The following is a 144,179-nucleotide window of genomic DNA, read 5'->3' on the forward strand; positions in this document are numbered from 1 at the left end:
GGCAGGAGCCCCAGATGCTTCACAGGGTGGCCGTCTCCCTCATTGTCTCACCGGCAATTTGCCCAGAGCAGACCTATCGCACCAAGAGAGCCTTTACGGAACCGAACCTTGGTCTAGGCGAGCAAACTTACCCCATCACCGCCCTGCAGCAGAAATTCCACCTGAGGAATCTGCCCTTCCATCAGTTCGGGAGGATCCATCTTGCCCTGCTCAAACAGCACCTATGGAAAAGGAGACAGGACTGGGATGACCCAGTCCTACCCGAGACACTGCTGCAGGCCTGGAAAGAGTGGGAGGACGAGCTACTGCAACTGCAGGTAGCTGTTGCGGTCGACATTACGCGGGGAAGGCCCCTTCCCGCACTCACCACCAGCCGTTGGGGTTGCGGACCCCCCTTCCTTCTTCTCAGCCCAGATCGCTGACCAGAGACACCCCAACCCCACACAACCTCGGATCATAGCGAGGAGTTGAGGAAGCCAAGTTACTGTGGCCTCAGGTCGGCTCCCCCCATGCCGGAGGAGTGTACGACCTTCGGTGCCCTCATCGAGGATACCACACCGGCGTTTCACGGGGCGGCCAACAAGGCACTAATGGCCGAGGACTATAGTAAGGCTGAGGCTTCCCTCGAACGAGGGCAGACAAACTGCTTCCTCGCTGACCTTACGCAGCTGAGTTTCCTCAACTGGAAACTCAAGCCACCAGAGGCCCCTCACTACAGCAGTTGCTGGGTAGACCCCCAGCTCCTGCGCACACTTTGGCCGATGGGGACAGTCACCAAACTTTCCCCTGGACTGGACAACAAAGTGTAGACCCGTACCTACACCCGGCCGGTGGCCAAGCGTATTCAGCCCCCCTCACTGCCAGACTAATCAACCGAGCCCTGCCTATACCTGGGGGGACTGGAGAGTCATTTCTGCCATTTCTGGAAGAATACAGATTCCGGAATCTGAGGGCGGCTGTAGAAAATGCTCCATAATGGCCCACCATCAGGCCTGTTCTTGGGGCAATTGATGCGTCAACGACGTAATGATGATGACACCGCCGTGACATCATCGATGATGATGGTGACTTTATGAGGTCACCGATGATGTCATACCTCCCCGGACGTTGTGACATCACCAACGATGTCATACCTCGAATGTGGGGGGGTATAAAAGGTGTTGTTCTGTTATGATATGTATGGTCCTATGTTCCCTTTCTGCAACCTGTATGCCACTATACTGCTCCTGCCTGATATTCGGAATAAATTAGCCTGAAAGACATCTCTGTGGTTCTAATCGATCACTGCCCGTGAGCCCTTACCTAAGATCCAGCAACTTCACACTTCACACAAGGCAAGCACATAAACTTCCCTACACTTCCCCTGCTCCCTCCCCACCTCCTCCCTTTCCCTGCCCTTTCCTCCCCCACATCCCTGTTCCCCCCACCTTGTCCCTTTCCCTGCTCTCTCCTCCCCCCTACCCCCCCCCCTGCTCCCACCCCACCACCTCCCTTTCCCTGCCCTCTCCTCTCCCACATCCCTGTTCCCCCCACCTTGTCCCTTTCCCTGCCCTCTCCTCCCCCACATCCCGTTCCCCCCACCTCCTCCCTTTGCCTGCTTTCTCCTCCCCCACATCCCCCCACTCTCCCTCCCCACCTCCTCTTTCCCTGCTCTCTCCTCCCCCACATCCCCCCACTCTCCTTCCCCACCTCCTCCCTTTCCCTGCTCCCCCCCACATCCCCCTGCTCCCTCCCCACCTCCTCCCTTTCCCCGCTCTCTCCTCCCCCACATCTGCCCACTCTCCCTCCCCTGCTCCTTCCTTACCTCCTCCCTTTCCCTGCTCCCCCCCACCTCCCCCTGCTCCCTCCCCACCTCCTCCCTTTCCCCGCCTCTCCTCCCCCACATCCCCCCACTCTCCCTCCCCACCTCCTCCCTTTCCCTGCTCTCTCCTCCCCCACATCCCCCCACTCTCCCTCCCCTGCTCCCCCCCCACATCCCCCTGCTCCCTCCCCACCTCCTCCCTTTCCCTGCTCTCTCCTTCCCCACATCCCCCTGCTCCCTCCCCATCTCCTCCCTTTCCCTGCTCTCTCCTCCCCCACATTTCCATCCCCCTTTCTCCCTCTCTCTATCATATGATTCAATCATGTTTTCATTATTACTACTGTAATTGCTATTGTTGTGTCAGCTAGATTTAGCTAGACATATTCTCTGTGAAGTCCTCTGAGACATGCTTGTGAATTAGGGCTATACAAATAAACTTGACTTTTCTCCTGAAGAACCCGGAAGTGTCATTCCGGACTCATTCCTGCGGTGCTCTATACTGACACACACAAACACGTTCATTCGTGCATCTGCTGACATAATGTCTCATCCTAGTTTATTCGGTTCCTTGTTTTCTTCCAGAGAGAAAACAGGGAACTCCGCTGTGCTTGAGCGTTAAACATGCCAGTAGAAATGTAGGCTATATTTTGTGGACGCTACAGCACTACTGGATCAATAAAACAGCTTCACTACTGACAACCATGGCCATTTGATTCAAAAAGAGAGACGCTACACCGTCGACACGCTACGGAGAGATGGAATTAAAAACTTGTGCCCCACTACTTTGTGACCCAACTGCTTAACAACAACATCGGTGGTAACTCAGCTAAGTTGGAGTTGCACAGGCAAAGATATTTATGCTATCACTACACGAATAAGCTGTATTATCTTGTTATCGTTATCGCTGCTACAAAGTGCATCTGCGCATTTTCAGTGAAACTGCTTCATCTCTCTCCACACTGCACTGTGCCAGGCGGCCAGGCAGCACTTCATATATGCCTCACAGCTCCAGTTGAATGCTCCAGTCCGCTCGCTCAGACAAGAGACAGCCGAGCTGCCCTCTGCGCGTGTGCGTAGGTGCGCTCGTTGTAGTTCAGGCAACACTGCAAGTGGGTAGGGGTGAACATTTAAGCAGCATGATTGAAACACCACCCTGTTGGGAAATGAGAGGGGATCTCACCAAGCGACCACAAAATAAGCATCCTTTCCGTGACATTATGACTGAGTGAATGACTTACAGAATGGACCTTTAACGAGCATGAAATGGGCGATCGTGAGGTCACAGTGACTTTGAACTTTGACCAGCAAAATCTAATCATTCATCCCTTGATTCCAAGTGGAAGTTTGAGCCAAATTTGAAGAAATTCCGTCACGGCGTTCCTGAGATATTGCGTTAACTAGCCTCGGACGGACAACCTGAAAACATAATGCCTCCGGCCACGCCTATCACCGGCGGAGGCATACAGATACAATATTAACCTTATAAAAGGTTAAGGTCGTGCTGAAATGGCATTCCCGGGTATGTGATTCCTTATCGTGTCATATTCTGACTGAACGAGGGTAGAGAGGCGGGACAACGCTGCATACAGACACTAAGACAAATTCCTCGTATGTAACTTGCATACTGTGCCACTAAAAGTGATTCTGATTCTGATTCATAGCGTGTGTGGAGGAGTTTGATTTGACTGTTGAAAGTGGGATGAGGGACCGGACTGACTGAATGTGAGGAGGCGAGTGCTGCCTGTGAGCAGAGGGAGACAGCAGTCCGCTAACTAATCTATGTTACTGGACAAATCTGAAACCTACCACTCACGTTTCAATAACAGTCCATGTCCAAACACAATAGGCTATTTAAGCAATATCACATGAGAGGGAGTGCTGTTGTTGGCTCATATCGTCACGGCTGTGATTCAGTCGTAGGCACGAGGCCGAGTGCCGAAGATAATCACAGCCGTGACGATATGAGCCAATAACAACAGCGTGACCTCAAGTGTGATATCGCTTTTATACAACAGTTGTACAGCATAAACAAAGCTATTCATCAAGTAATAATAGCATTTTTGTAATTTGTGACAACTGATGATTTCTGTCTATTATTCGCCTCCGCCAACAAAAACAGTTCCCGCAGGATTGCCAAGCATAGTTACCAAGCAACAGTAATATTTCCAACCAGTGAGAGGCACCAATGTGCCGCAAGGCATCTAGTCTGCCGCAAAGCTATTAGAAGCAGCAGAAGAAGAAGAAGCTTGCCCTAGCTCGCTAACAGATTAGCACCAGTATTTTAGCAAACTATCAGAAACAGCGTTATCTTTATATGTTTTAATAATGTTACTAGACACACGTAACTCTTACTCTATAGAGCCCCGTTGTAAGGCCAGTTTATCAAAATAACGCATATTTTGAAAACGGTTTTTCTTTGTGGAGTAAATCAGCAGCTAAAAGGCTGGAGGAGGCTCACACCATGGATGTACACAGTCAATGATTTAGAGCAGCTGTGAAGCGGAGTGATATACACACAGTGAAGTGCTGTTATCGTGAAATATCAGCACTGGTAGGATCCCTCTTGTCCAATCAAATTGCTTGGCCGGAACTATAACTGTTGTATAAAATGTAACCTCGCGTCACCAGGCTCTTCTCGGCGAGAAAGAGCCTGGCCTCCGTTTTGTCACTTGGCCTGTTCCCGGCATATAGCATATAGCATGTTCCCGCCCTAGACAGGAAACAAGCAGCGGAAACAATAAGAAAATAAAGCGGCAAACAACAAAACAAAATATGGACGTACCGAACAAAGTTTTTGAAGAAGTTCTTGTAGAAACATTGCGGATTCACAAAATCACCTACTGTATTTTAAGCCAATACAGAAGCTTTGCATCTGACTAATCAGATTAATCGAGGAAAGAGACGTTCTCGCGTGTCTACCAACTGGCTTTGAGAAAAGGTGTGCCAACTGCTTGGGAAGAACTTTTCAAACAAATGGCCAGTTGATGGAATAGTTATAGTTGTCTGTCCGCTGTTATCGATAATGGAGGATCAAGTACAACAGTTGAAATCCAAAGGCATCTGTGCTGCCTGTTCTGGGAAAGACATGGACATTGATCATAAGATTTCACATTGCGAGTTATGTCGTTCACACTGTAAATAACGTATTTTCTGTCAACCTCCGTGCTGCCGACAGCCTGCTCTGTTTGCTGTCCGAGTGTCCGTCACATAGATAACACCTCCCGCTTTATCTCCCGCTGCTGTTTGTAATCGTTATATGGCCTTATTCCATATGAGCGGCAATTGAATTGAATCGTCCATAATCTTGAAATCAGATCATATCTATATGCTAAGCTAGGCTGCTAAGCTACACAACACAACAGAGTCAACTCTGACCTGCCCCGGATGTGCTTCAGAAGAAGAAGCGAGAAGCGCTTGTTTGGTAACAGAAGAAGAAGAGAAAACCACAGAAGAAGAACATAAGCACATCTGAGGTTCATTACATAGCTAATTCATGTTCTCATAATAATATAACAACCATAATGAACTGCGAGGTGACAGAAAATACGTTATTTACAGTGTGAACGACATATGCCCCATTTACGCCTGTTTTGGCCAGTTCCAGGACTCTACTCAGATCTGAATATCTTCTAGGGGGATCAGAATGAAACCAAAGTTATTTGGGTGAGTAAAACATCATATTTTAAGCTGGAAATAAGAAATAAGGTGTGGGGTGTAAAAAACAGGAATTCTCCTTTAATTTATTTTGGCCTACATGTTGTTATTTAAAGAGAGACAGAGAAAAAGAGGGAGGGAGAGAGCAAGAGAGAGGGAGATATCTAAGTCTTCTTGGCCTAGAGCAGGGGCACTCAATTAAAATTCATAGAGGTCCAGTTAGAGAAAATGTCCTCAAGCAAAGGTCCGGAACATTGTAACGTAGATGCGTTATGATTCAGTGCCATTGAACTTAGGCTACTTCAATGATTGCAGTAGCCTAATGGTACAACGTCTGTATGTAGTCAATGACTGACTGTTAAATCAAAATAAACATCAATAATGTTTATTTACAGTTTTCATATTTAACTGGATTAATTATAAATAACTAGCCTACACTAATAATAAATACATGTTCTTTTCTCATTTCAAGTAAAATAATGGCTGCATTTAGAAATAACACAACAGAGTGCTTTGGAAAAATTTGCATCTTAAAATAAAGTGCTTTAATTTTATAAAAATAAGTTCCCCCTTTTCTTCCTTTTCTTAACTCTATTTCACATTTTATCAGTCAGGCTCTCAGCCAACAAACCTCCTTTTCTCTTGATAGAAGTGAGCTCCCACTCTGTTTGTCTGTGCCTGCCTGCCTGCCTGTCTGTCTGTCTTTCTATCTATCGGTCGCTCGCAATGCAAACTTTGCATGCCGGTGTGTGTGCGCCCTGGATTTGAGTGTGTGTGTGTTTGCTCATGTGTGGCACTTCCATAGACAGCTGGTCAGGATCGCATCACACTTCACGAGACATAGTGGTTTTGAACTGCTCGTGAGACCAATGAATGAACATGAGTCTGCCTGCTCTGGATTAAACTTTGTTTTCGCGGTCTACTCGTTTCTTTTGAGCACGCGATGTGAAATACTTCTCTCGCATTGCTCTGAGTCTCGCCTCTCCTCCGTCCGTGTGTCAACTCTCCCGCAGCAGCAGCAGGCAGAATCGATTCGCTTGTTGATTGGCTGAGTAGCATCACGTGTGATGATTTACAGCGCATGCATTGGTCTGTGAGCTTCCTGACAGATAAACCAGTACCGTAAAGGCTAGAAAAGCATGTGCCGGTTAAAATAGAAATGCTCCGTGAAAATGTAACTATTCAGTGATTTGTAGGTTATAGGGCTCGGTCCGGATAGGACGGCGTCTGGGTCCGGATGCGGACCGGAGTCCGGACTTTGAGGATCGCTGGCCTAGAGTCTAGGTCCCCCACGGGTCCTAGAGGGGGTTCCAGGGGTCCCCAGCAAAAAGGGGTTTCATACACTTTCTCTAAAACATCTCAAAGCAAAACTCTTATCAGATGGAGTGTGTGGTCTAATTTGTATCAGTCTAGGTTTCCTTTACATCAGGGGTTTTCAAAGTCTGAGACTGTGGGCCTCCCCTCAGATAAAACTTGGAAAAAGCCACTCTTAGTTTCCTTGTGTGTACTTCCGCAGTGTAACTCACTGAATTCACTTCTCACACACAGAAACACAGCGACGATTAACGTTACGTACTACTATCTTTATGCTCTGAACTCAGTGTAAATGAACGTCATGAAAATATGTATTAAACAAATTTCCATTACTTTTCCAAAACCTTGTCCGATTTTTTTTTTCAAAACCTTTCCATGACCTGGAAATTGAATTTAAATTTCCATGATTTTCCAGGCTTTTCCATGACCGTACGAACCCTGTATATATATATATATATATATATATATATATATATATAAAATTATACAAAAGATATATAATTATACAAAAGTTTCCCCTCAAAACTATCACTTCTTGTCCATATAATAGTGTGGCAGTGTGTTTATGTTGAGAGACACGCTGCGCCCTGTGTGTATTTTCGTAGTGGGACATTGTTTTGTTGTGTTCTGTGTTTATGTGGTCGAGCGAGGCTGTGTTTATGTGGAGAGAGCGCCGGTAAACCGTTGAAACGCAGGGATTAAACTTTTTTTCTGATAGTTTCACAGCAGTTATGTTATAAAATCACAAATAAACACACACCTACCTCCAAACCATCGAGGTGAGCTCCAAACAGCTCGCAAAATGCTCTGGTGAGAAACTCAATTTCCTGGTGTTAGCCCACGCTGAATATTGGCTGGGCTGTTGCGCTGTGAGCAATGTTGGCTGGGCGTTATACAGCCCCACGTGGACGGAGCTCTACACGCCCAAATACACAGCCAAACAAAATGTAAACAGCACCAAAATCAGGCAGGGTGCAGCGTCTGACCACAAACACACTGCCACAGTATTTAGTGTGTTAGAATTTGATTGATGATGATTGATTTGAAATGATGATGAAATTATGTTTTTGAAGGGAAACTTTTCTATAAGGATAAAAAAAAGTTTTTTTTAATTCAGCCTTCCTGAAACTGTATGGAGCCCCCCTGGGAGACCCGGCTCCCACTTTGAAAACCTCTGCTTTACATGAACAAGTTTGAAAACCATAGGCTTTCCTAATTATTGACAAGTCAACGCCCACACACCACTGGATGCACTTGGGATCAAAATTATACTCGATCATATTAAAGCCCTAAAGCAGTGATACTCAACTGGCGGCCCGAGCCCCCTGTGTGGCCCACGATGGAATTGCAAAAAAAAAACATTTTTACAGTGCACCTGAACCGAACGCAACATGCAAGATACCCGCTGAATAAGTGTCCAAATGTTCATGTCATTCTGGCCAATACTCCTGCCCAATACTTATAGCATTTCAGTCTGGAATATGGAATATCTTTCAATAATCTATGATTTAGCTGCTAAATTGTCAAATACCGCCATCTGCTCGCTACGGGCACTTACGCATGTACTTAACCGAACTAACTCTCCGGTGTGCACAACATTGTCAGACTAAACTCCGGCTGACACCCCAAAAACCTACAATCCGCTACAGAAAAATGTATATTGATTGTTTATTAACTGGCCCCTGGCCTTCTATCATTTCACGAAAGTGGCCTCTGGGCAAAGCAAGTTGAGTATCCCTGCCCTAAAGTGTAGAAAACTGCTGAGCAGCAGCAACAGTGGCCTCTGCTGCCACAGGTGGTGATTACAGGATGCTAATAAATGCAATTTACGTCGCTGTTTGTATGTTCAGATATCAGCTTTATTTTACCGTTTCTGATTGTACTCTCTACTTTGCTAACCTTTCTGCAGTCTTTATAACTGGTTCACTGTAAAAAGAAAAAATGCTCCAAATATCCCCAAATGTTATCTCGACTTATTTTATTTACAACTCTCAATAACTGTCAAACTATTCATCATTCATCTAGTTTGACAGTTATTGAGAGTAGATTTGAGTTAATGAGTTATTAATTTGAGTTAGTGTGGACCAGTGATGTCACTGGTCCACACTTTAACACTCAATAACTGTCAAATTAAATGACAGACTTCAAAACCGTTTACAGTTTTCTGATATACTACTGATGTTCTAATGATACAAAGCTGGTTGAAAATGTGCGGAGTGTTCCTTTAAAGGTAAAATAGTTACATATTGGGGCTTTAATATTTCTTACATTGTTTAGTATCCGACATCTGCATGGAGATAGTCTCCCATCAGATACATGACTACAGTACGTTTGAACAATGTTTACTTGTAGCTGCCCAGTCTGATCCTGTATCAGCTGCTCCATCAGATACAGTACATGACTACAATACGTTTGAGTGAGGTTTACCTGTAGCTGCCCAGTCTGATCCTGGATCAGCTGGCCCATCAGATACATGACTACAGTACGTTTGAGTGAGGTTTACCTGTAGCTGCCCAGTCTGAACCTGGATCAGCTGGTCCGGTTCTTGTTGTTTGTGGAGTTGGAGCAGCGACCTCCAGCTCTCTGACCTTCAGTAAACTGTTACTGTGGGAGTCGGTGACAGATGCAACATGACAGCAGTTTATTCAAATGACTGCTCATTTACATCTCATTAAAATAATTAGCAGAAAAACAAAGACAAAACAGTGAACAAAGAGATGGAAAAGATTAAAAAGTTAAAGACAAATTAAATTAACGGAGCAGGTTTGTACCAGTCTGTTACAGTCAAAGAGAACACCGGCTCATCTTCAGAAATGTACATGGACGAAAAATTCAACTTTGACAAATCCTCCAGTCAACACAATGTAAACGGGCTGTTTCTGCTCTGGACAGAACGCAAACGTGCAAACAGCAGAATTATATTGGGTTACTTTGTGTCTTTATTATGCAATCAAACAGAATAGGTTTGATAGCAAAACTTTCCACACTGCAATCAAAAAATAGAGTTGAGGGGCGTCCAGGTAGTGCAGCAGCGGTAGATTCCCAGACAACCAACACGAAGGTCGTGGGTTCGAGCCCCCATGTTACCTCCAGCCTTGTCGGATGTCCATACAGGCACAATTGTCTGCGGGTGGGAAGCCTGTGGGGTATGAGTTCTGCACTACTGTAGCGCCTCCTCTGGTTGGTGGAGGTGCCTGTTCGGGGGGGAGGGAAACATGGGGGAATGGCGTGATTGTCGCACTCGCTACATCCTGCCGTCTCGCTGACAGGTGAAAAGAAGCGACTGGCGACTGCACATGTATCAGAGGAAGCATGTGCTAGCCTCAGAGGAAGCATGTGCTAGCCTCAGAGGAAGCATGTGCTAGCCTCAGAGAAAGCATGTGCTAGCCTCAGAGAAAGCATGTGCTAGCCTCAGAGAAAGCATGTGCTAGCCTCAGAGGAAGCATGTGCTAGCCTCAGAGGAAGCATGTGCTAGCCTACAACTCTCCCCAGATCGGCAGAGGGGGTGGAGCAACGACCGGGACAGCATTGGCCAACTACAATAGAGAGCCGCAGGAAAGAGTCCGGAAAACATGGATGCTAACACTCCCGGTTCTTCACTGTTTTCGACTATGGGATTTTTGAATGGGTTTTTGGCACGATGCTTCAAATGAGGTCTGTGGTTAACACAAGCTTATTCAAACGCGAACCAGTGTTCAGCAAGATACTCTTCACACATGAGGACCACTTTTATGAGTTTTGAAGCTTTTACGTGCCGTTAAAAGGGCGGCTAGCTAGCAAACGGCTAAATGAGACTACACTGTTGAGTCGACAGGGATATTATACGTCAATAATGTCATCACTTCAAAAGACGAACAAGGAAATTCTCTTTCCCTCACCTGGTTCAGCCCGGGGTAATCAGTGCACAGCAGCGCACACATCAACAACACTGCAGGTTGAGTGGTGACATGACGGGGAAGTCTATGCGACACTGTGTGTAGTTCTGGATTAGCTTAGCACAAGCTTTTTACTTCTAGGGCTCGCATTTACACTTCAAAACTCATGAAAGTGGTCCTCATGTGTGAAGATTATCCCGCTGAACACTGGTTCGCGTTTAATTAAGCTTGCGTTGCCCAGAGACCTTATTTGAAGCATCGCGCCAAAAACCCATTCAAAAATCCCATAGGCAGAAACAGTGAAGAACCATGAAGTCCAGGACTTCCGCGTTCCGACTACAAAAATACGTCATCCCTGTGGCTCTCTATTGGGGAGAAAACAGGGAGAAAACAAGGGGGAAATCCCCCCCCCCCTTTTTGTAATAAATAAAGAAAATAAAAAATAACATCAATAATAATAGACTTGAGCGCAAAACTATCGACACTGCAATCAAAAAAAAATTCATTGCAAGTAAAATACATTTGTGATTAAAAAGTTATTAATGCGAATCCAAAAGTAGTGTTTGCGGTTGGGCTGAATGTCACCAAGCTGTCACTCTTATCGAGACTGGCCAATGACGCGTCTTACATATTTCAGCATAGGTCTCAGTAGCTGTCATTCACCTGGACAGGATTGAGTTTCACAGTTAAGTAAAATACAGACTGAATAAACCAGTAACATTTCAATCAATAATGATCCCTTTCATTATTTGGCAGATTCAGTCTTCTCTCTCTCTCACACACACACACACACACACACACACACACACACACACACACACACACACAGAATCCCTACTAAAACTATGACTAACTTGTCCAGTGACTGTCTACAATCTAGTGTCGTCTTGCAAAGGTATAGGCAAATAATTGAAGACAATTCTGACCCTTGCTTATCAATCGCAGTCCAACTAGGACATTCTGCACGTGGCTCCGCCCCAATCCATCTCTGCACCTGCCCTATTCAGGTTTGGATGTGCGTGTTTATACCTCTTTTCATCTGACCCAATCCAACCATAAGGTCAATGCCAATTACCACCTGATGCATATAAATGAGCCTGATTATCAATTGAACAGGGACATGTCATGCATGTGTGCGAGCAGTCACTGGATAGGTTAGTCCTTCTTTTAGTTAATGCTTAATCGGGATGCTACACACAGTTTGAAAAATTAGACTTCCAGATCAGTGAAGCAGATCTGTGTTAGCTTGTGTTGATGTTAGCAATGTTAGCATGTTGACAGTGAAACAGTCTGAAAAGCCAACATAGTGAAAACAGACAGGCAGCTGCTGTGAGGCTGCATGGCACATGGTGACCCACTCCAGTCCGCTCCTGGTCCAGGTTTTCCTGACATCTCTAATGAGCAGCCATACAGTACATTGGTTCGAAAGGTCCCTCATGTGGAATTCTGGGATGCGGGTAATTTCCTCCCAGAGGGACTTGGGAGTTATCAGCCCAAAGTTAAAAACTAAACTCGGTCCAAAAAGTCCGGTCCAGGTTTGACAAGTGGCTCCTGGGGAAAATGAGTCACGTCTGAAAAACATAATAATAAATAAAGCCCGGGAGAGTCCAGTCCAGGTTTATAGGTTTCACCATTGAGCTCGGTTCAGGAATCCAGTCCAGGTTCCAGATTGGACCCACATCTAAAAAGTAAACCCAGGGCTGAATCCGAATAGTCCCGCCTAACTCCTTTGCTTTCACTTTTCCTTGACCTCGCTGGAAGTAAAACATCCGCGGTGCTAAGAGAATCTGAATGCACTTAGGCTACTTACAGTACATAGGCTACATTAAAGGGATACTCCACTTTTTTTGGAGTTAGCTCATTTGCCACATCCCCCCGACATAACCAAGATACACCATGCCTTACCGTCACTGTCCGCACAGTTTACAGTGAGCTACAGTCGTGAAGTTAGTTAGTATCACCATAGAATGGAGGGTAATGGTACAGCTGTTAAAAATCCACCAAAGCACACATCTCACGCCACCAAAATACATGTTGTGCTTCACCACACGATGAAATATTAATCCAAAATGCACATAATCTGTCTTTTTGGAAGGAAAAGAGGTCGGCGGTCATGTTTGCAAAGTAGTGCCGGCTACCTCTTTTCCGTGAGGCATGGTGTATCCTTACCGGTGGGGGGGATGTGGCAGATGAGCTAAACTCTTGAAAAAGTGGAGGATCCCTTTAAGCTTCACTGGGGTCAGTATGCCACTGGTCACTGAAACATTCATTCCTAGCAAGTCACACCTTTCAATGGTAAAATAAGTGTTGAAAATCCGTTGCTTGGTTGCTTATAAAATAATATAGTTTAGTTGGTCAAACCAAGCGATTCAGCTACTGTATATTTAGAATCAGGAGAGACCATCAATTTCACTCGGACGGGAGTGGGTGGAAGTATCTCAAGTGCATATGGATTCTCTTAGCACCGCGGATGCTTTACTTCCGGTGAGGTCAAGGAAAAGTGAAAGGAAAGGAGTTCGGAGGGACTATTTGGATTTATTCCAGTCCAGGATCTACAGGCTTTAGTCCGGTCTGGGTAAAAGTGTTCCAGGCCAGTCCGGCCTAGCCCAGTCCGGTCCGGTCAAACATAGGGCCGGTTGTGCTTCAGTTTCCACCTCCTGGAGCGGACTTTGAAGAAGAAGAAGAGCAGCATGAGGAACAGACAGGAGGCGCTGTAGAGCACCACACACAGGCTCATGTCCACGCTGCTGAAGCCCAGGCCCAGGACCCACACGCCCCCCCGCGAAGCCCCACCCACCACGCCCGGCACCTCCGGCTGCTCCTCGTGCTCCTTCACCTCTCCTCCTCCGCCTGGGCCTGCTCCTCCCGCTCCTGCAAGGTTATAATCAAAGCGAAAACTAATTAAATAACAAAAACTAGGAATAAAAACAAGGATAGGAGCATAGGAGCCTTCTCCTATGCAGGGCAGCACCCAGGCTCTGGAACTCCCTTTCCCCTGATATCAGAGAAGCCCCTTTCAGACATGCCCTGGAATTCAGGGGTTATCTAGATGTTACCAGGGTGGTGGTGTACGTATGAAGAACACAGAGACCCTCACAGTTTTTCAATCCCGCCTCAAGACCCTCTGCCTTCTCGAGCCCCCCCCCCCCAATCTATCCCTGTGTTTCTGTCATGTTTGTCCATTGTCTGACTGTTGCACTATTGTCATTGCCTTAAGGCTCATTTTCACAACATATAACAGCACAGTACGGCTCTACTCTACCTGGCCTTACTCGTCCTTACTTGACCTTATAGACTGTTTGCTTCCTCTGCACGTTTACTCGCCCCCGCCCACAACTGGTCGTCATAGCGACCGTATATCTGCCCTCCGCCCACCATTTGTATAACATTAAATGAACACACAGAATGAATGGCAGATGAAATCCCTTGGTTGATGTTGAATGCAGGAGAGGACGTGACTTTAGTCGGCGTGACTTTGGTGTTCAGGCAGTAGTCACTGCGACCATACCAGGAAGTAGGCTATAACGTATAACGTTCAAATTAAATCCATACATGGAACTTTGAAAATAGTTATGAAATACTGGTGCCTCTATATGACCTATGGGCCAGGAGAATGGATATCAATTTGTTGGTATTTACATGCATGCACTGCGCGGGGGAGGGGGGTTACTACGCAACGGGGAGAAGAGGAGACCAGCCCGGCCACTCACCAGGAAAGGCCACGCCTCCGCTAAAGCCCCGCCTCCGGCCTAGCGGAGCCGACGTAGCACACAACTACAAGGGCTTCCCGAGCAGTGGACTTTTCTCTCTCAAAACAATTGAAAACCACCATCATGTTAACACTTTGAGTGCCACGGCCCTTGGGCAAAAGGTTGCTGTACTGTGCCACATAGGCCGCAATGCATTTTAATATAGCCATATAATTTTTTGTGTTCCTCTTATATGGACAACCAATAGCCTCAATGAAACTTTGAACCCTTCTGTTTCATTTAAAAAAAAAAACTGTGTTTATAAACCGTTCCATTTTGGAAATACACCCCTCTGAAAAAGAGTGTTTTCGACCGAAAAGAGCATGCTGAAATTAGTTTCTGAGATAATCACATCTTTATGTTAGAAAGGCGACAGAATGAATTCTGCTTTGAGTTGAACAAAATGCTATAGCTGAAATGAAAGGTTAGAATGTCTAGTTTACCTGCGGGAAAAAGTATGTCAAAAGAAACTACACATTGAAAGCTTTCATTTGATGTGTAACATAATAACAATATTCAAAACACAACATGTCCTGCACTGTTTTATCACCCCTTGTTTTATCATTCAAGCACATCATTGACTCTGAAGCTAATATTTTCTGATATAATGACACCTCAAAAATAATTTCCTTCAATAAAAGAGTGAAAACAAAGGAATTTTGTTTGGCCAAATAATATGTTTTAGCTGCAACCAGCAGCGCTGGCCCCTGCGTGCGCAGACCCTACACCTTCTTGCTGGTCTTGATTTACTGCTGGTGGGCATCAGATAGCCTATTCTAGCTTGTTTGCTCTCTATGCATCGAGCCTGCTGTTGTATGCTGTTAGTGCCCTGCGTGCCCCACCCTCCTCCTCCTTCTCCTCCGTGGTGGGAGGAGTCGAGTGTCTCTGCTGCAGTTTGCTGAGTTTGATCTGCACTGAAAAGTCCGCTGCCTGCATCCCCCCGCTTTTTTACAGCGTGTCCTCGGCTCCCAGCTGAGAATAATGTCACTTTTCATAAAGACGCCGGTGTCGCCGTGTCGGCAACTAAATCATATGGATGGACTATCGCAGCCGACACGGATGGGGCTCAATTGTGGCAGCAGATGACTGCTTTTCACAGGCACAGCTAAGTAACGTTATGCTTCAAGCATATCAATGGCGATTTCCGTTTCCTCATGACTTCTTCTCTCTTTTCTCCTGGCCTTTGTCTAATCGGGAGGGCACTGTCGCCACCTAAGGGTTCTGTAAAATAGGTTAGACACATTCAATAGCTCCCATATTGTAAGAGGCGATGTAAGAGTTATTGAATTTGGAGTTATTGACGAGTTATTGACGCCACTTGGCGTCGCTGGCAGTCTACGGTAAATTTCTCTTGACGCCATATGGCGTCGCTGGCACTCAATGTGTTAAGGCTGAGCAAGGATATCAATTTTATTTCACCAGAGCCGAAGGCAGCAACAAAAAAGACTGATGGAAATTACAGAAGAGAAGGTAAGTCCCACTAAACTGGTATCCAGCATTGACAGTAGACACGATTCTGCCTGACCAATCAGTCGTCTGCAGTGTTTTCACATCACCATATGGTACCGGGTCCACAGCGCTGGAACCTCAACAAAGCAGGGACCAAAACTAGCACGACTCAACCCCGACTCAACCCGGGCTGTCCCAGTTGTTGATCGGTGGAATGAGACAAAAAAGCGAGTCGAGCCGGGCAGGGCCGTGCTAATACCAGCGGTGGAAATTAGGGATGTCACCGTGTACACGACTACACGGGTACACGGATACTAAATCATATCCGTTTAGAAAAATCAGTAACAGTTTACACGTCTTTTTGTGTGTGTCCGTTTAAATAAAGCTTTGACAATGATTTTACTGTGTTCTGGACTCGCAATCATTCATTTCTCATCAAAAATAAACTGCGTGTGTCCGCTAGGCGTATTCCTGTCAGGTGGGTGCTGGGGAGCGGTGGTCCCAGTGGACAGTGTGCGGGGAAGGAGATAACATGAACTCAGCAGTGGCTTCAGAAAGGTGCTGGTGCGGGCGCTTGTTTTCAGGCAACTAATATGGAGAAACTATCACTACAGAGACAGAAAGGCTCAATTGTGGGAGCAGATTGGCTTGACAGACACTTAATATTTCTGCCTGGTGAGTGCTGTGCTTTTTATCACAGTATGTGTTGTTAGCTGACTGTTAGCTATCAAGCTAGCTACCGCTGCTAACGTTTTCAATCTGCATCCTTGCATGTTGTGTGGTGTGCTGCGATCTGCGCTCCTCAGCGCCTTGTTTTTCTGACCTCAACTGTCAGAAAAAGAAGTTTAGTGGACATCTACTGCCTCTAAGCTACAGATGATAACTTTATCATTACGTTGCACGTAAGGACGCATTGGTCACAAATACGGTCCAGAAAAACGAAAAACATCCGCTTAACCGGTTCCACTCTGCCAGAAGGTCCAGTGTACACGTTTAGAAAATGTGGAAATGGGCCATTAGTGTATAGTGTAAAGCGTCTTTGAGTCCTTCAAAAGTGCTATAAAAGTCATATGTATTATTATTATTATTGAAGTATACTCGAATAGCAGTACCGTAAGTACATTAAAAGCACATTAGTACTTTCTGTACTAAATTGACGTCTATGTAAAAAGTGGATTCAATTTGTGTTTTAATGTACTATTTACAAAGTGCATTATAAAAGAAAAAAGTAGTACGTAAGTGCATTTAAAATAAGTACACTAATATAATAACAGAATAATAATATTAAATTATAATCTAATATATTACTTTCAAGTATATTAATAAATGTGTTTTCAGTTTTCAGGCAAATTGGAAGAAATTCCGTCAAGGTGCTCCTGAGATGTTGTGTTACAGAGCTTGGAAATTGGGTGTGTAAGGTCACGAACTTTGACCTTTAACCATCAAAATCTTATCAGTTCATCCTTGAGTCCAAGTCGATGTTTGAGACAAATTTGATGAAATTCCGTCAAGGCATTGCTGAGATATCGCGTTAACAAGCTTGAAAATGGCGTTCGAGAGGTCACAGTGACCTTGACCTTTGACCACCAAAATCTAATCAGATCATCCTTGAGTCCAAGTCGATGTTTGAGTCAAATTTGATGAAATTCTGTCAAGGCGTTCCTCAGATATCGCGTTACATCGGACAGACGGACGGACAACCCGGATCCATAATGCCTCCGGCCTGGCTATCGCCGGCATAATAAGTATACTAATATTAAATACCTGGGCCCATGTTACAAAACAAGACTAATAACACTAACGAATAACTAACACTGAAACAAATAAAAATTAAGCATTTTCAAAACTAAACTAAACTAGCAAGCCTGCTTTAATTGAAAGTAAACTCAAATTGAAAAATGAAACAAAACCAAATAAAAATAAAAACAAATGAAAAACACAAAATTATAATAACCTTGCGCTCTTGCTCCTTCTTTTTCTCCTGCGCCCGCACCTCCTCCTGGCCCCCTCCCCTCTTGCGACTGGCTGGGCGAGGCGGGGGGTGCAGGGAGCAGCTGGGGGGTCAGGCAGTATTTTGGGGAGAGATTTTTGGGTCCGTAGTGTCTCCTGAGGAAGTGCAGCACCTCCTCCTCGTTCCAGACGTGGACGCCATCTTTCTCCTCGTGACAGGAGGCGCAGAGGGCGGGGCTGGGCCATGGCGCCTTGGGGAAGAGGGGGTCTTCACTCAGAGCGCCTGAGGAGCAGATCACACAGTGATGAGCAGGCTTGGGAAGTAACTGATTACATGTACTGTTACTGTAATCAGGATACAAAAAAGGTAACTGTAATCTCTCAGTTACAGGGAAAAAATATGTAATCAAGATTACAGTTACATTTAGTAAAACATTGGGATTACTAGCAGGATTAGAAATTAAAACACATTTATTGTATACTCTATTGTATATTTATCCAAGTGGCTGTGCACTGCAAGCATTGACTCTTCTTATGGTCTAATTTATGTTTGACATCTTATGGTGCAAAAAAAGAGAGGAAGAAAACACACTTGGCTCTTAAAAAGGACCAGTGCACCCCAACAATAAATGACTAGAAACCAGATAATGCCTCCGAAGATGGAGTTATTGTTATTGTATTATTATTAATGTTAAACAGACGACACTAGATGGACTGGCTGAAAGTCTGCTGTAACCAACACATAAGGTCTGAAATGAGTATTCCAGGAAAAATGTCCTCCTAAAGAGCATGCCCCAGACTCCAGTGGTCAAATGCAGGGAATTTGTTCAAAAGTAATGAGTTCCATTACTTTTATATAGTGATACTTGGATTACATTACTGATTCCAACTTTTAACAGGTAATTAGTAATTGTATCGGACTACATTTCTAACCAACAACACGTTACAACATGTAATCACAACTAAATAACATTACAAACAACTCATCCATGACTTGCGTCGCGCAAATGTTTTTTGTTGCGGCGCCATCTTGATGCTCTATTTGATGTGCATTTGGAAATAAATTGGAACACTGGTGTCAAACAAACATCAATGTCTCAAAAACTATACATGGCCCTGACCAAGTGATTGGAAAAATTTGATTGACCCTCCCACAACAAATGTTATAGCCTATATTTTCGCTGGCAAAACAGTGTCAATAACAATGTTCATTGTCAATAAAATCATAGGCAGCTCGAGGCGGCCATCATGCATGGGACAAATTTAGGAAAAGCAGACAAACAGCTCGACTTGCACTATGAGATTAAATATAATAGGACCAATGCATTACTAAGTTCAAAGCCTTGCACGTTCTTTGATTAAACAAGCTCCAATTGCCAGCTGCACTAATAGGCTGAGGACTTTATGGTTAAAAACATCTTCATTCTTCACATGATCCTGCGTTTTGGTGACGGCATGGTGGAACTGCATGGATTATTTTTGGGGGGAGTTTTTGCATGATGATTGCCATCATCAGCAGACCAATTTAACAGGCTACCTCACGTAACCTATTCACCTTATGTAGCCACGCCCATTCGACCCGGTTGTGTGGTCGTGTGACGACTTCCGGCAAAAAAGAAAAGAAAAAGAAAATGGCTGGCTGCTCCAATATCATCTAACCCTGAATTAACTAATCATTTAACCAATTGTATGTAACATACCAAATAAAAGCAAACGGCAATGTCTAAGAATGCAACGCCATGTAACTGGCTCGTTAATTCGCGAATTCCAGGGAATTACATTAACGTCTGCGGGTCTTATAGACGTAAGTGGCTCGAGCTGCGCTCGGAGGAGAGAAAACCATCTGAAGCTTTCTTTGTTGGTATGTTTTACAAGAAAGTGCTTGTCATTGTCGATGATAACGTTATCTGACCTGGCTAACAGTGGATACTCGCTTGCTTGCTGTGTACCGAGCTCAAAGTATTAGGCTACGTTTTTTGTTTTACCCCCTGCACTGTCTGCTACAAAAACAACTCTCTTCTTCTGACGTTCTTTCGTATTTGGCGCCGTGACCGCCGGAAGTGTTAACACGACCCGGAAGAATTTGAACATAAGGTGAATAGCAAATGCAGGCAATGCAAGAGGCATAAAAAAAAGTTGAGTTCCGTTTTGCTGTAATATGTAATTTGTATTCTTAATGTTGACTGTTACATTTTTTATGACTCTGACCTAATTGATATTTCTTCTGCTTACAGATAATTGCACCTGATTAGGGTGAAGAAGGCAGCTGACACTCCCTTCTCCCCTCTCAATACCCTCCCTCCCCCTGATTTAGTAGGGATAGGTGTTTCATGTAAAGCAGCTTAATTGTTCTAGTTCCTATTTACCTGTGAGGTTGTTCTTTCTTTTTTATCCATCATGCATGTATTTTGTACTATATTGTTATGTTGATTTGATCCTTAATAGACTTCTTTAAAAAAAAATGCTGTTGATTGGACAAGCCACACTGATGGCCTAATTTAAACACACCTGGGCCATACTAGTGTTTAGAGCGAGCCTGAAGAAGCCAGCAGGCGAAACGCGTTGTTCGCATGTCCTTTTTTTGTACTTGTTTCTAATATGAATTAAAGTGAAGAAATTCAGCCTACCTGTGACTCTCCTTCAACTAGTAATGTATTTAACTTATGATAGCAGTACTTTATTTAACTTTATGATAGCAGTACTTTAACTTTATTATAACAGTACTGTATTCAACTTCACTATAACTACTTTATTTAAAGTTCCCCTCTCGACATGTTTAAGATGTATATCAAATACTCTACTTTGAAAAATAATTTGTCTATAAAAAAAAGTGTTTGATTGTGTGTGTGTGTGTGTGTGTGTGTGTGTGTGTGTGTGTGTGTGTGTGTGTGTGTGTGTGTCGGTGCGTGCGTGTGTACCGGCCAGTCTGTTGTTGACAAGGTTGTGTTGGTTCCACAGCCAGAGGACCTGTTGGTCTGTGGTGGTGACTCGGTCCAGGCTGTGGGCGGCGGCCTGTTCAAAATGGCGTCCGCACTCCTCACAGCCAAAGAAGGTCTTGACATAGCGCCGCATCACCTGCAGCACCGCGGCGCCCTCACCCTCCAGAGCTTGAGCACAACAAACAACAAAACACACAACCTTTAAAGGGCCGCTTTGCCGATTTTCAAACAGCTTTGTATCATTACTAAATCAGTAGGATATTTATTATGCAAATAAACAATGTTTAACTTCTTTCCATCTCGCCTGCAGTGCAGTGCAGTGCAGTGCTTTCTGCACCAAATGACTCATGCCTCATTTGGTGCAGAAAGTACTGTAAATGAAGAGAGATGATAGTAATAGTGACAGTAATAGTGACACCAGGGCAAAACTGCTTGAAATTACATTATGACATCATTTGGAGCAGTGAATGTGAATCTGTGTATGAATGGGGAGCTCTCGGCCCAGGCAAGATGGAGGCAAGTTAAACATTGTACATTTGCATGTATAGATGGTTTTCACGGAATTGTGTGAGATTGTGGTTTCGCATTCCAGGAATAACAACGCAAGTGGCGCGAGTCGTACTGTATCAGCAGTGTAGCTTTCAATGTTGGAGTCCAGATTGTTTTGTACAAGGAAGTCTCTCAGTGTGTTGGTGTTAACTGCCCATTTCGTTGTAGCCTATCCCTATGTCATGATGAGATTAGATTGGTGAAAGTTTGTCCAGAATGTTATCGTTTTCTCTCCCCTGCTGCACAGGTAGGATGATGCACATACTGTAAATATAGCCTACATTATGTAAAGTCATTGCATAAATGTGTTTTTATTGTAAAAGAAAATGTGAAGTAAGTCGTCTTATTGGAGCGACATCACAGTAGGAAGTCACAGTAGAACCGAGTTACAGCTGTCACTCATCTCCTAAATTACGTTAAATCTGCGAGGGATATATATACCACCAGGCTGACATATATGTTTCACATAGGGTTGTGTTTTGATTTTGAGATTTTATTTTGTCCAATATTTAAATGTTCTACAATTGCATGTTGTGTTAACATTACACATTATTTCTATCTACCATTCTATCTATTTAGGCTCATTTGGTTGCTATTTATTATCAAAATGTATTAGCCCAATGCATGCTGGGAGATTTCACATGTGTGGCTTTGTGCCTGTCTGCTGTCTGATGCGCGAGGGAGTGAGAGAGAGAGAGGGGGGACAGAGAGTGAGATGGCAGAGGAGAGTCCGCGCCTCCGCGCAATTATGCACAATAATAGAACCGGCAAACTTTTTTCCATCAGTCATTGTGCCTGTCTGATGCACAAGAGAGAGGGAGTGAAAGAGAGAGAGAGGGGACAGAGAGTGAGATGGCAGAGGAGAGCTCCGCGCAACCGGCGCACTGAATAGGCCTGGTTTTGAAAAGCGCTAAATTAACGCCAGGGCGGAAGATATCGTTAGGCCGGTATTTAAGGCCGAAACGCCCATTCTGGCCTATTCTGGCACTGCGCCACGCCTCTTTGGCGTAAAGCGCATTTCGGGGCCTAAAACCATGTTGCTATCTTCCCGAGGCAGGCGCAAGGCATGTTTTTTTGCGTTAAACGCCAGTTTTTGCGCCTAAGGCCTGTGGGAGAATAGGGCCCCTCGTCTTTTTCCTCTTCGATTTGATTTGTATCAGTGACAAGCTTGCTGCAAAATTGTCAACAGAGCTGGTTTGACAGTTGCCAGCTGAGAGCCGGCTTCTGTCAGCTGACATCAGATCTCCGATAATGACAGATTTCTAAATAGCCGTTATTTTGATAAACTGAGCACACAGGGCCCAGGGGTAATCTAAATAGTTACTTTGACCGAGTAATTTTTTTCTAAACTTAAATTGCATTTAAAGGAATATTTCACACAAAAATACAAAATGTTAGGGATGCACCGATCCACTTTTCTTCAGTTCCGATCCGATTCCGATATCTGAATTTGGATATCTGCCGATATCGATATTATTCCGATATAATCGCTATTTTTTCTTGACTATACAGTACAGACAAAAATTTGGCCAATTGAAGAAAAAATTAAAGCAAAATGCAACTTTCAAAAAGCAAAATGAAGAAAATTATACAAGGCAAATGAGGATACTTATAAATCAAATCAGCACTATTTAGGCATTGCTGCTTTAAATAAGGGCCCTCTGCCTGTAGCTGGCTCCTACTAAGATACATTACTTAGTGTTTTGTAATCAATTCTTTCATAACATTAGTTGTTAGGTACCTGGTTCATAATATCCCACAATAACAATTGGGTCATTAGATATTTCCAAAACAATTTGAATTGATTCGTGAAAAGTAATAAATATACATTTATTTGCCAAGATATGTCTTGTGTGTCTTTGTTTTTACTGAAATGTTTTGTGCAAATGAGTACAACCACGACTGTGTCGCTATGTATGTGCACTGAGGCTACCATTAACTTTACAATACTGCTATGATTTGATGCTGACATCAGAGAGGGCGAGAGAGAAAGAGAGAAAACGCAAACAGCCAGGGTAACACAGACAACTTCACAGTAGGGTTGTGCGATGTCAAACAAATATCCATTGTGATTGTTTTACAGTGAACCATCGTGATGGACGATGGCATCGTCATTGACGGAGGTGGGGGGAATAATTAATTATTTATTAAGTCGCTGCCGTGCTGCCATTTGGCGAGGCCGCTGCAATGCGTTCACATTAACAGGACAGCAGAGCTCTACAGAGACCAGCGGGCTTCGATAGGCTACTAGTAGCCTCTCTGTGCTAACAGCACAGAGCCAGGCGAGTGAAGCAGTGGGGCTGTCACTACCAGCAATTTGAACGGCACAAAACAACTACAGTAACGTTAACGTTACAGATCCTCACCAACAACGTGTGTGTGTTGAATTTAACTAGCTGGCAGAAAACTGACTGACTGGCTGATATAACGTTAGATTCGCATGGGCTTTTGAACCTAATGAGAGAGTTGAGGCTACAGCTGCTGGCCATAGCTGTATCTATGGAGCGACTCCAACGTTCACTTTGGAAACAGGCGAGTTAAATTCACAGTTGAAAACTTGTACCGGTACTCACTTTGGGTTGAAAACAGGAAAGAACGTGAAGTTTCTTCTTTGTCTTAAAAAGTTTTCATACCAACACAGCCGACTTCTCACGCCCTGGGGACGCCCCGGCGACATTAAACAAGCACACCCAGTTCAGAGAAGCAGTGGAGCGGAGGAGGGAGCGGAGGAGGGGGAGGAGGAGGGGAGGCTTCCCTGAACTGAACTGGGTGTGCTTGTTTAATGTCGCCTGCGCGTCCCCCGCGTGTCACGGTAAGTGGACTTGGCCTTTTTTATTATTAAAACAGCACAATTTTAATTCAAACAGATAATTAATTACGATGATCCGATGTAGAAGGCTCAGAGGTCGATGGGAGGTCGGCCCATCATGACGGTCGATGCCATCGTCCATCGTGCCAACCCTACTTCACAGTAATCCCTTTAGCCTTCATGTTGTCTGCTCGAAGTTTATTCTACTTCTGGAATGTACCAAAAAGCACCAAAAAGCACCAAAAAGCAAGACAGCAACGTATAATGTTTGCAAAGCCGTCGTTCCGAGGGGCACGCTCCGTTGCGTTGTCTGAAAGCAGCAGCCAAAGAGACAGACAACACAAGCCGAAAGGAGACACTCGAGGAGTAACTCCAAGATGCAGAGTAAACTTCCAGCAGTCAACACGGAGGCTAAATGGATGAGTGAGAAGTTGTCCATGTATCTACTATTTCAGATCTCCACGCCACGGGCATATTACGTTAGCCGAGTCAGCTCAGCTGAGCTTTGTGTACAGCTAGCCACAGTGGGTGCTGCGGCCGGCTTGGCTGCTACTAGCTACAGGCTAGCGATCTGCAAACTGTGGACTGGAATTTCTGGAGACTGGAGCGGAAGCGTGCCCCATGTTACTTGGGCTCATACTTGGCTCATTCGAGCCATGTAAAAACTGGATCCGCAGTACATGGCACGTGGATCGGCAAAATCCGATCCGTGAATTACATCAGTATCGGCACCCGATACCGATATTGGATCGGTCCGGTCCCATCCCTACAAAATGTGTCAGGGTCTCCTCCCTCATTTCAGTGTTTGTCCACAGAACACACAGTCAACTCTAGGGGTGGGCGATATGGTCCAGCATAAAATTATATTTCAGGGTATTTCTGCTATAACAATATTCCTGATGATACAACAAAACACTGGAAACAGATTTTATTTTTAACTTCAAGAACATACAATAGCAACAATTACGTGGTTTATAGTTTTAGCATAAATGTAAAAATAGCATAAACGTTTGCCTTCAAATATTCAGAAAAAGCTAAACAAAAATGATCACTCAGTTCTTCTCAGTGACTCAGAATGAGATTCAGAGTTTGTATAAAATATGGGTATGGGAGTCACTCCTGCGATCTTGTGATGCTGTAAATAACGTCTGTAACCATAAAATGTAGCCTACTTCAGACCAATATGGCGGCAACCATTGCCTGTATTTTAGCTTTACTTTACATGAGTAACCGTAACGGTGTGATGTCATTACGGTAACAAGTTGGAATATTACCATTATCAAGATTTTCTTTTTATCATATAAAAAAGTGATATCGGTACCATGCATGCGTGTGTGCGTGTACCTGTGTTCTCCAGCGCGGTGGGTGTGGCATCATGTTGGACAGTCAGGATGTGGAACAGTGTCCAGAGGGAGCAGGGGTACCCTCTAAGCCCCGCCCTGCTGCCCTGGCAACCAACCCAGCGAAGCTCCGCCCCCAGGTACACACCTGAGATCTGGGCAGGAACAGGAAGTCAGCTCGACTCTGTGGTTCTACGGCCAGCTTCTACCAAATGTACATTATTGTGAAAGTCGTGTTTTGATTTATTAAAGTCGAGCTGAAATGAAAAAATGACTAACTATTTTAGATCCCATCCCTGGTCATAGAGGGCACCTATTTAAAAATGTATGACAAGAAACTTCACAAAAATCCAATTTCTTTGGTTTTTCACATCAAAACCGGACAAATCTGAAACCTACCGCTCACGATTCAATAACAGTCTATGTACAAACACAATATGTAAATACAGTGCTGTGGACTGCGTTCTCGCTGGCTGGTTCACTGCGCCGAACCCCAGAGCAGAGGACCGACAGTCCGTTCCCTCCGGGCGGACAGCCTCCTCCTCCCGGATGCAGAGTGCTGGCTGCCCGCCTTGAAGTGTCCACCACGGTAAATAACGATATTCCTGGTATGCGAGTTAATGAGCCAGTGTCCTTTTGTATCTACATTAAATGAAGACATTACCGTTTTTTTTTTTTAATGTTACATACTTGTCCAAGTATATTAACAATTATGGGCTAGCAAAGTCTGCCCATGTAGGCAGCCATGTTGCCTGCTTGGAATTTCCTTCTCCCTCATCCCAGACACGCCCACTTTTCAATGGTCAAATGAAACTCCACACGCGATGTCCCGCCTCTCTACCCTGTTTCACTTGAAATAATGATGTCACGATAAGGATTCACACACTATGTAGATGTGGTGTTTTAGCTTGACGGCTCAATGTGTAATATTTGGTCACATGCTCCAAACTAATGGGGGGCAGCATTTCACCTCCTACCACCCTCCTCCTCCATAGGTAATCAATGCAACATAGATGGTGGCTCATTCCAGGCTCCGCCAATATCAGAATCACTTTTCAGAATCAGTCTAACTTTTATTGCCACAATTTGTCAAGAGTCTGTATGCAGGATAGACACTACCCCCCCATTATATCACTTCAAGGACTTTACTGGACATTTACATGGTCACTTTATAATGGACATTTACATGGACATTATCCCACGGTCATTATCCTACCCCCCCCCAGCTTTATATATATCACTTTAAAGCAGGGTTCTTGTATTGCCTTATATTGTCAATATATTGGCTAATAAAGGATCCCATTACCTGGATGGCTGGATAATTATCTAATGTACTATATTTTAAATGCCCCATTTGTCAAACAAATAACTAGCCTGTATCCATAGTACTAAATCAAGTACTTTGTGTCAAAGATAACAGCACTTGATTAAAAATAAATAAACGTAACAAATTACCAACAGAAATGACTTTATTTAAATGGGTTCAATATGCGACTGTGTGAAATTTTTAGCCGCACACACTAAAATAATGGCCGCATATGCAACCATTTTGGTCGCAGTCTCGAACCCTGCTTTAAAAGGACTTTTACTTTGCACTTTATCATTTATAATTTGAGATTATTTTCTACTTGCTTCATCTTCTACTATTGCTGTGATCGCTGCGCTGCATACTGCACTAAGTCAAATTCCTCGTTCTAATACTCACTATGGCTTCTTTTCCCCGATTGTCCCCCCATTTTCTCCCGATTGGACTTGGTCAATTTGTCCCCCTGCTGCCCCGGTCACTGCTCCAACCTCTGCCAATCTGGGGAGAGCCGAGACTAGCACCATGCTTCCCCCGAGACATGCGCAGTTGCCAGCTGCTTTTTTTCACCCGACAGCGGGAGCTTCACCGGCAGGACGTAGCACGTGGGAGGATCACGCTATTCCCACAAGTTCCCTTCCCGCGAACAGGCACCCCGACCGACCAGAGGAGGCGCTAGTGGAGCAACCAGGGAACCCTCAATCCGGCTTCCCACCCGCAGACACCAGCCAATCAAGCGTGTGTGGACGCCCGACCAAGCCGGAGGTAACACGAGGATGCGAACCTGCGCCCCTCGCATTGGTAGGCAGGGAATCTACCGCTACACTACGCGGACGCCCACTCACTATGGCTATTAGGGGTGGGGGAAATAATCGATTCTTAGATGCATCGAGATGCGGACGTGGACGATTATGAATCGATTCACAAATGTCACTAATAGATTTTTCTTAACGTTAGTTGTAACGTGATGTTGATGGAGCGAAAAGTCGCAACTAAACTGCGAGCGCGAGGCAGCGCCCGGACAGTTTACGGCGTGGCGCAGGCTGACAGCCGAAAGCAAAACAAATGCATGTGAACATGGCAGAGCATGAAATCAGACACCGGCTGTAGTTACTCTCAACCAGCCAACAATCGAGCAAGCAATGCTATCAAAGCATCCACCCAACTCGGAAAGGGCGAAACGAATCACAAAATTCATTGCAACTTTTATTGTCATGGATATACGTCCGTACTCAGTCGTTGAGAACCAGGGATGTTGCGCACTTTGGAGCCGAGGTACAACGTCCCATCTCACAGTGATCCCAGACTGACTGCACAATGAGACCAAAGCTGAAGTTATGGACTCACTGCAGAAAGCAGGTAGGATATCTCTAAGTTGTAATGCGTGGACATCCGTTACTGCGCACTTCATTACTGAACACTGGCAGTGGCAGCTAGCGTCTCATGGACTCCAAACAAGAGTGATGACTGAGAGCCACACGGGTGTAAATGTGGCGGAGCTATTACAACATGTAGAAGAAGTGATTCAGAATAGGCTGAAGTGATGTTAATTTACTACAAGGATGCTGCTACAGGCACACCTGGGACACTTGTGTTTCTTTTCCTGTTGGTTCTTTGCAATGCTGGGAAATATGTTGGCAAATGTAACCTTCCAGTTGACACATCTCTTCCATTTGCTTTGTTAATAAAAGATAATGGAAGTAAATTCATCTGTTTATTTTAATTATGGATCATTACAATGCAATTCAAAATGCACTTTATTTTAAAAGTACCGGTAGTCACACAGTGAGACAAAAGAAGGCATGTATTGAAAATAAAGATGCATCGATAATCGTTTTATGATCAAATCGTAGCCCTCTGAATCGAAATTGAATGGAATCGTGAGGTGCCTAGAGATTCCCACCCCTAATGGCTATTCAAATGAATCTTGAATCTTTAGTTAATCGCTACCTGCTAAAATTAGCTCCTGTTGCCAAATCTCATGAGTGTGTTGCTGAGACAGAGACAGATGCGCGTGTCTGTGTGTCTCACCCTCATCTTGTTATCCACCAGGTCCAGCACGGCCTGGTAGGGGATTCGGTCCAGAGGCAAACTGAGCAGCCACTCCAACAGAGTCTCCATCAACTTCCCCACCGACCCTCCACCTGGGAACAGCTAGACAGGCAGAGAGAGACAGAAAGACAGACAGGCAGAGAGAGAGAGACAGACAGGCAGAGAGAGACAGAAAGACAGACAGGCAGAGAGAGACAGAAAGACAGACAGGCAGAGAGAGAGAGACAGAAAGACAGACAGGCAGAGAGAGAGAGACAGAAAGACAGACAGGCAGAGAGAGAGAGACAGAAAGACAGACAGGCAGAGAGAGAGAGACAGAAAGACAGACAGGCAGAGAGACAGACAGACAGACAGTTAAAGCCCCCTCCAGTGTATTTTGTCACTTTTAAGATACCAGGATCGATTCCTAGGACAACTGGCGCATCATCTGGAGATATTATTCATGTAGCTTATTTATACATGTAAATAACTGCAATACCTGACCGAATTGTATATACATGTAGCTTATTTATACATGTAAATAACTGTATTAATAACTGCCTATATTATATTAATAACTGCCTATCTATATATACTGGGATCTTGCGCGCTCGATTCCTAGGCTCGGGCGCTGCCCGGGCTCGCCCGTCCTACAGCTCGCCGAGCTGGCCCTACAGTTCACAGTCGCAGCTCGGCCGCTGCGCAGTCTTGCCCGCAGCTCGGCTGCTGTGTGGCTAGTCTCTCCCCAGACTCAAATATTACGTTGAATCGCTGCGCTCCGCATACTACATAAGTCAGTCTGTGCCTGCAGTTAACAGCCACTGCTGGTTTTGGAAGGCTGGTTAAAATTGAATGAGTGACAGGTCGTAGCACTGATGAGAGAGCGGTTCTAAAATTGGGCTGCACCTCCCGTGTCGTCTGATCGCAAAGTCGTTACTGATTGGGGAGGACTGAATCCACCACTGGCCAAGTGAACGGTTCCCTCCCATAACCAGCCGGCTGAGGGAAAGTGTCCTAGACCCAGAGAGAGCTCTGCGGAAGAACTCTCATGGGTCTGGCGTTGAGACTACTGTGTGGCCAATGAGACCAGCAGCACTGATGATGTCAGATTTATGACATCACTGATGATGTCACAGTGGGATTTATGACATCACTGATCTCACAGTGGGATTTCATCAGTGGGATTTATGAGGAATTTATGACATCACTGATTATGTCACAGTGGGATTTATGACAATCACAGTGGGACAGAGAAACAAACAGACAGACAGACAGACAGACAGACAGACAGACAGACAGACAGACAGAGCCCTAGCTCCCATTTATATACTGATGATGATGATGTTTTTGTTTTAGCCTGAGCATACTTTTTCTTTTGTGTGAGAGTACATTGAGAGTTAAGCGAACCAGAGCCAATTTCCTTGTATGTGTACATACTTGGCCAATAAAGCTGATTCTGATTCTGATTGGTGTATAGCACAGAATCAGATGACATGCTGCCTGAGGAAGGGTTTATACTCTAAATGCGTTGCAAGTAGTCTGCATGTATACATCAAGCCTGTTCTGTGTTTAAAAGCCTAGAAAACATTGTAAAGGGTGCAGCGTATTTTAAGGCATTAAAAAGTATGTTTGCATTCTTCCCTCCTCATCGTTTATATTTTGGAATGTGGCCATCTTGGGTGCTGTATAGACAGTTTTCACGGAATTGTCAGTCCTGTCTGTTCTAACAGTTGTCCTAGCAAACACTGTGAAGTGAGCTGGGGTTCAATTTAGAATGTTTATGTTGTCAAGTTAAAACCGTCTATTAACTTTTTGTGTGACACGCTATTCACTATGTATATTATTATTGAGTTGGCCGGGAGGTTCTGTTTGTGTCTGTCTGCAGGGTATCTCAAAAACTTATGAACGGATTTGCACGAAACCTGGTAGTAAAGCAGGTCAACTTAGGACTGATTCACTTTTCATGCCCACTCGCCAAAAGGAGGCGTGGTAATGGCCGTGGCCAATCACAAGAAGGCGCTTCACTTCCAAACGGATTCATGTAACACCATGAAACTTTGCAGAAAGGTTGGCGGAGTTATGTCCTCTAGTTATAATTATAATAATAATAATAATCATTGGATTTATATAGCGCCTTTCCAAGGCTCAAAGCGCTGACACAGGATGATTATTCATTCACACCATTCGTACCGGTGGTTCAGAAGCGTGGCAGCCACACATTGGCGCTCAACGGCCCCTCCGAACCACCATCATTCATGTCTACATTCATACCAATCATACCATTCATGTCTACATTCATACCAATCATACCAATCATACGAGGCAAGGAGGGTTAAGTGTCTTGCCCAGGGACACAACGATTAACAGCTGGGAGGGAGCGGGGATCGAACCGCCAACCCTTTCGTCATTGGCCGACCCGCTCTACCTCCTGAGCTAAAGCTAAAGCTAAAGCTAAAGCTAAAGCCGCCCCCAATTATAATTATTATTATTTGTCTTGATAAATTACTAGAAATTCACTAGAAGTTTGAATTCCATGTGACCCGGCTGGGGGTTACCTTGGCGACAACAGTGACAAAGTCTTTGAAGGTTTTAAGCTCCTCCCCCTCCAGGGTAGTATGGGTCGCCAGCTCCACTCTCAGCAGGTAGTGGAGAGCTGACTCCAGGTCTGCCAGGTACACTGTTGAGCTGAGAGAGACAGAGAGAGAGAGAGACAGGGAGAGAGACACCACATTGTCATCAGTGAATTGATGTTAATGTAACAGCGATTATAAAGGCAGTATGGATACCGGACATGAATTGTAAATATCTCGTAAGACTTTGCTTGTTGCACAACACTGCGAGAAGAGCTAACCAGCTGTTTACTGAGCTAGCAGCTGCTAAGCTAATGTCAGGTTATCAAGATTCAAGATTCAAGATTGTTATTGTCACTCCATGGTACAAGTATCACGTGTGAAATTCTTGTGCTGAGGACTCCGTTTACAACATAGTACAAATATAACAGGGCATATGAGTGCAAAAACAACAAGAGACACAACAAGCAATAAGGCAGTATAGTGATAAGACAAGTCAGAGACAGTGGCATATTCACTGCACATAGGTGCACATGTCATGTGCATACTTTAGACGTGCTTAAACATTTTAAATTCGGCGTATTTGACATACAGGTGCAAATAGCATATTCCTTATTAAACATACAATTAAACTTGGCGTTTTAAATTCGGCGTATTTGACATACAGGTGCAAAAAGCATATTCCTTATTAAACATACAATTAAACATTAGACATACGTTATGGTAGCAGCTACAGTGCGGTACAGTACGGCTACTACACTATTTGTGTATGTTAAGGAGTCTCGTGGCCTGCGGGAAGAAACTGTTCCTCAAGCGATTTGTGCGTGCCTTTGGAACCCTGTATCTTCTCCCTGAGGGTAACAGGGAGAACAGGCTGTTGTGGGGATGGTTTGTGTCTTTGATGATCTTCAGGGACCTCCTGAGGCACCGCTGTTTATACAGTTCATGCAGTTCTGGCAACTCACTTCCTGTTACGTGCTGGGCCGCGCGTCTCACTCTCCGTAGCGCCCTGCGGTCCATGGTGGTACAGTTCCCGTACCAGGTGGTGAAGCAGCCAGTCAGCAGGCTTTCAACGGTGCCTCTGTAGAAGTCCGTAAGGATTTCTGGCCTTAGCCCAAATTTCTTCAGGCGCCTGAGTCCGTGTATTCGCTGTTGGGCCTTTTTGACAACAGTGGCGGTGTGGCCGGCCCAAGTCAGGTCCTGGTGGATGTTGACTCCCAGGTACTTGAAGCTGTCCACCCTTTCCACCACTGTGCCGTTGATGGTGATTGGGGGGTGTGTGCCCCCCCCCCTCCTGTAGTCTACAATGATCTCCTTGGACTTGGAGACGTTCAGAGAGAGGTGGTTGTCCTGGCACCATTGTTCCAGGGCCCCCACCTCTTCTCTGTAGGCCGTCTCGTCGCCCCCCGAGATCAGCCCCACGACCGCTGTGTCGTCTGCAAACTTCATGATGGTGTTCGAAGTTTGAGTCGCCACGCAGTCGTGAGTGTAGAGGTCGTACCAGAAGGGGCTGGAGACGCACCCCTGGGGCGCTCCTATGCTGATAGTCAGTGGTGAGGAGGTGAGGTTGCCCACCCTCACCACCTGGCGGCGGTCTGTCAGGAAATCCAGGATCCAGTCGCACATTGCTGTGTTTAGTCCCAGATCCTTGAGCTTGCGTACCAGCCTGGAGGGTACTATGGTGTTGAATGCTGAGCTGTAGTCCACGAACAGCATTCTTACATAGGTGTCCTTCCCCTCCAGGTGGGACAGGGCGGTGTGGAGCACGTGTGCTACTGCATCCGCTGTGCTCCTGTTGGGGCGGAATGCAAATTGTAGCGGGTCGTGGTCCGGGGGAAGTGTGGGGCGAATCTTTGATATGACCAGCTTTTCAAAGCACTTGCTGGCTATTGGCGTGAGGGCTCATGATCCCCTTTTTATTTCTCTTCACAAAAAGCACTCCAGGCAGCACTTTTTCCATGAAGAAAATGTAGAAAAACGCTATATAGACAGGGTTGGCTACCAAAATTGCAAGTTTTAAGGGTACTAACCGAATTAAGAGTACATCGATACTACTGAGAGAGTAAAGTATCAGAAAAAGGTACCATTGGGTACCAATACCGAATCCCAGGTACTGGAACCGGTTCAAATGTGAACGGTACCCAACCATAAAGGTCTCTGTCCACCTGAACAGACCCACACCCATGTCATCTTATCAGACGCATGCGGGATCCGCCAAAAATAGAACAAGTGTGTATTTATTTCCGTACCGCATACGTTGCCCATCTATTAACATGGGTGAGAGTCTGTTCCGGTAGCAGTACCAGAACCAGTACCAGAACCGCACAGATCTGTACCGCATCTGGTGGACACTGTGCTTAATAGACACGCCCTCAGGCTGATGCTAGCTTGAAGTGAACCCGGTCTAGCTCTAGTTTAGCTCCAGTGTGTCTGACCTGTCAAAGTCTCTCCAGGCCTCGGTGCTCTGCAGCGCCCCCGCCTGTCCAGCGCCGGTCCTGCTGCTGTCCGACCACACGCTGCGCTGCACACCTGGTAATGACCTCAACGAGGAGGAGAAGAAGAAACGCAACCGCTTCTCACTGAGAGAGGAGCAGAGGAGGAGGAGATATTAACACTAGAAGCTTCTCACTGAGAGAGGAGCAGAGGAGAGGAGATATTAACACTAGAAGCTTCTCACTGAGAGAGGAGCAGAGGAGAGGAGATATTAACACTAGAAGCTTCTCACTGAGAGAGGAGCAGAGGAGAGGAGATATTAACACTAGAAGCTTCTCACTGAGAGAGGAGCAGAGGAGAGGAGGAGATATTAACACTAGAAGCTTCTCACTGAGAGAGGAGCAGAGGAGAGGAGGAGATATTAACACTAGAAGCTTCTCACTGAGAGAGGAGCAGAGGAGAGGAGGAGATATTAACACTAGAAGCTTCTCACTGAGAGAGGAGCAGAGGAGAGGAGGAGATATTAACACTAGAAGCTTCTCACTGAGAGAGGAGCAGAGGAGAGGAGATATTAACACTAGAAGCTTCTCACTGAGAGAGGAGCAGAGGAGAGGAGATATTAACACTAGAAGCTTCTCAGTGAGAGAGGAGCAGAGGAGAGGAGGAGATATTAACACTAGAAGCTTCTCACTGAGAGAGGAGCAGAGGAGGAGGAGATATTAACACTAGAAGCTTCTCACTGAGAGAGGAGCAGAGGAGAGGAGATATTAACACTAGAAGCTTCTCACTGAGAGAGGAGCAGAGGAGGAGGAGATATTAACACTAGAAGCTTCTCACTGAGAGAGGAGCAGAGGAGAGGAGATATTAACACTAGAAGCTTCTCACTGAGAGAGGAGCAGAGGAGAGGAGATATTAACACTAGAAGCTTCTCACTGAGAGAGGAGCAGAGGAGAGGAGATATTAACACTAGAAGCTTCTCACTGAGAGAGGAGCAGAGGAGGAGGAGATATTAACACTAGAAGCTTCTCACTGAGAGAGGAGCAGAGGAGGAGGAGATATTAACACTAGAAGCTTCTCACTGAGAGAGGAGCAGAGGAGAGGAGATATTAACACTAGAAGCTTCTCACTGAGAGAGGAGCAGAGGAGAGGAGATATTAACACTAGAAGCTTCTCACTGAGAGAGGAGCAGAGGAGAGGAGATATTAACACTAGAAGCTTCACACTGAGAGAGGAGGAGAGGAGAGGAGGAGATATTAACACTAGAAGCTTCTCACTGAGAGAGGAGCAGAGGAGAGGAGGAGATATTAACACTAGAAGCTTCTCACTGAGAGAGGAGCAGAGGAGAGGAGATATTAACACTAGAAGCTTCTCACTGAGAGAGGAGCAGAGGAGAGGAGATATTAACACTAGAAGCTTCTCACTGAGAGAGGAGGAGAGGAGAGGAGGAGATATTAACACTAGAAGCTTCTCACTGAGAGAGGAGCAGAGGAGAGGAGGAGATATTAACACTAGAAGCTTCTCACTGAGAGAGGAGCAGAGGAGAGGAGATATTAACACTAGAAGCTTCTCACTGAGAGAGGAGCAGAGGAGAGGAGATATTAACACTAGAAGCTTCTCACTGAGAGAGGAGCAGAGGAGAGGAGGAGATATTAACACTAGAAGCTTCTCACTGAGAGAGGAGCAGAGGAGAGGAGGAGATATTAACACTAGAAGCTTCACACTGAGAGAGGAGCAGAGGAGAGGAGGAGATATTAACACTAGAAGCTTCTCACTGAGAGAGGAGGAGAGAGGAGGAGATATTAACACTAGAAGCTTCTCACTGAGAGAGGAGGAGAGGAGAGGAGGAGATATTAACACTAGAAGCTTCTCACTGAGAGAGGAGCAGAGGAGAGGAGGAGATATTAACACTAGAAGCTTCTCACTGAGAGAGGAGAGGAGAGGAGGAGATATTAACACTAGAAGCTTCTCACTGAGAGAGGAGGAGAGGAGAGGAGATATTAACACTAGAAGCTTCTCACTGAGAGAGGAGGAGAGGAGAGGAGATATTAACACTAGAAGCTTCTCACTGAGAGAGGAGCAGAGGAGAGGAGATATTAACACTAGAAGCTTCTCACTGAGAGAGGAGCAGAGGAGAGGAGATATTAACACTAGAAGCTTCTCACTAAGAGAGGAGCAGAGGAGAGGAGATATTAACACTAGAAGCTTCTCACTGAGAGAGGAGAGGAGGAGATATTAACACTAGAAGCTTCTCACTGAGAGAGGAGCAGAGGAGAGGAGATATTAACACTAGAAGCTTCTCACTGAGAGAGGAGCAGAGGAGAGGAGATATTAACACTAGAAGCTTCTCACTGAGAGAGGAGCAGAGGAGAGGAGGAGATATTAACACTAGAAGCTTCTCACTGAGAGAGGAGCAGAGGAGAGGAGGAGATATTAACACTAGAAGCTTCTCACTGAGAGAGGAGCAGAGGAGAGGAGGAGATATTAACACTAGAAGCTTCACACTGAGAGAGGAGCAGAGGAGAGGAGGAGATATTAACACTAGAAGCTTCACACTGAGAGAGGAGCAGAGGAGAGGAGATATTAACACTAGAAGCTTCTCACTGAGAGAGGAGCAGAGGAGAGGAGGAGATATTAACACTAGAAGCTTCTCACTGAGAGAGGAGGAGAGGAGAGGAGGAGATATTAACACTAGAAGCTTCACACTGAGAGAGGAGCAGAGGAGAGGAGGAGATATTAACACTAGAAGCTTCACACTGAGAGAGGAGCAGAGGAGAGGAGATATTAACACTAGAAGCTTCTCACTGAGAGAGGAGCAGAGGAGAGGAGATATTAACACTAGAAGCTTCTCACTGAGAGAGGAGCAGAGGAGAGGAGGAGATATTAACACTAGAAGCTTCACACTGAGAGAGGAGCAGAGGAGAGGAGATATTAACACTAGAAGCTTCACACTGAGAGAGGAGCAGAGGAGAGGAGGAGATATTAACACTAGAAGCTTCACACTGAGAGAGGAGCAGAGGAGAGGAGATATTAACACTAGAAGCTTCTCACTGAGAGAGGAGCAGAGGAGAGGAGATATTAACACTAGAAGCTTCTCACTGAGAGAGGAGCAGAGAGGAGAGGAGGAGATATTAACACTAGAAGCTTCTCACTGAGAGAGGAGCAGAGAGGAGGAGATATTAACACTAGAAGCTTCTCACTGAGAGAGGAGCAGAGGAGAGGAGATATTAACACTAGAAGCTTCTCACTGAGAGAGGAGCAGAGGAGAGGAGATATTAACACTAGAAGCTTCTCACTGAGAGAGGAGCAGAGGAGAGGAGGAGATATTAACACTAGAAGCTTCTCACTGAGAGAGGAGCAGAGGAGAGGAGGAGATATTAACACTAGAAGCTTCTCACTGAGAGAGGAGCAGAGGAGAGGAGATATTAACACTAGAAGCTTCTCACTGAGAGAGGAGCAGAGGAGAGGAGATATTAACACTAGAAGCTTCTCACTGAGAGAGGAGCAGAGGAGAGGAGGAGATATTAACACTAGAAGCTTCTCACTGAGAGAGGAGCAGAGGAGAGGAGGAGATATTAACACTAGAAGCTTCTCACTGAGAGAGGAGCAGAGGAGAGGAGGAGATATTAACACTAGAACTGCCAAGGGGTCATTTTGACACCCTTTGCATTTTCAAATGCATGTAAGTCTCTCAGTTCATGACTTCTCCTAAAATGGTTTTATTTTATTTCTAGTGAATTATGGGGGGGGGGGGTTAGTTTGCTTGAGTGACATCACTGATGACATCACAACTGCCTGATGACATCACAGTTGAGCAATTGCATGAGGTCACTTGACCCACACACCCTCTTCCTTGTCGCCTCGATCCAGACCAAAACCTTGGGAATTCTTGCCATGAACAATTGTCCCCCGCACACAGTAACTAACTCCCCGAGAGAGGAGGGCATCTGCTCAGACTAGGATAGAGGCTCCCACTACACATCATGCTCCCCACACACAAAGTCCTTTATTTTAGCGGCTGAAGTGCAGCATCATAGATGTTTGAGTGTGTGTGTGTGTGTGTGTGTGTGTGTGTGTGTGTGTGTGTGTGTGTGTGTGTGTGCATGTGAGTGTGTGTGTGTGTGTGTGTGTGTGTGTGTGTGTGTGTGTGTGTGTGTGTGTGTGTGTGTGCATGTGAGTTAGGCAGTTGTGAAAAGTCACCTGGGCGAATCCATCTCATGTCCCTGTGTAGGAGGAGCACGAGATGTAGTCTCGCGGCATCTGGCGAGCGATGTCACTCTACTGGAAGTGATGTCACGCAATTGCTTGAATGTGATGTCATCAGTGATGTCACTCGGGCAAATGTTGAATGCATTTGCAATTGCGCAACTGTGATGTCACTCGAGCAACTGTGATCTTTTGGGCCCCGTTTACACGGCAACGCTCCCTGCATAAAACAGCAAACGTTTTTTAGCGTTAGTGCCTTCCTTTTACACGGGAACGGCATTCTTGGGGCCTGAAAACACAAAAAAGTGAAAACAGGTCCCAGAATGTAATTGTTTGATAACGCTGCCCCTTACTGACGCCGTGTAAAGTGACAAAACGCAATCCAGGTGACGACACAGCCCCCCTTTGCCATGGTAGACAATATAGGAGCATTGAACTAGCCCAATACAGCCTTATGGCACAGGCACAATGAATCGCATTGGCATTCAACAAACATGATAACGATTTGCTAAAAACACTAATCAAGACTGCACCCCTAGACCCATGATAACTTCACTTCTGCAGACTGGAAAGTTGCCATTACACAACTAATGTCACAAATATTGTAAATCTCAAATATATTATTTAATTTTAATTCAATGTATTAATTCATTCAATATGTGACCTGTTCTATCAAAGTTAAAAAAAAGCTGCCCACCTCTCCTGGCCGCCCCGAGGAGGAAAGACCAGCCAGGATGGGAGAAATGCGGAGAACACAACGTCACTTAATTGCATGTGTGTGCCGGCGCCTGCATGCGTTGTGGTGGTTGTTTGTGACAATAAAGATGGGCAGATGTAAGCTTTCTACAAAATTATCTTTGTACTCCAAAGACTGAATGAGATACACCTCTTTATGTAGGGTTACAGACAGTACTATTACACCATACAGTGTCTTTATGTCGGCCGTTTCCAAAGTGTTCAGAAAAACGCCTAAAAGTATGACAAGTAAGCTACAGTGTAGTTCTGCTTGTCACTCTACATTTATGAGCTTCAAAACTAGATTTAGCGTTCGAATTTCAGAGTAATCTTGTCAGAGTGGGATTTATGACATCACTGATGATGTCACAGTGCGATTTATGACATCACTGATGTCACAGTGGGATTTATTACATCACTGATGATGTCACAGTGGGATTTATGACATCACAGTGGAACAATCACAGTGGTGACGCTACAGGCATAGCCTGTGACGTCACGTTGAAGGCTGGCTTTACCCAGGCTAAGGTACTGGCAGCTGGGAGGACAAGCTTGGGCGCAGGGCTTAGTTGCCCTCCCCAAGAGGGCGGCCACACAGACCAACAGGCAAATCGGGAACAAGGTATCTACGTGTTTATATCCATGGTTTTAGCTCGGAGCTTGTTGTGTTAGCTTTTTACCATGAAATTGTGTTTACAGAAGACCTAATATCACTGTGTTGTTACCAGAATAAATGGCTGTATGGAGCAAAAGCGATGCACAAAATGACAAACATAAATTGTGGTTTGAGTTGGCTAATGTAACATGTTAGAAAAATTGCTATCTAGCTAGCATAGCTAGCCAATTTACCAGCCCCGCAAGTCTGGATGAGTCTTAGCTGATGTTATCTTGTGTGGGTAACGTCTGCTCTGTGTGTGTGTGTGTGTGTGTGTGTGTGTGTGTGTGTGTGTGTGCGTGCGTGTGCTCTCACACATGCAGGTGTGTGTGTGTGCCGTTGGGCAGCAGCAGGTACGCAGAGGGGAGAGTTGTGACTCCCAGTCTGTCCAGCAGGGGGCGATCTGTAGCTAGCGCTCTCCTCACGACAACACCGGAGAACTGCAACAGGTCCAGAGCCACCTACACACACACACACACACACACACACACACACACACGTCTTAAAATGGAAACATGATTCTTGTATATTGAAAAGTCATGCTGCCTTTAAGTCAGTCTGTAAGGGTGAGTGAGTGAGTGAGTGAGTGAGTGAGCGAGTGAGTGAGTGTGTGTGTGTGTGTGTGTGTGTGTGTGTGTGTGTGTGTGTGTGTGTGTGTGCATGTGTGTCCTACCTCCCGTCCCACATAAGAGTCTGGTTCCTCTATAATGATGCCGGTGTAATGATCCGACCTCTGACCCAAGAGAGGGAGGAGCTCCACAGAGCTGCAGAGAGACAGACAGGCAGAGAGAGACAGAGAGGGAGGGAGAGAGAGAGAGAGACAGGGAGGGAGTTGAGAAAGGAAATGTGGATACAAAAATTGATGTTTTATTTTGAAGTTTTGGTCCAAGTGAAATACTCTATGGGCTCCACTGATTCTAAATAGCTGAATCTGTAGCTGAGTTTGACCAAGTAAAACTAATTTTATAAGCATTTTAGGAAATGTAGATGGAAAAAAGAGTGGCGGATGCATTCATTAATACACAGGACAAAACTTTCTCTTGTGCCAAATTCCAAGATAAAACAGATTTATAAGCCTAATCCAGATTAAAAACTAGAACAACCGCACCGCGGATATATGCCTCCGCCAAAAAGTGAGCAGTCGACTTCCATGTCTGTCCAGACTTTGATGTTTGAGCCAAATGTGAAGAAATTCCGTCAAGGCGTTAATGAGATATGGCGTGACTGAGCTTGAAAATGGCGTTCATGAAGTCACAGTGACCTTGACCTTTGACCACCAAAATGTAATCAGTTCATCCTTGGGTCCAAATGGACGTTTGAGCCAAATGTGGCGAAATTCTGTCAAGGCGTTCCTGAGAGAACACGTTAACGAGCTAGAAAATGGCGTTCTGTGAGGTCACAGTGAGCTTGAACTTTGACCTTCTTTGACCACCAAAATGTAATCAATGTTCATCCTGGAGTCCAAGTCGATGTTTGAGGCAAATTTGATGAAATTCTGTCAGGTGTTCCAGAGATATCACATTAAAGAGCATGAAACGAGCGGTCGTGAGGTCACAGTGACCTTGAACTTTGACCACCAAAATCTAATCAGTTCATCCTTGAGTCCAAGTTGACGTTAGAGACAAATTTGATTAAATTCCGTCAAAGGCGTTCCTCAGATATCGCGTTAACAATCATTGGATGGACGTACGGACAGACAACCCGAAACCATAATGCCTCTAGCCTAGCTATTGCTGGCAGAGGCATAACGTGCGTTCGATTCCTAGGCTCGCCCGCTGGGCGGGTTAAGGCCGTTGCAGAGCGCTCATGATTTGACCAGCATTTGAGGAAGTGAGTCGGGCGAGACCTCAGCTCCAAGCAGACACACATATGAGTTTCTTCTTTAAATGCGTGTTTCAAAAAGTCTGGTCGCCACAGTTCTTTGTATGTACATTAAACACATATTATGCTCATGTTTTTGTATCTGTTTGTGGTCCATTTTTGATTATTTTACGACATTTATAGGTCTAGGAGGAAAACCGATTTAGAGCGAGCCCTGTCCTGTCCCCTCCCAACCACACACACACACAATCCCGGAGGGAGCCAGAGATGAAAATTCTGCTTGGTTTCTCCATAGCCACTTTCAGACATGAACTCCGGGTCACCTCAGCGCTGCTTGCCCTGAGGTGACCCGGGCAATACGTGAAGTGTACCCTTTCATACATGTTGCATGTTGCTTTCACACATGTGGAGCACCTCCGGGTGTAGACTAGAGAGGGGGTGGGGATGGGGGGAAGTGGGGCATGACCACTGACCACACAGCTGCACTTCATGCATGGAAGACAGCAGTCTAGGCTACAGCCTTAATGGCACAAAGTGAATCACATTCAACAAACTAGCACGACATGCTTGATAACAAGTTGCTAAAAATACATAATGGGCGATAATTGCCCACTAACGTTCGCGCATATAATCGTTTGCACGTAACGCTAATTAAACAACACTACAACTCACGCCCAGATGCATCGATTTCCTCAAGTCTGATGTGGCGAGAGTTGTCCTAAAATGCATTAATCCTGCTAGAAATATACAGAATACAGGAAGCTAGACGTTTTTACCTTCAAAATAAAAGCAATTATTTATTACTTGGTAAACAAAAAAACAACAGTCAACTCACTACTAATGCATATTTATTTTTGGTTTCCAGGGACTTTAATTCCATTACACACAACTAAACTTTCAAGGATTTTTATAATTCCATGACTTTTCCAGATTTTAGAATTCCATGGGCCCTATCTTGGTACAGGAGATATCCCCTATTTGCGCTAGCGCACCTGTTTATGCATGCCTTAAGGCAGGGAAGATAGCGGTCTGCCTTGCGCATTTGTCCAGGTGTTATGCCGAGTTTTGCACCCCCGCCTGGCAGCAGCTAAACGCATCCCCACCTCACGGGAGCATATTTGTAATGATTTATACATGACTTGTTGTGTACCTGGAGGGCTCCAGTGGAGGACAGCGGTCTGGCCAGTCCAGCTTGGTGTGGTTCTGCAAGAAATTCACCATCAACTGTCTCACTGTCTGGATCTCTCTGTCTGCACCTGGACACAGACAGGCAGACAGACAGACAGACAGACAGACAGACAGGGACAGAGAAAGACATGTTGTGTCGACAGGGAGCATTTTCTTCAGGGTAGAGCGCTTCCAACACGCACAGACACACACACAGTGTGTGTGCTTATTTGTTGCTGTTGGAAAAAGTGACACTGATGAGCAGTACTCATCTCCAAAAGTTGAACATTTCTCTGCTTGAGGCGCCCAGAGCGCTCCGCCCAAAAACACTAGCTCCGCCCAGAGCGCTAAACGCCAAGTGCGCGTTCCTAGCACGTCCTTACCATCAAGAATGAACCATCCCGGCCACCACCTGTTCGAACTGTTGCCCTCAGGCAGGCGCTTTCGGACACTAAAAGCGAAAACAAACCGTCTGAAAAACAGTTTTTATCCCAGAGCTGTCATTGCACTTAACAATCAATGACTCAACGTGCAAGATAGGGCTTGTGCAATATAAGGATGCTGTATGTGCATTTCATGGCTGTCTGTGCAATACGTGAGATCTTGATTGGTTACAACTTTTATGTGTTTTTATTTATTATAGGTAAGCTTTTATTCTTTTAGGCCTATTTTAACTAAGTTCTAATGGCACTGAGTTTTAAATGCACTGAGTTTAAACTTTTTAATTTCTTAATCTATAATTTTTATATGCACTGAGTATGAGAGGGGCTACCTCAGTTTCGTTGTACCAGTACAATGACAATAAAGAATTTAATTGAACTGCAGAAAGGTGCTGGCAGCTCACTGAACCGCTTCCTGCTGCTGTCATGGCCCCTTAAAGGTGTTTGTCTTCTTCTTCTTCTCTTTTCCCCCGTTCCATTTTCTCCCCAAGTGACCTTGTGTAATAGACTACTTGCACAACTCCACTACTTCCTGAAATAAGTAGGGCATCTCGGTTTCCTGTCCTACACTATTGGATGAACTGATTCATGTCAGGTGTGCCTGATCACTGTTGTTGTGACTGCAGCAGTCAGGCACACCTGACATGAATCAGTTCATCCAATAGTGTAGGACAGGAAACCACTATGCCCTACTCATTTCAGGAAGTAGTGGAGTTGTGCAAGTAGTCTATTGTCCCTGCTCTCCCGGGCCGTTGCTCCTCTGCTGATCGGGGGAGAGTGTTAGACTAACACGCTTCCTCCGATACATGTGCAGTCACCAGCCACTTCTTTTTACCTGACAGCGAGGAATTTCACCGGTAGTACGTAGCACATGGGGGGTGGATCACACTATTTCCCTACCAGGTCAGACTCCACAGGGGGATATCCTATTCTACGTTCTGCTTCACTACCCCCCTTCCATGATCACCATGATGTCATGATGAATCGCCAAAGACTTTGTACATTTCATAATCATGTGCACATGTAATTAAATCATTGGCTCTCATGTAATTAAATCATTGTTCACTAAATAATTAGTCTCTCCTGATGGAACTTGGTTAAAGGGATAGTTCTGATTTTTGGCTCCTGTCTGTGCAAGCTGACGGAGGCTAGGGCTGTCACTTTTTATTCGAAATTCGAATTTAACTTCGAATGTGGGGGAGGAGGGCATGTTCGAATGTATAATTGACCTGTTAGATTTTTTTTATTATTATTATTATTTTTTTAATTACCGGTAATCAAAATTAACAATCTGCTGCTTGCTGGTAATGTTAATCCCATGCCAGAAAAAGTCTCCAGATTTGTCGCGTTAGTCTCTTCTGAGAAAGATTGTCTCCAGGGTCTGAAAAGTTCTCTCGAGTTGGATGCAGCCAAGTTTGTGAGGCAGTGTTGTGACTGTGAGCGTCCAAGCTAACACGTCGGGCCGATGCCCGGTGGCCTGGCCTGCAATTTTTTTTTTTTTATTAATTAACCAAAAAACTTCGAATATATTCGAACATTTTGCGGGCAATTAAAGTTCGTTCAAACTTTATTTTGGGAAAAAGTGACAGCCCTAATAGTGAGTGTCAGCTTGCACATAGAGGAGCGTGACCCCGTTGACCTTATATTGGTTTGTGGCTAACTATCTGGAGCTAGTATGAGGCACAGCATGGATTGTGCTTGGAAACTGTGCAATATCTGACTTATAGCCTTGTTAACAATCCAGTGTGATTTACACTTACATAATAGACTAATAATAATAAGTAGACTTAGACGTACATAGGTATACAATTATTTTCTATACATATTTAGAACAGTCACTCTACATCACACTTATTGTATCTATTGTAAATAGCAGTTACCTTTTCATGTACATCTGTCAACTCACTGTCCTTGTTTGTTTTACAGTAGCGTGTATGCATGTAGCCAATAAAGCCGATTCTGATTCTGAAAGCTAATCGACCAGTCAACATCTTCATTGGTAAGTAGTAAATTGGGTTCCAAAACTAAGAACTCGCCCTTAAGGTTAGGGTTAGGACATGGGTAAATAAGAAAAAGATTAGTTAGATTTTGATGTGGCCTTCATCCCCATACCATAATCCACACTCAAATTTAGCTTCTTCCGTAGTTAGCATGAGCAGCGAGAGAGAGCTGCCCATGATTGTATTTGTGTGTATATCATTTACAATATACATAGGTGTGTAATTATAGGTGTATATTTAGTGTATATATTTTCAATTTTGGATGGTTGTCTGTGTTTGTATTGTGTTGTGTTTACTGTTGCTGTAACAAAGAAATTCTGAATCAGAATCCGCTTTATTGGCCAAGTATATACACATACTACACAAGTATATACACATACTACACAAGTATATACACATACTAGGAATTTGGCTCCGGTTTGCGTTGCTCTCAAAGTACTCACACACAGAAGAAAGTATGTACGAGTTAAAACAAACAAGGCACGGCTACGTTTAAACATTTGCACAAAATCTGCAATAACTACTATATACAAGTGTGGTGTGAAGCAGGCCAAATCCGGCCTGCCAATCAAGTCACACCGGCCCAAAATCTCCTCTCTCTCCCTCTGTCTATCTCATCTCTCTCTCTACCTCTCTGTCTCACCTCTCTCTCCCCCCCCTCTCTCCCTATCAGTCTCTCTGCCCCCCCCCCCCCCCCCTCTCTCTCTCTCCCCTACTCTCGATGACATAAGCCGTTTTCCCACATGCGCTTTGTACCGCTAAATGACCGGAACGTGGTCTAATGCCTGCATGTGTGAAAGTTGTCGTGCCGGTATAAGCGCGACCCCGTCATCGCGGACATTTCACCAGTTTCGAGCCAGTCAGAAGAGCGGTATGCGCGATAACGGGCGCAAGTATAGAACGGGTCCAGTCATTTGCCGGCATGGGCGAGGTGTACACACGTTGCTTAATGTTCCAGCGGGCATAATCTAATCATTCGCGCACATTAAAGCAAACTGGTGAAATTATCTTGTGATCTCTCCTCTCTGCTGCCTGCTCGCTCTCTGGCCACAGTCCTCCTCCTCCTTCAGTCACAGCCCGACAGGGACACAGACGAAGCAAATGCACGAAGCGAAATGTGGAAGTATTTTGCTTACGTTGCCGACAGCGAAGGCAAGCCCAGACACATCAAACGAAGCCAGTCTGTAAAAAGTGCTTCAACGCGACGCAGGTGAACGGATAAACAAGCAAACTTATTTCACCATCAAGAGTTTTGCCGACACGTCACTCCCCACCCGCTCTGCAGTGCCGCCCCGCCCCCCAACATACAGGCAAATTCGCTGCTAGATTCTCATATGCGAGAGCCGAAGTGTGAAGGGAAATGTCCGATATTGACTTACAGGTAATTTTCCGGTACGCATGTGGGAAAACGGCTATAGAGGCTTCATCAGCAGATAAAAGTGCTGTTTCCGTTTTTCTTCTGTGGATTGATTTTGATGTCTAACTATTTTTTAATTTCTGTTTCTGAAAAGAAAATAGAATGACAAAAAATTCAAAACATGGACCATGAGGCTGTGATAAGGCAACTTTTGCAATGTAGTAAAATCAAACATTTTAAGAGCTCAGGGAAATGTCCGGCCCCCGGGCGTCAGGCTGTAGCTACAGGCTACAGCCTGACGAAGACCAGAGGTTGAAACGCGTTGCGTCTCTTGTACATTACTTCTTCATTCATTAAATTCTTTATAAGCATCAAGAAGCTCCCTTTTTTCTATTCAAATATGTATATATGAAAGAATGTACATGTACTGTAGGCTACATTATATGTATAAATAAGCCATACAGGATTGTAAACAACGGCTTATACAGATAACGTTTCCAGATAATGCACCGTCATTTAGGCTTATACAAGCTTATACACTGTGAACGAGGCTTTGAGTCAGATATTGCAGTTATTTCCCAGTAAGCATAATTCCAAATTGTGTGTGTGTGTGTGTGTGTGTGTGTGTGTGTGTGTGTAGGGGGGATTGTATACATGGGGGTAGGTGCTACAGGTTGATGCGTAGGGATACTGTTCCTGGTTTTGAGTGTTTAAACTTTCTAAAGTGTCAAAAGTAAACTGGTTCCAGTGTTCAGTTGGCTGGTTTAAGTGTTAATCAGAGTGATGGCCTGTGGGTAAAAACTGTGTTTGTACCCATCTATGAAGGGACAGACAGAAACTAACTACCCAGTTCTTCTTCTTTGGTTTATTCCAAACAAACCAGAAACATAAGACACATCCCTTCCTGTGCGGCAGGACAGAGCTCTTCAGAACAGAGAGGAGAAGCTTTCAAGCTTGGATCAAATGTATCTAATTTGTTTTATTTGTAACCCAATTCGCTCCATTCTCATGTATATAGTGCTTCTCTATGCAATGTATGTATAGTGTGAAGTCGCCCTCTGCTGGCAGGGAGATGCATGACTTCATCACATTTAAAGCGGGTCAGAACTGTGAGTGTTTCAAATGTTTTCTCCTCATATAACTTTATGAGAGAGAGAGAGATTGAGATTAACTTTATTGTCACTTCATGGTACAAGTATCACGAGCGAAATTCTGCTTGGTTCGCTCTCAGAGTCGGAGAGCAAAACCGGGTCGCCATTGAACAGCGCCAGTTACAGCTGCTGACTGCATCTGCTCAACATGTCAGAGTGTGCTAAAGTCCATGCAGTTTATAGACCGTTTCACTGGAACTTTGTTGCTAGGGAACGGTCTGAAACCTCGCTTATTTCCTGTCAGCTATTGTATTAGGAACCACAACCAGGAGAAGGGCGGTAAAAAGGAAGGCTTAGGCCATGTCCACACGGAGACGAGTTTAGGTGTATCCGCTAAAGTTTTTTGTCATATAGACGTTTCGTCCAGATGGAACCGCGTTCTGGGACTATACGTTCTGGGAGTATACGCTAATTTTTCAAAACGGGTCCCAGAGTGATTAAATCTGAAGACGCCACCCTTGCATTTCCGTGTTTACAACCCATACGCATCTTTCCTGAAACGATGAGCCATAGCCCCACCTCTCTCCACCAGCAACAATAACAATCATGGCAGTAACGTTCGTGCTACAGCAGTGGGGATCTTGCAGCAAAATATAATGCTCCTCTATTACCACCGTCAGCAACAAGTGGACACGGAGAACAGCGTGTAGCCTACAACATCCTCAGGGCTCCACACAGCTGACTCTTCCCATCCACCCCTCCCCTCCCTTCATCGGATATTTCCCAGAAGGCTTAGCGGCGGCTACATTTTTACAATAACACAAACAAAATCAGGCTTAACGTGTTAGATAGAAATTATATTTATTTTTAATACAACATGCAATTCTGGAATATTTTAATATTGGACAAAATGAAATGAAATGAAATGTAAACCCTTAGTGTAACCAACATACTCTCTTGCCCTATATATAGCCCTCGTAAATACAACGTGAATAGGGAAGTGAGAGGTTTGAGGAACACGCGGTTGCGATGATATCCGCTCGTGTCCATTCCAACAAGACTTTAGTTTACTTGACGCGACTTTTTCCAATAAAAACACATTTATGCCATGAGTTTATATAATGGAAATTTATGTTGCATCATTTAGCCTGTGCTGTGATGTGCAGGAGCGGCCAATACGCTGGGATGTGTTTGCAACATCTCTAAAGATCATGGAAGTGGATGATATCAGGAATGTCCCCGATAGTTAACGTTCTATATTGTAGGCTACAGGGAGACCATCAGCCCTGCTGAACAGCTCTGCATTTGCCTGTATACTGTAGGTTTCATCATTTTATTCATCGACATGGCAAACCTCCCCGCAAAGCCAAGGGTTTAAGCTGCTGCTACAGTGAGATACACATTATAGACTGTGCGCCCCTAGAGGTTGTATGCCATTATTGACGAGATTGTCTTTCTCTGTTATTCTACAGCGGTTTCAGTGGTTTCATGTGGATACACACATTTCTTGAAACGTTTCCATGTTTATGGAAAACTTTTCTGAAACGAAAAAAAAAAAGATAGCTTCCGTCTCCGTGTGGACATGGCCTAAGACATCACTAACGTCACAGTGTTCGAATTCTGCATCGGGGCCAGTGCTATTGAAGTGAATGGGACAGACAGGGTTAGTCCCACTATAAACCATCTGTGTTGATTGAAAAATGCTTCCACCAGATTAAATAAGACACCTTATGTGATGTTACATGATACATGCCCCGTTCAGTCATGTATCATGATGTAGTTACCGTAAAATACCAATTAGAAGCCGACTTCCAAATTGCCGCGGGTCCCATATATAAGCGGGGTCTGGATACATATATTGTACATAAAAGCAGGTCCCAATTTGACGCCCGGTTAGTTTTTTCAATGTTGTCTTTTTACCTTTGCGACATCCTGTGGAATGCATCTCCCAAACACAACGAAGAAGGAAAATCGGATGAAGAAGACGAACAACGAGGAAACGAGGAACAACGAGGAAAAAAAACACATGCACGAAACTTGCTGATCAAAATTCGTTTTCCGTCAACATCTGATGATTCTGAAAATTGTGTAGGCATTTCCTGAAGATTTTTATACACTAAAACCGACATCTCTGGTGTAATAATTATTTTGAGAAATGTGCCTATGGTATGTTTCCCTGCCAGCGGGCATAGAAGTCGGCTTCTAATTGGTATTTCACCGCACACTGCAGCGGAGGAGGCAGCGCATGCAGCCAGCGGAGGAGGCAGCGCATGCAACAAATAATCTGCTCACATGATGATCATGTTCTCTCACCTTCAGCGGAGAAAGTTTAGTGGTAAATACCGGTAGGTCACAGTTCAGCTCAAATTTTATTTGATTTCATGTACAGGCCAGAACTGGCATGCAATGTGCTCTGCTGCGCTGAGAGGGAGGCGCGGCTCTCCCCATAGACAAGCAATCGTGTGGGGGGCTGTAGCCAACTCATTAAAATAAATGGTTTAAATAAACAATTTCATACTATTTACAATCTTTGCTGAGCAATATTTTTGTACAAAAATAATTAAAGCAGGTCCCAAACTGCCGCAGGTCCCATATTGACGCGGGGTCTGGCTACATATTTTGTCAATTAACGCCCGGGCTAATAATTGGTATTTTACGGTACTGTAGCTAATCTAGCTCTATTTTGGACCAACCAGGAGCTTGAGTTGAGCTATATGCAGCTGCTGGACAGAACCATGATCTGTTTGGAGACCAATAATGAGGAAAACAAATACGCACATTTACATAAAAACAGATGAGTCATCACGTAATGTGTTTTCTTTAATCTGGTGGAAGCATTTTTCAATCAAAGGTGAAACGACACAGATATGATGGTTTATAGTGAGACTTACCCTGCCCGCCCCATTCACTTCAATACAACTGGCCCCAATAGAGAGCTGCAGGAATGAGTCCGGAAAACATTGATGCTAACACTTTGATTTTTGAATGGGTTTTTGGCGCGATGCTTCAAATGAGGTCTGTGGTTAACGCAAGCTTATTCTAACGCGAACCAGTGTTCAGCAGGATAATCTTCACACATGAGCAGCACTTTCATGAGTTTTTAAGCTTTTACGTGCCGTTAAAAGGGCGGCTAGCTAGCAAACGGCTAAATGAGACTACACAGTTGAGTCGACTTGGATATTATACGTCCATAACGTCATCACTTCAAAGGACGAACACGGAAATTCTCTTTCCCTCACCTGGTTCACCCCGGGGTAATCAGTGCACAGCAGCGCACACATCACTACAGGTTGAATTTAGCTGTGGTGACGTGACGGGAAAGCCTATGCGACACTGTGTGTAGTCCTGGAATAGCTTAGCATCAGCTTTTTACTTCTAGGGCTCGTATTTACGCTTCAAAACTCATGAAAGTGGTCCTCATGTGTGAAGTAGGGCTGTTGAAACGAATTTTGATATTCGAATATTATTCGAATTTAATAATTATGAACGAAATTCGATTATTATTATTTTTTTTAAACGAATATTTTTTTATTTTTTTTTTATTTTTTTAGAACACTAGAACAGTGACAAGTTCTGACAACATACTTGAAGAAAAGAGTGTTAACTGAAGTTGACTGTTGAAGCTGCTATACTGATGTAAACCTACCTGTAGCTCTTAGAATGCATGTTCATTCATTGTTAACTGAAGTTGACTGTTGAAGCTGCTATACTGAATGTAAACATGTAGCTCTTAAGTGCAATACGTGACTGATTTTTTTTTGTTCATGGCTCATTGTTGTTTTGGCAAAGTTTACTTATTTGTTTATTGATAAGGAGCTCAAACAAAGGCTGTGTCTTTTTTTATTATCAATTATTTTATTTTAGCATTTCAGACAGCACCAATACATCACTGATCAATATTAACTAAGCTCTGGTTATCTGACCTATTTTCTAATGCAATGAATGTATGTACATTGTACAAGGAACATGTTTTCTTAAAAAAAAAATTGCTGGACTATTTGTGATAAGCCTAATATTCTTTTGAATATTCATCCACCATTCACTTTTCCATCTACATTTGGTAAAATGCTTAGAAAAAGTTTTACTTGGTCAAACCCAAAGATTCAGCTATATTTAGAATCAGAACATAACATAAGAGAAGACAACAATTCACTCAGACCAAATTTTTTTTTTTTTTTTTAATTCAATTAAAAATTAATTAAAATATTCGAATATAATTCGAATATTAAAATGTATAAAGCACTGAAATTCGAATTTGATTATAGAGGGAGATTGACAGCCCTAGTGTGAAGATTATCCCGCTGAACACTGGTTCGCGTTTGAATAAGCTTGCGTTGCCCAGAGACCTTATTTGAAGCATCGCGGCAAAAACCCATTCAAAAATCCCATAGGCAGAAACAGTGAAGAACCATGAAGACCGGGACTTCCGCGTTAAACTACAAAAATACGTCATCCCTGCGGTACTCTATTAGCAAAATTCAAACGCTGTGACGTGAGTGATCTCTTTTAACGGTTGCACTGCAAAAGGAGGAAGTAAGGTAGGCTACCTTTTGAATGTTTATACTGTCAAGTTGAAACTTTTGTAACCTTGAGCCTTTAGGTCTTTATCCTTGCCGCCGTCGCCAAGTGCTGCTCTTGTTGGGCAATTGTTTCAGTTGCCACATGACCTCGCAGTAAAATCACCAGTGCACGTGAGAACTGTTTTCAATTGGGTCGAAAATAAAGAGTGTGGTCTACCTGATTGATTGATTGATTGATTGGTTGGTTGATTGATTGAAGCGGGAGACTGGCTGTGGTGGAATAGTCTTTTTTTGCTTAGGAAGGTTCCTAATAGGGGTGTGCCACCTTAGGCACCTCACGATTCGATTCGATTCGATTACGATTAAGGGTGCTACGATTCGATTATTAAACGATTACGATTAATCACGATTTTCGATGCATCTTTTTCACCAAACAGGATTTTTTTTAAGCAAGGTATATTTGTCAGTATCCATTAATTAAAGTAAACAAACAAATGTACCTCCATTATCTTCAGTTGCGACTTAAGTCCACGCATCACATGTTACAGCCACCCTGCATGCTTTCTTCAGTGATTCCAGTTTCCAGTACTTCGGTTTTGGTCTCGTTTTACAGTTAAGGAACTGCTTTCTGGGCGAAATACCGTATTTTTTGCAAATAAAGCAAAAAAAAAAATGCATTTTTTTTTTTTTTTTTGCAATTTTTTGCAAATCGATAATCGAACATTGTGAATCGATTTTAATCGTCACGTGACTAATCGCGATGCATCGATTATACGATTAATCGGCACACCCCTAGTTCCTAACTGAGTGAAATGACCTGGAAGTACTTCGACTGGCAGCCACGATAAGAACTGGTGGAATTCTCTAAACACTAAGAAAAAATGCTTCAGCACTTCCTTCCTTTTTGACTATTGACTGCAGTCTGTGAGTGAGGCGTCGTGTTCACAGCACATCTGTGAGTCAGTCTCACCTCTGTAGGTTGATCCAAGGTCTCCCGGTCGGCTGTGAGCCCGGAAGTACTGAGGAGACAGGAAGTCATATACACATCAACAGGAAGTACTGAGGAGACAGGAAGTCATATACACATCAACAGGAAGTACTGAGGAGACAGGAAGTCATATACACATCAACAGGAAGTACTGGGGAAACAGGAAGTCATATACACATCAACAGGAAGTACTGAGGAGACAGGAAGTCATATACACATCAACAGGAAGTACTGAGGAAACAGGAAGTCATATACACATCAACAGGAAGTACTGAGGAAACAGGAAGTCATATACACATCAACAGGAAGTACTGGGGAAACAGGAAGTCTTATGCTGCCTTCCAGACACATGGGACGTGGGTGTTTCCCAGTGGAAAAGTCCCACCCCCCACCTTCAAAGCATTCCAGAGCACAAAGGCAAAATGCAACCAAGAAACATGGCGGACTGTGACAAACTTTTTTTTGTTTGGCAAATAGCAAGACAGCTTAACAACGAGCAGAGCACCCTCCTTACATATTTAAATGAAAATGAGGAGCAGCAATGACACATCATGTAACAGACTCTATTATACATTTTATTTAGGCACTTAATACTTTGGACTACATACTCCATGTTGCGGCCATTGTTGTGTGACGTCAGACAACTGGTTCCCAGCCTAGTGGGGGTAGATTTTTTTCTCCCAGTTTTCAAGTGGGAGCTCCCACTTTGAGTAACGTTCCAGCGCACTTTTCCTAATAGGAGGCCAGAAAATCCGAAGGTCCCAGTTGTCTGGAAGGCAGCAATATACACATCAACAGGAAGTACTGGGGAAACAGGAAGTCATATACACATCAACAGGAAGTACTGAGGAGACAGGAAGTCATATACACATCAACAGGAAGTACTGAGGAGACAGGAAGTCAGAGACACATCAACAGGAAGTACTGGGGAAACAGGAAGTCATATACACATCAACAGGAAGTACTGAGGAGACAGGAAGTCATATACACATCAACAGGAAGTACTGAGGAGACAGGAAGTCATATACACATCAACAGGAAGTACTGGGGAAACAGGGAGTCATATACACATCAACAGGAAGTACTGGGGAAACAGGAAGTCATATACACATCAACAGGAAGTACTGGGGAAACAGGAAGTCATATACACATCAACAGGAAGTACTGAGGAGACAGGAAGTCATATACACATCAACAGGAAGTACTGAGGAGACAGGAAGTCATATACACATCAACAGGAAGTACTGGGGAAACAGGAAGTCATATACACATCAACAGGAAGTACTGGGGAAACAGGAAGGCATATACACATCAACAGGAAGTACTGGGGAAACAGGAAGTCATATACACATCAACAGGAAGTACTGAGGAGACAGGAAGTCATATACACATCAACAGGAAGTACTGAGGAGACAGGAAGTGATAGAGATCAACACACAGCTCAAGGTACTTTATAATAGCCTGGTAAACCATCCAGATCACGGGAACTCACATTCGTTTGATTTGACAGATCTGTCCGGCCTCCAGCCCGGGGGGTGGGGGTTCAGAAATTACAAAGTGCACGAGCCAATCAGGCACCTTCCTCATAGTTGACGTCGTGACCGGGCAATCAGGGACAAAAAGTTTTGCCAGCTCTGCGGCTACCGAAGCAACGAGCGGTAAGGTTAACGTTTTCGCCGTTCTTCCGAATGGATTTGGATTTGACTGTATCCCACACTGATTGGCTGAAGGACTGGATTTGGCCATGCTGATTGGCTGAAGGAGTTGTCTGGCAAGGCAAGTACTCCCGCCCACTGAAATCACTGTGGACGGATTGGAGTCCAGACTGATAAGTAGAGTGAAACAGGATGTTACATCACGTTCAGGATGGTTTTAACCAGGCTAGTTTATAGCAGTGATTCCCAAGCAGGGGAACTTTGAGCTGACAATAATTCAATGAAGCCAGGTGGAGGCTAAGTTAAAGTCAAAGTGAACCAGAGGCGAATGCAATAGCACGAGTGTCGGAGACTGAAAACAAATTGAGAGGAGGACCATATACGTGTCGATGATTTTATTTGACAATTCTGTCGACTGGCTTTGGCATTGGTCAATCATGGCGTGTTCCACCCCCAAATCGAGTGGGATTCAGCGTGTTGTCGTGCTACGCGAGTGGGATCCGCGGAGTACCAGGCAGCCACTTGCTTCTTGCGGAGCGAGCGGACAATCCGATGCATGGGTGCTGCCCGCCCGCCTGGAATCTCCGAGGGGAGACCCCTGACTACCACGCTCTCAAGCGCGCGCCTTTATTGCTATTTCTGTAAATACGATATTCCTGGAATGCGCGTTTTAACGAGCCAGTTACATTTCTTTGCATTCTTAGAGATTATAGTTTTTGTTTTTTGTTCATATGTTTCATGCAATTGGCCAAGTTAGTAGTTAGTTTATGGGATAGGAATTCTGCCAGATGACAGGCACTAGGCGCCATTTTCCAATTCATTTGGAAGAGAAAATTATCCTGAAATGAAGATTTGATTGACAGCTGCATGTCGTGATATGATTGGTTGAAATGGGGTAGAAATTTGATAGTACTAGGTGACGTCAGCAAACTGTAGATTAGTGTTAAAGGAATTAGATTTTTGTGATTTTTTTGCATACATCATTAAATAGGTGCACTGCATACCCAGGTATTTGAACTAAAAGAAAAGAAAAGTAATTTTTGGGTTCAGCTCGACTTTAAGTTAAGTTAAGTGACCAGGTGGAGGTGCTATTAGAGCAGGGGTGGGCAATTATTTTTCATGGGGGGCCACATGAGAAACCCAGATTGTTGCCGGGGGCTGAACAAATATTGTCATGCCGTAACCTATGGATGGGTAACTTTGATGAGCACGAAAAATTTGGTGCATTTGAAGCCAGGTTTAGAGGAATAACTCATTTTAAATTAACAGTTGTGATGTCATTATTCAGTCTTAATCACCAATATTTGATCCTTTTCTCACTCACTCCTATGTCACCACCTGCTCTCAGGGCTTGAAATTAACTTTTTTGACCACCTGCCAATATGGCTGCTAGATTTTAAAGTTCCCAGCCAATTAGAATTTCCACTAGCTGAAATGTTTTTCTTGAAATAAATCAGAATATGAGTGGGTTAATTTAAGCATAAGTATCAGTAAGTGTCCCGGGATGATCAAAGCCTGTGTTGAGGGTCACACGAACAAAAATGCAGTCTTGAAGCTAAATAAATCCAAAACCACTGAGTTATTTGAGTTATTTAAATTTCTACTTCAATGTAGCCTTTTAGTCATAAAGATTATTGAAAGATATTCCATATTCCAGACTGAAATGCTTTAACAGAAGTGGAATATTGGCGAGAATATTATATGACATGAACATTTGGACACTTATTCAGTGGGTATCTTGCATGTTGCGTTCAGGTGCACTGTTTGTGTAAAAAAAAAACCCGATTTTGATTTATTTTATTTTTTAGCTGGAATGAAAAACGACATGTGGATTGTGCACCAATATGTCTACGCAAATGTACTCGGAAGGCTGCTTACTTAAAAAAAAAAAAAAAAACTTTATTAAAGAATATTTAACCAAATTAAATTGTCAACACAGCGGCATGATGCCACAATTCCAAATGGCAGAAATCCACTGAGTGTTAGAAAAATAGTGTTTCACATGAAAACACCTGTCAGAGATTTGTTGAGAGATGGAAGTGGCACCAAATGTGACGGAGGTGGTCGCCTCCTAATTCTCTATGTAGGAAAAACCCTGGAAGCCAGCCCCTCTACAGAGCACCAAACACCCAGGCAGGAAGCCAGCCCCTCTACAGAGCACCAAACACCCAGGCAGGAAGCCAGCCCCTCTACAGAGCACCAAACACCCAGGCAGGAAGCCAGCCCCTCTACAGAGCACCAAACACCCAGGCAGGAAGCCAGCCCCTCTACAGAGCACCAAACACCCAGGCAGGAAGTCTTGGTAAAACTAACACATTTTTCAATCAAATTCAATTAAAGTCAACAACAACAAAAACAACCTCAATTGTTTCATTAAAGCTCAGGTGACTGATGAAAAGGAACCTGCTACTGGGCGAGTCTTGAGTATTATTTTATCCACTAACGTGTAAATGTCTTTGTATCAATTGGGAGTCATTCAACTGACTTTCATTTATTATTTATTATTCAGTTGTGTTACATACTAAAAGTTTAATAGAACAAATTTAGGAGAACCATTGAGTGAGGGTGAAGTAGCAAAACAGCGAAGGCAGCCGTTCCCACCTGTGTTCCCACTGGTGGGCTGCAAAGGTATTGTGGGCCACAAATAATTTTTCCAAAACATTAAGATCTTCGTGAAAAATATGTAATTATTATGATGTATGTATGAGAATGTATTTCTCCATTGTTGAATGGTACCGTTACTTATTTTGTAATCATCAATTATTTCTTAATTAGCCTATTGCAGACAGCCCCTCAAATTAGTTTCTGGTTTCTGTGTGGTGCTGATGGACAGCTCATTTTATTGTTAAAATAAAAAGTGCTCTGAAAACAACATTATTTGGCCTCTGTACTGTTTACAGTCGGATGTGGGCCGTGAACATTTTTGACATTTTCAAGTGGGCCCTGAGTCAGAAAAGGTTGGGAACTGCTGTTACAGCACTAGGGCATAGTCTGAAGGTACTGGTAGAACTGCTGTTACAGTACTAGGGCATAGTCTGAAGGTACTGGTAGAACTGCTGTTACAGTACTAGGGCATAGTCTGAAGGTACTGGTAGAACTGCTGTTACAGTACTAGGGCATAGTCTGAAGGTACTGGTAGAACTGCTGTTACAGTACTAGGGCATAGTCTGAAGGTACTGGTAGAACTGCTGTTACAGCACTAGGGCATAGTCTGAAGGTACTGGTAGAACTGCTGTTACAGCACTAGGGCATAGTCTGAAGGTACTGGTAGAACTGCTGTTACAGTACTAGGGCATAGTCTGAAGGTACTGGTAGAACTGCTGTTACAGTACTAGGGCATAGTCTGAAGGTACTGGTAGAACTGCTGTTACAGTACTAGGGCATAGTCTGAAGGTACTGCTAGAACTGCTGTTACAGTACTAGGGCATAGTCTGAAGGTACTGGTAGAACTGCTGTTACAGCACTAGGGCATAGTCTGAAGGTACTGGTAGAACTGCTGTTACAGCACTAGGGCATAGTCTGAAGGTACTGGTAGAACTGCTGTTACAGCACTAGGGCATAGTCTGAAGGTACTGGTAGAACTGCTGTTACAGTACTAGGGCATAGTCTGAAGGTACTGGTAGAACTGCTGTTACAGTACTAGGGCATAGTCTGAAGGTACTGCTAGAACTGCTGTTACAGTACTAGGGCATAGTCTGAAGGTACTGGTAGAACTGCTGTTACAGTACTAGGGCATAGTCTGAAGGTACTGGTAGAACTGCTGTTACAGTACTAGGGCATAGTCTGAAGGTACTGGTAGAACTGCTGTTTCAGCACTAGGGCATAGTCTGAAGGTACTGGTAGAACTGCTGTTACAGTACTAGGGCATAGTCTGAAGGTACTGGTAGAACTGCTGTTACAGTACTAGGGCATAGTCTGAAGGTACTGGTAGAACTGCTGTTACAGTACTAGGGCATAGTCTGAAGGTACTGGTAGAACTGCTGTTACAGTACTAGTGCATAGTCTGAAGGTACTGGTAGAACTGCTGTTACAGTACTAGGGCATAGTCTGAAGGTACTGGTAGAACTGCTGTTACAGTACTAGGGCATAGTCTGAAGGTACTGGTAGCGTATAATACTACTATGAGGGATGAAACGATTACCAGTCTAATGATGAATACAATTCCTGTTAGTAGTACCATCTAACTTAATTATCATTAAAACCGTGTTAGCGTGATTATAGCACTTAAAAAAAACGCGGTAAATAGTGTCCATCCTCAACCAAAGTTAGCAACAGTCTCCCAGACGCAGGCACGCAGCCTGGGTGAAATCATTTCAATGAATGTGTCATTACTTTTTGGACATTTTCAGCACATTTAACAATATCTACTGGGATAATACTGATAACCATGATCATTTTGCTCTATAATCGCGATATGAAATTGTCATACCACTTCATCTCAAACTACTACATAGTCTGAAGGTAGTTTATGGTAGTAGGGCATACTCTGAAGGTAGTTTATGGTAGTAGGGCATACTCTGAAGGTAGTTTATAGCAGACAATTGGACTCGAGTCATAGGGACTCGGACTCGAGTCGACTCGAGTCGCAAATTTGACGACTTCCGACTCGACTCGGACTTGGAAGGTAAATACTTGAAACTCGACTCGGACTTGGAAGAAAATGACTCGAAACTCGACTCGGACTTGTGACAAGATCAGCCGAGTGCACCAGCTGGGCGTACGCCTAGGTTTACACGCTACGTCCGATGTAGAACTCAAAGTTACGACTAACTTAATTTTATGACTAGTGCACCCTGTATGCGCTGTGTCTGTGTATGGAGCAGGCGTAAAAGTTACACCCAAATGCGTAGCTACTCACTGACAGCTGTCTCATCTTGATCTGCGCGTGATGCGGCCGGAATCTTCTCCAAAAATATCGATCGATATGTGCTGTAAATATAGACGTTTTGGGCGCAGGACCTCCGCTCGTCGGCGGGTTTTAAGCTGATGCGTCGGAAGATCTTTCAATTTCTTCCTGACTTCGTCAATTGCCCGCAGTGCGCAGTCTGCCATCGCATTCAGTACTGATTGCACTTGTGATCAAACTGCTTGTGTTGGCGCTGTTAAATTGAGCTGTGAGAACGTTTCTATGCTTTGAATACAACTCTATAAGTTTGAGCTGAGTTGGAGCTGTCTGTCAGCTGTCTCGAGCTCTGAGAGAAGTGTGTTGCTTGGCAACAAGCACGTATTAACGTGAACGCGCACGTCTGCAGCCTAAATAATCTCTGCCTTGTCATTTTTTCTAACCTGTGACTCGACTTGACATAACCTGTGACTCGACTCGAGACTTGACTTGAAATAACATTGTGACTTGACTTGACTTGACTTGCCGACAAAAGGAAAGACTTGGGACTTGCTTGAGACTCGGGACCAATTGACTTGAGACTCGCTTGGGACTCGGACCAGAGGGACTTGGACAATTGTCTGGTTTATAGTACTAGGACATACTCTGAAGGTAGTTTATAGTACTAGGACATACTCTGAAGGTAGTTTATAGTACTAGGACATACTCTGAAGGTGGGGTAGAAGTGGATGCCGTATTCTTTACAGATGTCAAAGTTTTCCTCCTGAGCGCAGTCCAACACTGCTACACCGATAGCCTGGTCCCAGTCTGAGAGAGAGAGAGAGACAGACAGAGAGAGACAGACAGAGAGAGACAGACAGAGAGAGACAGACAGGACAGGAAATAGAAAGGAGTGTCACTTTAAAGTCACACCAATCAAATGGGATAATGATAGCATGATGACAGTAAATTAGCAAAGGCTAGCCTCATTAGCATTGGATTAGACTCAGCTCTCAGTCTTAATCCGTTTCACTACTGTAAGACTATTACTATTTAAATCTTTTCATAACGTTAGGTGGTGCTGTTGGAAGCCTTGCATCGGAGAGCCAATCATGAGTGTTGTGGGCGGGCCTGCTTTCTGGGAGCAGTGACACTCATGCAGAACCGGTGCTGTCGCGTTTGTGGAGAAACATATTAATCACTTAGAAACAAACATAAGCTGTTAATAGGACGTGTTTCATCCGGCCCCGGCGGCTAGAGGTCTTTCCCCCAGCGATAAGCCCGACTCCCGAGGCTAACGTTACAGAGCCTGCTGATGACTTCACAGCGCTTCACAGTAGCAAGCGGGCCACTTCCGGGTAGGACAAGTTATTGTAAAATAAACAACAGGTATAAACTCTCTTTGCAGCACATCAGTGTCTTGCTCTATATTGGAACTATGAAACATTGCATTGCCGCTACCAAATAAAATTCTAATAATACATAGGCGTATCTGCTGCCGGCCGTTCTCGCCGGGCTCAATGAACCAGATTTGGAACAGTAAATTCCCAGACGTTTGGTGGTTAGGTGGCGCCGCTCACCAAACGTCTGGAAACCGAGACTAGCATTGGATTAGTAGTCAGAGATTTTAGCAGCTGAACTGAGATCAGATCTTGATCCAAAAATATCAAACTGACAACTGACGGCCGTAACATGGATGAAATAATGTATCTATTGAATAAGATTGATGTCTGTAATATATTTGATGGGACACAGTGTGTGTGTGTGTGTGTGTGTGTGTGTGTGTGTGTGTGTGTGTGTGTGTGTGTGTGTGTGTGTGTGTGTGTGTGTGTGTGTGTGTGTGTGTCTGGACACAATGTTGAAAATTCAAAATGCTGGAGATCTTGTTGCTGCTTAGCTATGATGACAGGATGTAGGATAACTCTCTAAATTGTGGGGTCAGCGAGCATGGGCAGACTTTGACTTTTATACTGGAGGGGGCCACCAGACAGGGCTGCAAGGGGGGAGACATTTGTGCATTCTGGGTTAATTGGAATGAGTCGACACTCTGCTGCATGTTAGGAAAGTCCCGGAATTAAAATGCTTTTTATTGTCATATATATATATATATATATATATATATATATACCGTAAATTCCGGACTATAAGCCGCGGCTTTTTTCCCGTTTTTTGGCCCCTGCGGCTTATATAACGGTGCGTCTTATCTATGGATTTTTTCAGGAAAAAAAAAAAAAAAAAAAAAAATCTCTCTTTTTTAGCACTCTTTCTAACTATAAATCCACTTCTGTTTTAATTTCCTCTCTTGCCCTCTTTTCACCACACCGCGGACACTGTGTGCACTGTAAAAATAAACAACGGTGGTGTTGTGTTATGTTGTTTTGTTGAAATGTTACGGTAATACGGTAAATGGGAGCTTCCTCAAACAGCCATCCCGACAATCCCCTCTGTGCGTGACCACTTACATATGGTAATTACGGTAAGCAAACGGCCACAAGCCCATCAACTCCCTCCCCCGACTACCAGGAGAAAATCACAAACTTCGGCGAATTCACACAAAGGAAGATCAAGGAATATTCCATCGAACCGGAGCAGATCATAAATATGGATGAAGTGCCTTTGACGTTCGACCTGCCACTCACTCGGACTGTTAACAAGAAGCGCCCTGGAGGATTCTTTCACCAAAAAAAAGCTTTGCTCGTTCTCGACAGCATGAGAACGAGCAGTAGATGATCATGAGGTGGTTTTTCAGACGTGTCGATATAGCAGTTTATCGCAAAAGTGTAATGGAAACACATTTTTCGCATTTGCACGTCATGTGACCCATATTATCCCTTGGAAAAGGAGCGGAAAATAAGTTTGGTAAGTAAGGTTCGATAGCCGTGTCAAAACCTCCGCAGCAAGTGGAAAACTTTGAAGCAACGCTACCTAGCAGAAAGACGAGTGTTGTGCAAAAGCGTAGCCGGGCAAATTAGATAATGTTTAATGGCAGAAATCGGTCCATGGTGACAGCAGGCTGCCTGTGTGCGCGCATTTGGCACAGCGGCGAGATGAGAGGATGAAAAGCACACACTGGTGCGGTGGTGCTGTCTGAAGTGAATACAGTGACTGTGAGTAGGCTAATACATTGCACACGTTTCAGGTGCAATTATAGAACCAAATCAGCCTTTTCCCCCCTCCATCTCTAAATCGGACCAGTTGTAGGCTATTAGGCTACCTTTTTTCCTCTGCCTGTCGCGCTGACTGCATTCACGCAGCCAGCAACATTTTGCGACTCATTTTCTTTTGAATTGATAATCAGGCTCGTTTATATGCATTGTAACTTCATGTTGGGATTTCCATTGACCATTGGTTGGATTTGAGCATGCAGGGGACGGGATATGGGGCAGATCCCCATGCGTAATCACTGTGGCAGCTGCTGCAACGGGGAATCACTCAAACGCAACTTCAATGGAAACGCCTACAAGTCGCAATTGTACATTGTCGAAGTTGTAGAAATATCGCAATTCTTTTGCGAAAAACTGTAATGGAAACACAGCTATAGATGAAGAGGAGTTCGTTGGTTTTGAGTGACAATGAAGGAGAGAGGAGAGTGGTTGACGAAGCCACCCTGAACCTGTTCGTTTCCGACACTGAAGATGAGGACTTTGGTGGTTTCAGTACGCAGGAAGAAGAGGAAGACGAGCATTAGTGACTTGACTTCTCTGGTTACAGGTTTGCTGCACATATAGCCTATTGTTGTGTGATTTTGTCTGGGGATTAGTGACCTGACTTTTGTTTTGTTTTGTTGAAATGTTAATAAATGGGAGCTTCCCCAAACAGCCATCGCTTTCCCGACATTCCTCTCTGTGCACGAACCCTTTCATATGGTAATTAAACATCAAAACACCCGCGGCTTATAGACCGGTGCGGCTTATAGAAGAAAAAAATAGTCAATTTTGGTCCCGCGGCTTATACACCGGTGCGTCTTATAGTCCGGAATTTACGGTATATATATATATATATATATATATTTTTTTTTTTTTTTTTTTTTTTTTTTAATAATGCGTCACTTATTACATTTTCAGCCAGAAACAAGTGCAACCCCTGCATTATGTAATAATCAACACAATATATAATAAATGTATTACATAATGCGTCCTTCAAAGTGGATAAAGATGTTTAAAATGTTTAAAAGAAGATTTGAAAAAAGAAGGAAATCCAATACTTTTAAGGCCTTAATTAGAGAATAACAAATTCAAAGCCTTTTTAATACTTTTAAGACCCTGCATGTATCTGTTATGTAATGTCTGACCAAAAACATGCATGAAAAGAAAGAAAGTGACCCCCCCCCCCCACACACACACACAAACACTACAACCTGTGGGAACCTGTCTGTCTCTTTGTCCCTGTCTGTCTCTCCCTGTCTCCAGGGAATAACCCGACTGACGACCAGCTGCCTTCCTGCCTGCCCCACACACACACACACACACACACACACACACACACACACACACACACACACACACACACACACACACACACACACCCAGTGTGTGGACCTGCTGCCAGTGTCAAGAGGGCCTCTGGGAAACAAAGATGTGACCCCCCCCCCCCCGTCCCTGGGGACACAGACACAGCTGGCAAACTACACACGCACACAGACACACAGACAGACAGACAGCGGGGTACTTCAGTGAGTCTGTTGTTTCTCTACTTTCACTTGACTGGTTTCTACTCTTCAGGCTGATCTGGAGATTACATTTGAGCTGCAATGATTAATTATTACTAACCCTAACCCTAATTTTTGATTAATTGCCAAATATTTTTGATAATTGATTAATCGGTTTGAGTACCGTAATCTAAGAAAACAAAGTCAAAGTTAATTCCAGCTGGTTAACGTGACTATATTCTGGTTTCTTTACTCCTCTATAACAGTAAACTGAATATCTCTGGGTTGTGGACAAAACAAGAGACATTTGAGGGCTTTGGGAAACACTGAATGACATTTTTCACCATTTCGTGACATTTTACAGACCAAACGACTAAAATAATCAACAGATGAATGGATAATGAATGTGTCTTCACTTTGATCTGAACTCAAATGTGTTACATTGTGTTACATGTTACATTTAACTTCCAGAAAACTATTGTAGTCGTGTTTCTGGTTCGGACCTTCTGGAATCGTTACATTCTATTTCTTTGATTCTTTTTTATCAAGTTTCCCCTCTGTTTTCTCCTCTATAGGCCCGTGTCACAGCAAGCGGTTTGAGGTGGTAATGCAGGAAGTAAAGCAGGTGTAACCAATAACATTATGAGGGCCCTAGGCACTGCATCACCTAATAGAACGGAATTATCATGAATGGTATTGGTTACAGCTTTACTTCCTGCTTTACCACCTCAAAACAGTTGCTGTGAAAAAGGTCTAATATTGGCTGTTCCCCCTCTTGTCCCGGCCTTTGCTCCAGCCCCTCTGCTGATCTGGGGAGAGTTGTAGACTAGCACATGCTCCCTCCGACACATGTGCAGCGCAGTCACCAGGCGCTTCTTTTCACCTGACATCGAGGAGTTTCACCAGCAGGACGTAGTGCGTGGGAGGATCATGTAATTTCCCCCAGTTCCCCTCCCCCCCAAACAGGTGCCCTGACCGACCAGAGGAGGCGCTAGTACAGCGACCAGGACTCGATAGCCCCACAGGCTTCCCACCTGCAGACACGACCAATTGTGTCTGTAGGAACGTCTGACCAAGCCGGAAGTACCGCTGCCGGGAATCGAACCCGGGTCTCTACCACTGCACTACCTCCAGTGGTTCCCAACCTTTTTTGTCTTATGTACCCCTTGAGCTGTTTTGCCAGGCCAATAATAGTACCCCTCACTCATGCCTGTTGATGATGCTCCTAAAATTGTAATCCCAAATCTTTCCAAGTACCCCCTGCAAGCTGCTCAACTACCCCTAGGGGTACACATACCCCTGGTTGGGAATCACTGACCTAGACAACCTTTCTTTCCTTCTTTCTTACTTATGTCTGCCTGCCTGCCTGCCTGCCTGCCTGTCTGTCCGTCTGATTGTCTGTCTGTCCGTCTGATTGTCTGTCTGTCTGTCTGTATGTCTAACATCCAACAAAGAAACCCCCTCAGATATTCAGTTGACCAGCTGCTCCCTCACACACGCACGCACGCACGCACGCACACACACACACACACACACACATGCACACACACACACACACACACACACACACGCACTAACTCAGCATCCAATACACCAAGCAGCATTTCATCTCCATAAAAGAGAAATGGGCTGAGCGGTCTGAAAAGTTATTTTGTCCAAATAAAACAGTTTGTTGGATCATCTGTACGCCGAATTCACCACCAGGTGCCACAAATGAATTAATAAAAGATCTGAAGTCATGTTCCAGCAGATATGGGAAGCATCAAACTGATCAGAGTTTTCCTGAAGTTTGGTGATTTTTCTACTGACGTTTGTAAAGATAAAACATCACAGCTGTCAGGTCTCCATAGTGTAGAAATTATTTGTTCTCTTCAGACTTAATTGATTAGTCATCTAAATTCTTCTCAAGCTTAATTTTCATATCATGGACCCCTTAATTGTGTCCACATCAGAGCTACATAGTACATGCTGCCCCCATGTGGTGAGAGTTTGTCTGCAATCCAAATCTGTCAATATTGTTATAGGACGAATCAGTGTGACATCACAACAACAACAAAAGTACTTCCGGGTGCCACTGCAGCAGTTAAGTAGTATCCTCCTATCCTATCCTATTCACCAGTTTCATGATGAGACAGTGGGCGCTTCCATGACAGCCTCCCTCCCTGTTTCCAGCTGCCGGTTGCCTGTTTCCACCCAGGAACGTTCATAGCGAAAGAGACTGAAAATAGTCATAATAATTGTTGTGACTTTGTACCTACCTATGTCTTGTAATGGAGCCCCCAGCACAATAATTTCACACGTGCATAATTGTACAACGGAGTGACAATATCTTGAATCTTGAAAGAGAGCGACCGCTAAAGCTCCGTTCAATGACCAAAGAGTTCCGGTTTGCCTTCACGTTTAGCCTTCAAAACAAAAGCGTTTTTGTAAAATATCGCCGCTATGCAACCACACGACAACGCTACTATTTTTAGCCATTTCGGATAAAATAAGTTCCCACTCTTTGACAGCGGCGCGCACGTCCTTGCTAGTGAACAAAATGTAAACAGGAAGTCGACAACCGGCAACCGCTGAGAATCATGGGAAACATAAGTCCAGGAAAAAGGTGAATATAATAAGAATGAGAAGTGTGTGTGCGTATGAGCAGAATTGTGTCCGGCCACAGCTATGCCGTTTTACATGCAATCAGGCTGAAACTTTCAGGGAGTGTAAAGAGCACCCGTGTGGGTGACCTGACAGAGCCAGATTTTTTAATTAGGTGATTGCTCTAATTACCTAATGATGTGATGCCATATAAGACACTGATGATGTGATCAGTGATGTCATAAGACTGATGGATGTAAACTTAAGGGGCACACACACACACACCCGCGCGCGCGCGCCAATAGAGCAGGCAGCAGCCGAGCTGTGTGACGCCTATATCTCAAAAAGTAGACATCACATCGCTTATATTTTGACTTTGTGAATGAGAGCAGAAGTAGCACAAGGGTCTGATACATTCATATATGTATGTACGGTAGTGTTAAAGTTGTGAGAACTGTCAGGAATTTAGTAAAAAGTACATCTTGCTAGAGTGAGTTTCTGCGCCATAGGTTCCCATTATAGAGTTTGGAAAAAGTATAAAACATAAACTGCGATTTCTCAAACAGTAGAAAAGATCAGTTAAATCTGCATTAAGGTGAGAGTGCTAAAGGTGGTGACTCGTTTAAAGTTTGAATGGAGTGTCTAGAGAAGCTCTGATCAAACTCTTACTGTGCTCACTTCTTGTAAATGAAATAATGCTGCCTGAAGTTTAACAATAGATCAATTTTGCTGGGGAGCCCCGGGACGCCCCTCAAGCACCCTTGGTGGTCCACTAGTCTCGCTGGCCAGCCTCCCCTCCCTAGGGAGAGGAGGCTGAGACTAGTGGTCCCCTGACCGCACTTTGAGAACCACTGATCCAAGTCAAATGGCTCTGATGTAGACACATGATACAGTGTGAGTGTGAGTGAGCCACTATTAGCCAGCTAGCTAACCTAACAGCTGTTACACTATTTCTCACAAAGTTGTTGGATGTGTAGAAGTCATTACATAGGTGCAGTACGGAGTTACTCAACACTCCTGTGATTGGTTGGAAACGCTTAATAAATACTATTAATTAATAACACACACACACACGCGGTACATCTGACACACACACACGCACGCACGCGCGCACGCACACACGCGCACACACACACACACACACACACACACACACACACACCCACACGCGCGGTACCTTTTACGTCCTGGGCCAGCGCCTTCCAGGTGCTGGAGTACTGGATGCAGTGTCCGCACCACGACGAGTAGAACTGGACGAGCCAGGCCGAGGAGGAGTTAGTGAGGGCCGTCCTCACACTCGGGCTGCTCAGGACCACCAGCGGGTCCTGCTCCGTGTACAGCCGGGCCAAGGCGCCCACAGGCCGGGAGAGGAGGCAGAGGAGCAGCGCTGTGTAGATGAGGCAGTGAGCCATCTGTCTGGTCCTGCTACAGCCACAGGGACATGAGCAGCTGGCGCTCAGTCCGGACTGACTACGTGTGTTTACAGCAGAGAGAGGAGGACCGAAATCTAGCCCGTTAGAATCAGTTATGCGCATGCGCGAAACGCGAGCTATGGCAACCTACTTGGACAAACTTGACTGCGTGTGGTTTTTGTTTCTTCTTCTTCTTCTTCTCTTTAGTGTTTTATGGCGGTTGGCAAACCAACTTAAAGGTGCATTACCGCCACCTACTGAATTTTGTAGTTTCCACAATGCATTTATTTACAGTGAAATAATAGTCCACCCAAAGTGCTTCAATTCATAATTATTGTCCATATATGCGTCCCTCAGTATTCTATCTATCTCTGTTCCAGATAGCTACATCCACCACACCCAGGAACCTCTTAGCAGCAGCATCAAGCACCATCTCAATCCTCTCCGTCTTCCCACTCAAACTAGCAGCAGCACAGTTTATAACCATGGCAATGAGAGCCAGGAATCGCTTCTTGTCCATGCAAATCATCACGTTCCTCTGATTAGTTCCGTCCTCTCCAGTTCTTTGTGTAGCCACTTCCACCCTTTCTTCATTCCTATCCCATCTCCACCTCTTAACAGCCTCAGCATACGACATCCCCCGTTCTTTCTTGGCGGACACTGAGCAGTCCCCGTGTCATGATTGCCCTCACAGTGTAAGCACTTGACTTGCTCCATCTCTATAGGGCCTACTGCAACTTTCTATATTGTTCTATCAATGATCCCACCACAATCCTTGAGCACAACTACATCACAATCACCCTTTCCACATCTCCGACATATTTTCTCTTTAGTGCACACCGCAGCCACATGGCCGTACTCCTGAAACCTCCAGATGGGAGAGCCGACATTGTGAATGTCAGGCGTGATGACCATTTGCTTGAGCTCGCAGACACTGAGATTGATAGCCCCCGTGTTATCTAACAGTGGCGCAGGAAGGGTTTCACGTGATTGATCCTGATCCATCGCTAGGTAGAGATGCCCTGGAGAGAATTGTGAAAAGTGATTGCCTGATACCAAATGAGGCCAAGCCCAATCTATCTATATATAAAATTGTGGGCTCTGTTTCAAGTTCTGTGTTTGGCCACAGCTATGCCGTTTTACGTACGATCGGGCTGAAAACCTCAGTGTGTGTAAAGCAGGGGTGGGCAACATTTTTTGCCAGAGGGCCATACTGACTTACATAGTAAGCGAAGGGACACACACACATTGGACTCATAACTGCCAAACACTCCGTATTGTCATGGGAGTCTCTCTATCTTGAACCCTCTCTCCCTCTGTGATTCGTAATTTCTCCTGTTAATCTCCTGATATAATAGTGATCAGGGCCGGCGCCAGGATGAAATGACTGAGGGGGCTGTTATAACTGGCGAGGGGGCTGATTTTTTATTTTTTTTTCAGATTTTCCGATTTTTTTTTTATATGATATTTTATATCGTAAAACATAGGTTATATACCCGCTATGCCTATTTCTGGACTTTTTAACCATAATAACCTCTGAAAAGCGCAATAACAACACAAGAAAATCAAAATCAAATAAAACATTTATTTCACAGCAGCAGATTAAGGCATTAATAGAGGTTCAAGGGTTCATAGGTTCAAATTTAATAAATAGCTATACATCTCTGACACCTTGTGACAACCAAAGCACAGCAAATAGCGCTTCCCTGCCAATTCTGAAACAACAGAGCTATGTTTACAGGGGGTAGCCTACATCAACTTAAACTGATCAAATTTGATGAAGACTGCAGAAACAGCAGCCTAAACATGTCAGGTACAAACATTGCCTAACTGGCCTTTATAGATTAACTATTCTTTAAAAAAAAAAAAAAAAAAAAAAAAAAATTCAAGTGAGGGGGCCGAAAATTGAACTGAGGGGGCTAAGCCCCCTTAGGCCCTCTCAGTGGCGCCGGGCCTGATAGTGATACAAATCAAATGGCTGTAGCGGATTAGATTTATGAACATAATGCTGTCTTTTTGGGGGTTGTTTTGTTTTCCTTTGAGGATGTTGCCGGATTGTGATGGTCCAGGCCCTTTATTTAGAAACTACCTTTTTCTAAATAAAGATTGCTATTTTTAATATTACTCTGCTTCCTAGTATTTGTGCCTTAACGGTGCCAGAACCTGCGGTCTGGGGGTGCGGGCGCTAGTCCGACCTCCCACTAGTCCGACCTGCACTGCTGTCGCTGTCCATCGGCGGTGGCACTGAAATGGAGGTGTAAATGTCCATATAATCTCTGGATTGCGGTCATAAATTCAGCTGTACTTCTGTCCATCGACGGTGGTGCTGAAATGGAGGTGTAATGTAAACACACACACACACACACACACGCATGCACACACACACACACACACACACACACACACACACACACACACGCACACACACACACACACACACACGCATGCACACACACACACACGTACGTGTGTACACATGAGTGATGGGTGAATGCTGATCAATAAAATGCTGTTGCTGCAAGGTGGGCCTTTTAATGACAACACTGTAATAACAATGATATAGTATAGAGAGGCTTTAAAGAATAGACTGTAGAGAAATGAATGGATTTCAAACTTTATTTAGTAAACAATGATTGTGTGTAAGGTCTGTTTTTTTATTGTATTTGTTTTTTTGTAACATGCATCAGCAGCAGCAGCAGATCAGGTTGAGGTTAAGTAGGCATGTTGTTTAGTTAAGATCCAGCCCAATACAAAGAGTATTTGAAGAAAAAATGGCAAAAAAGTCAGTAGCTTTGGGACAGATGTTCCTGCCACAGAGACCCATATAGCTTTGGATAGCCATCTGAGGCCAGTTGAAATCCGTGGCTTTGTCCAACTGGCTGTAGCTGGAACAGGTCGCCCACAGCTAGGATGCTGACGCCTCCAAAGCACGAGTGTGGATCTTTTAGGCCTGTTATCTCTTGTAGCCGGCGATGAAGTAAAGCAGATCTGCACCAACCATAGATACTTCATCAATAATGAGTAATTTGAGCTTTCCCAGACGTGCACGCAGAGTGTTAAGTTTTTCTGCGCTTGGTGTGATGTACTGCTCGTTTCTTGGACCACACATGAAGCCGAGAGCACGAGTGTAGTGTCATTCCTTCGATGGAAAAGATTGCGAGAGTTGTGTGAAGCACGTGGAAAGCATGAATGTGGAAGTGGTGGCCACCAAAATGCAGTTCCATTACATGTCCATTACATGTGTTGTGAAGTCTGAGGTAGTAGTATGGACCAACCCTGTAAAAGGATATGTTGAAAGAGTAGACACTTTGGGGCTGTTCTGTTGTAGGGCATCCCGGGGTGGAAAACCATGTGGCAACACCTGTGGTCGTGCATTTTTAAGAACTGAAAGAGATTGTGTGGTACAGTATGCCAGGTGAGTCATTTTTCCATCTAAACGTGTTTGGTTTTGTTCTGTTAAATGTTTCTTTTGCTTTCAGTGTGAATGGCTGTTTAAGTCAAGTTAGGTTCCCTTATTGTCCCCATGGGGTAATTCATCCTCTGCATTTGATCCATCCTTAAACCTTCCTAGACTTAGGAGCAGTGCTGCAGTGCAGCGTCCGGGGACCAACTCCAGTTCTTTTGCCAGTGCCTTGATCAGGGGCCTAACATAACACTAACATACATGTCTTTGATGGTGGGAGAAAACGCACTCAAACACAGGGAGAACATGCAGACTCCACACATTGTGGGGTTCAAACCTTGGACCTTCTTGCTGTGAGGCAACAGTAATAAACGCTGAGCACCGTGCCGAAAAAACAACATACAATAACTTACACTCTACATACAAATAACATTATTCCTTTCTTTATGTCTACTTCCTTACTCTATTTCACTATCTATCTATCTATCTATCTATCTATCTATCTATCTATCTATCTATCTATCTATATCTATCTATCTATCTATCTATCTATCTATCTATCTATCTCTATCTATCTATCTTTCTAATGTATCTTTCTATCTCTATATATCTTTCTATCTTTCTATCTACCTATCTATCTATCTATCTATCTATATAAATAAAGATTGTATAATATACTCTATATTATGCATAGTGCATTTGTATTAGTTCTGAATCATGCTGAGTTCAGTGCTTTTGTGTTGATCATGTGACTGTAGATGCAGCTGTAGATTTTGCTATGAGGAACCACACCTGTATTTCCAGGTAAAGGTATATCAGCATGGAGGAAATGACAGAGGGTTCCACAGTCCAACAGCGCCGCCCTCTTTCCCACTGACACTGTACTGTAGGCGTGTCCGTGCCTACTAGAGAGGAGGAACGGACCAATAGGAGCCTCACTTTACTCAGCATGTTAGAGCCACATAAGACAGTCTGCTTTTTACACAAGACGGGTAAGTGAACGGCCTATTTCCATATTCACTTCTCTGTATGTAAAGATTTGAGATTGTGTTTATCATTGCTGTAGGCTTTTGTCAAGTGGCAGTGATTACTCGTGTTTGTTGACATTCAACTAGCATCTATATTCAGTGAATGTTTTGGAGGCAAGTTTTATAGTTTTATAAGTATATATAATTATATATATATTATATATAAGTTTTATAGATATAAATGGATTTCTGGTGACACTTGTTGGATAGTTCAATGTTGATACTAAACTACCAGGTGACGGGGGGAGGGGGGGGGGGGGAGATGTCCAACTCACTTGCCTATGGTCACTTTGGTACGGACAGATCCTGACCTAAACCCAAAGATTTACCACAAACCATTGAATAACTATGTTTTCCACACAGCTCTGTCACCTGAAACTCTAGACTTTTTAGTGCCACATCTCACTTGATAGCAAGTTGAGTGTCAGTATTGTATCTCAATGAAGTGTGGATTTTACAATTGTTTTGGAGATCAGGTGGGAATTTATGACATCACAGTGGGACATGGGACAGACAGAGAGACAGAAACAAACAGAGCCCTAGCTCCCATACTGATGATGATGTAGCCATGTTGCATGAGGCCGTGTCTGGCATTAATACAGCATCTGTGTAACTGTTCTCATCTCTGTTGTTGTTTTTATTAGCTTTTATTGTCTCATTTTGACTAGTCTCACAATGTGACTCCAGAATCAGAAGTGACGTCTTGTATTCGTCAGCGCCTCTGACTGTTCCAGAATAACACACTTATCAACACGTATCAACAGGCCTTAAAGGGACAGCTCACCCTAAAATCCAAAAAAACATATTTTCCCTCTCACCTGTAGTGCTATTTATCCATCTATATCGTTTTGTGTTAGTTGCCTGAGTTTTGGAGATATCGGCTGTAGAGATGGCTGCCTTCTCTACAATGGAACTGGATGGCACTCGGCTTGTGGTTCTCAAAGAAACAAAAATATATATTTGAAAAACTCAACAGCATTGTCTCTTTCCAGAAATCATGACCATGTTACTCAAGATAATCCACATACTTTGTTGTGAGCAGTTTCATGTAGGAACTATTTTCTTTTGTAGGAACTAACTAGCAGCTAGCGCTCCTACATGAAACTGCTCATAACAAGGTCTGTGGATTATCTTGAGTAACGGGGTCATGATTTCTGGAAAGAGACATTGCTGTTGAGTTGATCAAATGTATATCTTTGGCACTTTGAGCACCACAAGCCGAGTGCCATCCAGTTCCATTGTATTAGAGAGAAGGCAGAAACTCTGAGGCCGATATCTCCAAAACTCAGGCAAATAACACAAAACTATATAGATGGATAAATAGCACTGCAAATGAGAGGGAAAATGTGTATTTCTGGATTTTAGGGTGAGCTGTCCCTTTAAATCAGACTTGCTGGCTGTCAGGTGTAGCTGTAGCCTATCTCTGTGCTAAAATGAAAGTACTTGTTTCCTACAGATACATGTTGAGCCATCAGTGGAGTAGTGCACCGCCTTCTCTTGGAAATCTGTGGCAGTTCAAACCAGGCCATATCTGACCTCCACACAAGGCACTCACTGCCTTTTGGCTTCATGTCAGAGCTTCCCAAATGCTGCATCTGCCTGGATGAGTTCACCAGCCCCGTTTCCCTCCCGTGTGGACACTGCTTCTGCCTGGCATGTATAGGAGAATACTGGAGGCTCCACGTGGCCTGCCAGTGCCCCCTCTGCAAGGCCTTGTTCCCCACCAGGCCCCACCTCAAGATGGACCAAACGCTACCCGCCGGCGCCCCGAGTGAAGCTGTCCCTTTAAGAGCGGGAGAAGTGCTTTGCGATCTTTGCCCGACAAAGCATCGAGCGGTGAAGTCCTGTCTGGTGTGTCTGGCCTCCTACTGCGACGCCCACCTGGAGCCTCACTACAGGGATGCGCTGCTTGGGCGCCATCTTCTGATCAGCGTGTTGAAGAACCTGGAGGACTCTGTGTGCCGGCTGCACGGGAAGCGGCTCGTCAGGTTCTGCAGGAGCGACCAGACGTGCATCTGTGCCATGTGTGTCCAGACAGACCACAGGGGCCACCACATGGTGTCTATCACCAAGGAAGCTGCAAGGAAGAAGGTACGGTCTATTCCAGTTATTCTCAACCTTCATATACATACATATCAAGGACCTCTACTTCAAGATTCAAGATTCAAGATTTTTATTGTCACTCCGTAGTACAAGTATCACGTGTGAAATTCTTGTGCTGTAGACTCCGTTACAACATAGTGCAAAAATAAAATAAAAAATAATTAAAAACAAGAGGCAACAAGCAATAAAGCAGTAAGACACGCCACAGACAGTGGCACATATGTGCAAATGGCATGAACATACTTTAAACATAATTAAACATAATTAAACATAGTAACATTCTGTTAGGTGCAAATAGCATATGCCTAATTAACATACTATTGAACATTAGTCATACATGATGGTAGCAGCTCATACATGATGGTATACTTCAGTGTATATTAGGCAGAGGGCGCTGTTCTTATACTTATGCAGCAGATGGTGTTCATTCTCTTCAGTGAAGCATGCAGAGGGGACACGAATCAACATGCTCTTTACAACAGAAAGCAACAAGGCTTATGGGAAATGTAGTCTTAATTTTGAGAAACTGTACTGTAGAACTCGCACTAACAATACCACTTGTGTGAGATAGACTATCAATCATGTTGACGGTCTCGCTTGATTATGGTTATACAAAGGTATCACAGTTCATTAATTATGCAATGATGTTTAAAGGGATATGCCACATTTGGGGAGTTTAGCTCATTTGCCATATCCAAGGTACACCATGCCTTTATATCCAAGGTACACCATGCCTTTATATCCAAGGTACACCATGCCTTTATATCCAAGGTACACCATGCCTTTATATCCAAGGTACACCATGCCTTTATATCCAAGGTACACCATGTCCGAGTAGTGAGCTACAGTCATGAAGTTAATAAGTATCGCCTTAGAATGCTAAACCCATTCAAAATAACCAAAAACACAGATTTAATAGCGCCAAAATACATGTTGTGCTATCGAGATGAAATATTAATCCAAATGCGGAGACATTTTTTCTTTTTTTAAGGTAAATACATAGCCGGAATTACTTTCTAAACATGGCCGCTAGGCATGCGTGACATACAGCGCATGCGCTGTGTAACAGCGGAAGCGCTCTTTACAGGCAAACAAGGAAGTAACTCGGTGTGGGGATTCACTCCGAAAATGACATTTCACGTAACTATTAGGGGTGTCACGATACACTCAGTTCACGATACGATACGATACACTATATTGGGTGCACAATAACGATACGATACGATATTTTAACAATATTTTTTTGCGATCGATTTGTAAGTTGAGGGGGCATCCACCACGAGTAATTTCACCATTTTCATCCTCTGTGTCTGTAACGTCCCTCGTCTGTTCAAACAAAGCAATGAAAAGGAGAGCAAGCATGCAATCAGATGCAGATCAGTGACACCATGATGTTCAGCTTCTTTTTCTCGCGATATGAGATTTCATCTCAACGATACATATTGTCACTTTTTGATATCGCGATATATTGTTGGACGATATATTGTGACATCCCTGGTAACTATGGATTAATATTTCATCTCGTGGTGAGTACCTGAAGCCCAACATGTATTTTGGCGCTATTAGATATGTGTTTTTGGTTATTTTGAACGGGTGTACCATTGGCCTCCATTCTAAGGTGATACTAATAACTTCACGACTGTTGCTCACTGTATACTGCTGGGACAGTGACAGTAAAGGCATGGTATACCTTGGTTATGTGGGGGGGATATGGCAAATGAGCTAAACACCTGAAAATGTGGCGTGTCCCTTTAAAATATTTTACATGTTGCACCTTTAAAGAGATTATAGTATTAATCAGAGTCGTAGTTGAGTCGAGTCGGACTCAGACTTCCCGGGCACATTTTCAGGACTTGTGACTCAACTTGGACTTGAGCATGATGACTGGGACTCAGGTAATGGAGACTGGACTCAGACTCTTCTTTGGTGACTCGGACTCGAACACTGTGGGGTTCGAGACTTGACTTGGACTCGAGATATAGCGACTTGACTACAACACTGGTATTAGCATCAGTATGCACTTGTTCTGCTGATGTACATCATGTTTTTTTCCCCCACAGGTTAAATTAAAGATGAGAAGGATGAAGCTTCAGCAGATGATTCAGGAGAGACTGGATGAAGTCGAACACATCAAACTATCTGTGGACCTCAATAAAGGAACTAGAGGCAATCAGGAGGAGGCATCATGGACACGAGCTGAAGGGCTCGTCAAAGAGCTAGAGGAGGACATCACTGAGCTACAGAGAACAGACTCTGAGCTGGAGAAGCTCTGTGACACCGAGGACCTCCATCTCCTACAGGTCTGGTTTGGTGACATTTAACAACGCTGTCTTGTCTTTAGTTTACAGCGATTTACACCGCTAGTACCGATGGCTGGTCACCACAGTGATGAGGAGGACTGCTTCAAGAGTTACGGGACAAACAGGTTTTTTCCTGAAAGTATTACGACTGAGTAAGAGACTGGCATGACCAATTGACCAATTGATTGAATTTAATTCATGGATTCATGAATGTATTCTCTATAGGATATGTTATTATTTTAGTGTTGTTCTGAATTTAACAACATCCATGTAACATGTCAAAAAGAAAATGCTACTGATGCATAGTATTAGACATACTGTAAACATGGGAGTTAGCCTAACACTGACATTTCAAATACTGTAGATTCTCTTGTTTTATGATTGTTTTTGTAGTGTTTAATGTCAAATATCATGTGTCTTTCTTTTTTGATGTTTTTGTTAGACCAGATGACTAAATATCAGTGATACTTTCACATATGATGGCAAGTTCTTTTGGCGTTATGCTTTTGACTCAAAAATGAAAATTGAGGATATCATTCACTCTCAGCTTGTCAGATAGGCTTAGCATTAAACTAATGATGATAACTAATGGGCTATAAAAAAAGAATTAATAGCATAGCAAATGTGGGCTCTGTGTGAACTTGTTGAAAATTGGTTTCCTGTATAGAAATAGATCTTGTTTTTCATTCTGCACTAGAAGATCGATTGTTCAATCTCTAATATTGTCTGTTTTTGATTATGGAGATATTGTGTACATGCATGCCTCATCAACTGCTTTGAAGTCGCTCGACACTGTGTATCACAGCGCCCTGCGCTTCATAACAGGTGATTGCTTTCTTACTCATCATTGTATTTTGTATGAAAAGGTGAGCTGACGGCTAGAAGAGAACAGCACTGTCTCGTATTTATTTACAAAGCCTTGATTGGACAGCTTCCACTGTATCTGTCTTCACTTCTTACTCACATCAACACCAGTTATTGTACACGCTCGCAATCTCACCTCAGGCTGCGTATTCCACGAGTGAGATCCGAACAAAGAAAGACTGCTTTTTCATTTTATGCCCCTAACAAGTGGAATATGCTCCAGGACACTCTGAAGCTGGAGAAATGGATCTCTCTGGACTCATTTAGAGTACTCCTCGAGAGCACACTGCACGAGGAATGCACATGTTTTAGTTGATTATCATTTGTCTTATTGCTCTTATCTTGTCTGTCTGTAAACCCTTGTATATGTTCATTGTAACAGGGCGCTCTTGAAAATGAGAGCTTGCTCTCAAGAGCCTTCCCTGTATAAATAAAGGCAAAATAATAAAAAAATAAAAAAAATAAAAAAATGCAGCACACCCATGGACAGAGAAACAAACCCACATCATTTGGTTGCACAAGTGGATGCCAACCTGTCTCTGTTATTCAGAAAAGGAAGTGACTGGCAGAGCTTTTCAAGAGAAACGAAGCTGATCACAGGTATTGAGAAAGAGAGAGAGATATAGAGACAGAGAGAGAGGGGGGAGAGAGACCTAGAGCTTTTAGGCAAGGAGCATCTCAACAGCTACAGTATAAGGTGGAGTAATGGTGCTATTATATCCCATAATAAGTAATTTATGAGCATATGCATATATACACATCTTGTATCATTTGAAATATGTTGTCAACTTCCAAATAAATGGAAGAATGGCAAGCTATATTATCATTGTCTTGATTTTTACTCTAAGGTCAAAACCTACTGAGGAAATAAAACCAATTTATTTAGAATAAAAGGAGCTTTCTACTGGCTCATTTCCACCACATTTTACTGCCCTGCACAGCTCGTCACCACTCGGCTCTAATCGTTTCGGCCCGATGGACGTTTTGCTTCCACCGCGGGTCATCTGCCCCCACCCACCCCCGCCCACAGCTGGTCGTCATAGCGACCGCATATCTGTCCTTCGCTTATAGCCGAAGTAGGCTATAACATAACGTTACAATTAAATCCATCCACATAACTTTTAAACTGTTTAGGAAATACTGGTGCCTCTAAATGACCTACAGTGTACATGGGCAAATGTGACAATCGGCCAGGAGAATGGATATCACTTTGTAGTTAGTCAAACTCACAGGCATGCGCTGCGCTGTGCGGGGACGGGAGAGGCGCAACAGAGTGAAGCCTGTACCCCGCGGCCTCTCACCAGGCAAGACCGCGGCTTCACCAAACACCCGCTGCGGCCTAGCGGAGCGCTGCAGCCTGCACTCAGCTACAGAGCTTCCTGAGCAGCGGAATTTTTTCTCTCTCAGACAATTGAACACCCGCCACGATTTTATTTCACCGGAGGCGAAGGCAGCAACACAAAAGACTGATGGAAATATACATAACAGAAGAGAAGGTAAGAGCACTAAACTGGTATGCAGCCGCCAGCATTGCATTGACAGTCAGTAGACAGAGTAAACACGATTCTGCCTGACCAATCAGTCGTTGTTATGACCCAGAGGATCATTATGTGTATTCTGATGTGCTGTGTTCTCCCTCCCTGCCTGGCGTGGAGCTCTCCAGTGTACTCTGAGTTCTTGCTGCAGGTGCTGCTGGTGATCATCACAGACTATGCTGGTGATTGGTTGGAGACGGATGCGGGCCGGCTTTAAAAAGGAACCTGTGCCGAGGCCTCCTCACTCCTCTTTTTCCTTCTCCCAACCCGGCTGTGTCATGGCAGGAGCTGACTCATTCTTTGTGTGTTAGCTTAGCTAAACCCAGTGGATAATTGTGTCAAGTACTAAACTTTTGATGATAATTGTGAGCAGTCCTATAGCAGCATGTAGGGGTGAGAATCTTTGATTTATCTTTAGTTAACTTTTCTCCTGTTTTTGTTATTAGTTAAGCAGGTAAGAACCATGTTGTTTATTTGGGGGGGGGTTTTCTTTACAGGTAAGCTTAGAGTTAAATATAGATTTTGTTTATTATTTTGAGTGTGCTCATCCTGATGCTCTCTGCTGCTATATTTAAATAAATCTTATTCTGTGGACTGAAAACCTGTCGTGGCATGGTCATCCTTGGGAGAGGGGAAAGGGGGAGTCACTTTCTTTTATGTTGTGCTGGGTATCCCCTAGGCCGGGCATAACAGTCGTCAACAATGTTTTCACGTCACCGTATGAACCCGGGTTCACAGAATAGAACCACGACGAGGCAGGTACTAAAAGTAGCACGACTCGACCCCAATACAACCCGGGCTGGGATAGTTTTTAGTGGTGGAATGAGACCATTTATCGAGTCGAGCGGAGCGGGATCGCGCTACTACCTGCGGTGGAAATGGGCCATAACTCTGTGATTGTCTGTAGTTTAATAGATTAGGACTTAATAACATGCAGATTTAAGTAAGAGATTAAATGTTTGTGGTTTCTTGTGTCAAAATCCTTTTGTGACTACCTGGTATGGTGAGTACAGTATACACACACTACTTGCCCTACCAGGTATACAAAATAAAGTTATAAACGCTATATAAACGCTCTACTAGTAGGTTATTAGCGTAGAGACTCAAACATTTCATGCTGTGTACACAATACTGAAAGAAAATATGTTTAAACATTCAGACGTGTATTGTATCTCTTTATCTAAAACCCTGCTGGGTAGTAAGGTAAGCTACAGTATGAACTTGACTGTATCAGCCTCTATTGGTAACCAATAGGAACAGCAACAATATTGATACAACTTCTCTCCTCCTACACAAGTCTGTGGAACAGCCCCGCCCCCTCTCACCCCTTTTTACAGCAGAGACAAGTAAGCTAGCTAATTAGAGATCCGTTTTTAGATCCAACAGAAACATGACGGCTAAAATATGACAATGTACTGTAATAACAACAATGCATTGTCATTTGCTTTTGTTTTGAGAACAAAGCTTTTTATAGCCTGTGTAGCTGGGATTTCTTGAAACACTGGTCAGTCACTCATAGCAACATCCTCCATCACTGCAGTTGAAAGTAATATATTTATATTATTATTATATAATTATATATAAAAATATATATTATTTCATTGTAAGTAAGTCACTTTGGATAATATACGTAATGTAACGTAATGTAAAATGCAAGTAGGTTGGGCACTGAAATCTGTGATTGTGATCTATGATTTCTCCTCAACAAAAGAAGCCTAGATCCTTTCAAATCTTTGAGAAACTAGTTTTTAAAAAGCTAAACACTTTACTATTTTCAGTAAAGTATTTACTGAAAGTCCTTTATTATGGTTATTATTATACACTATTCATATTTTTATAATTATTAATAGTAGTGAGGTTTCATACCAAATTTCAATCAGAAGGCCGCCATATTTGCATAACCTGGTCAGCCCGTGATGTCAGTCAAGTTTAAGTATGACATCAGTTATGACATCAGTTCATCCTAGTACATATAGCGAGGGTTCTACGTCACCTCCCTCTCTGGCAGATCATAGCAGCAGCTGGCATCACGGCTGTTCATCATCTCCTCTGAAGCTGTCGTTTCGCTATTCTATTCTCCCATTCTCCTATTGTTTGCTGCTTCGATCCCGTTCTTAAGTCGCCTTTAATTTGTGGGTTCACTCAGCATTGACTTTCACCCATGGATGTATTAAAAGAACTGGATAGGGGACGTGCCACGCCCACCCATGCATTCGGATTGAGGTTGCTCACTGGCGCATGAAGCCATCATGGGGGCTTTTTCTTCCTGGTTTTACTTCCTGACCATGCGGCCCAAGGCGAAGTGCGCATGTGTGCCATGATGTATTCCATGACGTCTCCCACCCCTCCCACCCATGGATTGTATTACAAGAAGAAAATACACCCGTATACGGCTCTTAGTGGCTTCTGAAGAAAAAATGCCCCATCAAAAATTTGTTGATAATTAAAATAGTCGTTTTATACTTTGAGTGACACCCGAAAAAAATTCCCCTGGGTTTAACAGCTGCCGAGGTCCCCATGCAAGTGGATGGGAATTTTCCTTTCTGGGCTGCATGGCGTCACGTGACTTGCAATACAGAGCTTCGCCACCATGTTCAAATGGCTTCACAGCCCAGCGCTATTCCTGGGGGCTTGCTTTCACCCTCAGCTCAGAATGGAAGATTCGGGCACGAGGAAATAGAGCATTTCCTGGACGGAGACGAGGATTTTGATGATAGCCTACTCTGTTCCCGCTCGGGGGCGGTGGCATTCGTTCGTCTCTCCGGCTGGTGTTCAGTTGATAGTTTTTAATCATCCACTCCAAAGTCCATTATCAGGTTGGAAAAAGACTAACAACTTTTATTCCACATCCACAAGTGTCACAGGTTACATCCACTGTTCTTTCTCTTGCTGGATAATATCAAACTAATCAAACAGGACACGGTTTAAAAACCGCGTGTCTCCACGGGTAGTCTCTGCCTCAACTGAACTGATTCCACCGTACAACAGCTTAGCTGAGGGTGTGGGTGCAATTCTCTTAAAGTGACAGTACACGATTGTCAAAATTAATGAAATAGCCTATTCTACACATACAATATATAACTTGAAGTTAAATTTGAGGGGAAAATTTACTTATTAATAATGGTTAGCTTACTTTTAATATTCTAAATGTCAAAATGTATAACTCAAAATGTGCATCTATTAGGAATACGAGGGATCAGCTGAGCAGCATTTTGGTAAACAAACCGCGTCACTGGGTGGCAACGGCAATGAAACCCTATGGAGCCCAAGTGGCGCGATGCATGAGTGTCTGACTCTAGCCAGTTAACTCTGTTTACATTTTAAAAACTGTGACAGTTTACACAACTTTAACACGACATGCATATATTATACAGCAAACTCTTGAGCTACTTCTGCTCTCACTCAGAATGTCAAAATATAACCGATGTGATGTATAGTTTTTGAGATATTAACGTTTGTTTGGCACAACTCATACTACAGACTCATACTACTACTACTACTACTACTACTACAGACTCATACTGCTACTCATACAACTCATACTGCCGCGGGGTTCCGCATTTCTGGGTGGCAAGTGACATCGCGCTGATTCGTCCTATAGAACAGCTAGATAGGAAAACTATAAGAAGAATATCAAGCCAATCTTTGCCTTATACAATCGGTTCAGGTTTGAATCTACAGGCCTGTACACACCAAAAAAAAACAAGCAGCAAATGATAGTGAATGAACTCTTCACAATCCCTGCGAACCGAACAGTAAAGAAAGATTCTGGCGGGCCTACATTAGGGGCCCTATTCTCCCACAAGCCTTCGGCGCTAAAACGGGCCTTAAACGCAAAAAAACGTGCCTTGCGCCTGTTTTGGGACGATATCAATATGGCTTTACGCTGCCAAATGCGCTTTAGGCCGAATGGGCGTGGCGCAGTCCCAGAATGGGCCAAAGTGGGCGTGTCGGCCTTAAATACCGGCGTACTGCTATCTTCGCACCTGCCGTAAATTTAGCGCTTTGCGCCTTTGAAAACCAGGCCTATTCAGTGCGCCAGTGCACTTGTGCCTCTCCCCTGTCACCCTTCTCTGTCTCTCTCTGAAACCAGGCCGATTCAGTGCGCCAGTGCTCTTCTGCCTCTGAGTCACCCTTCTCTCTCTCTCTCTGACTCCCTCGCTCAAACAGACACAACACATAGCAGCACCCAGCTTCCCATAGGAAATAGCAGTTGTAAGTTTACTGCCTGTGAATGTCCACTCCCAGCATGCAATTGGGTCCTCCATTTCGCTACTAAATAGCAACCAAATGAGCCGAAATAGATATAAAAGGTAGATCTAAAATAATGTGTAATGGTAAGACAACCTGCAATTGTAGAACATTTCAATATTGGACCAAATAAAACATCGAAATGAAACACCACCCTATGTGAAACATATATGTCCTCTTGAGCCTATATATACCCCTTGTGGGTTTAACGTGATTTAGATAAGTGACAGCGGAACGCGCTTCTGTGATGTGCTATACTGTGATGTCCGCTCCAATAACTTGGCCCTACTTGACATTTAGTTTTACAATAAAAACACATTTATGCAATGACTTTACATAATGTAGGGTATATTTATGTGCATCATTCTACCTGCAGCAGGGGAGAGAAAACGATATCTTTCTGGACAAACTTTCACCAATCTAATAGGCTATATTTTTCTAGCTGATGCGTTTAGTACATTATTTTCACTTTGATCTTGCTATAGTGTAGCGTATTTACATGCTTGCAGTATTGAAACTGCAGTTAGATTGGTTTGAGAAGCATAATAATATGGAATAATAGCCTATAATGCAGACAGACAGGCTGGATGAAGGGAGGGGGGGGGGGGGCAGAGTGTTTGGCTTTCGTCTGGTTTTGCGGGATCACTGGAATTGGAGCTAAAAAGGCAAGCGTGCGATTCGTTTATTGCAGTTATCCAATGAGCATGACGGTGCATAATTTTACGCTTAAAAGGCGTGGTTGTAATGGTTGAGGCTGCGTCTAGCGCCAGCACGACGATATCAAGTGCGCTGGTCCACGCCCACTGATTTGATGCAACGATAGGGACCTTGGTCTCTTTGCATCCAATAATGTCAAATTAAATAACTTGGGGGGGAAAAGAAAGAAAAAAATCTACGTTAAGAATCAGTTCCCTACCCGCGACAAGCCAGAGATGAGAACTAGTAGGCTAAATTAATGGACATCATAATAAGTTTTCAACCATCAGAGATTTTGGGGAGCAGGTGCTCAAGTGGGAAAGAAAAAAAAAGTGCAACGACTTCTATCTATCATTAAATGCCCATTAATAACAATAATGATATTAATAATAATATATATAAATATAATAATAATAATAATAATAATAATGAAATAATAATAATAATAATTTAAAGTCCCTGGAAACCAAAATCCACAAAAACGTTCTAACTATGTTATTTAGGGTCTTATGTTAGTAATTTTGTGCCTCCGAAATTATTATACATTACTTTCAACCCAAAGCCTTAAAGGCCCATTCCGTTGGTTTTGGCGAGAAATAAATGTGCACAAAGTGTTTATTATTGGCACTGAGTGAATGCGCCTTGACGTAACTTAAAAATGGCGACCAGGGGCGTTTCTCTCAGACCAGCCGTTCAGAAGTTACATGGAAAAACCGCAGTTTCGAAGTGGAGAGCATCTCCCGCCACAGCTAGAGGATGTGACGTCTCGCGCGTTCACGCGCTCAGGCAGCTCCTCCAGGAAACAGCAATGAATACAACCGTAGAAGAAGAGCGGGACAACCAACAGGCAAATGTTTAGCGAAGCAATGGCGTCCGCGAGCAGCAGCAAACGACCAGCAGGAACTCAGAGCCCACTAAAAGCTCAACCAAAAAAGAAAAAGCCGCAAGTTTTATCCAGCGAAGCCCGTCTGGCCCATAAACATGCATCAGGAAACTGGAACAAAACCCGAATCACCATCGGCTATGCTTTTGCCCCATGGAGAGACCTTCGCTCGGTTCTGAAGATAACCCGATATGGCTCATTTCCTATTGAACTGGTAAGAACACATTTACAAAGATTTAGTGAATTTGATTTTAGCGTCATAGAAGAGGATATCCTTTACTTAGCAAACTAACGTTTGCGGGGGGCTCAGTCATATGCAATAGTAACGCTAGCTATTTATAACGCTACGTGGTTGTAGCTATTAGCTGTTTGGAGCCGAACGCGACTCGGAAAAAGACTGACAAATATAGTGTTTCTGACTGTAGCATGCTAACGACGTTGTCACGTTAGTTTGTTGTCCATACTAATACTAGCGGTGTTGGAGTTTACTGTGTTCTCAGACTTTTTTTGAGCCAAAAGTGACGCATAAACTGTAAGCTTGCAACGTTAGCTTGTTGTGTTTGTTTGGAACCAGCTGACTTTACAAAGAAGCTCGGCCGTAGCGTGGTTGCATGGTAAAGCATTCCCAATCTGACTAGCGTTACATTTATTTTCTAGCTACAAGAAGCTGAAAAGTAAGGGGCCAGCAGCGTCAACTCCAAGAAAGAGGAAATCTCTTCAATTGACCCTCCAAACATCACCTATTGGAGAAGAATCTGCCCGGTTAGTTTGTTTTCCCTTTCAAACTACCAACATAACTATCTGCATGATCAATAAGTAAAATCTATATACTCTGAAAAATGCTCATGATTTGTCAGCATTGTACAGCTGGATTATGTGTGTATCACAGCTGCACACACAGATAATTGATTGGTTGAAACTAAATTGATATCTCAACAGGGAGGATTTTGGAATAGCTGGGGTTGATCCACATCCTGAGGACACGTTTCACCGCTCCAACTGGACTGCCAAGACGGAGAGGTCTGAAGCCAGGTGACCCGCGGAGTCTGGGACCTATTACAGGGGTCCTGCCCCCTCCAACAGCTGAACTGGTCAAGGCACAGATCCAAAGAGGACAGGTATGTCAACCGCCATCCTAAAAGTCATCCCTGATCTCTCGAAAGGGGACACCGGGTTTCAATATGATAACAAACAACACATACGTTTCATTTGTCTGCCATGTAATTCCCTTTAGACATGCTGTACATCAGTGGTTTTCAGAATGTTACCACGCCAAGGACCCATAAACTCACACAAATTAGACCACAAGACCTCAATAGCAGTAGTACTTTGTTTACTCATTGTGGCACTTGTGGATGGTATTTGATATATATATATATATATATATATATATATATATATATATATATATATATATATATATATATATATAAGTAAAAAAGAAGTTATCCAGCGCACACCAGGGTAGGAAAATAGACACTTTATTAGGCTACATTAAAAACAAGAGACAATATTGTGCGCTGGATAACTTCTTTTTTACTTTTGTGATTCACCCTGCACCAGCCAGCACCCAGGAGCAGAGCACTGCTGTGCACAGGGCTTTTCTCAGCTATATATATATATATATATATATATATATATATATATATATATATATATATATATGAAATAAACTACTGTGTTTTAGCCGGGGAACATCTGGGGACGCCACTTTGAGAACGTTTGAGACATTCACCTCTTCCTGCAGAATCTAATATTCTGTGGATTGGGTCAGCACTGATTTCATTGGCTCAATTTGAGTCACTGCTATAAAATAATACCCTGCAATAATGACACGATGGTTACACATGTATGCTGATTAATTGTCTACTTTTGTTTAGTCTTTGTGCTTGGAAGCCTGCACCCACTTGGTTTGAGAAATACTGGTGTTGGTTCTAATATCTCTTTCTGTCTCTCTCTCCCTGTGAAGGACATGGCTTCAGCATCTTGGACGGGAGACTGCGAGAAACAATAAAGGCTTGACAGTATTGTTTACTGTTCCTCGAATGGTTTATTGCACAAAACTTTATAAATACTTTGTAACAAATCAAATTCACATGTGCAAAAAAAATGTAGACAGAGACTTTGTCTCTTGTCCATGTGTTAGAAAAAAAAAAAAATGTTTACAACACCAGAAATTGTTTATTAGACAAAACTTTGTACATACTTTGTAAGAAAAGAAATTCACATGTGCAAAAAAAAGGTAGGCAGAGACTTTGTCTCTTGTCCATGTTTTAGAAAAAAAAAAAGATTGTTTACAGCACCACAAATTGTTTATTAGACAAAACTTTGTAAGAAAAGAAATTCCCATGTGCAAAAGAAAAGGTAGGCAGAGACTGTCTTTGTCCGTGTTTGAGAAAATAAAATAAAAATGTTGGGAAAAAAAATCTTTCCTTTCAGTTATTGCACTGGCCGAGAAACACTGAACAGCAGTCTCTTTCTGCCTAACCCTAATTATAATGTATTTTTGAGGTACAGAACACACGCAAGAAGATGTCAGGATATTGTCAAATTGAAATGTCTTTTTGAGGTAGAACAAAAACACACAGGAACATCTCAAAGGGGAAAATTCACCTAAATAGTGCTTCCTTGTATCCGACATAATTCCCAAAGGGGTCAGGATATTTGTCTCTGACCCGCCACACACAGCAGCTAGGTATGACTTGCCGGTTCCTCCTCCCCAGACGTCCGTGTTGCCAGACGTTGAACTGGCGGTAAGCTGAGTACCAGTACTGTTTGTTATCGGCCCCTAGGTCCTGGCTGTCGTCTAAGGATAGAATGTCATTCCAGTTTGTGCATCTGCACCATGCTGGCTGTCCTCTGTCTGGCAGTTGTGGTCCTGGTTCGGCTGCCCGGTACTCCATGATGTCCAGCATCACCCCTGGAAGGCGTTCAACCACCATCTGGAGGACTTCATCCCGCTGTTGCTGGCTCAGTTGTTGCAATTCAGCCTGCATATTGAGCAAGAATAACATGTTTAGAATGGCTTTCAAATGGGTGTGTAATCTTGAACCCTAACCCTCAAAAGGCTGGTTTGAGTCTCAAACCTACATTTGACGTATGCAGATTTGCAAGTTGTGAAAGACTACATTGGAAGATGAGATAACAGGCTAAGCTCACTGTTTCAAATGGTAAACCCCAATTACAATAAAGTAGGCTACAAGCACTGTCAGCCCTAATACCTCACATATAAAGTAAGTTTGTAGTTGGGGACATTTGTCTAACTGTCATTTGAAGTTGTCTTAGCAGATCCATAACAGTTTTCCCTGATAATGTAGTTAGTGCCTTTCTAAAACATCAGCTATAACCAGGTTACCTGGCTGTTTGCAAAATCTGGACGTTCACATGCATTACAGTCCTGCAACTATGCCATGCCTCCTGACATTATGGACTGTATACTAGAGCCTATCGTCTAGTCACGTTGAATTGTCATTGAATGAATGAAAACTATGAAACCTCGACTGTATTTCTGTGTCACGTCTGTAAGTCTGCATGTGCTGGATGCTAACGCTAAGAGTTAGTAAAGTAGAGACAACAGTACGTTACAGTATTAAACGTATGTCCTTCCAAATCTATTGTGGTAATCTCCATAGCAACACTCATTTGGCTGAAACAATGTGCTGCCGTTTCTACATCTACGTCTAACTTCGCTATTTTCCCCTCCTTTGCTTATTGACAACTATCGTTAGTGTACTGAATTCAAACTATAAGTTCGACTTTACTTACTTCATCACTGGACATGGTGCTTTTAGTCGCTAAAAGTTGGAGAAAAGAACGGTTGCGGTGTTTTTTGCGAGGGTGATTCAAGTCCACACTGCGCCTGCGCGGTCTCCAACTCTGGAGCTGCTGTTGAGGCGCGTTCCCGCACGCGCTCTGGCACATGCAAGCGCCTGGGTGCAGTTCCCCTAATGGCCACCGGCGTCAGTAATAGTGAGTTTTGACGGATTGGGCCTTTAAAATCGACACTTTTCTACAAGATTCTACAAAGTACTTCCTCATTGAAGACAGCAGTGCGCGAGGTGCTAAAACGCAGGAGCTTATGACGTCATAAGCTCTATATAACCTTTGTACACGCGCGCAATCCGCACCCACCCTCCTTTTGTCCGTTCTTCTCTCTCTCTCTCTCTCTCTCTCTCTCTCGGGACTAGTGAGAGAGAGAGCACAGAGAGAGACACACAGGCTGGTGACGCGAGGTTACTCTCTCTCACACACACACACACACACACAGCACGAGTGCTGTGTTCGACACACAGCACTCGATCTCTTTCTCCGTTTCCCTCCCCCCCTCTGTCTCGCGCTCTCTCTCTCGGAAAACCTGCTGCAGACGGGACACGCCCACACAGTCCACGGGAGAAAATACACTCTAAAAAATAATTGATTCTCATGAGTTTTGCCACGACTGTCAAACCTAAATTTATATACTTTGCGACGTTCATCATCGTTCAAATTTGGCTGGTGGCTTATTAACATAGGGTCCTGTGATGTGATGAACTCAAAATGCTAAATAATAAAGAAATATTTCTTGTTAAATTTCAAAAGAAAAAAGAAAAACATTTGTATCAGTATGCCTACGTCCCCCTGTCCATGGCACGTTATGTCAAGCTCAGACCTTGGACTAGCCCCTCTGCCCCCCTGTGCCTCATCGCACCCATCATCAAATGACGAGATCCTGGTTCATCCAGCACTTCAAGCGGACGCCCCAAAAATGTAACCTGTTCCTGAAAGTCGGGGAGGCGCCAAGGAAGCGCCAAGTTGAAAAGTGAAGCCCAGTCGGGGTCAAGTTGGGAGGTGCCAAGTTGGGGGCCAAGGAGGCCAAGTTGGGTGGCGCCCAAGTTGAAAAGGTGAAGCCCAGTCTGGGGGCAGGAGAAAGGAAGCATAAGCAAGGAAGCGCAAAGTTGAAAAGGTGAAGCCCAGTTGGGGTCAAGTTGGTGCCAAGTTAGTTAGGGGCCAAGGAGGCCAAGTTGGGAAGCCCGAGTTAAGACGTTAACGCACCAAGGTCGAAGGCCAGGCTGAGTTGGGAAGCGCCAGTCGCAAGTCGCTCTGGAGGATCACATTCATTTTCTGCAGGTGAGAGGAATGCACTGGTGATTTTAAAGACAGCATGCTATACTTAAGCTAACATTAGCATGCGTGTTACTTAACTTGGCTATAGCTATCTTAGCCTAAATTGTTTTCATACGTTAGATTAGAATACTTTGACTACATTGTTGTTGGTGCGTCTGTCTCTGTCTTCAATAATATTCTTCCTTTCTTTCTGCCAACTTTCTCTCTCTCTGTTCAGACCTACCCATCTTTTTCAGATCAAGATGATGGCAGAGATTGGACAGAGGTGGCTCTTGATGCATCACTCTCCTTTGGCGCCATGACAAAAATCACAACCACCATGATGGAACAAATTCAAGAGAAACTTGAGAAGCTGACCTCCAGATGAAAATGGTAGGAGATGAAATATGAAGAGTACTCAACTTATTTGTAAAGGTAGGCCTAAATGTTCTAATACAATATCTATACTATAATGACGGGATCGTTTGTCTGTCTGTCTGTCTGTCTGTCTCTCTCTCTCTCTCTCTCTCTCTCTTTCTCTGTCCTTCGCGTATCTCGAGAACCGTTGGTCGATCGGATCGACTTCAGACTTGGGGAGTGCTCTCAGGGCGACCTGACGGAGTACAGCGCCCTGTTTTTGTGCGCTTCGGACGCAAAACACATTCAATATTTGAACATTTGTGTCCAAATAACGAACATAAGTCACAGGACAGACCGACGAGGAGACAGGGGAGACTTGTGTGCAGCCATCTTGGAGATTGAAAAATGTGCGTGTAGCGGCGAGTGGAAATATGGAATGCACTGACCACGCCCACTAAATAGCACTTGGCCTGGCGCTAAACGCTATTTTAAGGCCAGTGGGAAGATAGAGCCCATAATGTGCACACATAATATAATGAAATGACCAATTACTTTGTAAAAGTCCATATAATTTTGAATGATTATTTTTATTTGTTTCTCAGGCTTACTAGGATCTGGTATTGCATGTGGGTCCAATGGGATAGGAAATTAGACAAATCGATGGTGGCCATTTTGAAAAATGTCTGGCCATGGCCACCAGGGGGCAAATTTGCGATGCCCCAGTATCCAGTTTTGTTCAGAATATATCTATAGACATATCTACAAAATTTGGTGCTTTTATCACAAAATGAACGATGTCAGGCGACCCTATTTGAATTCCAGCCGACCCCACTTAGGGTCGCGACCCTAAGGTTGGGAACCACTGTTATATGGGCTAGGCCACACCCTGGAGGTCGCCCACCTCCCACTATCCATTCAGAGAAATGTTTATATTTTCTGGGAAATGGAAGGTCAGATCGTGATGCCTCTAAAGAACTACAGTGTATTTTTTCAGCCCGAATCCAACGCCGTCATCCCTGAGTCCTTACGACTTACGCCGGGATTGCACTGGTTGCATTGCGTTGCGTTGCAGCTGTTCTCCGGTTTTGCTCCGTGCTCTGTGCTGCGCCAACACTAACCGGCTGCGTGCAGAGCACGTCACGGCTCTGCTCCGCCAGACAGCTAGAGTGACGAGACCCACAGGTTATCACGGTAAAATCGAGGGAGACAATTTGTATGTGGGATAAATACAACGACAAACAGGCAGAAGATCATTGTTCCCAACTGGAGGAGCAGAGGAGGGGTGGGCTTGCTTGGTGTTGTCCTTGTAAATAGGATGTGTTGTGTCATATATTATTTTGTGGTTTTCCACTTCAATTATGAACTTTTCCTCATACATATTTGTCCTCTGGCTTGATATTGAATGCTGTAAACACCTCTGCCCTGTTGATTTCATGCCTGGCTCCGCCCAACTTGCTGCGGCTTTGCTCCGTCATCCGTGAAAAATAGAACCCTTGCGGATCTTTTTCGGAGAGCTCCGGATCGTCGGAGCTGGGACGGAGTAGACACGCAACGCAGCGGAGTAGGTGGGAGTTGACACAATGATTAGAGTGGAAACGTATCGGCTCCGATGCCGTACCGCAGCGCAGACGGACCGAACACGGACCTAGTGGAATGTAGGCGTTACACCCTGCTTGCAGGGCTACAGGAGAGAGATAGAGGACAGCACGGGGTTGGGAGTTGCAAGTTACTGACCAAACACTCTATTTTAGTGATTGCTCAGAATATAGAGCCATTTAACTTATTTTAACACAAAAACATAGCTGACTGCAGCTTTAAACAGTCAAACACTGACAGCCAGACTACAACATCAAACATTGTTACATTCCGTTGTTCATATTTAATATTTAAACTGACAAACATAAACAAGTCATCACCTCTCAAGTAAAGTCAAGTCTTGAGTCTTTAACTTCCAAGTCCAAGTAAGTCTCAAGTCATTTATGTTTTTGTCAAGTCAAGTCGCAAGTCATCAAAACAGGGACTCGAGTCGACTCGAGTCCAAATCACCAAGTCTCAAGTCCCCATCTCTGGTTATGGGCCCCCTGAGCCCTTGGGCCCTTGGGCCTGGGCCCAGTAGGCCCATTTGGTAATACACCCCTGCTTGAATCCACTGATATAGTCATGCAGGGCAACACATTGTTTTTCTTTTTGTTTTTTTTTGCCTTTATTTAAACAGGTAAAATCACATTGAGACCGAAGTCTCATTTAGTGCGACCTGTTCATACAGCAGCTCATACAACAGTTACACATGTAAAGACAGCAACAGTACAATCAACCATCAAACCAATATAAAACAAAGTGCTGAAGAGGGGTGGGGCGGTGGGGGGGGTTAGAGAAAACATTTAACCTTGAGAGCAGGAGCAGATCAAGGAAGCTCTCTCCAAATTACTCAACAATAATTTAAAACTTGCCAGGGGCATCAGACTGGACAGCTTCAGACTCTGCTGTAGCATGTTCCAGGTGGAGGAGGATCAGACTGGACAGCTTCAGACTCTGCTGTAGTGTGTTCCAGGTGGAGGGGGATCAGACTGGACAGCTTCAGACTCTGCTGTAGTGTGTTCCAGGTGGAGGGGGATCAGACTGGACAGCTTCAGACTCTGCTGTAGAGTGTTCCAGGTGGAGGGGGCAGAGTAAGAGAATGCCTTTTTTCCACGCTCAGTATGAACTGAGGGGATGGAATAGGTGATGAAGTTTTGAATGTGTAAGCTGTAGTTGGACTGTTTGTGGAGTAGATAGACAGATAACTATGTGGGAAGCAGACCAAGGATGGATTTATAAATGAAAGTATACCAGTGCACGGTTCTGCGCATGGAGAGGGATGACCAGTTGACTAAAGAATACAGCAAGCAGTGATGTGTAAGGGGTTTACAGCCAGTAATAAATCTCAGCGCACCATGATAAACAGCATCCAGCAGATGGAGACATTTAGCAGACGCATTCATGTACAAAACATCATCATAATCCAAAAGTGGCAAGAAGGTGGCAGCAGTCGTCTCCTTGCATTAAAGGAGAAACAAGATTTGTTCCTAAAAAATAAGCCTAATTTCAACTTTAACTTCCTTATAATAATAATAATAATACATAAGTTTTATATAGCGCTTTTCTGGGGAACTCAAAGACGCTTTACAATACATAGAAAAGTAATACAGTAAACAAACGAAATAACAAGAACGAATACAGATACAAAACAAATACAAATCAATAGATTGCAGAGATGGAATGGTGGTTAGAGGTAGAAGTCAGATATTGTAGGCTGTTTTGAAGAGGTGGGATTTGAGTTGGGTTTTGAAGGAGGTGAGTGAGTCGGAGTTTCTGATATTGAGGGGCAGAGAGTTCCAGAGAGTTGGGGCAGCGATGGCAAAGGCTCTGTCCCCCGTGGTGCGGTGCTTGGTTTTGGTGATGGGGGTGAGGAGGTTGGCATCAGCCAGGGGCGGACTGGGATTCTAATTCAGGCCGGGCATTAGATACCAAGCAGGCCAGGCCGATATGGGCCGACGCGTGTGCCGGCGTTCCGAAGGGCGCCTACGAAAATTTTGGGCCGTTTGAAGCCCAATTTGGGCCGTTTGAAGCCCAATAGAGGGAATGCACCGACGCCACGCCCCCTCCCGAACACGCCCCCTCAGCCGGACTGAGCAGCACTGAGTGTCAAATTTCCAAAACAAACGTGGCTTCTGCCAGGGGTAGTAGCGAAACCACGGCTAATATAAACGATTATCTGCTTAAAATAAAGGCAGTTGGACTCGAATGTGACCCTTACAGCTTGCCAAAGAACCAGTGGTCCATGGACGTAGACATGTGGCCAGGAATAGGGTTTCCTGACATTTATATGTACTTAATATCGACGTCGGGGAAATACACAAACCAAAGCATGAAAGCATACAAGAGCCTGGACGTAGCGTGGTCGTACTTCAAGGCTGGATTTGTTGGCGACATTAAAGTAACGAGGACAGCAATGGATATTCTGGTTGTATGTGGAGAGGTACATATTTATTTTATTACAACTTTTATTAAGAAAAATATAGCATACGCTGTCCCTAGCTTTGTTCAGAGTGAACACTATCACTCATGTAACGTTACATCTGTGCAGGTAGAACACAGCCAGAGAATGAATGAGCCCTCATTGAAACCCTGGATAGCTGCAGAGAAGACCGGGACCGTTTCATTAGCTTTCGGCAGCCTGTAAAAAGATACCTCCGACGCCTTGTTGAATCTATTTTTACAGTCAATGGCACAACAGCACTTTACCATTTTCGTTGTTTTCTCGCGGAAACTGAACGCTAAACACCGTGACCCGGCGGCGCCACCTGGCTTGTTTAGACGTTTTGACACTCACTGCAGCTGAGTGGGCGTACCCGCACTGACTGTCGCGTCCGTGACGTCACGTGCATTCCCTCTATTTGGGCCGTTTGAAGCCAGATTTGGGCTGTTTGAAGCCCAATTTGGGCCGTTTGAAGCCAGATTTGGGCCGTTTGAAGCCCAATTTGGGCCGAGTCCAATTTTACAATGAGATGCACCCACTTTAACCCTGAATAAAGTAATAAAACCACTAGTAAACCAGTAGGCGGCGCCTGGCCTGCTGTTCAGTGAGTGGCCTGACTGGGGGCACCAAAAAAAAAAAAAAAAAATTTGCAGGCCAGGCCAGGCCAGGCCACCGGGCATTTGCCCGACGTGCCCGATTATGCAATCCGCGCCTCGCATCAGCAGAGCGGAGACGGCGGGTGGGGGAGTGGCGCTGGAGGAGATCTGTTAGGTAAGAGGGGGCCAGATTATTGAGGGCTTTGTAGGTGATGAGGAGGATTTTGAAGTGGATGCGGTGCTGAATGGGGAGCCAGTGGAGATGTTGGAGGATGGGTGTGATGTGTTCTCTGGAGCGGGAGTGGGTGAGTAATCAGGCAGCTGAGTTTTGGACATATTGCAGTTTACGGAGAACAGTGGAAGGGAGGCAAGGGCGTTGGAAGCACGGTGCGGTGGGCGCTGCAGCACCCCCTGGTGGCAAGAAATGTTTTTATCTTTTTTTTTTTTTTTTTTTTACAGTGCACCTGAATGCAACATGCAAAATACCAGCTGAATAAGTGTCCAAATGTTCTTGTAATTCTGGCCAATACTCCACTTTTGTTATAACATTTCAGTCTGGAAGATATAATCTTTATGACTAAAAGGCTAAATGAATAGCTTAGAAAATGAATAGCACCGGGGGCCCATGGTACTATTAATCCGGCCCTGGATATATGGGAGGAATAGCAGGTAGGCTATCACTGTCCCTGAGTCCTGAGGGTAAATTGAGTAATGCTGCAGAGAAGAGGAGAAGACACTGAATAATGACATCACAACAGTATAATCCTAATGTTAATAGACCAAATCACCGTGACGTCACCATGTAAACAAATTTACTTCCGGGTACCACTTGGGGAAGGCGGCAGGTTTAAATGTGCGTGTTGTCAAATAAATGCTGTCAAACCCTCTCGTTGTTTTCGGCCGACTACTTTCAATTTAAATGGTTAAACGGTTGGTAAACATGCTTGTCCGACGTATCTAGCCTTTCTTCTGTGTTTGTTTTATGTAGTGTTAGCTAGCTAATAACGTTTGTTTGTCTGTCAAACTCGCTGTTTTTTTGCAGACTCGTTAACGTTACAGACAGAGCTACTGACGCCACGTTAATTTCATTTAGCTTCAAGTCTACTCTGGTCTGGTCCAACAGGTAAATTAGCTAGTCTGGTCTCCACTAACGTTAGTGAAAGTGTTGTTATGAATGATATTAAACAACAACACAACACGGACGAACCATTTTTGTCTTCTTTGTCTGTTTTTGTCTTCAACACGTCAGTTTGTGCCGTCCACCGCCATTATAATGTGTGGACCCAGGGGTAACCGGAAGTAAATGTAAACATCCCTGCTGATTTGGTCTATTTAAAATTTAATATTCCTCTAAATATGGCTAAAAGTCCAAAAAGGGTGGGAGAGAGAATGAGGATTCCAACACAGCAGTGGGAGCAAGTGGTGACATGGAGGTGAGTGAGAAAAGGTGACTGAATAATGACACAACAGTCTAATCTTAATGTTAATATTCCTCTAATCTGGCGACAAAGTGGCCAAAAAAATTTTGCCGCCGACCTTTGGTCGCCGCCAAATTTTCCGGTGCCCATGGGGCGCCGGCAGTCGTCCCCCGCAATGTTGAATCGGTGGCAGCACCCCCTACCTAAAAGTACTTCCAATGCCCCTGGAGGCCATAGAGGATGCTGTTGCAGTAATCTAGTCTGGAGGTGATGAAGGCGTGGATGAGTGTTTCGGCGGCTGAGGGGGAGAGAGTGGGGCGGAGTCATGCAATGTTTCGGAGGTGAAAGAAGGATGTTTTGGTGATGTTGTTGATGTGTGACTTGAAGGAGAGGGTGGGATCCAAGATGACGCCGGGATTTCTGACCAGAGCGGACTGTATGCCCATCAATGCAGAGTGAGAAGTTCTGGGAGGAGGGGAGGAGGGATTTTGGGCCAAAGATCATGATTTCTGATTTATTGCAGTTGAGTTTGAGGAAGTTGTTGGTCATCCAGGTTTTTATTTCAGTGAGACAGTCAGTGAGGGTGGTGAGAGTGGCAGGGGTGATGTTTTGGTGGAGATGTAGAGCTGGGTGTCGTCAGCGTAGCAGTGAAATTGTAGTCCATGGCGGCGAATGATGTGACCTAGGGGGAGCATGTAGAGGATGAAGAGAAGGGGACCAAGCACCGAGCCTTGGGGGACTCCGTGTAATACTGGGGTGGTGTGGGATTTGCAGTTGTTGATGGAGATGAAGTGAAAGCGGTCAGACAGATAGGATGTGAGCCAGGAGAGTGCTGTGCCGGTTATGCCAATTGATTTTAAGCGACTGAGGAGGATGGAGTGGTTGATGGTGTCGAAGGCTGCACTGAGGTCGAGGAGGAGGAGAATGATGAGGGAGCCAGAATCAGAGGAGAGGAGGAGGTCGTTGGTGACTTTGAGTAGTGCTGTTTCGGTACTGTGGTGTGATCTGAAGCCGGATTGAAATGTTTCGTAAAGCTGGTTGGTGTGGAGGTATTGTTTGAGTTGAGTTGCGACGGTGCGTTCCAGTATTTTAGAAAGAAATGGGAGGTTGGAGATGGGTCTGAAGTTGTTGGGGTTGTCGGAATCCAGGCCGGGTTTTTTGAGGGTGGGTGTTATGTGACCAGCCAGTCTCCTCCTCTTCTTGCTCTCTCTCCCCTCCCTCTGGAGTTCCTGCTCTATCTTAATTGCCTGAGCAGCAACACCTGGAGTCAATCAACCCAAGGGTTATTTAAATGGCGGTTGGAGTGGAGAACAAGAAGAGCTTGCACACACACACACAGAGCAGCGCCTGGAGAGGGTTCTCCTCTCCAGTGGTAATTATTATTTTGTACTTTCTATTTTAGTTGTACTTTGTTTGGTTGTACTTTGTTCTGTTATTTTGTTTATTTGTTTAGGCTGAAGTCCCCGGTAGTTATGTTTTCGTATGATCCTGTTTAATCCTTTGTTCTTTTTGTCTCTTCAGGACATTTAGCTGGCTTCGACGGCCCAAAGGGGTTGGGCCAGGCCTTTTCCTTAGTTTGGCCGGATCTTCAGCCTTCTTTCATATATATCATTTGCTACTTTGGTCATTTTCTTCATTTTGGTTCAAATAAACATTTGAATAATTGTGCAACCTGCCTGGTGTCCTAATATGTTCTGGTCTTCTGTTGAGCCATATTTCATGTGTTGAAGACCGTAACATATTATGGGGGCTCGTCTCAAAAAGTTTCGTGATCTGTGCGGTGCGTAATCCCATTTTCATCTTTTTCAGGGAACGCTGTTTTCCGCGCTGGTGCTGGTGGTCTGATTGATTGGGCCTCAGTGTTGTAGCTGTGTTAAGGTACTGGTGATGGCAAACTGTGTCAGAGCAACTTTTTTTCTCCATGTGTCCAATTGACATGTGTGTGTTGCTGGACACTTTGTGCTGTTTTGCTGTCATTCAAGTAACCTCTTATACATAGTTATTTTTTATCACTAGCTGTGTCTAAAAGCAATTCGTTTTCCTTCACATGTTAATTGTTAGCTAGTTGACAGTGTGAAGTGTTGCTTTGCGACTTTGTAGTGTGTGCAATATTTTGGCTTAGTGCCTGTTGCCTGTTTGGTAACTTTTGCGCGCGCGTGTTGGACACCACTAATTAGGCTGCGGTGTGAGCAGTGATTTTTTGCGCGCTCTGCTGTGTGGTGTGTTATCAGGCTTTAGACCTCATATTTTGTAGCTGACGGAGAACGTTTTGATAGTCTAGTCCAGAACATGGGTGACTTTAATTTACAGGAGTTTGTGGCACAACCATCGCTTGGGGTTTTTCATAAATGTAGGCGAGATGATTTGATGATAATCGCCCAACATTTTGAGATCACTGTTCCCAGACAGGCGAATAAACAAACGATCAAATCAGAGCTATTGGCCGCGCTAACTGAGAAAGGCGTTTTGGCTGGTGCGTCGCCAGAGGGGAAGTCTCCAGTGCACCTTACGGGGGACACGATCCGAATTAAGGAATTAGATTTAGCATTGCAGGAGAAGGAGATGGAGATGAAGTTGGAGCTTCGGAGAATGGAGGAGGAAACTAAAAGGCAGGAGATCCTTGAGGAAACGAAAAGGCATGATATGCGCTTATGGGAGCTTGAAATGAAGCAGGCTTCCTCCTCCACTACATCCGAACCTCGGTCTGAAAGTCGTCGGTCTGATGACTTTGATGTGAATAAATGTATCCGCATGGTTCCTCCTTTTAGTGAGAAGGATGTGGATAAATATTTAGTCCTCTTTGAGCGTGTCGCGGTGACATTAAAATGGCCCAAACATATCTGGCCTCTGCTTCTCCAGTGCGTACTTACTGGTAAAGCGCAGGAGGCGTATGCATCCTTGTCTCCTGAATCAAGTCTTGATTATGATAATGTCAAAGTCGCTGTGCTTCGTGCGTATGAATTGGTTCCTGAGGCATATCGGCAGAAATTTCGCCGCTTCAGGAAAATGGAAAATCAAACATACGTTGAGTTTGGTCACGATAAAGAAGCTCTGTTTGATCGTTGGTGCCATTTTAAAAATGTGAATGACTTTGACAAACTTCGTGATCTGTTACTGGTGGAGGAGTTTAGAAACTGTGTGCCAGACAAAATTGCAATTTATATTAATGAGCAAAAACTGTCTGAGGCAGCTGTCCTCGCGGATGAGTATGTACTCACTCACAGGGAGACGTTTGAGGGGTTTCATTCCTCCTCTGAGCGTAACGTTCCCGTAGCCGAACCTTCTTTTTTCCCACCCAGGCAGAGTGTATATGGGGAAGGAAAGCCTGGTGGTAGAGAGGGGGTGGGGTCTAAGGATAGAATTGTTTGTGCTTACTGTAAGAAGCGTGGTCACGCTATGAATACTTGTTTTGCCCTGGATAGTAAGAACATGGGTAAGCCAAAAGCAATTGTTCTGATGAAAACAGAAATCCCACCCGAAAAAGTCACCTTGGTGACAGGTAAAACCCCGCCCAGTCTACCTGTTCCAGTGGTTCCTGACCCAGTATTTGCTCCTTTCGTTATGAAGGGCTGTGTTTCTCTGACGGAGGGAGGTCACAAAGTGCCGGTTTCCATCTTGAGAGACACTGCAGCCTCAGTCAGTCATTTTGAGTAGTGTGTTGCCATTATCGGAGGAAACCTCGGTTAGGTCCGATGCTTTAGTCCGGGGGTTTGGTATGGAGTTTGTGGGTGTCCCCCTGCATTTAATTTACATGGACTCAGAGCTAGTTAAAGGGCGCGTCAAAGTGGGAGTTTGCTCGGAGTTTCCCATAGAAGGCGTGTCTTTTATTTTGGGAAATTATTTGGCTGGGGGCAAAGTACTTGTGAATCCTGAGGTTACGGCTGTACCTCTGTCTGAGCATCCAGATGAGTTGGTGCTCAAATTTCCAAAGGTCTTCTCTGTCTGCGCTATGACGTGTGCAATGGCGAAAAAGGAGGGAGAGGATTTATCTGGGTTGAAGGAGGAAGTAGAGTTGGCTGATAGCTTTATGGCAAGTGTTGATCAGTTGAACTCTTCTCCTGCTGCTTCTCCTCCAACTCAGAGTGCATCTCCGGTGTCTTCTACCGCACCTCCGACTGTGTTTTCTTCTCCCGCGAGTGAGCTAGGCTCTGACATACGTATGTCACGGGAGCAGCTTATTAGTGAACAGAAACGAGATCAGTCTCTGTCCCCTCTTTTTGAGGCGGTTATTCCAGTGGATGATTTTGAGAAAACACCTACTGGTTATTTTTTGAAGGGGGGATGTGCTCATGCGTAAATGGACACCGTTGCGTGTATCCGTGGAGGATGATTGGGGTGTGGTGAACCAAATTGTAGTTCCGCAGGCCTTTAGAAGTGAAATCCTGAAATTGGCTCATGACAATCCACTTGTTGGCCATCTGGGGATAAATAAAACTTTTGATCGTGTGTTGCGATGCTTTTTCTGGCCGGGGCTTAAGGGCGACGTGCGGCAACATTGCAAAACATGCCATGTCTGTCAGATTGCTGGTAAACCGAACCAAACCATCTCTCCGTACCCGCTTTATCCAATACCAGTTGTTGGTGAGCCTTTTGAACGATGGTTCGACAAAAACGCTAAAAACAGGAGTTTTGATCCAGGTGATAAGGTATTGATATTGTTGCCTATCCCTGGTTCTGCTCTGCAGGCACGTTATAGTGGTCCGTACCTGGTCAAAGAGAAGGTTAATGACCGAGATTACATCATTGCCACTCCGGAGCGCAGGCGACGGAATAGGCTATGTCACATTAACATGCTGAAACCTTATCTTGACAGGGAGGCTGCCCTACCTTCTCCTGTTGGAGTTGAGGAGCTGTCCAGTGCTGAACTAAGTCAAAAGTCCGGTGTGGTTATGGCACTGTCCAGCGTGGGGCCTCTTGAATCCCAGGCTGACTTGCTGTTGCCTGATCCTGAAACCGATGATGACGTTGATGGCTTGTCTAATGCTGTCGTTCATGGACGGTTATTTTTTTTTGAAATACTATCCAAACTGGATGACCGTTTTGCACATTTGATTCAGTCTCAGCGCGAGGATGTGGTCAGTTTAATTGAATGTCATTTATCTCTGTTTTCAGACGTGCCGAGTCAAACCCATGTGTTGCAACACGACATTGATGAGAGTGATGTTGGAGCGGGTGCTGTCCTCCTGCAAGATGGAGATGATGGTGTGGAGCACCCGGTCTCGTATTACTCTAAGAAATTGAATCGGCATCAACGGGCGTACGCTGTGATTGAGAAGGAGGCCCTTGCTCTTTTATTGGCTCTCAAACACTTTGAAGTGTACGTCGGGGCGGCTAGTGCGCCTAGTATCGTTTATACTGACCACAATCCTCTCGTTTTCATTAATCAAGTGCGTAATTCGAATCGACGGCTCATGCGCTGGTCACTGTTCCTGCAGGCGTTCAACGTGGAGGTCAGACATATCAAGGGCAAGGGTAATGTTCTGGCTGACATGTTGTCGCACTGTTGGATGGACTGAATAGCCTTTGTCGTGTTCGGCTATTCACCATCTTAGGGGTGGGGGTGTTATGTGACCAGCCAGTCTCCTCCTCTTCTTGCTCTCTCTCCCCTCCCTCTGGAGTTCCTGCTCTACCTTAATTGCCTGAGCAGCAACACCTGGAGTCAATCAACCCAAGGGTTTATTTAAATGGAGGTTGGAGTGGAGAACAGGAAAGAGCTTGCACACACACACAGAGCAGCGCCTGGAGAGGGTTCTCCTCTCCAGTGGTAATTATTATTTTGTACTTTCTATTTTAGTTGTACTTTGTTTGGTTGTACTTTGTTCTGTTATTTTGTTTATTTGTTTAGGCTGAAGTCCCCGGTAGTTATGTTTTCGTATGATCCTGTTTAATCCTTTGTTCTTTTTGTCTCTTCAGGACATTTAGCTGGCTTCGACGGCCCAAAGGGGTTGGGCCAGGCCTTTTCCTTAGTTTGGCCGGATCTTCAGCCTTCTTTCTTTATATCATTTGCTACTTTGGTCATTTTCTTCATTTTGGTTCAAATAAACATTTGAATAATTGTGCAACCTGCCTGGTGTCCTAATATGTTCTGGTCTTCTGTTGAGCCATATTTCATGTGTTGAAGACCGTAACAGTGGGTGTGATGGCAGCGAGCTTGAGCGGGGAAGGGACGATACCAGAACTAAGGGAGGAGTTTATGATGTCGGTGATGAGTGGGGCAAGAGGAGAGAGACAGGCTTTGACGAGGCTGGAGGGGATGGGGTCCAGGGGGCAGGTGGTGGATTTTATGCCAGAGAGTGATTCACAGAGGTCAGATGAGGTTATGGGGGAGAAGGCTGGAAAGCAGTGGGCTGTTGGCAGGGAAGGTGCAGGGTCCAGATCGGGGGTGATGGCAGAGGAGGTGGTGGCTAGCTGGTTGTGGATGTTTTCAATTTTGGAGTGGAATAAGGAGAGGAAGTTGTTGCATTTGTAGAAGGTGGAGCGGGCGTTGTTGAGTGCAGACTTGTATTGATGAATGAGTTCTTTGTAGGCCAGTGTGTGTACAGTGAGTCCGTTTTTTTTGTAGAGGCGCTCCATTTGTCTGCATTGTTTTTTGAGGATGTGCAGTTCAGGGGTGTACCAGGGGGCGGAGTGAGTGAATGTGACGGTTTTTGTTTTTATGGGGGCAAGCTGGTTGAGGCAGGTGGACAGTGTATGGTTGTAGAAGTTGACAAGGTCCATGGGAGCCGGGTTAACAGGGAGGGAGAGGTTGGATATGGTGTTGGCTAGACAGGTAGAGAAGGAGATGGGGCAGATGGATTTGAGATTACGGAAAGTCCTGAGGGATTGCTTTGACCAAGTAGTATGGGAGGAGTTCAAGGCTGCAGGAGACCTGGGCGAATATGCAGAGACGGTGTCATGCTTCATAAGGAAGTGCACCGAGGATATAGTCCCAACAAAGAGAATCAAAATAATGCCAAATCAGAAGCCCTGGGTCAACAGTGATGTCCAGGCTGCCCTTCACGCCCGGACCACCGCCTTCAGTTCTGGTACACCAGAACAATACAAGCAGGCACAATATGCCCTCCGAACCGCAATAAAAAAAACACGGAGAGATTATGGAAAGCAGCTGGAGTCAAAATTGGACACTAACAACCCCAGACACCTGTGGAGTGGACTCCATGCTGCCACAGACTTCAAAGGGGTGAAACGACAGAACCCCAGCACGTCACCCACCCTGCCGGATGAACTCAACACGTTCTACGCTAGGTTCGACCCCTCTGCCAGAGCGCCCACCCCCCCAAACCACCCCCCCTCCCCCTCTGCTCCCCCTCACCCCCCATCACCCCACAACCCCTCCTCCTCTCCCCTCCTTTTCCCCCCCACCACCCCTCCTCCCCTCACCCCCCACTGCCCCACAACCTACCCTCCACTCCTATCTAACCCAGTGCCCTCCTCCCTTACCCACCCCTCAGTGTCCCCCCACAAACCCATGTGTGTCGCTGTAATGCTCCCGGCCGCCGAATGTGAAAACAACGACGCTAACTAGCTAGTGTAGAAACCTAACGGCAGAAACCTACAGGCTAACTCGTTGCTACACGCTGAAAATGGCAAGTTTTGAAGAAAATTTGGATTGTGCAATAAAGAAGGCCTGCTCGGCACAAGTTCCACCCCGAAACTATTTTCCAAGGGCACTAACGCTAAGCACCGCCCAAGACAAGGATGATTGGTTAACCCAAACAGAGCATTTGTTTCGCAATCCCACAATGGAAACCTGCGGCGCCAGACTCTCTGACAGAAAGGAAGAGAGGCTGGCTAGCGAGACTACAAATTCGCTAAAGCTGTTTCCTATCACATTTCTTGTTTTCGATACATGCTACCGCACCGGGACAGAATATAGGCTACTGGGCTGGCGTGTGATAGCCGCTCCAGTCTCTGCCACCGTGCAGAATGCCAGGTAGAGAATGAGTGTGTTGGCCGCAGCCGACACACCTGATATGTGTGAGCCCCACTCAGCTGATTAGGACTCCGAACAGCTGAGGCCAATTAACGGGCAGCGGGACAGAGGGAAGACCTAGGCCGTTTCTCAATAAGCGTTCTTATGTGTTCTTGCGTTCTTGTGTCCCTGTGAAACGTCATCAGTCGCAGCCCAAGTACTGTTCCAATACAAAGTTCACATTTCGCCAAGAACACTTAAAATTCCCGGATGTGTTCTCGACACGCCCACTTTACCGAGGATGCTCTGGTTGGTGACTTGTGTCAACTTGGCAAGGCAGATATCCCAGCATGCATTTCGGCATAAGCAGAGGCAGAACGCAGCAGAGAAGACGCCATAAGCTCCGGAAAGTTTTTTTACAATTTAAAGTTTTATTTCATCACTAAATTAATTTCTGATGACTTTTGATGCCTACAAGCAGGGTAGTAGGTTTCAATAAGTGCCACTTTATGAACATTTATGGCGAAAAATGGCAAAAAGTTCCAGAGCACAATTGGCTGCATCTACATCAGCTGAGCTTTTTATTTGTGTACTGCAGGCGGCCTCTGCGCTGGTATTGCGCAATACCCTCAAGAACGCATCGTCTCAAACTGCCAACAGCGTCATGTGTGCTAAGTTAATTCTTCCAAGAACGACTAGCAAGAACGTTCTCCCCAAGAACCCAAGAACAAGAATGCATTCTTGGTATTGAGAAACGGCCCTAATCTGCCACACTATCAATTAGTGAACAGCTGTCTGAACACAGTCAGCAGCTGTGTCAAGGACACACACAGCTAGGATCTATGTTGGGGTGCACAGAACATTCTTTTCACTTTGCATGACGTACTTGGTACAATGCCACTGTCGCTGAGTCTGACTTGTCTTATCACTCTACTGCCTTGTTGTGTCTCTTGTTGTTTTTGCACTCATATTCCCTGTAATATTTGTACTATGTTGTAAACGGAGTCCACAGCACAAGAATTTCACACGTGATACTTGTACTACGGAGTGACAATAAAAATCTTGAATCTTGAATCTTGAACAATTCAAAACAATGACATTATGTTAACCAATAAGGATTAGAAAACTGACAAACTAGTTTGATTAACTCAACTCTGAAACACTATATAACAATACTGACTCAACAGCCCCGTTTTTAATTGGAGATTATAACCTGCATCTTTATCTACGGTAAGTAAATTAATTAAGAACATGGAAATTATTCCTATCATACAAAGTGTCGTTCAGCTTTTGCTGACTCATTGGGTTTGCTCATAATTTTTTATTAACAGTTCATGAATTGGTGATGTACCACCATAAGACGCAGAAACAACAGCCATCTCAGTAATGGCTCATTTCCACCACATATAACAGCACAGTACAGCTCTACTCTACCGGTCCCGCTCCGCTCGACTCGATAAATGGTCTCATTCCACCGGTAAAAACCGTCCCAGCCCGGGTTGAGTTGGGGTTGAGTCGTGCTATTTTTCGTCCCTGCCTCGTCGGGGTTCTAGGGCTGTGAACCCGGTACCATACGGTGACGTGAAGACATTGTTGACGACTGATTGGTCAGGCAGAATCGTGTTTACTCTGTCTATCTACTGACTGTCAATGCAATGCTGCATACCAGTTTAGTGGGCCTACCTTCTCTTCTGTTATGTTATTTCCATCAGTCTTTTGTGTTGCTGCCTTCGCCTCTGGTGAAATAAAATCGTGGCGGTGGTCTCAATTGTTTTGAGAGAGAAAAAAGTCAGCTGGTCAGGAAGCCCTTGTAGTTGAGTGCAGCGCTTCACTAGGCCGCAGGCGGGTCTTTGGTGAAGCCCCGGTCTTGCCTGGTGAGAGGCCGCCGGGGTAGAGGCTACTCTGTTGTGCCTCTCCCGTCCCCGCGCAGCGCATGCATGTGAGTTTGACTAACAACAAAGTGATATCCATTCTCCTGGCCGATTGTCACATTCGCCCATGTAGGTCATTTAGAGGCATCAGTATTTCATAAACAGTTTAAAAGTTCTGTGGATGGATTTAATTGTAACATTATGTTATAGCCTACTTCGGTGTATAGGCGGAGGACAGATATGCGGTCGCTATGATGACCAGCTGTGGGCGGGGGTGGGTGGGGGCAGATGATCGGCGGTCGAAGCAGAACATCCATCGGGCCGAAACGAGTAGAGCCGACTGGTGACGAGCTGTGCAGGGCAGTAAAATGTGGTGGAAATGAGCCATTTGATACGTCTCTGCTTCCACAGCAAGTTTACTCGCCTCCGCCCACACCTGGTTGTCATCATAGCGACCGCATATCTGCCCTCCGCCCATAGCCCAAGTAGGCTATAACATATAACGTTAAAATTAAATCCATACACGGAACTTTTAAACTGGTTATGAAATACTGGTGCCTCTATGACCGACATGGGCAAATGTGACCATCGGCCAGGAGAATGGATATCAATTTGTTGTTATTTACACTACATGGGGTTACGCTATGGGGGGAGAAGGGAAGCCACTAGTACTACCCCAGTGGCCACTCACCAGGCGAGACCGCGGCTTCGCTAAACCCCCGCCTCCGGCCTAGCGGAGCCGACGTAGCACACAACTACAAGGGCTTCCGCGAGGAGCTGACTTTTTCTCACTCAAAACAATTGAAAACCAAGCTTAAAGCTGAGCACGGAGATCGATTTTATTTCACCAGAGCCGAAGGCAGCAACACAAAAGACAGAAGAGAAGGTAAAGTCCCACTGTTATCCAGCATTGACAGAAAGTATCCAGACACAGTAAACACGATTCTGCCTGACCATCCAATCAGTCGTCTGCAGTGTTTTCACGCAGGGACCAAAACTAACACGACTCAACCCGGGCTGTCCAGGTTTTTGATCGGTGGAATGAGACAAAAAAGCGAGACGAGCTGCGCAGGGCCGCCCTAATACCAGCGGTGGAAATGGACCATTAGTTACCTCAGCTGTTACATACTGTAATATGTTAGCTGGGAAAAGCATTCAGCTCAAAAAAGGATTAACCCTGTCCTCCAAGATAAACAATAATTATGATGTAGATTCTGTGCAGATATTAGAAGATTTTAATATTTTATTTAACCTTAAAGTGCTCAAGCTCATAATGGCTGCCCCTCATATAATTTGTCAAAAGAAAAAAAACATTGTAGCCTATATAATATTTTATATAGTATAGAGTGATGTAACAGCTCCACTTCTGGTTCAAGTTCCCTAGAACAAGTTTGATGTACTTTTACCAGTTTTCAGTTACTTTGTTTTCTAGAAAGGATTCATGTGCTTTTATGTTGAAAGCAACATTGTGGGAGATATCTGCTTGATATACTATCAAACTGAACCATTATTGGGGCTTTTTCATGCTTTTGTTATACAGCAGTTGAAAGTGGAGAAAGACCAGAAAGATTGAGAAAGAAAGAGGAATGACATGAGACCAAGGTTCTGAAGCGGATTTGAACCCAGGATGCTGTTACGTGGTTTGGACCTCAGGCACCAAGACATCTAGAACACTTTCCTGTTATGAACCAGGGAAGTGGAAACGCTTTTCTGTGATGTTCTTATCCCATGGCATCACACCAACCCTGCCATGAATAACCCCCTCTATCATTTGAATTTGATAGGATTTGAAGTAATGCCCAGAAATATCATAACATTTTGACTACTGCATCATCATCAGAATGAAGAATAAACTAATCTAAATGATCACTATTTTTTAGACCACAGGGCGAACACAGTCACTCACATAGTCATATTCATTACCTCTGGGAGATCTTTAGAGTCTCCAATCCCCCTGACTTACAATGTATTTGTAACGTGCAAATCAGCGCACCTATGAGAAATGCACATGAGGACAGGGAGAACAAACTTCACACAGAAATCGTTGGGAATTGAACACAGGACCTTCTTGCTTTATTTTTAAGTGGAAGACAGCAGAGGTTCGTCACTCAGATAATTCATGTCTCAATCATACATCAGTAACATTGAATTTCTTTACTGTATTTCATCTTATTGAGAATTTCTGCATCAGCATAGCGCTGCTGTCGTGCAGAAACCTTGTATCTCCAAGAAAGCTATTTTTCACAAGGAAGAAAAAACTTTCACATTTTAATATACAGTGTAATAGTAATGTGATGGCCACAGTCCACACATGGTAATATTATTTAAATTTACTCTCACCTCATTACCTCATTAGTTTGTTGTTCACACAGGGTCATTTCATTTGCAGTCACCACACCCCAAACAATTAACAATAATTAACACAGTTAATTAACAGTTAATAACAGTTAATAACATATACATATACACATATACAGTTAATAACATAAACACAGTTATTAACACAGTTTCTTTAATTTAGAATGTTTATTTACTTTATGCTTGACATTGTTTTATATAAAGAACACATTTAACACTGTCAGGTCACTTAAAGGAACACTCTGCCCATTTTCAACCAGCTTTGTATCATTAGAACATCAGTAGTATATCAGAAAACTGTAAACTGTTTTGAAGTCTGTCATTTAATTTGACAGTTATTGAGTGTTAAAGTGTGGACCAGTGACATAACTAACTCAAATTAATAACTCATTAACTCAAATCAACTCTCAATAACTGTCAAACTAGATGAATGATGAATAGTTTGACAGTTATTGAGAGTTGATTTTAGTTAATGAGTTATTAATTTGAGTTAGTGTGGACCAGTGATGTCACTGGTCCACACTTTAACACTCAATAACTGTCAAATTAAATGACAGACTTCAAAACCGTTTACAGTTTTCTGATATACTACTGATGTTCTAATGATACAAAGCTGGTTGAAAATGGGCGGAGTGTTCCTTTAAGACATTTTCTGTTATATTAATCATTGTTTCTTTATTTGAGTTATCGTGGCTGTCTGGAGGTTTCCTGGTGTGGCAAAAGGCATGGCTGAGGACTGTTAAGTACTGGAGCCAGCTCATCAGCCCAAACCAATGTGCTGCCAAGTTATGGGGGGGATTTGGGTTTAGTTAGTTTGCCTTGTGTTTAGTTGTAGTTGGCGTCCATTTTGTTTACCCCCTGTGTTTCATTTGGTTTGCCCCAGTCACTATATATATCTCCCCATGTTTCATTGTGGCAGGTCAGTTTGTTCAGTTAATACCTGTTACTTTGCTCTATTTCATTATAGTTCTGTTTTGTTGACCTCTTTTATTAGACCTAGGCATTATATTTTTGGTTTGTAAAACTTTCATTATTTTGGGTAAATAAAAAAACCCTGATTTAATGGAAAACACCTGTGTCCTCGGTTGCTTTGCTGCTTGGTCTCTCACAAGTAAGAACAACATTAATAACCAGTAATATAACATATTTCGCTGGTCCAAACTACCTGAAACTTTCACAGGTTATTTTTGGGTACCCCCTAAATCCATTTATGAAATAAAAAGAAAATGGCCAAATTTGGAGATACAAGGTTTCCACCCGACGGCAGCGATAGAGGGGAGCCAGGGAACACAGTGAATGCTGCTACATTATATCCGGATGGACCCTGCAGTCTAGCCTGTAGGTTTGCGACAGACAGATTCTGCACTTGTCCATTATTATCAGGCCCAATGAACGCTTTAGAGACCTTGGGAATACCATTATTGTCAGTGCAACAGTAAGCGGTCCAATAATATGCAGCCACCCGAACACGACTCCGACCATCTCCAATCCAATGGTTATCATCAGCAGGAATCACACCAGTAACTACAAAGGCCCGCCCTGTCTTCTTGCACTGCTGCAGCAGGCCCTTGACATGTCCCTCAAGTGCCTTCCAGGCAACCATGTTGAATTTGGTGTCCTGAGGGGCAGTGTTGGTCAGAGTGGAGGTGGCCTTCATGGCATTATCAGTACTGGTATGGGACACTGGGTAGAGGTGGCCCCTTTGAAAGGCTGGTGGCTTTGGCTGGCTGTCGTAGTCTCTCTTCAGAGCCTGGTACACACCTGTTGCTTTCCCCTGAATCTCGGTACTCATGCACTGTGCACCGCTCACTCCAAGATCGAGCTGTGAACATTACAACAGACACAATGATAGCAGATTATTGCGTGGATTTAAACCTTTAACAGAGTAGTTTCGGCAAACCAATCTGATTGGTTAAAAGGCCTGTTCCTGTCGTGCTCATAGTTTCTTAGGTCGCTTTCACATATAAGCTGTTTGATCCGCTTTAACCGCACCAGAGTTCGTTTCTTCGGATAGTGCGCTTCGTTTGGGGTGGTGTGAAAGCGCAAACGAACTCTTGTGTCAAATGCCAAACTCATTAGAAACCCTTTTCCATTTTGTGAATGTGAAAAGATGCAGACGTTTTGGAAAGAAGTTCTTAGTTTAATTTCCAGAATAACCTCTAAACCCATTCCTCTTAGCCCCAAACTCTGCATCTTGGGCCTATACCCTGCAAATCTATCTTTGAGGGAGCATGAAATCAGAATGGTTGATCTCTGCTTAATACATACAAAACGTCTCATAGCTATGTACTGGAAGAATGTATCATGTCCTCACATCAGTCACTGGCTTAAAGAACTATCATCTTGTCTTGCTCTGGAAAAACTAACATATGGGATCTATCGTTGCATCGGCCTATAAACTGCGCCCAGCGCCCGGAGCAGCACAGATTGGTGGGCGTGGACCAGCCCACTCGATCGGCGCTACAGGCGGCCTTAAGCATTATAACCACGCCTTTTAAGAGTAAAATTATGCAGAATCTGGTCATTGGAGAAGTGCAGTAAACAAATCACAAGCTTCCCTTTTAAGCTCCAATTCCACTGAGCGATCCAGTCCGGTCAGAAAAGCTCCCCCCCTCCCTTTCATCCCCGTCTGTCTGTCTCCATATATAGGCTATTATTCCATATTATTATGCTTCTCAAACCAATCTGCAGTTTAAATACTGCAAGCATGTAAATACGCTACACTATAGCAAGATCAAAGTGAAAAGAATGTTCTAAACGCATTGGCTAGAAAAATATAGCCTATCCCTATGTCATGATGAGATTAGATTGGTGAAAGTTTGTCCAGAATGATATCGTTTTCTCTCCGCTGCTGCACAGGTAGGATGATGCAAATAAATATAGCCTACATTATGTAAAGTCATTGCAGAAATGTGTTTTTATTGTAAAAGTAAATGTGAAGTATTGGAGGAGCAACATCACAGTAGGAAGTCACAGTAGAACGGCTGTCACTCATCTAAATCACGTTAAATCTGCGAGGGATATATATACCACCAGGATTACATATATGTTTCACATAGGGTTGTGTTTTGATTTCGCAATTTTATTTTGTCCAATATTGAAATGTTCCACAATTGCATGTTGTGTTAAGAGAAACATTATTTTGATCTACCACTTACCCTATTTAAGCTGATTTGGTTGCTATTTCTTGTCAAACGGATTGGCCTCAATGCATACTGGGAGATTTCACATGTGTGGCTTTGTGCCTGTCTGATGTCTGATGCGCGAGGGAGTGAGAGAGAGAGAGAGGGGGGGGACAGAGAGTGAGATGGCAGAGGAGAGTCCGCGCAATTACGCACAATAATAGCACCGGCAAACTTTTTTTTCATCAGTCATTGTGCCTGTCTGATGCGCAAGAGAGAGGGAGTGAGAGAGAGAGAGGGGGGACAGAGAGTGAGATGGCAGAGGAGAGCTCCGCGCAACCGGCGCACTGAATAGGCCTGGTTTTGAAAAGCGCTAAATTAACGCCAGGGTGGAAGATATCGTTAGGCCGGTATTTAAAGGAACACTCTGCCCATTTTCAACCAGCTTTGTATCATTAGAACATCAGTAGTATATCAGAAAACTGTAAACGGTTTTGAAGTCTGTCATTTAATTTGACAGTTATTGAGTGTTAAAGCGTGGACCAGTGACATCACTGGTCCACACTAACTCAAATTAATAACTCATTAACTCAAATCAACTCTCAATAACTGTCAAACTAGATGAATGATGAATAGTTTGACAGTTATTGAGAGTTGATTTGAGTTAATGAGTTATTCATTTGAGTGGATTCAATGGATTCAAGACTGGATCAAACCAGGGGCGGTTTTAGACCCTTTTTGGGTGGGCTGAAGCCTCTTTTTGGGTGGGCTGAAGCCCACGCAAAAATAATCTCAGCCCACCCTAGAAAATTGAGGGTATAAAAAATAAAATAAAATAAAAATTACAGTACAGTTTTTACATACACATTAAGTTGATATGGATGGATCTATACCTCTTATTAGACTATAAATACTCTGGTTGGTTGGTTGTTATATTTGCCTTTTGGTTGACAGCACAAAGAGGGAGAGAGGTTAGTGAGGGAGAGGAGGAGAGAGAGCAGGATGGAGTTGACACCGAAGGAGGGAGAGCAAGAAACAGGTGAGAAGTAGTCAAGACCCAGAATATCTTTTATTGTCAGGTTTGATTTTGAATTCCATGAGTATCTGTATTGTATCACAGTTAACATGAGACTCTGACTCAAAATAGTATTTTTCTGCATTATCTAACAGTGTTAAGTTATTGTACATTACATAATGGTGAAGTTTAATAATTCTACATTTTGCTGGAGACCCCTAGAAACCCCTCAAGGATGCCTGGTGGTTGGTAAGATGGGCTGGTTGAGCCAATGTTGAAACAAACTTTATTTATTATTTATTTTTACTTTAAAACTCTATCTTTTAATTTGGTGCCAATATATTTGTAATGACACCTTTGTAAATGAAGTGATGGCTTTGTTGCTGAACATTAAAGTACATTTTCTCAGATTTGTTGGTGTCTTTCTAGTCACACAATTTAATAGTCAATGTTTCCCATACACTGATCTATTTGTGGCGGTACACCCCAAATAGATTTTGACCACCACAAATACTGCCACATATTAATTTCAACTATAGTTGACTGCAAACTCCTGCTTTAGGGCTTACAGTATATTATTATCTTGTCTGAATATTATTCCAGCCAATAAGTTAGGAAGTTCCCTTTTGATTTCATTTTACCGTTATTTTCAAAGCAAATGTTACTTCAGTTGAGTTCTCCCCTGGAAGTGATTTTGGTATATGGATCACTGTATTATTTAAGCAAGCAGAATTCTACCATATACCTGTATGCAGAATATATATATAGGGAGACAATTATCTTTTCATCATTTTAAAGCCACAGAACAGTAAAGAGGATATTAACTCATTCACCGCCAAAGACGTCTTTGACGTGTTATCAGAAATAGCCCTCCCCGCCAATGACGTGTTTGACGTGTTTTTGTTTTTATTACTGCAGGGCGTAGTTCAAACACTTCCCCAGCCTCTGACATAGTATCAGGTCCCTAGCATCTAAGACAACACGTGAACAAACACATACCGCAGCTGTTGTTTTGAAATTGAGCAAGAGGAAAAGCAGAAAACGGATAAACGCTTCTTTGTGCAGACAGGAGAAACGCCATTGAAACGCCGCTCGGCGCGCTGCAAGAGCTGGAGTCGCCTTCCTCTGTGCCAGCCGGGAGAAAACGGGAGAAAGTAATCAAGAGATGTGTTTGATCGTCAGAGGAATGAGGAAATGATCGATCAGTTTGCGAGGGCGGTGAGGACGTGTTGAATAGCCGAGGGGAAAACGGGAACGATCAAATAGCAGGGAGGATAGGAGAGGGAGACATGGACGAGGACGGGTGGACCAGAACAAAACAAAATAAACACAGCTAGGCAGCAGCGGGCAGAAGGCAGTCACAGCAGCCCGCTGTCTGTTCTCAAGAGCTATTCAGTTGGTTCATGAAATCGCTGGGCTGCGTGCCCTCCAGTGTTGCTCCTGGCCAATCCCAGCGCCACAGGGCGTGGTTATTGCTTATCCTATGTGGGGTTAGAAATCTAAAAGGTGGATCGTGTGTGTGTGTGTGTGTGTGTGTGTGTGTGTGTGTGTGTGTGTGTGTGTGTGTGTCTGTCTGTCTGTCTGTCTGTCTGTCTGTCGGTGTGTCTGTCTGTCTGTCTGTCTGTCTGTCTGTCTGTCTGTCTGTCTGTGTGTCTGTCTGCACACTCACTCACACCGAGTAAACTGTATTGTTGAATGTAAAAAAAAAGCACTTCATGTGTATATATATATATATATATATATATATATATATATATTTTTTTTTTGTCATTTGTGTCCTAACGAATAATATTTACATGTCTGATGTCAATACAGTTCAAAATAAAAGAATTGAGAGTGAGTTCTGCCTGAGATTGTGCCCTTTTACAAAAATTGCCTTTTATCCTGTTTATTTTCTCAGGGAGACCTTTTGGGTGAAAACAGGGTGTATATAAATGGCTATAAGTAGAGTACAGAACATGCTAAAAGCTCACTTTTTTTTCCCTGGTGAACCCAGAGACGTACATCTTCATTTTGAGGTATTGCAAATCACTTTGGTGCTAATAGATAATTTACTGTGGGTCTTGAAAGATGACCAACAATTATGAAAATCTTTGGCCTGTGCTAAATATTGGCAGTCCTAAACTGGCCATGAATGAGTTAAAGGAACACTCCGCCCATTTTCAACCAGCTTTGTATCATTAGAACATCAGTAGTATATCAGAAAACTGTAAACGGTTTTGAAGTCTGTCATTTAATTTGACAGTTATTGAGTGTTCAAGTGTGGACCAGTGACATCACTGGTCCACATTAACTCAAATTAATAACTCATTAACTCAAATCAACTCTCAATAACTGTCAAACTATTCATCATTCATCTAGTTTGACAGTTATTGAGAGTTGATTTGAGTTAATGAGTTATTAATTTGAGTTAGTGTGGACCAGTGATGTCACTGGTCCACACTTTAACACTCAATAACTGTCAAATTAAATGACAGACTTCAAAACCGTTTACAGTTTTCTGATCTACTACTGATGTTCTAATGATACAAAGCTGGTTGAAAATGGGCGGAGTGTTCCTTTAATGTGATGTGTGTAGTTCTGCATAGATCTAGTCTCTTCATTTTGATCTCAAAGGGCACCAGATTGATCCATTTTTACTTTAAAATGTAAAACAAAATTGCCCGGGTGGGCATGCCCCCGGACCGCCCTAGGCCCTAGGGGGTCTGCGGTCCACCTTATATTCTCTTTGGGGGCTGCGCGCACTCAAAGTTCTGATCCTAAAACCGCCCCTGGATCAAACGGTGATTGGCTGAAGGGGTTGTCTGTCAAGGCAAGTACATCCGCCCACTGCGATACACTGGGAGAAAGCTTGGGGCCAGACCATCACGCAGAACCAAGATATGTAGATATGTAGATATGTCTAACTCACAAAAAGTATGCATTTCTATTCTCCCCTCTCTATGCTTTGAGCTCTGGTTGATTCACACAATCTGCTTTAAAAAAAAACTTAACAAATATATTTTATTTGAATGCAACTTTCCAAACTCCCACGCTAGGTAAATACAGTAAGCATAAAGGGAAGCTTAAGTTTCTCAGTGATTCTTCTCCAACACATTAGACTAAAATGTCTAGGCTACAATCAAACAGAACAGTAGCTGACATGGGAGTCATGGCTTTTGTTCTGATCTGAAACACATGTTGGTTTGTGCCTTCCAAACCTCAGACTTTTCTAGTAGAACAATATGCTACTGAACCGTATACTGAACCATAGTAGGCTACATAATTACTGGTTCATCTCAACCAAACATTGACAAACATTACAATAAGGGCACAGCTTGGAATTTATAAATGTCATTTTCAATATAGCAGCAGTGTAGTAGTGAAGAAGACATCTCAAAGACTGGATGCTGTTCAGAAAGATTTGAGGCTGTCTTCAATTGTGCCAGTTACAGCTTTGTGCACTGTTGCATAATGCTATCCTGCATATCTCTCGCCCAGCCAGAACTACAGTGTGTGCACAGGCCAGGCCCAGGCCACAGACAGCAGCAGCACTCTCTTTTCCCCCTCTCTTTCTCTCACTGTCTCGGTCTCTCTCTCTCTCTCTCTCTCTGTCTCTCTCTCTCCCACAATTTTATTTTATGGAAACGTTAACTTGGACTTTAAGGAAAATCTGAACTTGGGCCCTATTCTCCCACAAGCCTTCGGCGCTAAAACGGGCCTTAAACGCAAAAAAACGTGCCTTGCGCCTGTTTTGGGACGATATCAATATGGCTTTACGCTGCCAAATGCGCTTTAGGCCGAATGGGCGTGGCGCAGTCCCAGAATGGGCCAAAGTGGGCGTGTCGGCCTTAAATACCGGCGTACTGCTATCTTCGCACCTGCCGTAAATTTAGCGCTTTGCGCCTTTGAAAACCAGGCCTATTCAGTGCGCCAGTGCACTTGTGCCTCTCCCCTGTCACCCTTCTCTGTCTCTCTCTGAAACCAGGCCTATTCAGTGCGCCAGTGCTCTTCTGCCTCTGAGTCACCCTTCTCTCTCTCTGTCTGACTCCCTCGCTCAAACAGACACAACACATAGCAGCACCCAGCTTCCCATAGGAAATAGCAGTTGTAAGTTTACTGCCTGTGAATGTCCACTCCCAGCATGCAATTGGGTCCTCCATTTCGCTACTAAATAGCAACCAAATGAGCCGAAATAGATATAAAAGGTAGATCTAAAATCATGTGTAATGGTAAGACAACCTGCAATTCTAGAACATTTCAATATTGGACCAAATAAAACATCGAAATGAAACACCACCCTATGTGAAACATATATGTCCTCTTGAGCCTATATATACCCCTTGTGGGTTTAACGTGATTTAGATAAGTGACAGCGGAACGCGCTTCTGTGATGTGCTATACTGTGATGTCCGCTCCAATAACTTGGCCCTACTTGACATTTAGTTTTACAATAAAAACACATTTATGCAATGACTTTACATAATGTAGGGTATATGTATGTGCATCATTCTACCTGCAGCAGGGGAGAGAAAACGATATCTTTCTGGACAAACTTTCACCAATCTAATAGGCTATATTTTTCTAGCTGATGCGTTTAGTACATTATTTTCACTTTGATCTTGCTATAGTGTAGCGTATTTACATGCTTGCAGTATTGAAACTGCAGTTAGATTGGTTTGAGAAGCATAATAATATGGAATAATAGCCTATAATGCAGACAGACAGACTGGATGAAGGGAGGGGGGGGGGGAGCGTTTGGCTTTCGTCTGGTTTTGCGGGATCACTGGAATTGGAGCTAAAAAGGCAAGCGTGCGATTCGTTTATTGCAGTTATCCAATGAGCATGATGGTGCATAATTTTACGCTTAAAAGGCGTGGTTGTAATGGTTGAGGCTGCGTCTAGCGCCAGCACGACGATATCAAGTGCGCTGGTCCACGCCCACTGATTTGAGCTGCGCCAGCCGCTCGGCCTAGAAACAGCGCCGATGCAACGATAGGGACCAAGGTGTTTGTGTGCAACCGGACCCTGAAATGAAGGCAACATACCTGCGGCTCGATGTACCAGGGGTTATACCTCTTCACCATGCATGCTGAAACTCATAAGCAGAGTACACCGGGATCTTCAACAGTGTGTCGTAGAGTGTAGCGTAGAAGTACACCGGCCGGTTGTTGTCGTAGGGGTCCAGGAGACACTGACATATCTGCCGGTAGCGGTTGTTGTTGTTGTTGTCAGTGAGGATTGTTGGATGGGCACCCTTCTGAAAGAAATGTGAACAGCTAGTGAACGGGGTCACTTCTCCTTTGGAGAGCAGAGGAAACAGTAGCAGAAACACTACGCACAGCATATTGTTAAGAATTGAGTAGTAAGAATGCAGAAGAAGCAGGGTTCCTACTGGGACTGGGCAATTATGGCAATATGGTTGAAATCAATATCACAATAGTCACAGAGGTCAGTTTCGATACATCTACATTGATATGTTTGTCTACTATACATTTTAAAAGCTCATAAAGTGCCATATTCACATTTGTAGAGCTAAAACGATCAGCATTAGCATTAGATGAATGTAAAGAACAGGCGCGCGCGAAGGTGAGGTGACGCGAAGCGCAGCGGGGCAACACGCCCACAATTAGCTCTGCGCGCGGCGCTGTTTGGGCGCAAAATGGGCACTAACGCAAAATTAGCGCCTTTGCGACAATAGAGCCGTGTCTCTGCTGTAGTTTTAAAGGAATCTGCATGTCGGCCAGCCTCAATACAGCCGTACGTGATCCACATCAATAAAGTCAAGTCTCAAAATTATTTGACACTGAGGATAACAAATAGGATTGGCAGCATTTTAGACGTCTTTCTTTAGCTCTAGGGCAAATGTGTAGCCTAGAGTCTCTAGGCTATATGACTCATGAAGTATTAAAGTATCCCACCAGCACTAGATCAGCCAATAACATATTTTGTTTATCCATTATGTAAATGTTTGCATGTGACAAAGCCACATCTCCTCAGTCAGCAAAATAAATGCAACGCCACTAGTTAAACGCTGATCTGTGGTTGTGTCACACTGCTGTCTTGGCTATTTTCAAACACACTTACAAGCACACCAACCACAGCTGACATTCACCAGCATTTTGCAATTGCAGTTGCAAGTATAGCAGAATAAGCTACTGTAACTGTAACAAAAAAAAAAGTATATCCGATCGGTGAGAGATGCACAGAGGCAGATGAGATCATGTGCAATTTATTTATTATTTACTCATTCATTTATTTATTCATTTATTTATTTGAGAAGGACAATGTACAGTTGAAACATAATGTCACCATTTGATGCATTGTACTGTACCAGATTATACTGTATTTCAGTATTTACAGTATTATATAGGCCTACTGTAATTCGCATAGTCTAAAGAAAACAAAATCATAGAGACCATTAGAGATAATATCAGTCAGTAGGGCTTTTCACACATGCTCTTAGCCCGGGGCTATCTAAGCCCTGGGCTAGGAGTAGGGCTAAGATAGCCCCAGTTTAACTTAGCCCCTTTTCACACACGCATTGTTAACAAAGTGTGGAGGAGATGCAAAGTCCGGTTATCCCTGAAAAGCCAGGGCTAACTCTGCTCCAGATCAGGGCCAGCTAGCCGGGGCTGAAGTCAGGGTTAGTCCACTTTGGAGGGAGCCAGGATTGTGCAAGTGTGAGAGCTTTCTTAGCCCCAGGTTAAGAGACTGACTTTAAGTCAGTTAACCTGTGGAAGCTCAAAACCTAATCTAAGAAAAACCCTCAGATACCCTTAGAAACCCTCTAAGAAAGAGACAGTCACACAGTCCTGGAATAGATAGTTGGTCTACTTTATTGTCAGTTCACAACTCTTATATAGGCCTCCTGGCACGCAAGTCTCAGTCAGGAAGTCACAGGGACCACCCTGTTGCTCTGAGGCGGCCCTCTGCTTCCCGAGATAAGACCTGTTCACAACTTCCTTCAGAGAAACCATTTCACTGTTCCATGATTTCACTGTTCCATGCCTGTGCGTCTGGCAAAATTCCACCACAAACCCTGGCCTAAATGTAGTGTGAAAAGCCCTAGTGAGTACAGACAAACAGACAGAAACCACTTATTCCCTTTCATATAAAAGATGGTCTTAACTTTTTTTTTTTTTTTTTTACTGTTAATCCTTTCATGAAAATAATTTGATGAAATTGATGAGAATATCCACGTTAGAAGGTCATAGCATGGTTTTAGAAAAAAATACATACTTTTGTCTTGCTTACATTTAGACTCATTTAGACTTAGACAAATCCCTGGTATATGAAAACCTCCTTCTGTAACCCAGTTTTGGTGATACATGTTTTCACATGTGCTTTTAAAGCTGCATTCAGCGATGTTTTTGTGTTAAAGGCACTATGTGTGATTTTTTTTGTCCACTAGATGTCGCCATTTCAAACCATAACAAAACTTGTTTACTCAAACAATCTCGATCCCACCCACCAGCGCAGAGCACTTCCTGGTTCCCCCGCCTCCCTCCCTCCCTCCCTCCCAAGCAACGGAGATATAAACAACTATTTTGTGCATAGCCTACCTACTGCAGACGTAAGTACATAAAACAAGCACAAATGTATCTCGGCTATGTATTTGGCTTGAGTAATGACAAATTTCACATGATAGTCATAAACCTTTAGGATATTGACAATAGTCCGCTTGGTAAGACTTATTTGTATCATCTGCTAACCGATCAAAATCCATGTAACGGTTACATGGATTTTGAAAAGGTTACATTGTAACCTAACCTTTTGCATAGCCTGCCCTATTGCTAAGTACGGTTAGGCAAAACGTTGTCTAAAACCAGGTTGACATAGCTAAATTAGGATGATTTCAATTCAATGTTGGGGACATCGCTAGCTAACCACAGCTGTCTGTCAACAGTGAGTAGCTTAGCCTGTGTTTTTGTTCGTCTGCTAATACCAAGACATGGCCAAAATGTATTCATACTGCAACGCTAGTATTTTCTCATTGTTAGAGTTGTTCAAACTAATTTCAAACGCTTGAATCACTGCTGTTTTTTATAGGCAGGCAAACCAAGCTGTATGCCTGAAGCCCAGGCTAGCACCAGTGGGACAAAGAGGAGGCAGGGTCGCAGAGAGGAAGGTCGGCTGTAGGACGATAGCAGATCTTGTCGACATCCTGAAGAACCGCATAGCTGATGGAACTGGTCACGTCATTCTGGTGTAGCCCATATTTTAGTTTTGCAAATAAAGTATTTTTTCTGATAAACGAAGTTGTGAAATCAATGTACTGAGAAACATCACATACACTGTCTATTATATAAAGTAGGCTATATATACACAGAAACACAAATACTGGTAGGCTACTAGACACACTCAGCTTTAGGGAAATCTAATGTTACAATGGAGAATAGTGGCCAAGAGACATGGATGAATCATATCAACTTTATTGGTGTACAGAAGATTGCAGACAGCAAACATCTAAACATCAAAGATGATAGAACATGTATTATACAGGTTTGCTATAAAAGCACAATTTCTCCATCTCAAATATCATAATGGTGGGTCCACTTGTTTTCTATCTTGACTATCGTCAGCTCTTCTGGATGACTGGCACCTTGAAAATCAGACAAATGGAAACGTGTTTAGTATTAATTTGAATCATCTATTTTGTAGCTGGTAGATATCAAGGCAGGGTTCCTCCACATTGTCATGAATTAGATACTTTTACCAAACCTTGATTTGTTTGGATGGTGTTACAGCTATTTTCTAATGTAACGTTGCTTAGTCTGACAGAATAGAAAAACAAACTGCTAACATTAGCGAAGCTAGCTTTTCTCCATGGCCTTTCTAAGTGTTTACACATTACTATATCGTTCTGCGTCATAGTGACAGCAACTGGACGTAATTATAACAGAAAATGCATGCGAAATTTGTAATGGGAAGTAACGTTATGTCATGCATGTCAACAGAATGTCTGTGTATAAGTTATACATGAACGACAAGCTAATCAAATCCTGCAGCAGGCTACTAGCAGTGTAAAGTCATTTGAATAGCCGTGAAAAGCAACAGTTAGCCAAGTGATTACAACATTCCCAGAACAAATTCACAATATCGATAACAACTTGTACATTTCGCTATCATGCGTAACGTTACTGAAATGGGACATGCAAACGCTATAACCATTGACCTATATATAACGTTACTTACCGTGTGTGTACAGGAGAACACGCCAGCTCCGAGTCACTTTGCAGGCCAGATATAGCTACTCGTAGGGCTCTCCATCTAGTGAAAGCCAGACCGGCAAGGTTGACTCTGGTCTGAGATATTTCTTTTCGGCGGCGATTTGGCTAAAGCATGAAACCGCAGACATACGCTGGGTCAGGGAATGGAATGTCAGGAATGCCCGCATAAGGGATCCGCCATCTTTGTCAAAATTCTTACAAAATTCTGTTTTGGGCTGTGGGCTGGGAGGGGCTCACTAGGTCGGCCTCTCGGGGGAGGTGTTTCTATGTAAACAGGTTCGGGATGTAGCTCTACTCTCCAAGAGGGCCATCACAACACAGGGAGGGGGCGTGGCTTAGTTGTAAACACAGAAATGAACCACTGTAAGTCATCATCATATACAAGTTAATGGTTTGGTGATATTTAATAGTGCAGAATCTTACACATAGTGCCTTTAAAATAGGTCTAAAACAGCTATATATTCGCTTAGGAACCACTATTGTTTGGTATCTGGTGTATGACATCATCACCACAGAGCCTCTCATTCACTAGAATCAGCTCTGAAAGATTTTGGGGTCGTCACCAATTTCTATCCAATCAGAAGGCAGCTCACAGAGCAGTAAACAACAATGGCGTCCCCCGGCGGTGCATGCTCCCTAGTCCGATACCTCACGAGTCCGACACCTCACGAGTCCGAAAAAAGAGGCATTGGACAGGGGATCATGTCTATGTTCCCCGGCTTCTATGTTCCCCGGGTTCTATATTCCCCGTTTTTCACTAACCCTAAACCTAACCTCCCCCAGACCCTAACCCAAAACCTAACCTCTCCCACCCCCACGCCTAAACCTAACCTCCCCCAGACCCTAACCCAAAACCTAACCTCTCCCACCCCCACGCCTAAACCTAACCTCCCCCAGACCCTAACCCAAAACCATGAGGTGTCGTCGGACTCGTGAGGTATCGGACTAGGGAGCAGTCCCCCCCCCGGCAGGCACTGCCGTCTACACAACAAAAGCGGCCAGGAAAGCTGGCTTTCTTGCTTCTGGACAGGTAACTTACGCTATAATTTTACTCTGAATTAATGTTAGCTGTACGGATAATTGTTAGCATAAGGACAGGTTGGTTGGTTGGTGTTTTTTTTAGCTGGTAGCGAACTGTCTCTGGCCTCAGGTCCAGGGCTAGCAACGTTAGCTTGCTAACTACGAGAAGAGAAGCATAATAGTAGTAACGTTAGCTGTGCTACATTAGCAGAAAGCGAACTAAGTAATGCTAGTAGTCTCTAGAGTCGGGACTCTATCGATGCTATGCCAGGTATCTTTACAGGCAAGTGGAGTGATTGAGAGATGAAACGTTAGATAATAACCATGTTCATCTACCGTTTCCCAGTTACTCTATGAGAGAGACCACACCATACGCCACAGAGGAAGAAAGCCCTCCCGATGAAAACAACTAACATTAGCAAATCACCAGTAAACAATGCTCAAATATCCAGATGAATTATTTTGGCAATGTCTGTATTTGATGGTGGTCTTACTGACAATTGTTTGTCATGTTGCTGGTAAGAAACTATATTCTACGTGAAACTTGTACGCCCACTTCTACAGACATTACAATTTCGATCATCTTCATCAGGCCATCATCAATAAATAAATAAAAATTAAAAAGGGTAGAACCTTTGCTTATCAGCAAGGCTAACACACCTGTTGAAACTATCTTCTGACGCTGATGACATACCACAGGAGGTAATGGCCATGATTGAGAGGTTTAGTATCCTGCTCTATGACAGAACCAGCACATGCACAGAAATAGACACGGCAAGGAGGAAGTTATTTGTGAAGAGGCACAATGTACGGTCAATCCCTCCAGCAAAGGCTGCCCTAGAGGAGCATGTTAAGAGAGCAGCGTACCAAGGAGGGGTCAGATGCTGGTGTCCACGCCAGAACTACCTCCACCATGTAGATGCGGCTGGTCAAAGACATCTGAGGGGTATATGAACCCTTCTGGACATGCCTACCAGATGCAGGCCACTGCAATGCACAGCCCTCTGTTACTGTGAAGGGGAGTGCTGAATACACTAGATAGACCCATAGGTTTTGGGCAGTTATTGTAATCACTTATTTTGATTCTTCAATTGTCGGATAGAAAGAAGCTTCTGGGCAATTCAAAAGTTCCAAATTTGAATTCTGCATCATAGAAAATGTATGATTTGACACCAGGATCATCCATATCAAGTCTATGCAACTTTGTTGCAGTTGCAATTTTCATACAAGTCATGGCTGCCATCTTGAAAATTGTGGCCATCTTGAATTTTCCAAATGGCAATTCCCAAGAACTATGGTAAATAAATTCAACTATGTCCTCAATATCATATTATGTCCATCGCTGATAAGAAAATTGATCTGAATACAGTTGTCACTGGCGGCCATTTTGAAAAATTGTTCATGCTGTCATCTCTTCATGCCAATTTGGATATAGGGCGGCTGTGACTCAGGAGGTAGAGCGGGTCGTCCATTAATCAGAAGGTCGGTGGTTCGATCCCCGGCTCCTCCAGTCCGCATGTTGAAGTGTCCTTGGGCAAGACACTGAACCCCGAATTGCTCCCGATGGCCGTGCCAGCACCCTGCGTGGCAGCTTGCCGGCTTCGGTGTGTGAAAGGGTGAATGTAGGCACATTGTAAAGCGCTTTGGATAAAAGCGCTATATAAGAGAGCTCTGCGCAATCACGTACAGTAGCCTAATATAACCGGCGCACTGAATAAGGCCTGGTTTTGAAAAGCGAAAAGTGCTAAATTAACGCCAGGGGGGAAGATATCGTTAGGGCGGTATTTAAGGCCGAAACGCCTATTCTGGCACTGCACCACGCCTCTTCGGCATAAAGCGCATTTCGGGGCCTAAAAACCATGTGGCTATCTTCCTGAGGCAGGCGCCGTGCGTTTAACGCCAGTCTTTGCGCCTAAGGCCATCACTGATGACATCACAACCTCTTATGTCATGACTGATGATATCACAATGCCTCTGACATCACTGATGTCACAATTTATGACATCATCACTGAGACTTTGTGTGTGTGTGTGAGTGGATTTATGACATCACTGATGATGTCATCAGTGGGACAGACAGACAAACAAACAGAGCCCTAGCTCCCTGAGATAGATAGATGTGCACATTTTTGATGTATTTCCAGACACTTTTAGAGACACTGTGAGGGAATAAATTCATTACCGGAACACATTTTTAATTGGAAATATGAAACAACAAACTTTTTTTTCTCAATGGCAAGCACTTCAATATGCTCAATGGTAGTGGGTATCACCCAAAATGTGTATGATTAACAAATACGAAGTTGTAGCTAACATTGTGAGAAATGCCATGTTGTATGACAACGACTACATACTTACATAAAAATCTGTTCTACTTAGAGACTCAACAACCATTTCTGTGGATTCCTTGCCCCAAAAATGTGGAAATAGACACCAAATTTGTGTAGTTGGAGTCAAGATATGGCCAAGATTTGAATAATGGCAGCGATTTTGAAAAAACTTCATTTTAATTAACATACTTCCACTAATGGGATTTTCTGGGATTTTTACTGTAGTGTTCCGGGCATCAATATGAACATAAAAATGTGAAAATAAATTCTGTTGCAATTAGTTTAAGGTCAAACCTTATTTTCCCTAGACTAATTAGCCTCTCTGGTCTTTGGAGATAATTGCTCCAATGATAGCCTACATTTAGACTTTATTCTCAACATTTTGTCTTTATTCTCGTTACAGTATTTCAACTTTATTCACAAAATTTCGACTTTAATCTCAACATTTCGACTTTATTCTTGGAAAAAGAAAAAAAAACGTGCTCCTCTGATTTATTTTTTCTTCTGCCTGGTGCTTAAATTTCGACTTTATTCACGGAATTTCGACTTTATTCACGTAATTTGGATTCCCCCCCCCCTCCTGTCATTGGAAACTTAAAAAAAATCCTCCTGTAATTTTTATTTTTCATCATGCATACCCTAATACCTTTCTTGTGGCTACATCACAGCATCTCCTGAAAAACATTTATATTTCATCTGACTTGTTTAGCTCACTTTAGCTACATCACATCTGAAAAACAACAATTTGGGTGTAATAAGTAAATTAAGTTTCAGGGCACTCAATGGGGTCATCCCTATGTTCCCCGGGTCCTATGTTCCCCGCTTTTCCCAAATGGTGTCCACTTGCTATGCCGACCACCCGCAATGCCGACCTTAGGTTTAGGCGTGGGGGTGGGAGAGGTTAGGTTTTGGGTTAGGGTCTGGGGGAGGTTAGGTTTAGGCATGGGGGGAGGTTAGGTTTGGCGTGGGGGCTGGGAGAGGTTAGTGAAAAACGGGGAATATAGAACCCGGGGAACATAGAACCCGGGGAACATAGACATGATCCCCACTCAATCCCGTCTCTCAACCCTCCCCACGGACATTACAACTATTACAACAATCGGCGTGAGTGCTTTTGTTTTTTATTCCACCTACCTACCCTAACTCTCTGAGCACAGAGCTTCGGAAACCAGAATACCTGCGGCCCGGGTGGCTAGCCTGAACCAGGCTAATTCTAAACCTGGTGCCCAGGCTAGCTGCCTCCTCTCAATAAACTTTCTATATTTCAAGAACTCTCTGCCATCAGAGCTTGTCATGAGTGTTGTTGTTTTCTTTCTTTTTCTTGTCGTCCGCTAAACTTGGCTGGGTTAGTCTGTAGCCCTGGGTCCAAGTTGCCATTAATAGCTTGCCTCTTCAGCTAGCTAGCTAGCATACTAGCCAACAACTATTTTTTCTCAGTCTGTCAGTCTTTTATTTTTAATCTCTTTTTACAATTATATGCGCCCAATGGCACCAAGCTCTGGCTGCTTTCATGTGAGCCAGAGAATAGCTGAACTAGAAGGCCGGATTTCCCTGCTATATTCGATCCAGGACGATGACCGGCTCCTGGACTCGGGGACACCTCGGCATTCCGAAATGTCGGCACTCCGAAATACCGGCATTCCGACAAAATTCTAACCCTAACCTCGCCATTGCGAAAGAACCCTCCCCCAGACCCTAACCCTAAACCTAACCTCTCCCACCCCCCACGCCTAAGCCTAACCTAACCTCTCGGCAAAACATTTTTTGGAGATAAAAAAGGGCCGCCTCTCCGAAAGCATAGAAGTCAATGATCGGAATGCCGACACTTCGGAATGGCGAGGTGTCCCCCCTGGACTCGCTAGCCGAGGATGCCTCTCGCCTCAAAGAGCCAGACCCGCCGGCCAGATCAACGCAGGCAGAGGATCCGAGGCAATGGTCCGAGGCACTGAAGCTAACAAACCACTCCTCCAGATGCCTCCCAGGTGCTATCCACTTTGCTATATTTTAATGTTTGTGTCTAATGTTTGACTCTAAAACATTTTGACATTAACTTGATGCTGTTTGTTTGCTGGTTAACTGATGCGGTGGAAATTAAAGAATGGCTCAAGCAAAACTGAAGACTTTGTTCTCTGGTGGATTCCATTTTTCTTTAAACAGTATCAGTTGCAGGACAAAAAATAGGCTACCACATTTGTGTTTGCGTAATGTTCCTCTGAAGACAGTAATAAGGTCATTCCTCAGTGTTAACTACATCCAGAGTGACCCAGACAAATGGGCTCACCAAGACTATTTTGAAGTACTAGCGGACCTGTGGGGACCCCCGTGTGAGTTATACCTCATTCATGACAACTTGGACTGCCGGAGGTTTCATCTCGGAGCGTCCGCCCCTGGCATATTTGCATTCACGGGAAAACAATAGGAAAAACCAAGGAGGCTTCTGGGAAGTGGAGGCGGTAATGCAACCTTTTTGATGAGATGTGTGGATATGACGTCAACTCGGACAAAGCGGAGCTCTGAATGATACCCGAATTTCCGAGCTGTAATTCCGGCCTGGACGACCGTTCAATACACTTTTTACAGGTTGGAACCCATTTTTTGCGGTGGTCCGAGTTGTCTTGAACGAGGTATTAGGCCACCCTGGTCTGGAACAGGGGCGGTTCTAGGCCTTTTTTGGGTGGGCTTTAGCCCACCCAAAAATAGTCTCAGCCCACCCAAAAAAATAGAGGCAAAAAAAATGTTTTGTTTTTTTGTTTTTTTTCCCCTCTCCAAATCCATGGTGGTCATTAGTAGCAGTTTCTGACTACACTCAATACATATTAATATTAACAAATATATATATATAAACAATATTAATAACATTAATTTCAACTAGTTGACTGCAAACTCCTGCTTTAGTGCTTACAGTATATTATTATCTTGTCGGAATATTATTCCAGCCAATAAGTTAGGAAGTTCCCTTTTGATTCAATTTTACTTTTGTTTTGCCTACAAAGCAAAATGTTACTTTACTTGAAACTCCCCTGAAGTGATTTTGGTATTATTTATGCAAGCATAATTCTACCATATAGTAACCTGTATGCAGAATATATATAGTATATAGCCAATAGGGAAACAATTATTTTTTCATCGCTGTAAAACCACAGAACGGTAAAGTAGATCTAGTCTCTTCATTTTGATCTCAAAGTGTGCCAGTTTGATCCATTTTTACGTGAAACTGTACAAAATTTTCTTCCGGGGGGCATGCCCCCGGACCCCCCTAGGGGTTCAGTGGTCCCTGAGCTTTGGGTGGGCTGAGCCCACCCAAAGCTCATATTAGGGCAATCACTTAATTACAAAACTGGCTCCATCAGGTGCTCTTTACAACCCCTGAAACTTTCAGCCCGATCGCACGTAAAACAGCACACACGCACACGGACACTTCTCATTCTTAATACTATAGCGGACCCGTGGGGACCCCCCTGTGAGTTAGGCCCCCCTGGTCTGGAACATGACGTCATCACTGATGACATAATCACTGATGACTTCATCAATGATCTTATTAGCCTCAGCCAGGAAGGATGACATCGCTGATGACATCATCACTGACATCACTGATGACATCACATCATTAGGTAATTAGGGCAATCACCTAATTAAAAAATCCGGCTCCATCAGGTCACCCGCACAGGTGCTCTTTACAACCCCTGAAAGTTTCAGCCTGATCGCACAGCCGTGGCCGGGGACAAACTTCTGCTCACTCACTCACTCACTCACACACGCACACGGACTCTAATTATAAGAAGAAGATTCTAAAAGTATTCAAACGTATATGGAATAGGTTACTTGAGTATTCTAATGGAATATGCTACAAATTACATTTCAGGGCATGTATTCAGTAATCTGTAGAACACATTTTAAAAGAAACCTCCCAACACATACGTCAGTGTTTAGCGTCTCCATGGCAACAGAGGAAGCCAAGCAGGGAAGCAACAGGTAAGCTTTAGCCTACCGTTTCTAACCTGTAACATCTGAATCAACCGTTTAACTGTACTATCCGACTGTACAGAGTAGGCTAGTACTAGGAGTAATATTAGTAGTACTGGTATATTATCAGCAGTATTAGTAACAGCAGTTAGGGTGAAGTCAGGTAAAGCGGCTACTCTTTGGCCCACATGGAAGCCAGCCAGAATAATTGTGGGTGCAAACATCCAGGGTGTTTAAACAGGGCAGGCGCTGCATACCACGGCTTTGATGCTCTTTTGAACTATTTTCTTCGTAAATTTGTCGTGATGTCGGCTGATTACATTAATGTGATCCAGCTCTACGACGATCTAAGCAAAAACTGAAGCTTTGTGGACCGCAGGACTCAAACAATAACAAAAGTAAGCTGCTTGTCACCCTATTATGAGCTTCAAAACTTGATTTAGCGTTTGATTTCACAATCATCTTTACACTGAATGAATGGCAAAGCTACTAAAATCAGGCAAAACCCCAAAACAGCCAAAATCAATATTTTCTCATAAAGTCCCAATCCCATGACACAGGTCAGATTGTGTGTGTGTGTGTGTGTGTGTGTGTGTGTGTGTGTGTGTGTGTGTGTGTGTGTGTGTGTGTGTGTTTTATTTTTTATTTATTTATTTCAGGGACAGTGCAACATTAATGAACATTTGCATGTAAATGTGCCGGATTATAACCTTAGCTAATTTCCATCCGTAGTCCCTCGACAGGTGAGGTACAAAAAAGTTTAAAAGAAGAAATACAAAAATTTGTGCATACATAGGGCATACATATACATACAGCAATGTAAGTGACACATACATACACATAGGGTAAAAAGGAGAGGAGACATACATATACACGAAGGAGGCATTCAACTTTGCAATTTAAGTGGGCACATACAGACCTTCAATTCCGGTATGCAACACAAATGAAACAAAAACAGGAAAAATTAGGGACATTGACCAAGGTGGACATAGGACTTTCAAGGACATACAAAAACAACACATGAAACAAAAGGGTTTAAATGTGGTCGCAGATTTGATTTGATCTGAGCCATGACTTTAACAGCCCCTTAAAGGTGTGAAAACTGCTACTCTCTCTGACTGACATTGGTAGGCTATTCCATAGTTTGCTACCCCTATAGGACAAAACATTTTGTCCGATAGAGGTGTGTGTGTGTGTGTGTGTGTGTGTGTGTGTGTGTGTGTGTGTGTGTGTGTGTGTGTGTGTGTGTGTGTGTGTGTGTGTGTGTGTGTGTGTGTGTGTGTGTGTGTGTCTGTGTGAACTCAATACTGCCCCATCTGGCGGAGTCAGGTTACAAAAGGAGGCTTGTTGCAGCAACCTTTATGAAAGTGTTGGATTATGGTGATGTAGTGTATATGCATGGATCTGCTCAGTGTCTTATTCATCACATTGTGAGATTCATCACACATTGTAATGACCGGCCCCTCACGCATCACTGTTCCTTGTGTGATAGGGTTGGTTGACCTTCACTGACATTGTGTAGACTCAGTCATTGGTACATTTTTATTTATAAGGCCATTCTTGGACTCCTACCGACTTATCTGTCCGGCTTTATTCAGCAGAGAAGTGTGGGGAGATACTCCCTATATGTTCCCAGAGCTCATATTTACTAACGGTTCCCATTGCCCGTACTGAGAGAGGGAAAGGGGATTTTAAGTTTGCTGCACCCTCCACATGGAATGTCAGAGTGAGTTTGCAGGTTAGGGAGCTAGTCTCGGTAAAGGTGTTTAAAAGTATGATAAGGGAATTTGTGGCTGGAGAAATGGGCTGTAGTGACTGTTTCAGCTAGAAGGATGTTTTGTCTACATCCTTGTCATATATTTGTAAAATAATGTACTCTACTTATTTGTAATGTTATTTGTACATTTTGGTAAATTGTTTTTATACTGTGTGTCTGTAACGGAACGCGGCTGCCTATCTTGGCTTGAGATTTTCAATTGAGTCAGAAAAGGTTGAGAAGCACTGCCCTATAGGGTGATGATGCAGGGCCTACATGGTATCTATACATGGTATGTGTATATCATGGTATCTATCTACACTATAATGCCAGCAGTGTCTGTCTCTCTGTCTCTCTGTCTGTCCTTCGCATATCTCGCGGTCGCTGGTCGAATCGACTTCAAACTTTGGGAGTGTGCTAAGGGGGACCTGACGTTTTTGTGCAATTTGGACACGAAACATGTTCAATATTAATACATTTGTGTTCAATTCTGTCCCACCCGCCCAAACATAAAACAAACTAAAACGAGCGCTCCTCTCTGGAGCAGGGTGGGGCGATGATCAGAGCCTTTTCCCAGCCAGGTGAATCATCAACGATTCTTTTAAGAAGAAGAAGAAGAAGAAGAAGAAGAAGAAGAAGAAGAAGAAGAAGAAGAATAAGAAGAAGAAGAAGAAGAAGAAGAAGAAATTGCTATAGCAGGCAGCTAACGTTAGCTAGGGAGAGCTAAGTAACTTTAGGCAGAGCTGGGTCATCTCTGCAACCAGACAATGGTCCAAAAGCATAACGCTACCAATATTTGCTAATCAATCAATCAAAACTTTATTCCAGACTCAAGGTCTATATAAAAAGACATACAACACTAAAAAGGATCCCTACAGACAGTAGGGGGGAAAAGCAATATCCAAATAAATAGTGCAGTGTTCATAAGAGCGACATATAGCAGTGTCTCCACAGAGCTGACTGATATCTGACATCACTACAGCAGGGATTTACCAACAGCGTGATAATGACATTTTGTGAGACATTCAGTGGACAGATAAATGTATACATCAGATTCCTCAACAGTGCCTGGAAGGTGTTAACACCTGCCGTGTCAAACATCTCACTTGGAGAGCTCCATCTAGGTCTCCTGAGCAAGATTCTCATGGTATCATTATATGCCAGTTTCTTTACCATGCACAAATATGGCCGCATCATCGGCATACATTTGTACATTAAAATCATGACATACGTCAGGCACAGGCGCGGACTGCATAATCGGGCACGTCGGGCAAATGCCCGGTGGCCTGGCCTGGCCTGGCCTGAAAAATAAATAAAAATAAATTGTGCCCGCAGTCAGGCCACTCACTGAACAGCAGGCCAGGCGCTGCCTACTGGTTTACTAGTGGTTTTATTACTTTATTCAGGGTTAAAGTGGGTGCATCTCATTGTAAAATTGGACTCGGCCCAAATTGGGCTTCAAACGGCCCAAATCTGGCTTCAAACGACCCAAACCGGGCTTGAAACGGCCCAAATTGGCCTTCAAACGGCCCAAATTGGCCTTCAAACGGCCCACATTTTTCGCCGGCGACCGAGGCGGCACGCGCGTCGGCCCGTATCGGCCTGGCCTGCTTCGTATCTAATGCCCGGCCTGAATTATGATCCCCGTCCGCCCCTGGTCAGGCAGGTCATTGATGTACAGGGAGAACAATAAGAATCGATCCTTGTGGGACACCGACTGGATTGTCAAGATAAGGGAATTTGACACCATCAACCATGACATACTTGTTTTCTGTTTGTTAGGGATGACTTGAACCATAGTATTGTATCTGCAGAAAAGTTGGGTATTTATTCTTCAGAATTTATTATATTGAAAATCACTCTGGACAGCCAATTTAGGTAATCTCATTGTATTTTTCTAGCTTCATAAGTAAATTGGTGTGGTTTGTCTTAGACCTCCCGGGCCAGGCAGAACCACCATGAGGTCTGCATCTGGCCCGCATCTGGCTGCATAATGCCCAATCAGTTAGACAGTGTGTACAACTGATTCAATCAGTTAGACAGTGTGTACAACTGATTCAATCAGTTAGACCAGGGGTGGGCAACTATTTTTCATGGGGGGCCACATGAGAAACCCAGATTGTTGCCGGGGGCCGAACAAATATTGTCATGCCGTAACCCATGGATGGGCAACTTTGATGATAGAGAGGGCCACAAAAAAATGTCCTCGCTACCAGATTTTGCTGAGGGCTGAACGGCGCCAGCACGAAAAATTTGGGGCATTTGAAGCCAGGTTTAGAGGAATAACTCATTTTAAATTAACAATTGTGATGTCATTATTCAGTCTTAACCACCAATATTTGATCCTTTTCCTCACTCACTCCTATGTCACCACCTGCTCTCCCTGCAGGGCTTGAAATTAACTTTTTTCACCACCTGCCAATATGGCTGCTAGATTTTAAAATTACCAGCCAATTAGAATTTCCACTAGCCGAAATGTTTTTCTTGAAATAAACCAGAATATGAGTGGGTTAATTTAAGCATACAGTAAGTATCACTAAATGGCCCGGGATTCTCAAAGCCTGTGTTGAGGGTCACACAAGAACAAAAATGCACTCTTGAAGCTAAATAAATCCAAAACCAACAAGATAATTATTTAAATTTCTACTTCAATGTAGAACAGTCATTTCTTACACATGAGATTACTTTTAGCCTTTTAGTCATAAATATTATTGAAAGATATTCCATATTTCAGACTGAAATGCTACAACAGAAGAGTATTGCCCAGAATGACATGAACATTTGGACACTTATTCAGCGGGTATATTGCATGTTGCGTTCAAGTGCACTGTAAAAAAAAAAAAAAAAAAAAAATTGCAATTCCATCGCGGGCCGTATGTTGCCCATGTATGAGTTAGACAGTGTGTACAACTGATTGAATGAGACACAAATAAGGGTAGCCTCAAAAAGCACAAGTCACTGGTAGACAATAATTCCAGGTTTGGATGTCTGTCCTTCGCGTATCTCGAGAACCGTTTGTCGGATCAACTTCAAACTTGGGGAGTGCGCTTAGGGGGACCTGACGAAGTGCAGTGGGGGGGGGGGGGGGGGGAGTGCCCACGGGGTGGTGAATGGGGGGAACGGGTACTGCACTACTTAGCATTAAAGACTCTACTGTTTGTTACAGATTCTTACCTGAGTGATCATCATTCTTCTCATAACCTTCATCATCGTCATCGTTATGCCTTCTCCTCGGGTGGGCGTGGTCAGAGACTCCATGCTGACCAATCCGCTGCTCATCAGGGTAAACCGTTAATTTGGTACACATTACACCACCAGAAAACCTGAAAATATTGGTGTAATATTACCTTGTGGCCACTAGAGGGAAAGGGCCTCAGTCTATATCAGTGTTTCTCAACTCGTGGGCCATTTTGAGTGGGTCGCGGATGTGTGCATGAGGGAAAAAAAGTTCTTCTACTCATTGAGGACGCATGGCATCCGTGGCCAACATTGTTGTCTTTCAGAGGCTGTAGTGGGCTCATTTTACATTTTTAGCAAAGGGCTTATTAAATGACTTGGAATATACATTTTTAAATCATTTTGGAAATAATCGGTCATCCCCAATCTGTTCAAGTACTGCTAGGGCCCAGGGTACACGTACACCTGGTTTGGAAACACTGACTAGAAGACATGTTTGTCATGTACTGCGCACACACACACACACACACACACACACACACACACACACCTACACACACACACACACACACACACACACACACACACACACACACACACACACACACACACACCATGCTAAACCTCTGTGTGTGTGTGTGTGTGTGTGTGTGTGTGTGTGTGTGTGTGTGTGTGTGTGTGTGTGTGTGTGTGTGTGTGTGCGTGTGTGTGTGCGTGTGTGTGTGTGCGCGCACACAGGCCTCTCTGGGTGTGAGTCTCTCCAAAGGTCTCTCTCTCCCTCCTGCAGACTTCACCTATGGCAGCAGCAGCTCAGAGAAAGACGGAGGAGTGGCAGAAGGTATCCTCACTCACTCACTTTATTTATTAGCAGACAGTATCAGAATTGATTAGTTGACCTTATTAGTGACTTTCCTTAATAAAATAAAGATTATTCACGAGTCCCAAATCTCGAGTCCGAGTCAAGTCAGTGTGTGCGACGTGAGTCCAAGTCCCCAGCTCCGCCCTTATGACCTGCATACCCAGAATGCCTTGCGGATGTCGGTTGTTATGGTAAAACAACTTCAGGTTAAGGTTAGGGTTTGGTCACAGTTAAATAAGTAAAACCTAAATAAAAAATTGTGGTCAGGGTGCCAAGAACTGTGGTTCAATTCCCAGGTCAGCCACATTTACATTTTTAACAAGCGTTTTTCTTAGCCTATTTAACCATGGCCAATTAGACCCTAACTCTAACCAAGTTATCTGACTTGACGAACCATAATGTAAGAATCAACCTTTGGGATGTAATAGATGCTTTTCACAGCAGCCATTTGTGTCTCAAAGGCAGACACAGTGCAACCAAAACATTCATGAAGGCCCCCGGGACTGGAACACCTAAATGAAATGGAAGTTGGAAACCATCATTAATGTTTTGGTTACACCTGTGTTTACCATGCCTTTAAGACACAAAATGGCTGCTGTGAAAACGGTTAGCATTTTGAGGGTCAGTCAGTCAGCTTCCTTCCAATTTACATAATTTCTTGATGTCACTCGAGCATTCTGGATACTTGCTCAGGGTTGTCAGTCAGCTTCCTTCAGACCAGTGGTAGAAATGGCGTTGAACGGTTGGGAACGGGGTTTCCAGAGCGATCATTGTGTGGGAACTCTGTGGGAACGCTCTTCGCCTCTTCCTCAGGGTCCAAGTTTTGTTTTCTTAAAAAAAATCACTTATAGATGTTTAGCACTGTTTCTCTAAAGCATTTTCATAAATCTGACCGCACCTGAAGGCACCGTGCTGAGCTGCAGTCAACACAGCCAATAGAGAACCGCAGGAATGAGTCCGGAAAACATTGATGCTAACACTTCCGGGTTCTTCACTGTTTTCGCCTATGGCAGTGATCCTCACTATTTCTTCGATGAGAGCCGCACTGGCAGGACGAAGTCAATAGGAGAGCCACTTTTACCGCAAAACACCAAAAGCCACCCCAACCAAGCACATCTGCCTACCATTTTTTTTGTTTTATTGTTTTCCACACACACACACACACACACACACACACACACACACACACACACACACACACACACACACACACACACACACACCAGTTTCCCCTAGAAAGTCTTTCAGGTCTGGAGGGATTTCAAATCGTACCCCGACCGCAACGGTGGGGGCCGTCGCTGGCGACACTAAACTTTTAGCTAACCTGTTCACATCTATGTTCGCAATGGCATCCCAAGTATCATCATTCATCATACTATTATGGGATGCGATGCGAACAGTTGTATTATGGGATGTGCGTTTCCCAGGCAACGACACACATTGACACGTTTTGGAACAGCGCTGCACGCTGGCACAATACTCCTGAAAGCAAAATGCTTATTGTTTTGAATGATTTGGCACCTTCTATTACTGTCAACACCAGTATTGTTGTATTGTAATAATATGCCTTAAAGGTTTATTGAAATTTTGGGGAGAGCAGGGGGGGGGAAATATTTAAAAAAAAAACTTTTTTATTTTTTTATTTTTTTTGCAAATTCTTAGAGCCGCCAACTAAAGCTTCGAGAGCCGCCAGCGTCTCGCGAGCCGCGCAATGAGGAACTAGGGCCTATGGGATTTTTGAATGGGTTTTTGGCGCGATGCTTCAAATAAGGTCTCTGGCCAACGCAAGCTTAATCAAACGCGAACCAGTGTTCAGCGGGATAAACTTTTATGAGTTTATAAGCTTTTACGTGCCGTTAAAAGGGCGGCTAGCTAGCAAACGGCTAAATGAGACTACACTGTTGAGTCGACAGGGATATTATACGTCAATAACGGCATCACTTCAAAGGACGAACACGGAAATTCTCTTTCCCTCACCTGGTTCAGCCCGGGGTAATCAGTGCACAGCAGCACAGACATCTACAACAGTTGAGTGGTGACGTGACATGGAAGCCTTCCAATCAATCCCCATTGATGTTGCTGCACTGCCGATTCATGTGTTGAGCTCAGCGTCCAGGGAGGGGGTGTTGGAGATGGTCAAGCCAAGGTAGGTGAAATCCTCCAACACATCAAGGGTGTAGTCGCCGCTGGAGAAGCTGGGGATACTGCTGACCCATGATGTTGGTTTTCTTGAGACTGATAGTGAGACCAAACTGCATGCGTGTGCGAAGCAGCTGATGAGGCATTGTAGAGCTTCCGCAGTGTGCGCAGTCAAGGCAGTGTCATCTGCAAAGAGCATCTCCCCAGTACTTTCCGCACTTCAGTCTTTGCTCAGACGTGCGAGGTTGAAGAGGTTTCAGTCGCTCCTGGTGTGGAGGTATACACCATCATTTCATTGGCTGAAGGTGTAAGATAGCATGAGAGAAGAAGATGCCAAAAAGTGTCAGAGCCAGCACACACCCTTGTTTCACTCCACTCCTAGGGGAATGGGTTTGAGGAAGAGCCATCATACAGTGGACACTCCTTTGCAAATCTTCATGATAAGATGTAATCATGCTCAGGAGCTTGGGGGGACATCCAACTCTCTGCAGCAGAGTGAAGAGACCTTTCCTGCTGACAAGGTCGAAAGCCTTGGTCAGGTCAATGATAATCTCTCGAGACAGACTTTTGACTTGCATCGAAAATCTGTCGGCAAGCTCAGTGAAAAGGCGAATAACAACGCTCGTAGGAGGCAGGCTGCGCTTTACCCAATCAAAATGGAGTGGACGTGACCAAGAGTCAACCGGTGTGTAGTAAAACATACCATTTTCAGCATGTAGCAACTGGTAGCAATGAACTAGTGTTGTTGTTTCATAGCGACGGAGGGATTTAAGAGCGACATACAGGGAGCGGAAAGGAAATCCATAAATGGTCAGAGCCGGTCGGTCTGAGCCAATGGCAGAGCTTGCAGGGAGCGGAAAGGGATTTTCTTCCGCTGGCGACCTGAGCCCCTTGAGTTCCGGTTATTCATGCATTGAACGAGCCTGCCCCCAGAGGTCCGAGGAAAATTATACCTCTTTTTTAACCATTGGGTTCCCAGATTGGGTCAATGAAGGCTATCATGTGGTCGTCTGCTCGTGGCACTCCTCTTGCAGTTGTCTTGGTGAGAAGATCATGTCGATTGTGGATCTTCCTGCTCTGAATCCGAACTGCACCTCAGCGTAGGGTTGCAAGTGACTGCAACCTGTACAGTACTACACGGATGAAGGCCTTGCCATCAATGCTGAGGATGGATATTCCACGGTAGTTGTTGCAGTCACTTGGATCTCCTTTCTTCTTGTAGAGACTGATGTTAACACGTTGACTGCCAATGACGAGATATCTCGGCTTACAGAATCCAACCGTTGACTGCCAATGACGAGATATCTCGTCTTAAAAAAAAAAAAAAAAATTGGACGGTGGGACGTGGATCAACGCCCCCCACATCTCCTATAAAATTATTGGAGCCACCCAACGTGTACAACCCATTCCACCGACCCACTAAGTGGCGACAGTGCTCTCCTGACTAGAGGAAGGCAAGCAAAAAGCAGTGTGAGGAAGCCATTCTCATGAAAATGGATTGGCGAAAACGCTTTCGCTTTCGCGCTGATTGCTGGCGGTGAGGGATTGCAAATTTGCATAATAGATTACGGGTGGAACACACTTTGAAACACGCAGCATAAATAAGACCAGAATCGCAAAAGCTTCATCAAAGCTCTCAACCGAAACCGCAAGAAACGAGCGAGCCCATCCAGACTTCCTCAAAGAGCGGCCGCCAGCAGACAGGAGCAGCAGCAAAGCAGTGAGACTGGTGACGCGAGGTTACAGCAGCAGCAGAAACGAGCTTGTGACACGGCCGCTGCAGCCAAGAAGACACACACGGAGGGAGGAGTTTGAAAGAGAGGGGTGTTTCCTGCTGTTATGGAGGAAATTACTGTTCAAAACTATTGTTTAGATGTCTGACGTCTTACTGATGCCAAAAATGAATGGTTAAAGTGACTGTTCTATCGAATTTCACAAAAAGCCATTTATCTCAGAATAAATTTTCAGACGCTGAAACCATGCTGTATTCAACTGCTAATGCTTACATAACTACTAACTCTACAAACTAACTCTTTTAGACAGAGAAAGCACACATTCTATTAGTTCTTTTGAGATATTGTGTGTTCACAAAATCCTAACAGAAAAGAATCCTCAGCTCTTGAAAGATGAGCCAGAATCCTCAAAAAAAAACCTTGGCAGAAGCTAACTACAGTATTGAAAAACGGCTGGCAGTGAATGTGTTAACATCGCGTAGTGTGATGATAGCATTGCGCATGTCCTGGAGCACTGTCCCTTCCTCCCAGCACTGTAGTAGGAGTTCATGCAAGTGGATGAGGAGAGCGCTCATCTTGCCGGCCTTGATTACCTCCGGGGGAATGCTGTCATTTCCTCGAGCTTTGCTGCAGGCTAGGGTAGGCTCAATGTTCTCAATGTTCAGTGCTTGAATGCCTCTTCGATGGTGTTCGCTCATGTAAGGCTGGGATTGAGGTCCTGGCTGTATTGATACGTGGGTGTCCTGCCTCCTTTGAACGGTGGATTTTGGGCTGAAGGCGCACCTTGCTGCCAACCGGGGAGTGGTCGGTGTCACAGCCAGCACTGTGGTAGCTGCGGGTAATGACAAGGACTAGCTGGTGCCAATGAATGGTGTGATCCGGGGTGCCGCTGATACTCTGTGGTTGAACTTGGTGGAGAAGAACGTGGGCATGCACAATTTCTACTATTACTAAACACGGAAAGTGAATTTGCGCGACGAGATTAGATACAAAGCGATTTCGCACGGGCGGCGCAAATGATGTGACATTTTTAAACAAGGCGAGAAGAGTCGCATACACTGTAACATTAATACTGATAATAATACTGACAATGATATGAATGCTAATGCTAATACTGATACAGATCATCGACATATAAAAGATGGACTGAGGACCTGGTCCCGTTCAGTGAAGCCGCTGCATGTTAGATCGCCGCTCTGGCGGCTGTATCCAGTATAGGTCACATGGCCCGCCTCCCCAGGTTAGTGGATGGGGAAATGGACAACTGAAACAATCAAAGTACATGTCAGATATTTTTTTCCCAAAGGTGGTTTGTATCATTTTTGATAGTTCTTATCACGCTAATGCATGTGGAAGTGGTCATTTTTCTGATCAGTTTGTTTTTAATTACTATTTGACATAAAAAGGGATGATTGACAGCTGTGGCAGACAGGCTCTTCACCTTATAGATCTAGTTTCCATAGAGAAGACACTGCTTGGTAAAACAGAAGGAAGACACTGCTTGATCTGTCTACCAGACTATATCGATGGACCGCAATAAAAAGGACATTGTTTTGAGAAAGGTGCGCGAGGAAGTAACGTTGGTTGGGGACTGAAGTAAGTTCAGAAAATCATGTTTTATGAGTTACTCCAGCTACGTTATCGGTTATTTTAATACACACACAATGGTTTTAACCGATGCAGGCTAGCATTAGCCGCTTGTGTTAGCCGGCTGTTTTGCATTATTTGTCGGCTTAATATTACTATAACCTAACAACCGATAATGATAGCTGGAATAACACAATAGACACATATTTTCAGAACTTACCAGGTTGTCCAACTGCCTGCGGATGCCAGGAAATGTGTTCTATACAACTCCCGGGTATAAAATGAGGCCTACACAATACCAGCCATTAGTAGCTAACGGGTTAGCCTGTCGCAAACAGACACTAGAGGTTTTATTTGGGGTGAAGCACGAGGAGAGTATTTAGCCTATATGGATATCTCTGGGAAGTGCTTTTACTATGGGGATGTTCGCAAGCTCCTCCCCTCGTAGCTGTTGTATAAGGATACAGCTGGATAACGTTAAAAAACGACCCGACTGAGAGACAGAAGCACTGGGCTGCCCAGTCAGTAAACGTAAGTTACAACGTAGCCAAAGGTTCAGTTCGATTTCACCTGTTAAACCAACATTTATTACAAAATGAATTAAATCATAACGTTAATCAAATGCTACGGAAACATTAGCTAATCAACAGAGCTGCAAAGATCAGTTAATCAGATAATAATTTCCCCCCCGGTTTGTTACCCAGAGGACCCCGGAGTCTGGCTGCTAGGAGCAATCTCCGACAACGAAATTCAGATTCCCGTACAGGTGTCAGTTTGATAAACTGACCTCGTAGTGGGAATCTACATGGTTACTTTTGCGGAGACAAAAAATATTATAACTTAAAATGCCATATTGACAGAGCCGCCAGAGAGGATTGACTACACAACGCACTGTGCACAAATCTAGAAGCAGAAGCTCTAAGAAAGTTTAGAGGGGATAGAGGGGGGGGGCTCAGACTGAGGTTTCAACCCAAAAGAGCTGCTGCGCAGACTCTGGTTCTCTGATCTGAGAAGATTTGGGCTTCAATAGAACATACAGGGAGGAGAAAGGCACGCTCTCTCCATTCATATATATCTCAATGATACAGATACTGATAATACTTGTGTTAAAGCATCTCTTCAGTTATTTCCACTCTGGATCTTCTCTGTTCAAAATGTCGTTTCTCCTTCTATAGATCTGTAACGAGCCGCAAGGTCACTTAACTCTCACGTTGTTTGTTGACTATCAAATCAGTCTTCAGGCGAAACAATATTGCTCAATATCCACTTTATTAGCAGCCATGTCAGCGTCACACATCAACAACACATTCACATTCAGTTCTGTCTCCTTCCAGCTTCCGCCCAGGCTTTCAAGACTCTTAAAGGGACCGTGCTCACTCCACCACACCACGGCCCCACCCACATCACATCCTGATATGCTGTTCTATAGTAATGTGTAGGTGAACTGACAGCTCACACAGGGGCGTAGGCAGAAATTCAATTATGGGTGGGCCTGGATAAAATTGGGTGGGCCTGGATAAAATTGGGGGGGCAATTGCATGACGAAATTTTGCGCGCAAAATTCCTAGATGTCATGAAGTTGTCATGCATTAGACTCTGGAGATGATGTGCCCTGCGTTTTTAAGCTACAAAACCATTAGCTAGCAAGGCAGCAGCAAGTTTGCCTCTAGAAAACAACCAATTTAAAAAAAAAAAAAAAAAAAAAATTGGGGTGGGCCAGGGCAAGAAGTGGGTGGGCCTGTGCCTACCCAGGCCCACCCGTAGATACGCCCCTGAGCTCACATTACAGATCTTTCAATATTTGTTGTATTTTTTACATTATATTTCTGTTATATTATACATCTCTATCTCTCTCTTCTCTCTCTCTCTCCCTCCCTCTCCCTCTCTCTCCCTCCGTCCTTCTCTCTCCTTCTCTTTCTCTCCCTCCCTCTCGCTCAGTCCTCTCTGGTTGGAGTGTTCAGTCTGTATCACCCCCTTCTGGCCGGTTGGTCTCTCTGGACTTCGTTAGTCTGAACCGTGAGGCCGTGAAGTCCGGTCTGGTGACGGCTAAAGAGCTGAGTCAGTACCGCGCCCAGGGCCACACACCCCACAGGCCACGCCCCCCACAGGCCCCGCCCCACCGCCCCGCCATGCCCGACATCACGTTTGGAATAACAACCAGGTGAGAAATCACACACGCAATCAATCAATGAGACGTTACCACTCAACACCCACTTTTGTTTGTGAATGATTGTCGTGATCAAAAGTGCTTGATTTTGCAGCAGCTTTTCTCAAACATTGCAATGCAATTTGCTGTTTTGTGTGATTTTTTTTGCAGTAAAATTTTGGAAACTGGCCAAAATTGCAAGTCGATGGGATTTTTTTGAATATCAAAAATACACATTTTTACTATCACCTGTGCTATATTCATCTATTGTTTTGGTGTGACTTACCGATTTTGGAGATATCGGCCATAGAGATGTCTGCCTTCTCTAATACAATGGAACCACTGGTGCAGCCAGACTTGGCACATTGGGAGTGCCACAGAAACACAGGGTGTGCCAGGGGGCGAACCATTTGGTGGCGGCCGACCCCCCAAAAATTAGGCCTTTTCAAGCCAGATTTAGAGGAATATTAAGATAGGACTGTGCTGAAATGGCAGCAAGGCTGGCAAAATACAGCATCAACTTGAATTCTGTACTCTAGCCAACTGTATCTGTTGTACCGTTTAGCTGAAAAACACCTATGTGTTCTAGTCGGGAAAGAACGTACGTTTGATTGGCATGCAGGTTTGTCTACTGCAGAGAGATCTGTAGCGTTAGTGTCCTCTGGCTCTGCTGCTGCAGAAACCACTGGTGTGTTTTTGGCTGCGTCCCCCGCTGTTAACGTCATTGTTTTGGCTGCATCATCTTCATTATCTCCACTGTCCACTACCAATACAGGTGCGGGAACAGGTGCACTACAAGCCGCACTTGTTGAGGGGGAGGGTGATGAGTCATCTTCTTCCTCGTCAATGAGACGTTTCTTGCCTTTGTCGAAAAAGCTTAAAAGCGAGCTCTGTTTCATGTCTTCTTGATTTGGCGCTGCATTTGTTTACTTTACTAGACAGCTTAGCTGGTTTCCTATGATGCTCTGGGGCACAGAGTCTATAGGTCAACGGACACTTACTGTGTGTCCGTTGACCGCTGTGCATGACAGCTGCAAAAAAACGTTATTTCCCCCCCCCCCCCTTTTTTGGGGGTGTGCCAGCTGCCTGTGTGGGTGGCAATGGCACACCCAGGCACATCTGTAGCTACGCCGTAGAATGGAACTGGATGGCACTCGGCTTGTGGTGCTCAAAGCAAAAAAAAAACACATTTTTAAAACTCAACAGCAATGTCTCTTTCCAGAAATCATGACCAGGCTACTCAAGATAATCCACAGATCTTGTTGTGAATACCTACAGGTACAAATAAAGTAACTGAACCTCTCTGTCCTTCTGTCTATCCATCTGTCTCTCTGCCTGTCTCTGTCTCTCTTTATCTGTCTCTCTGCCTACCTGTCTCCCTGTGTGTGTGTCTGTCAGGCCGTCGTCTCCTCTCTCTGACTTGTTGTCTCATCAGTTTGCTCGACGCTGGCTGGAGGAGCAGCAACTCAGGAGTCCAGCCGGCGACCAGCCGCAGCACAGACAGGTGAGCAGACAGACAGGTTAGCAGACAGACAGGTGAGCAGACAGACAGGTGAGTACAGGTGAGCACACAGACAGGT

The 144,179-nt window shown here is 44.1% G+C and overlaps 2 protein-coding genes across 2 annotated transcripts in view; one reads left to right on the forward strand and one right to left on the reverse strand.

The window, feature by feature from the left end:
- Nucleotides 1–12,564: 12,564 nt before the first annotated feature.
- qsox2 (quiescin Q6 sulfhydryl oxidase 2) lies at nt 12,565–67,863 on the reverse strand (the record flags this gene model as incomplete). The annotated part of the gene is made up of 13 exons (XM_083645475.1): nt 12,565–13,515; nt 17,797–18,075; nt 20,711–20,899; nt 25,434–25,584; nt 28,764–28,886; nt 31,319–31,448; nt 33,769–33,912; nt 39,675–39,820; nt 40,033–40,123; nt 42,331–42,436; nt 52,726–52,774; nt 59,948–60,048; nt 67,629–67,863. 13 exons carry the CDS (start codon nt 67,861–67,863, stop codon nt 13,265–13,267), a joined length of 1,995 nt encoding a protein of 664 aa, XP_083501601.1. The 3' UTR covers nt 12,565–13,264.
- Nucleotides 67,864–134,178: 66,315 nt separating this feature from the next.
- The window catches only part of cfap77 (cilia and flagella associated protein 77), a gene marked incomplete at both ends in the record, with an annotated part of 13,585 nt that continues 3,584 nt past the window's right edge, over nt 134,179–144,179 (forward strand). The window contains 4 exons of the mRNA XM_083645476.1: nt 134,179–134,241; nt 134,923–134,973; nt 142,415–142,614; nt 143,998–144,103. Coding sequence (XP_083501602.1) covers nt 134,179–134,241; nt 134,923–134,973; nt 142,415–142,614; nt 143,998–144,103 — 420 coding nt within the window. The remainder of the gene's footprint in view (nt 134,242–134,922; nt 134,974–142,414; nt 142,615–143,997; nt 144,104–144,179) is intronic.

This window comes from Poromitra crassiceps, assembly GCF_964638095.1.
Source record: "Poromitra crassiceps genome assembly, chromosome: 10".
In the NCBI taxonomy this organism is placed as follows: Eukaryota; Metazoa; Chordata; class Actinopteri; order Beryciformes; family Melamphaidae; genus Poromitra; species Poromitra crassiceps.